Source organism: Astatotilapia calliptera, chromosome 23 (genome assembly GCF_900246225.1).
Source record: "Astatotilapia calliptera chromosome 23, fAstCal1.2, whole genome shotgun sequence".
In the NCBI taxonomy this organism is placed as follows: Eukaryota; Metazoa; Chordata; class Actinopteri; order Cichliformes; family Cichlidae; genus Astatotilapia; species Astatotilapia calliptera.
In genome coordinates this window covers 9,828,000-9,949,895 of record NC_039323.1, presented here as the reverse complement: position 1 = coordinate 9,949,895, position 121,896 = coordinate 9,828,000, and the positions used below count along the sequence as shown (strand labels likewise).

At 46.0% G+C, this 121,896-nt stretch overlaps 4 protein-coding genes across 16 annotated transcripts; 1 reads left to right on the top strand and 3 right to left on the bottom strand.

The window, feature by feature from the left end:
- Positions 1-761: 761 nt before the first annotated feature.
- Positions 762-8,496, bottom strand: tm2d1 (TM2 domain containing 1). 2 transcript variants are annotated; one of them, XM_026159725.1, is made up of 8 exons: positions 8,434-8,496; positions 7,901-7,950; positions 6,541-6,614; positions 6,082-6,190; positions 5,879-5,970; positions 3,792-3,865; positions 1,205-1,334; positions 762-994 (listed from the first exon to the last, which is right to left on the bottom strand). In XM_026159725.1, exons 1-7 carry the CDS (start codon positions 8,446-8,448, stop codon positions 1,224-1,226), a joined length of 525 nt encoding a protein of 174 aa, XP_026015510.1. In that variant the 5' UTR covers positions 8,449-8,496; the 3' UTR covers positions 762-994; positions 1,205-1,223. The 2 variants fall into 2 exon arrangements, with proteins under 2 accessions (XP_026015510.1, XP_026015509.1); XM_026159724.1 differs by lacking the exon at positions 8,434-8,496 and having other exon boundaries at positions 7,901-8,117.
- Positions 8,470-96,430, top strand: patj (PATJ crumbs cell polarity complex component). Of its 11 annotated transcripts, none has more exons than XM_026159716.1 (47): positions 8,470-8,523; positions 10,295-10,358; positions 10,445-10,623; positions 14,524-14,727; positions 14,881-15,020; positions 15,514-15,694; positions 22,444-22,572; positions 22,827-23,087; positions 23,198-23,300; positions 23,552-23,640; positions 24,654-24,783; positions 26,660-26,785; positions 29,184-29,239; positions 29,324-29,515; positions 29,651-29,851; positions 30,000-30,068; positions 30,866-31,057; positions 36,342-36,551; positions 38,176-38,232; positions 43,073-43,342; positions 43,877-43,961; positions 44,185-44,248; positions 44,763-44,840; positions 45,058-45,129; positions 45,251-45,428; positions 45,658-45,768; positions 45,944-46,003; positions 47,198-47,297; positions 72,464-72,660; positions 72,800-72,891; positions 83,132-83,216; positions 84,084-84,176; positions 84,255-84,341; positions 85,503-85,559; positions 85,809-85,866; positions 85,955-86,061; positions 88,097-88,180; positions 88,496-88,689; positions 88,909-89,071; positions 89,756-89,842; positions 90,402-90,543; positions 90,629-90,666; positions 90,953-91,075; positions 91,338-91,442; positions 92,241-92,344; positions 92,426-92,549; positions 92,632-96,430. In XM_026159716.1, the coding sequence occupies exons 2-47, from the start codon at positions 10,337-10,339 to the stop codon at positions 92,776-92,778; spliced, it is 5,646 nt and encodes a 1,881-aa protein (XP_026015501.1). In that variant the 5' UTR covers positions 8,470-8,523; positions 10,295-10,336; the 3' UTR covers positions 92,779-96,430. The 11 variants fall into 11 exon arrangements, with proteins under 11 accessions (XP_026015501.1, XP_026015500.1, XP_026015506.1 ...); XM_026159715.1 differs by lacking the exon at positions 8,470-8,523 and adding an exon at positions 8,624-8,676; XM_026159721.1 differs by lacking the exon at positions 8,470-8,523 and adding an exon at positions 8,841-8,978.
- Positions 96,431-97,799: 1,369 nt separating this feature from the next.
- pdzk1ip1 (PDZK1 interacting protein 1) lies at positions 97,800-100,593 on the bottom strand. 2 transcript variants are annotated; one of them, XM_026159726.1, is made up of 5 exons: positions 100,378-100,593; positions 99,188-99,314; positions 99,024-99,101; positions 98,846-98,905; positions 97,800-98,354 (listed from the first exon to the last, which is right to left on the bottom strand). In XM_026159726.1, the coding sequence occupies exons 1-5, from the start codon at positions 100,442-100,444 to the stop codon at positions 98,285-98,287; spliced, it is 402 nt and encodes a 133-aa protein (XP_026015511.1). In that variant the 5' UTR covers positions 100,445-100,593; the 3' UTR covers positions 97,800-98,284. The 2 variants fall into 2 exon arrangements, with proteins under 2 accessions (XP_026015511.1, XP_026015512.1); XM_026159727.1 differs by having other exon boundaries at positions 99,024-99,098.
- An 884-nt stretch (positions 100,594-101,477) lies between these two features.
- nwd1 (NACHT and WD repeat domain containing 1) lies at positions 101,478-121,534 on the bottom strand. Its single transcript, XM_026160223.1, has 19 exons — positions 120,691-121,534; positions 118,877-118,962; positions 117,356-117,472; positions 116,798-117,152; positions 115,404-116,703; positions 114,990-115,193; positions 114,713-114,866; positions 114,250-114,367; positions 113,901-114,065; positions 113,630-113,827; positions 113,419-113,541; positions 104,498-104,697; positions 104,149-104,415; positions 103,651-103,741; positions 103,431-103,579; positions 103,010-103,283; positions 102,348-102,904; positions 102,138-102,243; positions 101,478-101,883 (listed from the first exon to the last, which is right to left on the bottom strand). The coding sequence occupies exons 1-19, from the start codon at positions 120,821-120,823 to the stop codon at positions 101,573-101,575; spliced, it is 4,908 nt and encodes a 1,635-aa protein (XP_026016008.1). The 5' UTR covers positions 120,824-121,534; the 3' UTR covers positions 101,478-101,572.
- Positions 121,535-121,896: the final 362 nt, after the last annotated feature.

The following is a 121,896-nucleotide window of genomic DNA, read 5'->3' as shown; positions in this document are numbered from 1 at the left end:
TGTTATGTCACAGGTTGCTGTTGTTGCAGATGTTAGTATGATGTCCGGTATTGTTGCACGTGTTCTCAGAGCGTTGCGTTTTCTCTAACAGTTGCTGTAATTGCACAGGTTTGTTTATTGCTTCAGTTACCATGTACAGTTGCAGGAGTCACTAGACTTTTAACCACATTTTTTTCACCGTCCAAACATTTCCAGACTGATGGTAGTGTGATATCATTTCCTGTCTGTGCTCTTGGCCGTATCGCTGTGTGGCAACACTGAAATGTGTCTTTGAGCCTAGAAAACTGGAAAACCCAGCAGTGGAAAAAGATCCAGCTCATTTTGAAGGTTTTTCCACTGTCTGGTTTTTAAGAAGTCTTAATGCATCATTACCTCCGTAAACTTCAACCACAAACAGGAAGTAAAAGCTTACATTAAACCTCAAATGTGACTAAAGTAGCCGAGGTTGGAAGAGAAGCTTTGAAATCTGCTGGAAATTCTGTGACTTCAGAAAAGTTTTCACACCCTTATCTGAAAAGTAGGAAAATATGTTTTCCTTTTAGTTTCCCCAGCAGTGGGTGGCACAGTGGTTAGCACTGCTGCCTCACAGCAGGAGAAGCTCCTGGCCTCTTGGCCGGGGTTTCTGTGTGGTTAGGTTAACTGGTGATTCTAACCCCCTGACAAGAAGATGGATTTAAACGTAGGTTTAAACTAAAGGCAGACTGCTGGTGACTGTCAAACAGGCCTGAAATACATCTACAGTAATAACAGAGATGCTGGTGTGTAGATTAACAAAAAGAAACTTTATTTACAAAGTCTTTATGACAAACAGAATAAGTTAGAGACAGGAATGGGTGGAGCAACATGTCAGCACACCAAAAAACAAAAGTGCAATTAAGTGTTTTTTTTAAGGATGACTCGGAGCGACCATTGAATAGATTCAAACAGACTGTGACTGAAGATGAGGAGGGATTTCTTCACAGCAGGTCTGAATTTATTGCACTGATGGAGATGCCTAAACAGAGAGGGAGAAAATATCCTTTAATATTTGGTCATTCATAGAAGCCCCTCGATCAGGGACAACACTGATCAGATAAAAACAAAGATTTGGGAACAGTTCATCTTCCAACCATCAACCTCGGAGGCTGACTAAATGAAGCATCAAGAAACCCTACACACTGCGGAACATCAGTCATTTACTGACGTTTAAGACCTAAAAACTTACAGGCAGCGTCCAGGTGAGCTCACAGAGAGTGATGTGGCTTCCTGAAAGTCTCGTTGGTGATGGACAGACGGGTCAGACGGGCGCCGTAATAATCCACAATGTAGTTCGATCCGTCTGCTGGACCCACGATCTGCAGGAGAAACCAGAGAGAGGGAGGGAAATTAGAGCCAGGTTTTCAGAAAGCGGAGTTGTTGTTTCTGTGAGCTTCTAAAGCAGAGGTGGAGGTGATCGTGCTCAAAGCAGCTGAAGGCTGACGCTTTAACAAAGATGCTCAGCAGGAGGACAAGATTAATATTTGTGCGTTTGTGAGGATGGTTTGAGCCTCCATCAGCCAGAATCAGGTTTGGAGTTTGACTCTGGGTCCTCTTCTGTTTTTATTCATTGTCATATTCAGTGAGGATAAACGTAAAAGGGAATTTCATTTCCACGCTCGAAGAATGTCTGGAAAACCTGTCACATCAGAATCAGAAGATGTTATTTATTCCCAAGGGGCAATTAACAAACAACAGAGCAGCATAACGTTGAAGATAAGGACAATAAGAACAGGCAATAAGGGTGAAATAATAAATACACAGAATATACAGTTTTAAAATGACACAGTCTTAAAATTAAAGTGACTGAAAGGTGAATAAATAGCTGTAAGTGACTAAAAGTGAATAGTGTCTGTAGTATAAGAAGAGTGTAGGTTATTCTTATGGGTGTGGGAAATGGTCTTATCGGCTGGAGTTAAAAAGCAGAGTGGCTTTGGGGACAAAGGTGGCTCTCCTCGTCTCAGTCCTGCAGGAAATGCAGCGGAGGCGTCGCCCAGAGGGGAGCCATTGAAATGCGGGGTGAAGAATGTGAGAGGGGTCGTTGATGATTTTGGATGCCTGTCTGAGGGCCTGTTGGCTGAAAACCTGTGTTCTGACAGGCAGGCCAATGATTTTAGAGCACACTGATGCAGTGTGCTGCAGTCTGTTCTTGTTCTGAAGGCTGAGGGAATGGAACCAGCAGGTGATGGAGAAGGTCATGACGCTTTCCAGGAAGGCATAGTAAAAAGTCATCATGATGGGTGTGCTGACTCCAAAGGAGTTGAGTTTCCTAAGGAGGTATAGCCGTTGGTGGCACCTCCTAAGAATCTCCTCTGTGTTGGCAGAGAATTTCAGAAATAGAGTCCGGAACACACTTCCTAGTTGCCCTGGACAGTGCCTCAGAACTCGACTGCAATGTTGTCAGGGAGCTCCTCTCCCTGGTCCTCCTTAGGGCTCACACCACGTCCTCAGTCCTGAAGGTGAGTGGAGAGCTGCCAGGTTTGAGTGAGGATCTGGTCTCCTCAAGCTGGGCCATGTTGTCCGTCTCAAACCTGTAGAAAGTGTTGAGGTCGTCAGGGAGGGAAGGAGGGGTTGCTGCCCTCCACCTGGATGGTTCTGGGGGTGGTGACCGCAGTATTCACAGAGGCCATGGTTTTGGGGGCCTGCCAGGCTGAGTGGAGGTCCCCTGTGGTGAATTTGTTTTCAACTGTGTTTTTAATACTTCCGTTTAGCAGTTTTTATGGCCCTCTTGACCTCCTTTTTGTCCAGTGCAGAGCCGGTGAAGAAAATTTTTTATTAAGGATTTCCTTGAGTTCCTTGGTAATCCAGGGTTTGTTGTTGAGGTAGATGGAGACTGTTTTGAGGGGATAATGTTGTCAACACAGAAGGAGTTGTATGATGTCACCGTGTTGACTTATTTGTCAATGTCAGAAGGAGAAAGAAGGCTGTCCCAGTCAGTGGCTTCGAAACATCCTTGTAGGGTGAGGATACTTTCCTCCGTCCTCTTGATGACTGGGGTGTAAGCAGGAGCCAGCAGGATGTTTTAGCAGCAGCTTGAAGCAGCTAAAGCGCTAAATGACGTTCATCATCACTGAATTCTACTAACAGCATATTTTATCATCCACCAAATGTAATGAGCCTTGAATATTAATCACAGTTGTGGTCTGAATGGGAGCGGATACCTCCCAATGCCTAAAACTCCTAAAGGGCCGTTCGCTCTTCCTGTGTCTTAGTTGGGTGTGGGCGGGGTTAATAGCCACAGCCCGTTCAGCCCCCCCCCCCCCCCCCCCCCGATGGATTTCCAGTCTATATTATCTAAAACGGTTCAGCAGGACAGGGAGATCTGTCCCTTCACCTTCTGCTTCATCCATCTGTCTCCGTGCTCTCAGAGTCCATTAGGACCTTCCGGAAGATTCATTCATTAAAGGGGCCTCGCCGAGCCACCAATGGATGGACGTAAATAATACCCAGAAAGCTGCTGCCTGCTTATTCATAAGGCCCCCACCACCACCCCACACAGACACACACAGTGAAATGGAACAGAGGAATGCTTCATCACAGGCGTCACTGTTAACAACAGAGAAGAAGTGACAGCGGGCTCTAAATCGCTGCTCAGATCCATCTGATCTTTTGCTACAGTTTGGGTGAGTTTGATCTTCAGCCTGCTGACCTCTGACCCCAGGAAACAAACACATGAGACCAACCAGATTCAACGTAAAGGGGACATTTTCAGCCATGGCGATGATGATGATAATGGTGATCAGCTAGCTGGTGCCGGTGCAGGATTCATGACTCACCTGCATGGCGATCAATATGAAGTCGATGAGTGTGCCAATCCCACAGAAACCAACAGTGCAGAACTTCAACAGTCCTGAGAGAGAGACAGTCTTCATTAAATAACAAATATAAAATATTCCCATGACTGAAACATGTTCATCTTGTTTTAAACATTTAGTCTGTTTTAAATGGACACTTGATGTTTTCTGATAATTCTTTTTAAAAATTATTTTGTGTTTTTGGATCATGTTTGAATCTTTTCCTGTCCGTCTGGGTTTTATTTTGTGTTGTGTGAATGGATCTCATTCCTGTTTAAACAGGCGAAACATTCCAGGTTTGTAATCAGGAGGACGCAGCAACTCTCAGGTCACATGACTCTCTCAGATCACATGCAGCAGCAACACAGCCCGCTGAAACAGTTTTTTAAATTTTAATTCAGATTTTATTGTACAGTTTGTGTCAGAGATCAGCTGGGGTGTAAAGCCACACCTGAGGACGCCGGACACGCCGGGTGCAAAAACCCTCCAGCTGTCACTGTACGTAAGCCTGTGTGCTGAAGTGTCCTGTGGGGGCACAGGGACTCTGCTGCTAATTTTACAGCAGAAAGTCTTCAGAGTGCAAAGGAGTGAGGATGCATTATTTACATGAAGGAGCTGAGACTCATCAGCCTGCAGCCTCCTGCTCTGCTGTTGGTTTCGCTCAGATGAAACGCAATGAAAACATGTCTGCGTGTGCTTTCTCAAACTTCTCAACTCCTCCTCTTGTATCTGGTCTTCCTGCCCTGAGTCAGTGTCTGAGATCATTGTCTGAATGTTACAGTACATAGTAGAGCAGGCCAATATGACCAAAAATATTTATCACAATATACATATGAAATTTTGTGATAACGATATAACTGACGATATAATTGACACCAGACAAAATACTTTACAACTCCACAACTTTATTAGTGCAAAAAAACCCAACCCATCAATGTATTTTCGCTTAAACAAGCAGCTGTTTTTTTTATGTGCATTAAAGTTATAGAAAAATTTTACAGTGCAAATGCAAATTCTTTGCTGACAGTTTAACCAAAAAGCATTTCCAGTGGAAATTGGCCGACATATCCTCAGTATAACCATGTATAATATCCACAAAACGTAAAAAGAGGTTTTACACACACAATACGGTAATATTATGTTGAAGCACCGTACGTATCACTCCGCGAGGCTCCTGCCTACGATAGCCGTAATGCTCCGACAATCCATCAAGCGGTGCGGCTTCGTAGCTTAGTAAAGTCGTACTGAAACATTTGACAGATTTTCGAGCGCCGTGTACATAAAATCGTTTCGAGGTCAGTAAACACAACCAGAATTCATACATAAGGCACACGGGATTATAAGGGGCACTGGCGATTTTCAGAAAAATCAAAGGATTGATTTTAAGTGTATTTTCCAAAAAACACGGTAATAACAACGGCCCGCTAGCATGCTCTACCAAAAGTAGTGCTTTGTTGTGTATGTGACGGATGAAAGCTAAACCAGTTCCACACCACTGAAGCTGCAGAATTTTTACAAACCAATTCTGGTTCATCCATTTCATTCAACGATCCGCTTTCCCCCTTCTCATTCTCCGTTGCCGCCAAGCTTTTTCCACCATGTGCATATGAAAACAAAGGCACTACGCATGCGCGTTTTACCCATATTCTACCACGATATTTCATTTTCTTATCGTTGCCCAACATTATACCGGTATTACCGTGAACTGTATGATATGGCCCAGCCCTAGTACATAGTATTCACTTTAATAAATACCTGCAGACATGAGAAAGCTGTAAATCTAAAGCGTGACTCTAAGGTGGTTTTTCCTTTTATTCAATTCTTTAAATTAAACCTGAAAGGCTGAACCTGAGGAATCACTGTCCAAATACTGACGCCTGACAGTACACCTGCTCAGCGACAGGTGTCACCTGACTTCACCCCCACCCACCACACACACCTGCTTTACTAAAACTAGATGAAGTGAGAGAGCTGGCCACCCAAACTACAGGCATCAAAATAAAAGCTGCAGGTGTCTGTGTGTGTGTGTGTGTGTGTGTGTGTGTGAGAGAGAGAGAGAGAGAGAGTACCCAGAGCAGGATATCCCAGGTAGAAGCGATCTGCTCCGAGCCAGCCCAGAAACAGAGACAATGCCACGGCCACTTTGTAGGAATAACCACTCCTGACAGGAAACACAGAGAGCATCAAACCACCTGAAGCTCACACACACACACACACACCAAAATCTATAGAGGAGTGTGTGTGTGTTTGTGCTTGCACTGTGAATACTCACACATTTCTGCAGGGGATGGATTTGTTGAAGCCGACCTCGTCCCCGCTAAACCTGAACACCGTCCCGTTGGAGAGCCGACAGCTGATGTTTGGAGCTGGGAGGCATTCCACTGTGTGCGCGCACACACACACACACACACACACACACACACACACACACACTTGTTTAGATGCAGTTATGATCGTATTCGTGCCATTGAGCAGCTCCGCATGATTCACGATTCATAATAATCCTTCTTTGCCTGATCCCAGCTTCAGTGCAAACCCTCAGTTCATCCTGTCTGAAAAACTCTGCTCACTTTATACCCCGCCCCCAAAATAAAGTACAGTTTCTCTTGATTGGCTGACCTGTGGAAGCCTGCAGAAGAGGAGCTCTGCAACATCTTCAGTTTTAGAGTCTGTCTGTTTTTTAAGCCACCGCCCACAAACAGAAAAAAATCTAATCTGAAGTGAGACTCACCCCACGCCGTCATGTCCCTGCAGTTCTCTGGCTCCTGAGTGGATTCATCGATCTTTGGATCGTTGCATTTATACGTGAGCAGAGTAAAGGAAGGCAAACACACTTCAGTCGGAAAACATCTGCAGCCTGTTTCTACGTGACATGGCGTAGGCCGTGGTTTAGGGGCGGGGAAAAGAAGTCGATACAGCATCGTGTCAAGATACTGTATGGATACAAGGACCCCAAATATCGATACTTCATTAAATAAATGAAAATACTCTGGAATCCTACAAACAATCTCATGCACACCATCCTGAGATAACATTAGCTTCCTCACATGTACAATTAAATCAGCAACCTCTTGCCGACTGTACAGCTGTTTTCTCCGTACCTGGTGCTGACTGTGCGGCTGTTTTCTCTCACCCTGTGCTGACTGCAGGTGCCCACAGTTCGTAGGTGGTTCACTCACAATGATCACAGGTCATCTGACGGAAAGCAACATTTCTGCAAACACTCTGTCTTACTGCGGCCACTCGCCGAGACTGCTGAAGGTTTGCAAATAACTGCTTTATAAATGCAGATTGATTGCCATCATGTTCCCATCAGTTATCACGGAGCACAGATCTACTCTGGGCTGTACCCTGGTTATAATCCTCTAGCACAGGAAGGCTGCTGAGTGCAGATGTGATAATTAAATGTGAATTTCTGTCTATGGAGACAGCAACAGATGCATGATTTTCAAATTGTCACAAATCATACTTGTAATAAACTTTGGTGAATTATCAGAGGCGGACTGCATTCAGTTGCAGACTAACTTCATCTTATGGCAACATTTACGGCAGGTTTTAGTGACAGTCTTGGCTTGGTTGCCAATAACTGAACTTTATCTTACTGGGTAAAACAGACACTGATGAAGGACACGAAGGTTAAAAATCACAGTAATATCGTATCATTAGGTAGACTGACTGATGAAAACAGCAGAGTGCTGCACTGAGTAAACATTCTGTGTTTATGAAACAAACTTATTCTCCTGATTCGGGTCTCTGAGCTCTCCTGACACAAGTGAACTGTTCGGTCTTCAGACTGAAGTTAAATATCCGTTCGTAACTGCAAAGACAACGGGAAGCTTGTCTTCCTTTGAAACTTTAATCTGACCACACTGAAAATATCGATCAGACTGAAAAACCCTTCAGGTCCCAAACATGCAAACACACAGTGCTATTCTATGAGAGGAGAAACCCGCGTTAAGCCACGGACCCCCAAAAAACGTCCAAATGTAACGTTTTGATCTGAATGTCACAGAGAAGCTAGGCTAACGTTAGCCGTCCCGTGACCCCGGTAATGAGGCGTTAAAGCGCGGTAAACACGGACGGAAGGATATTGTCCGAGTCTCAGGTTCTGGCAGTTCTCCACCTCCTCGCTCAGGACCAGCTGCAGGTGCGAATAAACGCAGTAAAATAAGAGGCTGAGCGCCCCGGAGCGAACATACAGCAGCCGCCTCCGGGAGGACGCCATGATTCCCTCAATCACGTGACAGGGCGGTACCTTCATGGACTTGCAGCATGCTGGGAACTCAGAGCGATGTAGGACCAGGAAGGCTCGGCAAACCATTTATATTTATTATTTTGGTTTTATTTGTATCGTTTTCAAATCTAACCATTTTTAACCATAAGACATATATAACCTTTGTTCTTGTTATAAAATCAGCTCTTTAAATAAGCTTAAAATGCTGGCAGGTAAAACAGTTTCAACCTGCTTCATGTGTGTTATTTTCTCGTTTTAGTATGGATATTTTATCTCAGATGTAGAAATAATTTCTCTTCCTTATTGTGCTAAAATAATGAATGTGCTTTTAAACAGAATACGGAATAAAAAACAGTTAAACTAATGATAAGAAAACAAAATGATCCTTACATTATGCTTTTGCATCCTTAGACATCAGATTTCCTACCGCCATGAATGCGGCATTAAAGTGACGCTGGTGGCAGACTGGATCCAGTTTATGTGAGTTTCTTACCAGTTTGAAACTCTGAGAATCTACGTCTTTTTCTGGGGAAAGTGTCGCTTCTTGTGCGGACTGTTTCTCTGTTAGAGTGCGGACCGGAAGCGCAGTTTCTGCCGCAGTTAGCGGCTAAGGCTAGCGGAGCGGAGTTCTCGGTGAGGAGAAAGAAGAGGAGGAGAAGCTCCTTTAACTCTTTACTTTTTTCTCATGATCTGAACTCAGACTTTGTACCTGTGTGTGCGTGTGTGTGTGTGTGAGTGAGAGAGAGAGAGAGAGGCGGTTAAAGTGCGGCTTTCACCTGTTGTAAACTTTGACGCACCTGCTCGCGCGCTCTGTGACGCTATGAGGTGAACCAAGGGCCAAACATGCAGGTTAAAATATGTACAGGTGAAAATACCGTCTGTCCGCCCCCTCCCCCTCCGACTCCGCTGCTCAGTTTCACTTCCTGATTTCTCAGGTGAGCTGACAGGTGAGTGCCTCAGACCCCCTCTGCGTCATGCTGTTTGGTTTCGGTGTTGGGTGTGTGTGGACCGTGTGTGAGTGTGTGAGAGAGAGAGCTAGACAATAGCTCGGCTCGGCTCTGACTGAGAAAATATTCCGTGTTGATATCGAGGCTCACCTGCCACACCTGGACACTCCGAGGACGGCCGTGTTAGCCACAGGTGGGAAGTACCTGAGTGCTTTCAGACACCACAGTGAAAGAAGGTGTGAAGTAACTCCTTAGGTATTAGGTACAAGTTTTTAGAAAGTAGAATGGTGAAAAGTACGGTGGCTCGGAGGGCACAGTACACGGCAGGGCGAGAACGCGCAGGTAAGGTCAGAAACGTCACTTTGCGAAATGGAAACCAGTAAACACCGTCAGGTCAGGGCTACCGTTACCATGGTGACTCAAAGGGACTGTGTTAAAGTTGCGGTCACGTGATTGCGGGCACCTGCTGGGGTGTCGGTGGTAGGTTCAGGGTGTGGTGCTGTGTCACACGATTCTCCGGTGCTCGTGACGGTTTTGGTGTTGATGGTACGTTCTCGGTTTCCGGTTCCCTGTCATAGTTTTCATCTTGTTTTTTCCTGTTTGGTGTCAAATTTCAGTGTTTACAGGCCTGTTTCATAAATCTGCTCTGTGTAGTATTTTCTTCACGCAGGGCTGGTTTTTGTGGTACTTCAGTTTGTAGTATTTGCTGTTTGTGGTATTTGCCTTTTGTGTTTGGAGTTCGTAGTTTGTTATCTTTACCATCTTTACTTTATCGTTTTCAGGGATTTTCAGCATCACTTTGGTTTTTGTCTTTTTGAGGTTGATGGGGTTAGTTACGGTTAGTTAAGGTTAGGTTAGGCTCATTAATACCAGTTGGTTGTCTCTCTGTGTTTGCCCTGGACAATCTGGCCAGCTGTACCCGCATGTTGCCCTATGGCAGCTGGGATAGGCTCCACCCCCTGTGACCCTGATTTGGATAAGCAGAAAGAAATGAGCAAGGTGTTTGATGGTGTTTCTGATATTATGTTTTTGGTGTTCTGTGTTGGGTCATATTTTGGCCAATTTTGGTGGGAGAAAAGGTGAGTGTGACTCACCTGAGACAGACAGTGCACGGGTGCTGACATGCATGTTTTCCTGTGACTTCATGCAGTGTTGTTGATGACAGAAAGAGCAGTCAGTATGAGTCGTGCTGTGAGGTGTCAGAGCACAAGTATCTCCACACTTGCTCGTATTTTAGTAGGCGTTTATCAGACTTGGTCCAGAGCTGAAGGAAATAAAGTTGTTCTCGGTTCTTCCTGGTTTAGGTTAGGTCCTCCAGAACAGAGGACGGTGAGAGCACAGCAGAGATGTTTGAAAATGTCCCGACAGGTAAGTCCTGACTATAACTCAAGAGAAACCATCCAATGATTCGCGTTTATCCGAGACCACGCTTCACAAGCTGTTTTTGTCCTCAGTGTCCTCGACGGAGCGTCAGCAGGTGCTGGCAGCTCTGGAGCGTCTGCAGGCCAAACTGGTGCAGCGGGAGGAGTGGACCCACAGCGAAACCCTGGGAAACCTGCGGGAGACGCTGCAAAGCCCGCTCTTTAACCACATCCTGACCCTTCAACACTCGATCAAGCAGCTCCGCAGCCAGGTGAGCCTCACTGAGCATGCGCTGTCATGCAAAATAGAGTGGATAGGATCACTCTGATCCTGGCACAGATGTTTAAGGCTTACCGGTACTTCACCTGGACTGCAGGAGCCATAGCTCAGGTGAAGGAGTTCACACAAAACAAAAGAGCCTTAAATGATGACGTTTTATATTAACAGCTAGTTTATGGAATATTTCATTCACAAGAATTTTATTGTTTTTATCCACAACCATGTTTCCCTCACCTCCTTTCTCGTGATATGGAAGCTGTGCACTGTATGAAAGAAACAACCTCGTAACAAGAAGAAAAAAGAGGTTAGCTAGCAACAGGGAGCTAGCTGCAGCGACACACTTTGTTTGTTGTTTGTCTTCATGCTAGGGCTGCACGATTAATCGTTAGAAAATCGCGATCTCGATTCATACTTATGTGCGATCTCATTTCCAAATGACGACTTAAAAAAGAAAAGAAAAAAAGACGGCGACGATTGTACCGCATTTTGATCCGGGACGTAATCTGCATGAAAACAAGCGTTCACTCTTCCTGCTCAACAAATGACAAGGGCGGAGCCTTATACCATGTGATACAGAAGCTGTGCCGTGTGATGCTAAAGTTAGCAGGGAAAAAACAACGGCGAGCACGTCAGGGATGACGAGAAAGTGACAGGAGAAAATCCGTCCCGGTCAACCACCCAAACATCAATAACGGGAACCTTATACAGCGCTTCCCTATACACGTCGAACTCCCGCAGGCACAAAGAAATTACGGAGGCTATTACTTATCACCTGACCAAAGATATGGCTCCCATCAACACTGTGCAAAACGAGGGATTTAGGAAAATGATCAACACCCTAGACAAACGCTACACAGTGCCGTCCCGCAACTATTTTTCTATTGTTGCACTACCTGCTCTATACACGCAGTGTCGAGCAACGGTGGAGACGGAATTTCAAGCAGTACAACATTTTGCGGCAACAACAAAACGTGAGACATTTGTTGTTTTTATGTTCAGTTTCAATTGTTACGAAGTTGATGTGCAGTTAATATCTGCAATAAATATTTATATTGGAAAAGAAAATCGTGAGAGAATCGTGATCTCAATTCTAAGCCAAAAAATCGTGATTCTCATTTTATGCAAAATCGTGCAGCCCTACTTCATGCCTTTACTCCACTGAGCCTGACACAGGGCTGCAAACACGAACATACAGGTTTTTCATTTGTACAGTTTTTTTTTATGACTAACTATCATCTACTGTGATCGCCATTTTATTTTTTAAATCATAGCCTATTTTTTAAATGTATGTTTTGACTGGTTTCAGTCTGAAAAGCAGACTGTAAGACAGACCCAAAATACACACAATGTTTGTGCTCACAGTTCAGCTTTTATTGCCAAGTTTCACATGTACAGCTACACAGTCTCTGCTCAGAGTTGGTCTCGGCACGCATGCACTGGCCTCTCACTATAAAAAGAAGAGACTGTGATTAGTCCAGTCGCCACCACCTGTGGCCTCCCCAGGCACCACCCACTTGAGCTCGCTGCGCCTCCCCTGCAGCTGAGCCAGGGACCACACCGCCGCCACATGCACATTCTCATGTCCAGCAGGGGGCGACTTCTCGGGTTGTACAAAAAAAGCACTACGTATATAAGAATGAGTCCATGATGAATTTCAGGGCTGACTGAATCAAACATGAGGTCATTTTGGAGATTTTTGTGCTCTCAGAGTCACAGCAGGAGCAGGAAGTAGACAAGGGCGGGGCTATACTGTGATTGAAAAGTCACCTCTTAATGAGTGAGCAGACTCCCCGAATTTTTCAGTCAGGTATGTCAGGCAGATGATGCACTGCGAGATAAATCGGTCCTGAGAGCTGCTATAGAGCTGGAGATGAGCAGAAGATGTCCAGAAACACATGAACGGTCCTGATTAAACCAGAAAAGAACCTGAGTTCAAGTAAAACGTCAGAAATGGAACAAAAAGCTTTCAGTTAGGTTTACTTCAGTGGGTGTTTCTCATCACATGTTCTCCATCTATCTGTGTGAGTGTTTCCCATCAGATCTGACAAGTGTAGCCCCGCCCAGGTGTTGACAGCCTATGGGTATCAGTCCTGTGCTGCCTCCCGCCCACCGCTGTGACCCGGGCCGTCGAATCCTCTCTGCATCGCCATCTGTATTCAGCTCGCGCCTGCGCTGACGTGAGCTTTACAATAAACAATCTGCAGGCCAAATTAAGATAATGGCAATAACCCGCGGCGGGCTTCATATTCTAAGTGCTGCGAAGGTCAGAGCGAGTCTATGAATGCACTGATGGAAGCCGGCGGAGGGTATATGAAGCGGGGACTTCTCCCTTTATTTCTGGCCCTCCCTCCCCAGCGTGCTGCAGATCTATCAGGCTTTAATATCTGGTGTCTCGGTTTGAGTAACGGCCTTGTCGAGGTGGTATTGATGAAATGGCTCGGGATCCTGCTCTGTCAGCCCGGTCTAAATAAGCCGCAGACTGATAAGTTTCCACAATGTGAGTGTAAAGGTCATTAATACATTACCTGTTCAGAGAGAGCGCCTGCAGAGGAATCTATTGATTTTAGTTTTTTCCTCTCTCCTCCCCACTTACCCCCGGCCTCGCCGCGTCTTTTTCTTTTTTTCTTTTTTTTTCTGCGTCCTTGCACATAAGGGCGCCTCCCATCTCTCTCCCAGTCTGCCTCTTCATCACAGTGAAGTTTGTGGCCAAAGTTCAAAAGTATGTGGACGGTTTCTTTATGCCCGCGCACACAGTCAGTCAGCGGAGCCTGGTTCACATTCATGTGTTTGAGTCTAAACACTGGACATCTGTGTCCAGCACGATCCCTGATGTCACTTCTGTTCACACCTGAGACAAACAGGAAAGCAGCAGGTGTTTAGTTCAGACTTGACATGCGTCAGTCTGACATTAGCTGATTGGCTCGTTTGGAGAACGGATGTATTAATTGGGCCACAGATTGAAGCTGTTCAGGGTTTTCCTGCACTTGTGCAGGCTCACTGCATTAACAGAAGCCTGTTTAAGTTTGATGAATACAAGTTTTTATTTATTTATTTCTAATCTCTGCTTAAAAAAAAAGTATTTATCAGAGGCCAAAAGAAAAAACCTGGTTTTTATTGTCAGTAGAACTGACTGGCTTCTCAGACTACTGATCGAAACAAAAACCAGTAGTTAGTTATTTGTGACAGCATCCAGTCCTCACGTACAGTGAAGACAAGTAAAGCCGTTAGCAGTGACAATCAGGGCGCCCGCTCTGGGATGTCTCCAGGTCTGGACTCAAACCTGTGACATCTGGAGCAGATCCACTAGAAACGTTTGAGTTTTAACAACTTCTTCACCATCTTTGCAGTTTAGCATCCGTCAGGTCTTTGGATCAAACGCGCTTATGTCATCGTATGGATCTAAAAATGGGAAAAAATGCACCAAAGTTGCGTCTTAAATTCTGCACCTCTTGAAGGGTTTAGGGTGACAGGTTTAGGTTGGGGCTTCAAAAGAATGTTTGTGTATTTCTTGGGATGCTACACGCGTGTACCAAACCTCATATATGTACATTTCAGCAAGTCTGACTCTACAAATATGTGAGGATGTTCTCGCCTCAGATGTGACGATGGCGACCTGTCTTGTAGCTCTGATGAAATTTGATTTTATTTTCTGTGGTTTGAGCTTTGGAAATGTGGCGGCCCTGTTAGAGATTCAATTTTTACTCTGATAGTGAAAATAATCAGGTGATATAATCTAGAATGATCACTGTGCAGTAACCTCTGCCTTCAGTCTCTGTGGACTCGCAGGACGTGCGACGTCTTTGACAGGACAGAAAAGTCTCTCACTTCTCTATCAGCACTCAGCTATGATTGGAAGATCTGATGTATTGATTAACCTCTCCTCTCCCTGTAGCTAAGCGCCATGCCTCCAAACACCAGCAGCGATTTCAGTTTCTCCAAAAAAGGTCAACTGATCATGAGCGTCGATCCAGTCGGTGGCCCGGCCTCACCCACGCTATCCGCGACCTCCTCCATCCTCACCAATGGCTCGTTTCCGCCCAAACGTCAGACTCCGCCCACACCTGACCTCCAGAAGTGGATTCTTGATGCTGCCAAGGTGGGTGGAGCCAAGACGCTCACACATAATCTCACAAATGAACTCAACATGATATCAAACCGCTCAACTGATTGTGTGTCTGTGTCTCTGGGTGTGTGTGTGTGTGTGTGTGTGTGTGTGTGTGTGTGTGTGCACGCACACACTTGCGTGCAGGGACGTCTCACTGACGTGGTCAGATTGACTCGTCCTCTGACTGGTGGTCTGGGCTTCAGTGTGGTCGGTCTGAATCCAACAGGAAGCAGTAGCCGCGGCGTCTTCATCAAACACGTCCAGCCCGGAGGAATCGCTCACAGGTTCAGTGACGCGTGTTTAGTTTGTTCCTATCAGTGAGCAGCAGGTCACCACACCACGCTACACCCATTAATGCAGCAATAAAGCGTCATGTTAAACTTTTATTTTGAAAATATTGGAGCAGAACTGCTATGTGCCATTCCACTTCCTGTTATTCCCATCATACAGCAAGGGGAGCTTTCATCTGGTTTTGTGTGATCGGAGTCGGCCTGTGTACGACAAACATGACGAAAATTAATAGAAAAAATGTTTGAAACATTAAATTTACATGTGTGTGATGTGTGGCTGAATCAGCTGGTGTTACCTGACACAGCGTCTGGCTGTCCAACATGAGCCTGCCAGCATTGCTCAGATGATGTCATGCGACCATCATGTGTGGCTGACATGTTTTGGTAGTTAGAAGTGATTGGGTGCAGACTTTAAAGGCAAAGGCAGTGAAGTTTGCCTTTAAAGTAAGTATGCACCGCTCCAACGGATGTGGTGCTGTGTCTGCAGGGATGGGCGTCTGCAGGAGCGGGACCAGATCCTAGTGATAAACGGCAGTCCTCTGGAGCCGGGCATCAGCCAACAGCACGCGCTCTCCCTCCTGCAGCAGCCTGGAGAGACGGTGGAGCTGGTGGTGGCCAGAGGCCGCCCACCTGACGCATCGTTGCCGCCCACAACACCAATCAACCCGGTAAGGAAACTGTGGCATTTATTCAAAGGTTTAAAAGAGACTGGACTTCTGACGTTCTGTGTCTGGGGCTCTGACGATGTTACAGAGGTGGTTTTCATGTTTTGGCTGATTGTGAGCAGCACAGACTGAATCACAAATGCAGACATTGTTGTTTCCCGTACTCTGATTTATTTGTGGACACGCAGATCTAATGCTCTGTAGAAATGACTTCAGTCGAATTATCGTAAACTATAGCTGACTCCTGACGACAACTCAAGGATTTTCCCATGATGTTTAAATGCTTCAGAAAATAGGGATGCACCAATTGGACGGATTGGCGTCTGCATTTTCGTTCCCTCACAGGGAGCAGGATGGGCTCACACATCAAAGGAGTTTCTCATTTAAACACAAACTACGCTCAGGATGGAAAACTCACATGTCTCGCTTCTGCACTCGTCCAGGGTCAGACTTGTTTGGAAGCTTTTAATAATTAACAGGAGAAAATAACACGAGAGTGAATGATTACAGGAAAGACTCTCACATTGAGCTAAAGGAGACAAAAAATGTATTGATATATGGATTATAATTATACCACCTGCGGCTTTCAAAGCTTGGATGTATTTTTTATCATATCAGGTGTGTGCAGAGTTTAAATGGAGCCTGATGTTGTCATCAGTGTAAAGAGGAGTTCCTGTTGTTTGTGTAACTCCAGAACAGAGGCTGAGCTGTTGTATGGAAGCTGGAAAAGTCACCAGCAAACTGCGCGACCTCGTGGTCTGCAGGAATATAAACACCTCCTGTTCATGTGCGAGTCTGCAGACTCGCCGTTTCTCGCATCCTGACGTCTGAAAGCTGCTCCATGAAGCTCTCTGGCTAAACGATCCAGAGCAGCAATACAGACAGAATGCTGAGACCACAAACCTGGAAGGGACGGCATTTCTGATCCAGGTGTGCGCTTTAAATAAGATCCAGTAAAACAAGCACAGATGGAACTGCGCACACAGTAAAACTTTACTGTCAGCTGTTTGAAGCAAACTCCAAAACAAGTCGTGAAATCAACAGTTTACTCCAAAACGATGTCAGCAGCTTTAAAAAACCCGAACTCAGAGGATGTTCCAACATCAGGGCGACACAAAACCAGACGTCAGCGTTTTTGATTTTTATCGCTCCATATGAAACACGCATACACAGACACAAAGAGACACACACAAACAGGTGTGCACAAACAGCGAGCTGTCACTCATAACTGGAGGTCACTTTGGGACCACGCCTGTGGATCGGAGTGACACTTCCTGTCTGTGGCAAGCTGACTTTGACTCGGTTGATTTTTTGACCTTAAAGCTGAAAGGAAATCGAGTTAGTGCTCTACCTGCAGCTTCGCTCCTGACAATATGTGTTTAAGTCTGAGTGGAGGCGCGATCGATGAATGTCGACATGGCGGGAGGTGAAGATTGGCAGTGAGGTGGGAGGGAGGGGCCAGAGAAAAATGAGATGATGACGCAGCTATGAATGCCTGCCTTTTTACTCTCTGGACCATGATAAAAGGTCAGAGATCAAACTGTAGGTGACGTTGCACTTGCAGATGGATTTATTTCATGGGTGAAGCTCGCGGCTCCTCGCACTTTGTGTCTGAGTGTCAGAAACATCTCATTTGTTATTTATTGTCTTTTAAAGGTCTTCGTCACAGTCACGTGATGGAGCAGCTCACACGTTTACCTGGAGCTTCAGGTGCCCTCGACTTACTGCATCTTCTCCTGAAGACTGGGGGGCAGGGGTTAGGGTTCAAACTGCTGGCTTCCTATAGCGGAGGCGTTGCTGTTCAGACTTTATATTCATTTTCTAGGATGTTCAGCTAATTGGCCTCAGATCAGTACCTGCAGGTACCTGGGTGATCTGGGGTCATCACATGACCCTTTCAGGTTGTTCTCAGTCTGCCATCTGTAAGAAGTTAGGGTCCACTAGAGCAGCGGTCCCCAACCCCCGGGCCTCGGACCGGTACCGGTCCGTGAGTCGTTTGGTACCGGGCCGCGAGAGTTGAGGCTCAGGTGTGAAATGTGTGGCTTTCAGGGTTTTTATCAGTTTTCAGTAGGGCTGAACGATTATGGAAAATAATCTAATTGCGATTTTTTTTGCCCCAATATTGCGATTGCGATGCGATATGCGATTATTTTTTAAGGTCTTTGTCTTCTGTATTATTAAACAAAGACAAGCAATACATCATATAGTATGGCCAATACTATATTACATTAATTTTAAACTGTTCTTTCCTGGAAGACAGACCTCTGTTATGATGACATGAGGTGATGCATGAATTGATGACTGACATTTTTATTTAACTTCTTCAATCACAACAGTATATTTGAACATACACAATAGTTTATTTTTAGCTTACAAACATCTGAGCATAAAGTGCTGACAAGGAACCCTGGTGTAAACATTAAAATGAAAGTCAGTACAATGTGCAGATTGCAGAAATATACATAAAAAAAATCAGTGGCTTTACCACACTCAGTTTTTCGACATCTGTGAACTACTAGACAGTCATTCAATTAAAAAATAATATTAAATAAATAAAACTAATAAATAAAAAATACACACATCTTACTGATCTCTGCAGTCAGTAACATTACACATAAAGTGCAAACATAATAGCAATTGTATAAACACACACACAAACACGCCTTTAAAATTTAAAGGCGTGAAATTGGACGGTCTAGTTCTGATTAGCGTCACCGCTGTCTCGGTGGAGTTTAATAAACTCGGCCGTCTGCTTCTTGCTATCTAAAATATAACCAGACACTGGCGTAAATTCTCGACTGTCTCATACTTCTGTTTAATAAGTTTTCTGTTTGACGTTTAGTCAGCTGTGTGAAAACCAAGGAGGAACCCACCCGGGGGATTAATAAAGTTTTATTTTATCTAATCTAATAACTTTAATCTCAGCCAAACCGATTTACTCACGAACAAACAAAACACTGAAAAAAGCCCAACAATAACATTTTTAGGTTGTCTAAGTGACTTATATATTACGTTTAACCCGAGCAGTGAAACTCCGCGGTGATCTGAAAATGATGTGCCGGGAGTTGTGCCGTTCTCGGCCGCATCAGTAATCCTCGAGCTCCCGGCTAGCTGTCGAGCTGGTGGGTAGCAGACGCCTCTGAAAACGTCGAAGCACTTTTGCAAATATGGGATATCTTGATAAACCGAGCAGATATTTGATGTTTACACAACTACTTTCTCGCCTGAAAATATGTTAAACGTTTATTTTGTGACCCAGAAAGATTAGTATGAGTAATTTTAAAACTTAGTAGCGGCCGCCATTGCTGGAAACGGGAGTTTGGCTGGGCCGCGCTATGAATTCTGGGATATGGTAGTAATTTGGACAGCCTTCGGCACGTCGCTGTGACGTAATCGGTCTACAAATGCGGCCTCAGGAGGATGCAGCCCATGAATTTGGACATGTCCAGAGTATAATCGCAGCCTTTGCGGTTAGAAAATTGCACTTGATCATGTCGCGATATTATCGCAAATGCGATATATCGTTCAGCCCTAGTTTTCAGCGTTATTTTGTTATAGTTTTTATCGTTAACTCGGTTTTCCTGGGTCTTTTCACGTGTGTTATGAATAAATCTTCTTTTTTCGGTACCGGTACTAGTTTTATTTTGTTGTATTTATCCGCGACACCTTAAAGGCCGGTCCATGAAAATATTGTCGGGCATAAACTGGTCTGTGGTGCAAAAAAGGTTGGGGACCGCTGCACTAGAGCACCTCTGGCTGCAGTGTCCTCGCCTGTCAGGATTTCTCTGTATGATCTGCTCCAGTACAGCAGACTGAACGTTAGCTCAGGCTCAAAGCTACGCACTGATCTGCTCCTGGAGCCAGAAGAGCTCATAAAGTTCCCTGGAATAGGTTCAGCTGCAGGAATGGAGAGAGTCATCCGTTTGTCCAGAATCAGAACTCCTCATCTGTCCATCCGTGCTAGACACAGGACAGAGGAGTGGCTTCGATAATGATCAGTGAGTGTGTTCAGGGATTATTGTGTTGCCGGAGGAGCAGCTGTGCATTAGAAACATGAAGTGAGAGCTGGCTCAGATTCATTCATTCGGGAACAAACCAGGATAACTAGCACCGGAGAGCAGTTGTGTTTTTTTCCACGAGATCACCCAGGTCTGGTCTTAAGGTGTGAGTCTCACCTGCCAGCAAAACCCGGTGTGTGGATGTGACGGAGGGTCATGGTGATTGTTGTATTTTGCCGGCAGCCAACGCCTCACTGCTCCACAGATCAGTTTTTCTCTCTTTTGATGGTGAAGCCCAGAGAGTTCCCAGAGAAGTTTAGCAACTTCCTGTGGGTAACTTCTGCTGAAGTTAGGCTCGGCCAGTCTTAAAGGCCCTTCCAGGTTTCTTTAACTGCACAATCTGTTTTTTTTTTTTTATCCCTGTGCTTTCTGCTTTTCAACAGTTTTAGCACAGCCATAAATTACCACTGAACTCCTGAGTGCGTTCGCCGTCACGGCGTCCTAATCGATGGTGGGATAATACTCACTAAATAGACAGAAGCAGTAAAAGCTGCGTGACTGGCTGATTTATGGCGTTCTTTATGGCAGGCTTTATAGTGCAGAATTTCTTGGCGGTGGCGGACGGATTCCAGCAGAAATGAGTTTTGACGCCAGTGCAGCACGTCGCCTGTGATGGCAGGTCAGAGACACCTGAAGCTGCCCAGCAGAGCTCACTAACTGATGGTTAGCCGGGCCAGGAGAACGGCCTTAAAGCGCAGTGCAGCGCTGTGTTTTTATGCCCACAGCTCCATTAAACGTGACCTCAATAGAAGCAGCACATGAATAAAACAAAAGCGGGCATCCGAGGCCCTCAGCATGGCTCGGATCCAGCAAAGCGTGAGGAGGAGGGTACCAAACAAGGGGGACAGTGTAATTCTGCGTGATAATGACCCGACAATAGAGCGGAGCAGAGTGATTACAGCTCGGGCTAACCTGTGCTCCGCGCCTCGCATTAACAGTCCGGCCCCACTCGGTCCGACACCTCGTTTTTCTTCCTGAAATCTTCTCGGCTTATTTAAATGTCAGAGTTCGCACACGTTTTAACGTCCTCCTGTACTCAGCTCAGTAACCGTGTGAGAGCAGAGTGAGGAGGAGGCTTTTAATAGTTTTTATTTATCACTTAACTTCAGCCAGAGTGCAGCAGAGATGAGAGAGACGCTTAAATCAGATCAGTGTTTGCTGTGAGCACAGAGGCCCTGAAACCGTCAGGCTCTCAGGTAAAAGTGAAGGTGTTTCTGCTCCTCTCAGAGTGTGCAGCAGGTCCTCTGCATCAGGATTAAACTAACTCTACCACACCCTGCTCAGTGCCCAGGAGGAGGCGGCATCAGGGGTCCAGAAAGGTTGGAGATGTTTGACAGTCAGTGGGAACCTGAGAAGCTCAGTCTGATGCCGGCTGTCACGTCTCATCAGATGGGGTTGAAACACTGAGGTACCTCAAAGCATCAGGATGTCTCATTATAACTAAAAGGTGCAGAAAAAGGTCTAAGGGTGGAGGAATGCTGTGAGGAACATAAGAGAGCTTCATTAAAACCACATCGTCTCCTGAACACAGAGCGTCCAACACATCGAGCTTTATCTCCAGCGTCCTGGGACCAGCTGAGGAGGAGGAGGTCGGTTTCATTATACTGAGGAAGGCCTCGTCTATCAGATGGAAACTGTAATAAGAGTGCAGCCACTTCATAAATGCTGCCCGTGCGTGTTAGCAGCAGCCTCTGCAGCCTCTCATTGATCAGTAGCTGCTATCAGGCAGGAGGAAGTGCTCTCAGCTGGTAATTACCTGCTTCACTCTAATGACCTTTCACCTTGGGACAGATAACCAGGCGGCGGCTTGGCTGCAGACTGAAGACATGAAGATAAACTCACGGAGCTGCTTTTTAAAAGATGCAGCTGCAGCTTTGAGAGGGCTGATCGGGTCAAATCGCTCTGCCCGCACTGCAGCTTCAGAAGAATGACATCTGTTAACTCAGGGCTGCAGTTTTATTTTCAGCTGTCACTGAAATTCCTGAAAAACTACCAGCTGATGGACGACGAGCAAAAGATGAACCGTAGACGTTTGGTGTGGACGAGCTGGAGGAGCACAGCACTCATGGTATAACTTTGATCAACAAGCTCCAATGAGAACATGGTTTTCTTTTTACTGTAACATTAAACTTGAACAGAAATATGGCTCTCCTCTCTTTAGGCAGAACACATAAATGTTAACATCAGCGTGTGATGTGGGTCCTCTGTGCCCGACGGGATCCACCCACATTGCCACAGAGTCAGTCTGTCACTGACAAAATGTTGCTGTGCATGTCAACACCAGTGTTTATTCTGGCAGGGCGGGGAACCACTTCTAGATCATGAACCAGGAACCTCTTCTAGATCTGGAACCAGTGGAAAAGTCTTGTGATGGCAAAGTAAAACCTGCAGTTCAAAGAGGGCGGAAGAAAAATGTGCACAGTCTAAAATAATGATCTTTATTTATAAATGTAGTTTGAGTAGAAAGTAAACACAGTAAAAACATTCTCTTTTTTCACTGATTATTAATTTGATCTGGTCTTTTTGATTTGTTTGTAAAAGAAGCTTTGATACACTGGAGCTTCTAGTTAAATAAAGTTTAAAGCAGGACTCGTGTATATTGATGCTTTAGCTTTGTCTGCTGACTGGTTCTGGTTCTGAGGATCTTGCTGAACTTTCTGTGCTCCGCTCAGTAACCCCGTGTCTGTGCTGCAGGATCAGTGGGACCACGTGGAGGAGATCGAGCTGGTCAATGATGGATCTGGTCTTGGTTTCGGCATCGTGGGCGGGAAGACGTCCGGAGTGGTGGTCAGGACGCTGATACGAAACGGTGTGGCCGACAGGGTGAGTTTAGACTTTAAAATATAAGAAATACGTCTGTGTGAAGAGAATCACTGGGATTGTTAAAGCTCAGAGCTGGTCTTCAGCCTCATGTTCTGGGGGTCTGTGTGTAATCACACTGCGTGCTCTCATGAGCGTTAAATCCCAACGGCGAGAAATGTCAGAGCGCTGAAGCTTATGTTTACGGCCAGTTTTACCCCAGAGTAGACCGAATACTGGGGTGTGTTGATCTCATCTGTGTGCTTTCCACCAATCAGGATGGGCGCCTCCGCACAGGTGACCACATCCTTCGAATCGGGGCAACACCTACCAGCGGCCTCACCAGCGACCAGGTAGTCCAGGTGCTGCAGGGGTGCGGGAGCCGCGTGAACATGCTCATCGCCAGAGACCCTCAAGGTCAACAAGCAGCAGCACCTCCTCCCCCACCACCTCCTGTCTCTGCCCCCGTTTCCTCTTTACCACCCCAAACCCCCAAGCTGCCTCCCCAGAACCCGCCCCAGCGCCGTTTCAGCAAGGCGGTGAGTTCATACGAACTTACAAGCACATGGTGACTCTGAGCCAAAACATGTAAGCTCACTGTATGTGTGCGTGCGTGCGTGTGTGTGTGTGTGTGTGTGTTTGGTTTCAGCCCAATCTGGAAGGATACGAGATCCATGAGGTTACTCTCTCCAAGATGGAAGGACAGAGCCTCGGCATCTCCATCGTCGGCTACAACCCTCTGACCAGCCAAGGTGAGAGAGAAATCACTGTGCTGTCCCAGAAGGACGTCACACATCACACGGAGCTCTGTCACATGAGGCTCTCTGACCGTCAGCCTTCAGTCCAAGTCTAGACCAACTGAAACTTTCAAAACTTTTACTATGAAATCTTCTTTCAGTTGTTTGTGTGTGAATATTTGTGGTGGATTTGAATCCAGGACTTTCCTGCTGTGAGGTAATAGCACTAACTCTCTCTCTCTCTGTTTGTCTCTCACTCCATTCAGATGCAGTCGGTGTGTTTGTCAAACACGTGGTTCCCGGCAGCGCAGCGGATCAGAGTGGGAACATCCAAGTCCAAGACCGACTGATCGCTGTAAGAAAGCTACTGTTTTATTATAAGTGAACCCGGTTTGTGTTCTGCTGTGCTGTGGGGGTGCTTCAGGAGGATGGGTTTCTGACCACAGTGAGCGCTTGGTTTGCTTTGCCAGCAGTCAGTTATTCATGTTGGGCACGTGTTGGATTTTTGAACCATTTCTGTTCTTGATCTTTAAAGACAGAGTTTGTGGGAGGTATCGGGTTTGGCGGTCTCAGCTTGGGGTCTCTGTTTGTGACTCCCAACTTGCTGTGGGTCGGGGAGTTTAAGTATTTAGATTGCACGCTTAGTTCTAAGAAGAGTTTGAAAAAGACGAGTGCTTAGATTTAGCACTCAACGAGCGTCTGTTCTCGTCAGACATGAATGTTTTTGGTAAGTACATAGAAAACTGAAGGGTCACTGGGTCTTGTTGAAGAATGAGGGGAGGTGGGGGAGGAGAATGACAGACTGGTGGTGTCAGCAGTGATGGTGATGTTGTGGAGATGAATGCTGGGCGTATAGGTGAAGCTGTTGATTTACTGGGTGGTCTACATTCGTGCACTCATCCACGGCTGTGAGCGCCGCATCCACACGGAAAGAATGAAGCTGAGGATACGAGCAGCAGGAATGAGCTCCTTCTTGTTTGGGCTTCAGGGGGCAGGTGTGCATGGATGGATTCTTGCACGGATGAAGCGTGAGCCAAAGTAAAACATGACCTTGAGTAAATGTTTGCCGGATAAGTTTCCTGCCATGCCGCATATGGTGGCTGGTTATTGATTAGTTATGTGATGCTATAAAAGGTTGTAATTGTTGAAGTTGCACAGCTCCTCTGAGGAAAGTGGTTCTGGAGGCTTCTGCAGAAAAACTGAGGCACATTCAGGCTAATAAAAATCAAAAATCTTTCATTGTTTGAGCCACTTCCCTGGTTCCCCATCATTTCAGCTGATTCTTGAATGTGGTCTGGATCGGCTTCGGTTTGGTCGGTTGCACTCATGTTATCTTGTTCTTTCTCCTCCTCTGTCTGTCTGTCACAGCTGGACGGCGTCAGTCTGCACGGTCTGACCAACCAGGAGGTTCAGGAGGTGATGAAGCAGACGGGTCAGACTGTCATTCTGACTCTGGTCAGGAAGAAAGTCAGAGCTCTGGAGAGATCGTTGGATAAAGGTAGATAAATGTTTTAATCCAGTTTTGTCTGCCAGTCTGTGTTTCCTGAGTACTGTCCTGTGCGATTAAATGATGGCGTCAGTACTTTGACCGCACTCTGGTTAAGTCTGTGTGCGTCACAGTGGTTGTCTGATTCTGTGGGAGGGTGTAGGTCAGGGGACCCACAGAGTCCTTAAATGAGCACCTTGACTGTGCACAGAGCCGGCGACAGCGTCCCGTTAGACACCGGCCTGCAGATCACGCTGACTCGGCACACAACGAGGAGGCGGAAATTGAAGCCCGAGTACGCTTCTGTGAGAACGATAAACTGACTTTTGACGTCACCGGGATGTGTGCGGGGCTGGACACAGCTCTGACTGCATGGTGCTGAAACAGTAATGTGCTCCAGCGGGAGAAGTTAACTCTGTGCTAAACTTATCGCAGCTTTTCTTCCTCCCTCCTATGCCTCTATCCTCTCACCCAGATTAAGATGACAAATTTGTTTACAACTCGGTGTAATTTCCCCAAACTCTGCTGCAGGAGGCTGCGATTTGTCCTTCACGCCGTCCACAGAGATTAATTTGCCCGCTTCTGGGTCATTTTTTTGTCTTGCGGTCGGCCAGCGGCCCGCACTGGTCAGCCTCCAGGTCGGAGAGAAGCAGGTGATTTTTTAAAAAAGAGGAGGAGTGCGAGGCTCTTATCTCCTCCAGACGTCTTTTCATTTCATTACCGAGGAAGCACAGAGGAGGAAATCGGCTCAGGTTTTAACTTGTTATAATCTGGTTGTTTCTATGGCTCTCTTATCTGCTCTGAGTTATGAAGAGAGTCTGACGGGAAAGTGAGCTTAAATAAATACTCATCAGTCAGGAGGTCAAAGGTCAGAGTGAGCTGAGGGCTCCTGGGTGATCTGCTCTGTGTTTAGATAGATGGACTTACAGGACCACTGTCAGCATCCCACAGAGATTCGATGAATAAATTACAGACAACAAAACTCTGAAAGACTTTCAGATAAATACAAAATTCTATTAAACGGCACATTTATTCATTTAGGGGCAGCACGGTGGTTAGCACTGTTGCTGCACAGCAAAAAGGTCCTGAATTCAATTCCACCATCCGGCTGGCGTCTTTCTGTGTGGAGTTTGCATGTTCTCCCCATGTTTGCATGGGTTCCCTCCGGGTACTCCGGCTTCCTCCCACCGTCCAAAGACATGCAGCTTGTGGAGATAGGTTAATTGATTAATCCAAATTGCCCATAGGTGTGAATGTGAGTGCGAATGGTTGTCTGTCTCTATGTGTTAGCCCTTTGACAGACTGGTGATCTGTCCAGGGTGTACCCCGCCCCTTGCCCTATGACAGTTGGGATAGGCTCCAGCACCCCCCGCAACCCTGAAAAGGATAAGTGGAAGCAAATGGATGGATGGATTTATTCATTTACTCCATCCACCTATCAGAGAGGCCACGACCTTAAACCTTAAATTATCCACAATGATCAAACAGTTTTTTTTATCACACTGTAAACATGTTTATTTGTGCTGTGATGTTTAAAAATGGGGATCTATGGGGACTGACTCACTGCTGGGGCCTCAGCTTCAGTTCTGTGATTGGTTGATGCTTCTGTGCCGTCAATAGACACCCACCCCCAGACCTGATCCACAGTCCTTATTGAGGCCTCTCTCAGCCACGCTGGTACCAGCTCAGTGCTGTCAGTGCTCCTAAAATCTCATGTTTATCAGTGACATCAGTCACATCTTTGTCCTAAAATAACAAATTCTTACTTCGTGTGTGTGTGCGTGCGCGTGCGTGTGTGTGTGTGTGTGCGTGCGTGCGTGTGTGTGTGTGTGTGTGTGTGTGTGTGTGTGTGTGCGCGTGCGTGCGTGCGTGCGTGTGTGTCTGTCAGTGGAGAGAGAGCCTTCTCGAGTTTCTCTCAGGAGGTCATCGGAGGTCAAAGCTCACTTGTCTGGGTTTGGATCCACGATGTTGAAGCAGGAATCAACAGACCTAAACTCAGCACAGCTAAACAGGGGTGAGAGACACACACACATACACACGGTTGTGCTTGTCATTCAATCATGAAGCAGCAGATCTATGTGGTCTTCAGGGACAAATGTCTCCGGTCTGTCAGGACTAAAGACCCAAAAAAACCGGGGGGCTTGAAGACCCTAGGGGTTTCTTGATGAAAGTGCAAGAAATTGATAATGAAAGCTGAAGAAAGGAATGATGGAGGTGAAAGTGCAGAAAAACAGATTTAATGTTAGACGACCTTTGCCTGACAGACCTACGTCATCATCACCTTCCTCCAGGTGGAGATTGATTTTATTAACACTTCACGTCTGTTTGCATGTTCCGTGGCTTTGGGTGGATCAAAGATCCAGAAAGGAATGGCAGTGTGGTTCAGTTCGATCTGAACCGAGGCGCCTCAGCATGGACTTATTATCTGCTCAAATCTGAGACCTGCGTGTGAAAGGTTCTGATGGTGCACACTCGGACAAAGCTTCATCTCCTGCTATATAGCGCCTACCTCAAGAAATATACGCCCGTAGCAGCCGACGGGAACACTTCCTCCCTCCAAACCACACCTGCTATCTTAAACCTGATAACAGATTCTCGTTTCAGGAGTTACAGGAAGTCTAGATTTCTCTGATTTTTCTCTGGGCGCTACCCTCCTCTTTGGATCACACTCTTATAAATAAAGGTTCATTCATCGTCAGCTGCCCACATACGTCATCCACAAGTTCCTCCTCCTCTGTGGTGTCACAAGAAAGCCCACTGCTGTTCTTCTTCTTCTCTCGTACACAGATGCAGGCATCAGTCCACGTTTCTTTAAACTCTAAGCACAGCATACAGGTGTGTTTAGAGTCTACTTCTGCTTCAGGCAAAGTCACTGAAACGCTGTAAAAAACAGGATTGTGTTGGAATTGTTATCTGTGTAACTGAAAACCTCAGATCAGCTCCTTTCTTCATTATCGCAGACAGATGACGTCTTTAATACTTGATATTTATTATGAATAAATAAGAGGTAAGTGTGTTTAATGATGCTGATCAGGCAGTTAAAAGCCTTCTCTCTGAAAGCCTCTAAAGATGTGTGATGCAGGCCTCTAACGGCTCTCCACACTGAATTATTTCCTCTCTTTTTATTCCTCATTAGCTTTGCTAAGTGGCCAAAACGCCACGCTAACACTTAGCACGCCGCTTGGCTGCTCCCGGCCGACAGATGTAAAGTGTCCAAGCTGTCTGACAGCCTCGCAGCGATGTATTGCCCCGTTTATTCAGCCAAACGCTGCAGATTAATTGCTGTGTGAAGGCCGGGGTTAGCAATGCTAATTTAATCAGAGGCTGTTGTTGTAGGGCTGCCAGAGCTGCCTCAGAGCGCTTTGACATGCGAACGGATTGGTGGGAACATGGAGGTGTTTTTGTGCAGCTCAGCAGCGGCACCGTCCTCCCAGAAATTAGGTGCCGGCACTCTGTAATCTGCTGCGACTGTCACCGCTGTATGACGCTCAGCTGCTTACTTTACACTTTATTTACGCGTTGAATTCCAATGAGCTGCACGACAAGCCGGCTCAGCGTATCCATGAACAGTCACACATGACCGGCTCGCACATGGTCAGTGCAAGGGTCACGCTCATGTCAGGTCACCTGCCCATTCATTCGCCCATTTACTCATCTGTCCGTCCACCCATCCATCCACCTATCTTCCAATTCATCCAGCCATCTCTCAATCTGTCCATTCGTCCCTTCATCTGCCCATTCTTCCATCCATCCTCCAGCCCATCCATCTGCCTATTCATCCATCCATCCATCCATCAGCCCATCAACACATCAATCCATCTATCCCCTGTTAATCCAGCCATCCATCCATTCATCCCCTCTTCTGCCCATTCTTCCATCCATCCACACACCCATCCATCCATCAGCCCATCAACACATCAATCCATCTATCCCCTGTTAATCCAGCCATCCATCCATTCATCCCTTCTTCTGCCCATTCTTCCATCCATCCCTCATTCATCCAGCCATCCATCCATATGACTTAAATGATCAGAGCTACTGTGCTATGATGTGGTAAAGACTTCCGGTGTCAGAAGGTGGTCTGGAGTCAATAGCCACCCACATCCATTTGCCCCAGGTCGTCACTGGACGACCTCTGCATCAGCTGATAGAGGAGTCTAAACAGTCTGTTCGAACAGAGCGATTCTCTCTCAGTGGTCCACTGACCTCTGACCATCTCAGTGAAACTATCACAGTGTTCTTCTGCCCAAGTGCTACAGTACTCTAACACTATACTATTTGTTTGCAGCACTTTAACACTTTTTGAAGCTGATGAGATAACTGTTGTTTTAAGTGTGTGTGTGTGTGTGTGTGTGTGTGTGTGTGTGTGTGTGTGTGTGTGTGTGTGTGTGTGTGTGTGTGTGACACAACAGAGGCAGAACTAAGGGCTAAGTGGGAGCAGGCTCTTGGACCGAATTATCAAGTCCTGGTGAGACAAGACATTCAAAATTATTAAAAGCTTCACAGTGTTGCTGAGATCCAGGACTCAGTCAGTGTGTGTGTGTTTTATCAGATGGTGAATTTGGATCCCGTGATCGAAGACGATGAAGAGCTGCAGAAGTCATCGAAGCTGCTGCCTGTCCACACTCTGCGTCTTGGGGTCGAGTTGGACTCCTTTGATGGTCATCACTACATCTCGTCGGTGGCGCCCGGAGGCCCCGTCGACAGACACGGAGTCCTGAGACCTGAAGACGAGCTGCTGGAGGTAAGATTACAAGCTGAAAGTCATCGTCAGCTTCATTGTCTCACAGACCGTACCATCAAAGTCGCCCTCTGCTGGACATCAGACAAACTGCAGCTGTGTGACTGTGAGATGTAATCATGTTTTGTTCTTGTGTAGGTGAACGACGTTCAGCTGTACGGAAAGTCTCGCAGAGAAGTGGTGTCGTTCCTCAAAGAGGTGCCTCCTCCGTTCACTCTGGTCTGCTGCCGACACCCGATCGCCGACCTGGAACCAGAATCCGAATCTGAACCAGAACCAGTACTACGACTACAACCGAAAGCAGGACCAGCCAGACAGTCACAGCGGGGTGTGGAGGAGGTGAGAACAGGGCTGTTTATGGTGCCGTGGGATGGCATTTGTAGTAACAACTACTTTATAAGCAGTTATGATCGTAAAGATGAAAAGCATCATTGTTTGGTTTGAAATGCTGCTGGAGCTCTGAGAATAACCGTGTGCTGTCTGTCAGATCGAGATGAAGCTGTCATCGATGCTCTGCAGTCAGACGCTCCTGAGAGATGATAGCAGTGGCAGACAGGTAACCTCTGCAACCACACACACGCACACACACAAATGATAAATGGACTGGTTGTTCTTACAGCGCTTTTCTACTCTGCTTAAGCACTCAAAATGCTTCATTCTACCGTCCACGCACACACACACTTTTTGTATGCTTAAGTGATGGATGCATCAGAGAGCAACTTGGAGTTGATATCTTGTCCAAGGATGTCTGGCATGCAGAGCAAAGCAGCCAGGGATCGAATTGCCAACCTTCCTTCTCTACCTCCTGAAGAGGAGGGTTGCAAGAAGGATCACGAACCCTGGTGCAGTGTATTTGTTATATGGACAGGTTCACTTCCTGCTGTCACTCTGTAGAGTATGAATTAAACCCAGACAGCTCCATCCTGAGTTCATTCCTGAACATTTCTTAAAACACTTCTCCATGACAGGAAGTGTTCAATGAAACAATCAAGCACCCGGCCTCTAATACCTGAGCTAGCAGCGTTAGCTTCCTAAACTGCTGATCACGCAGAGCGATCGCTCGGAGAATATGAAGTTTACTTTAGGACAGACCTCCTCAGTGCCGGGCTCGTTGACCTTTCCTGCTCAGGTTTATGGGTCAGGAGGCAGAGCAGGTCTAACGTGTCCTTGGGCGCATCCATGTGTGTGAATGTGAACTGGTGAACGGAGAGTGTTGCACAAAGCACTTTGAGTGCTCGGGTAGAGTTGGAGGTCTTTAAGGACCAGCCCATTTATCACTTATTACGTGTGAATGTCCTGAAACATGTCCTCGCTGAGCGCGCTTTAACTGCCGTTTAAATGTTTCTGTGTCAGGAGCAGGTCTCACCTGTAGAGGTGGTGCTGAGGGAGGAGCAGACCCACTACACCCAGGATGAGGAAGAAGAAGAGGAGGGAGATGAGGAGGATGAGGACGGAGAGCTTGCTCTGTGGTCTTCGGACATTCAGGTGTTGGAGCTGCAGAAAGAGCGAGACAAAGGCCTCGGCTTCAGCATCCTTGACTACCAGGTAAGAGTGGCAGCTCTGACGGCCGATCGTACGGCCCAGGAGACCACGTCAGACTGGCCTCCCAAAGTCTGAAAAGGTTTCACCTAACAGGTGTCTGTGTGCACATCCGACTTTCTTTAGCTGGACGGCAGGTTTTGCTACCGTCCAGCTGCTAGCATTTCCTCACGTTTTGCTCTGCTCGTTTCTAGTTTCACGTCGCACTGGTAGACTGCAGGTCGATGACTGCAGCTGTTTGTGTGAAGCCGGCGGTAACGTTAGCATTTCTGAAAGTGGTGTCCAGAACCAGCTTCCATCTTTAATTTTGCTCTGTGGCTGTGAACCATGTCAACGTCTCACTGAAAACGTTGTTTAAGGGGCATGTGACCAATTTTGATAACACCTCCGAAGTATCTGGACACATGCTGGACTGAGGTCGGACAGGTCGGGTGAGGTACACCTGCGGAATCTCAGAGCCTCAGGTGGACAAGGGTACCTTGACACTCCAAAAATTCTAGGATGGAAGGAAAACCCCAGAGCTCAGGCAGCTCCGAGTCCAGACAAACAGCTGTCTTACAGGAAGGTGCCACTGGTACTCATGTGTTTCCCATCTCCTCACAGGACAGCGTAAACGGAGCAAAGCTGAAATGTTTTAAAGTGAATCTCATCTCAGAGGTTTTAGATTCATCGCTGTCTCTGGAGTAAATTTGGGAAACTCTGGTGTGTCTGCTGTCTTTATCTTCTCCAAACCTGCTTCAGTGCTTTATCTTTAGGCGCAGCTTCACCTCTAAGACCTCAGCCCCCTCCTCCTCCTCTGTCAGACCCAGCTGAGGTGGTGGAGCGAGCTCCAGCATAACTCCCAGTTGGTCCACATCATGTCAGCCTGCAGACACAGGATCTGCCTAGGAGAGAGAGAGGGGTGTGTGTGTGTGTGTGTGTGTGTGTGTGTGTGTGTGTGTGTGTGTGTGTGTGTGTTACACAGTGTGATCCGCTCGTGTTTCTGGCTCTTGTTGGTCCTCGTCCTGCAGATGTTTGCAACGTTTCGTTGCCGTTATTCCTGCTGCAGCGTTTGTGCAGAGTGAAACTTCCACACTGTCTTTGCTGTAAAACGATGAACGTAAGCACTTCGCTGTTGGAAAACTGAGATTAGAATTTGGTCTGGATTCCAGCAGCTCTACAGGCTGAGCAGGAGGCTGCTGAGCATGCTTTGTGGTCCCAAAATTGTGAAAGTGCTTGAAGTCGTGGAGGAAAATGTTTTTGTGCATCACCAAGGATTTCTCCAGTGAATTTGTTGTAGAGCACAAACTGTAATGACGTGCCTGTAAAACAGTCTGATGGTTTAAAAGCAAAATGATGGCCTAAGAGGTCCTTTTGTTCATGCCTGATCACATCTCTGTTACGTGTCCTCGTTGTGCTCTGGGCTGCCTCTGGTTCTCCTCAGGGTCACAAAGCTTGTAGGTCCATAGGACGGAGTCCAGCCAGGGCTTTCAGGACCTGATGACGAAGTCTCAGACTCATCGTGTTACTTCGGTTTCTCTCCTGTTTGACTTTAATATGATTTAAAATCATCGGCAGTAAGAGCGAAGCCTCTGCCTTAGAGTCAATCTGACCTGCATCATATTTAACAAAATAAAACAAATCAACTTCCTCACAAACCTTCACCCTCTCTATCCTCTCCGCTCTCTGTATCTCTCGCCCAAGGGCACGTCGGCCCAGTGTTCCTGCCAAACTGTTTCCTGTTACCGACTCTCGCCTGTCAGAGCTGAGTGAAAGATGGCCGCAGGCAATAAGAGGAGAGCTGCTGTCTGTCTGGATTCTGGCTCATAGTTTCCTCTGAAACAGAGCGAGCAGCTTCGTGGCACAAATACGAACGTGTTCTCCAAAGACTGAAGGAGCTCAGTTCGGGTCCGAAACCATCGGCGTGAGGGTGGTACGATTCTTTATCCTTGCGCCACGGCCGGATCACAGATGCACTGGTGGTCACAGGATACGAGAAGAATCAAAGCCGCCACAGTGTTCATCACACGAAGACAAACTCTGCCTTTGCTCTATTGTCAGCTTTTAGAAAAACAACTCATCTCATCATCTCAAAGCGAGTCTCACCTGTTTGTAGCCAGACACGTATGGAAGCACTTGGCACGCCCGAGCTTTAAAACAAGCTGACAGAGTTCGAATTTCCTCTAATAACAGGTTTTAAAATCACCCTTCCTGCTGTCATTAAGTCCTCAGGCTCCTCCCACCAGAGCACAGCACAAGCGCTGTGACGGCTCGCGCCAGTCCCACTTCACGTCTAGCCTTCACACACAAACCGCTGCAGCGCGAGCTGGAGGGCAGTGAAGTGCTGAGACCCGGTGTTTTCGCCCAGTGAACAGAAACACTTTCACAGCTGCAGTGCTCACACAGCTTTCTAATGTCAGTATTCTTAACATATAAGACAGAACATGGGTCTCATCATGTTCTCTTAAACATGACAAGACCCATCTTTGTTTGGGTGATAACCTCATATAGTCTGTGCAGGACGTGGTTCTTCTGATTTGTGAGATGACTCCACGTCTGTGTTCTCTTTTATTTCTGAGGTTGCCACGCTCAAGTTTCCAAAAGGGCGTTTTGTTTTGAAGAATCCAAAGATGAATCTTTTCTAATTAAAATGAATTTTTCTGCCTGATAGAAGATGAGTCTGTACATGCCCGTGAAGCGCTGATGGGCGAGTGGCCGAAAGCTGCGTTCAGGTTTCTGCCAGTTTTCCAACGAAGCCCACGTTAAAGTAAGAGAACGTGGAGCGTCCAAATGTTTCGGGCAAGTATCGATTAAGTTCTTAAAAGTCAGAAATATGATAAAACATGAGAGGCGCTGAAAGGTCTTGAAATATGTTCTTTAAATCAACAAATGTAAAGTTGAGTGAGAGCTCCTAAAATATTTGGGCTCGTGTTTATTTTGGTGAATAAACCTCCCGAGTTTGATTCTCTGTGGCATCGCGAAGGTCTTCAAAAGTCTAACTTTGTGCAGACGCCCTGCAACCTACATATCCAAAAACACCCAAACCCTGCTCGTTGTTCTGTGTGTGAAACATTTCACTACTCCTGGCAGAAACGCTTCTAATTTCTTTTTTCCAGCCCCTCCTACGTTTTTCTGATTCCTCCACTTCTTGACTGCGGCGGCCTTTCTTTTTCCGGAGGATCTTGTAGGAGTGGAGGACGTGAGTTCTGACTCCTCACCACCTGTAGCCATGTTGTTCAGTCTAAAAATATAGCTGGCTTTGTTCTGGCAGCCTCAAACTTGGCACGGCAGCTCGTACTGCAGCGCGGGCGATGCCCGGGGTTCGACACCGGGGAATTCACGCCGCGCACATCCGCTCGCACCAGGAGAGGGTTTGAGAGTGGCGCGGGAGGCTCTGGGGGGAGCGTGGGTTTGGCCGGCCTTATAGTCACTCTGGTTAAAACTCTGAGCAGAGAGCAGCGCCGGTGGAGGAGGAGGTAATCGCCTGCAGACCACATGTTCTGTCACACTTCAGATGGGCAACGATGGTATTAATTAGTCGCGTCACTCGCTGTGGGTGAAGTGTTTACAAGGCTGAGGAGAAAATGAGTGTCCTGAGACAAATAACAGGTCAAATAAAGAAAATGTATAACGTGCTTCTTATTTCTTCCTGGCTGACCTGTGGAGATGTACAGCACACTGTGCACCAGAAGTTTTTATCTGATTATAAGATGAAAGAATTTAAAGACAACAATAACCTCAGAGTCGTGTCAGTAAACATGCAGCAAAGCCTTAATTTCTTAGATAGCTGTAGAGCATGCGGCTTCGTTTAAGGTTCGAGGGTTAATTTTAGAAAAGGAAAATCTTTTTTTTTTTTTTTTTTTTACAGCACATGACTAATAACATGAGCAGGATAAAAGCTGCTTATTTACTGCTGCCCTCAGCAGCGACCATCACAAACCAAATGCTCAGATTAATTCTCTCAGAGTGCTGACACTCGGCCCAAACAGGGATGGATGGATATTTTACATGAAATTTAGATTCAGAGAAAGAAAAACAGATTTTCAGCGTCGTGGCAGATATTTGTCACGTCTGCGTGCTTGGACAGACTGCCGACGTGTCTATGTGTACCCTACCTCTTAAACTTTTGACCCCCCCCACCCTGAGTTTTAATTTCTTGGTTATTTTCTTTGCCTCATCTTTGCTTTTTCTTTCTGTATTGGTGTGAAACAGGAAGCAGGTCAGCTGTTCTGAGAAGACGAACTGCTCCTCAGGGTCTTTGAATGAGTTCAGTCTGGTTTTAACGTCCGCAGACTCTTGTGGTCTCGTCTTCATCAGTCGCTGAACGTCCTTAGCCTCGTCTTCCTCACGTCTGTGTGTTTGTGTGAATGTGTTTGCTGTTATTTCTCTGGTCTCTGGCTCCCCCTGCCTGTCCTCTGTGGTGATGGTGGTGATGATGATGGCGGTGTGTCTTCTTCGCTCTTCCCTGTGAGAGTGATGAAACAGACAGGATGATCTGTAATGGTCGTTGTCCCACTTCCCTCGACTCTGTGTGAAATATGAGCTCGGCTGATCTGGGGTCGGTCATGCTGGGCTGAGAGTTGGTTAAAGATTTCCAACTCAGTGGATGAGGCTCTTGGTTTTAAACTTGCTGAAACTAAAACTGGGAGCCCCTCTAATGGCCTCGGTATACCAAACATAGACACAAAAGAGTCCGTGAAGGTTCTCATACAGGTCGGGTAGTCTTAGGAGGTGAGGAGGAGGTGAGTGGACTCGCCACCTTTTGTGGTTTTCTTTTGAAGCTTTGAAGATTTGAGCATTTCTGTCTTTGTGCTGTTTTCGGTTTGGAATGATGGATGTTTTCAACTTTCCAAACCACAATGTTCCGATCTCCCAGGTTCCTTAAAGTTGGCATTTCTGCCGGACAAAAGTTTGTTGGTCCACCTGCACGTGTTTCAGGCGGTTCCTCCTGATCATTGATTATTATTACTAATTATTAATGTTATCCCCACCTGTTCATTCACAGTGGTTCTCAAACTATGGGGCGTAGACCACCAAGGAAAGTATCTTTTTAATGTTAAAAAAGATAAAATTGTGTTGTTTTTAAACCTTTTTTGTAAAATTGGCGAGCAGTTGTAGATCACTCAAACACAAGGTCATTTCAAGTGTAATTATTCCAGGGGAGGGGCTAATATTTCCATTTTATGTGATTAAAACGACAAATCGACCCTCGTTGGGGGCAATGGCATCCGCCCAGTCCTGACTGTAGCATCAGACTACAGGAGGTAAAATTTGGTGTTCTGCTTTAACGTTTTTCCTCTCTGGCTCACAGGACCCGCTGGACCCCGGCAGATGTGTGATGGTGATCCGGTCTCTGGTACCTGGCGGTTCAGCGGAGCTCCACGGTGGTTTGCTCCCTGGAGACCAGCTTGTGTCAGTCAACCGCACCCAGCTGGACATGCTCAGTCTGGCCGAGGCTGTCGAGGTTCTCAAGTGTGCTCCGCCTGGTACGGTCTGCCTAGGAATCCGGAAGCCTCTGGTGGTAAGTCCAAAACGTAACCCTGACCCCTGAACTAACCTTTGGCAGGTTAGTCACCTGCTCACCTGGCTGAGCAGGTGACTAACATGGAAATTCAAATTCAAATTTTATTTGTCACGTACACAGTCATACACAGTACGATATGTAGTGAAATGCTTGGACAACTGCTCGTGACCTAAAGAAAACAAAAAAGGAAAAGGCTATGAATAAGATAGGAAATAAATATGAAAAATTAAAAAGGGTAAATTTAACTAGGAAGGAATAAAATATAAATTAAGGTTAAAAATGAAATAACTGTACAACACAAATTAGAATGAAGGGTAAATTTAACTGGGAAGAATAAGATAAAATATATAAATTAAAGTTGAAAATAAAATAACTGTACAACAAAATACACAATACACAATATAGAACTATATAAGAATGTATGAAGAAATCTAAATATATACACAATAACAGCAGCTGTACAAGTATTAACCGGAAATGAAGAATATAGTGACCAGTGTTGTGCAAAACCAAAGTCCAGAATGTCCAGTGTGTGTGTAAGAATTGTATGTGTGGGTCAGTACTGTGTGGTGGTGTGATTGAGAGACCGTATCGCCTGCGGGAAGAAGCTCCTCCTCAGTCTCTCTGTGTTGGTCTTCAGGGAGCGGAATCGCTTTCCTGACCTCAGCAGAGAGAACAGTCTGTTGTTGGGAGGCTGAGGTCCTTCACGATCTTCCTGGCCTTGGTCCGGCACCGCCTGCTGTAGATTGAGTGCAGGTCAGGGAGCTCGGAGCGGATGGTGCGCTCAGCTGAGCACAACCCTCTGTAGAGCTCGTCTGTCCTGCATGGTGCTGTTCCCGAACCAGGTTAAGATGTTTCCCGCCAGGATGCTCTCTATGGTGCACGAGTAAAAGTTCCTGAGCACCTTGGAGGGCAGTTGGAAGTCTCTCAAGCGTCTGAGGTGGTAGAGACGCTGTCGGGCCTTTTTCACCACGGTGTTGATGTGACAGGACCATGACAGGTCCTGCGTGATGTGAACTCCGAGGTATTTGAAGCTGTCCACTCTCTCCACTGGGCACTCGTTGATGACGGGGGTCTGGTAGTTCCTCTCCTGCTTAGTGCTGAAGTCCACGATCAGCTCCTTTGTCTTACTGACGTTTAGAAGGAGGTTGTTCCTCTGGCACCAGTTCTCCAGATTCCTAATCTCCTTCAGGTAGGCCGTCTCGTTGTTATCAGAGATCAGGCCCACCACGACGGTGTCGTCAGCAAACTTGATGATGGTGGTGGACCCAGATTTCCTGGTTTTTGGTTCAGACTGGTAGGTCCGAGGTTTGAAGGTGTTTTATGCCTGAACGCATAAATCAACCGCTTCCAGTGTTTGTTCATCCACCAGCAAATATAATCCCATCACTGGGAAAGTGATTCTGCAGCGATGTCAGAGCTGCGAGAGTAAATGAAAAGAACCCCTTCTGTCTGCATCACATGAATGAACTGCAGTGGACTCTTACCTGCTGAAATCTTACCTCGGCCTCCCGCTGGGAGAGCACCGTGCAGTTGTGGTGAACCTTCATGCCTCCACACTCTTCTGTAGTCTTCCTCTGTGGATGGACCTGACTTCACTCTGATCTGCATGTTTGTGTAGGTGGAGGCACCAGAGAGGAGGAGAGAGGACAGCAGCACATCACTACCTGTGGCAAAGGTACACACACAGACACACACACACGATGCTAATAGCGATGGAGGGCATTCATATCCTCAGTGATCTGAGGATATTGTTGCTGTTGAGCTCTCTCTAAGGCTGTTCTGTCCTTTATCTTGCTCTCATGGTTTGGATTCTGATGATGGTGAAGCACACAGTTGGACTCCTCACTTGCTTCCTTTTTACTTGAACCCTTGCTGCCACTGAGTTTCCTGCTCTGAATGAAGGCATTAAACAGCTGTGTGTGTGTGTGTGTGTGTGTGTGTGTGTGTGTGTGTGTGTGTGTGTGTGTGTGTGTGTGTGTGTGTGTGTGTGTGTGTGTGTGTGTGTGTGTGTGTGTGTGTGTACGTTTTGAATTAGAAACGCGTTTCACGTGAACGCACGCCGTGGGAACAAGAAAAGTGCAGATAGTTTCAGTATAAAGGTTGTACAGTTTGATCTGTGATGGATTTTACAGGTGTACCTAATAAAGTGGGCTCTGACTGTCTCTGTTAGAAACGTTAATCTGTCCAGACTAATTGGACATTAAGATTTTGTCCCCCGTCGCATCGCTCACCTCCTCCCTCGCTGCTCTGCTCCCTCCATCTGTGTTCATCTTCCAAATGGAAATCTTTCTGTCTTAATCTCTTCTTCCTGCTCTCCTTTCACTTCAGTTTGCTTTATTAGTCTGGATACCAGATGAACGGCGCTGCCAGAGCATCTGACCATAAAGAAAGATGAATCGAGGGCCGAATGAATGTAAATAAATATGTAGAGCGTGACGGGGATGAAGAGAAATGGCTGCTCTGTTCAGACTGAGTGGAGTGAGTTTGAATTTAAAAGATCCTTTTTTTGATTATTTCTGATCAGGAGCTTTTAAATTTGGTTACCAGAGTGCGCAGGACGCTCACTTCTTTAAAGTAGTATATTCTGAGATGAAGTGTAAGGTGGGGGCAGGAACCTCACCTGAAACCAGCCACTGATGCAGCAGCTGCAGGACTTTACACCAAACTCCATTCAAAAATCATGAGATTTTACTGGCATGTTCTGATCACAGTCAGAAATCTGCAGATTTAACAGGCGCTGCTCAGATAAATAATAAAGTCTGTAAAGCAGAAACATTCAGCCATGAAGCAGTTTTATTAAATATCAGAAACAGGTGCAGACGTTCTGCAGTGAGCAGACCGTGCGGAGGCTGGTTCCATATCGGATCCAAATAAGATGGAAAATCTGCTATGAGGTCGTTCCTGTGGTGAAATGTGCTGAAAACATCTCTGAAACTGGGAGCGAAGAGTACAGGACTTTGGTCCTTACACTTATAAAAATGAGCGTGTCATCAGCCCAGTGCATGCTGGGAGCAGTGAGTCGGGCCAACAGAAAGTGAGATTCTCTTTCCTCAGATTTCATTTGGATGTTTAATGGCCGTCATGTTTCTGCACCTTCCTCCTTGTACATGAGCTCAGCTGTCCATGAAACGAGCCGAGAGCTCGACATCAGCGCTGATAACCCGCCATGACGTCATCTTCCCTCTTCCTGCTTTCTTCCATCTCACTGCTCTTCACTCTTGTGCCTTCACCTCCATGCTCCCCTCTCCTCTATCATCTCCTCCACATCTTTCTCTCTCTCTCTTTCTCTCTCTCTTGCTGCTCTTTCATCTCCTCCTCCTCTCCTCTCTTTCACCTTCCTTCACCCTCCTCTCCCTCCTCTCTGTCTCTGTGAAGCTGCTGACTCAGCGGGATGGTTGAATGGTATAAAGTGCTCCATCAGCTCAACCAGCAGCAGCATCTCTCTTAAGTGGAGGGGTGGAGGGGGGTACTCTGAGGACACTCTGGTCCTCCAGCATCTGTACACGTAGTACTGCAGTATTACGACTCACTAATACTGCAGACAGAGAAGAATACAAGCTGTTTGTCTTTGCACAGATACTTATGGACAGAAATTTTTACAGAAACTGAGACGTTGTTACGTTTTTTTGTCTGCAGTTTGTGACATCACAGTGTGACATCATTATGATCGCAGCTGTCAAAATCAAATAAAGTAATAAATAATCCAGTGAATAAATGAATGAACCCTCACACACGTGAAATATTAAAAACAAAAGTGTGAATTTCTTTTTCAGTCAGTCTTTGCTGAGTAGAAGCACAGAAAAAAGTTTGGGAAAAATCTTCCAAAAATTAATGTAAAACTTGAGAAAAGGATTAAGAAAATAAACAGAGGGGACTGTGTTCATGAGTAAACACAGAAATTGATGACTGAGTTCAACCTTTAAATAAATAATTACAGAAGCACCATCAAATACATTTTAATGCATGTCAAACGGACTAATACATGTATCACGCTTTTTACTGCAAACCTCATTCAGTCACACACACACACACACACACACACATGCATACACACACACACATGCATACACACATGCATACACACACACGTGCACGCATCCACACACGCACGTGCAGTATGATGGGGGAGCCGGGAATCGAACTGCTGACCTTTGCGGGTAGGCGTCCAATTATAGTTGCTGATTTGTGTGTTTAGCAACATGTGGATTCATTTTCGGAGCATTTGTCGTGTCACTGCTCCGTACCTGAGCAGGTGGTTGTGATTTGCTGAAGAAAAGCAGAAGCCTCTGATATCTGCACACGTGTCTGTGAAGCATCAGCCCGCTGAGCTCGTCTTTGTTCTGCCATTTCTGCTGAGTTCTGCTCTTCTTCGTGTCCTGTGCCGTCGCCGTCCTCTGCGCCGCTGTTTTATTTCCTCTTTTATATGCAGCCCATTTGGCTGAAGAGGTTTTTTCACAGCCCACAGGTCTCTGATGGGTTTCCATAAAGACGGCCGGGTCGGCACTTACACTTTGCTGCCGGATCCTTCTCTGTCACACTGACCAGAGAGAGACCCCGTTACACGCCCACGCCTCGTTAACTTTTAGAGGTCAGGTGTGCAAGAACGAGCTACTGCCGTCGTTTCACTTCATTCTGCTCCTGTTTGTGCAGATAAAGAGCTGCCACGGCGCGTTCAGCTGGCTGAAGCCTGCGTACGACAGAAAGCGAGCCGGAGGAACCCAGAGGACACTCAAGACCCAGTTTACTGCTGCTTCACTTTATTTTACTGAGAAGGCTGTAAAACCACGCTGCTTAGTGTCTCCACTGCAGTAATCTGATTACTGCCCACTTTGGCCAAATGGATTTCTGAACGTTTCAGCAGTAGCTTCAGAAGCTCTGGGTTTAAAACTGAAGCCTGTCAGTCTTTGATTTGTCTACAGGACTTCCGGTTAAATTCCTCTGCTGTGTGAGGTTTGAAGGTCTGTTAGTACAGTAACCTTACAGCGGCCATGTTATTGGTCAGATTATGTCATTTTGACAGTCCAGAGGTCCAGTTCACGTGACGCTAGCAGACAGCTAGCAGCTACAGCCACCTGTGTCTCCATCCACCTGTCAGTCACAGAGGCCACGCCCCAAGAAAGCTAAAACGTCCCCTGCACAGTTATGAAGAGGAGGGAAACGTGGGAGTCTATGTGGAGTGACTCACTACTGCCTCTGCTGGACGTCAGGGGAACTGCAGCTGTGGTTGTTTCAGCTGCAGAAGGAGGATCATTAAAGACTGTAAGCCTAGGTGCGACCTCTGACCTTTGTTTCTGTCACACAGCAGAAACATGGCTGTTGGTGGAGTTTCCTGTGGGAGTGATGCAGTTTGTTTTTTTTTGTTTTGTTTTTTTTTTGGGTTTTTTTTCTTTCCTGTGAGGATTGTCATGTAGTCATGTGACTCTGCAGTCGCTGCAGCGAGGCGGTGAAGACAGTCGTTGAGGATCCTCACGTGAACCGCAGCGCTGCAGCGATGCTCCGATGCTCCGTCCTCATCGTCTAATGGCAGAGACATTAAATGACAGCGTCTTTAAATCTTATGAATATGAGGCCAGGCAGTCACGGCCAATACACATCAGTCTGCAGAACATCCTGTTAGCATTATGAGCTCTCTGCCGCTGCCGCCGTCTACTCCTCACCTCCATTATACGCCGTGATGGGCCGGCTTCCCGGGCCCAAATTAAAAGAAGAGGAGCAGAGTCCTTGACGATGAGGCTTCGTCGATGGAAATTAGCCTAAGTGTTGTCATTAATATTTCCCGGCGCGGGCTAATGTCTGCATCGTAATGTTAAGAACAGGATATCCCCTCAGTATCTGCTGAGGAGGCTCTTTGGGGAGTTGGAGATGAAGGCTAATGTCCAAAGTCAGGCGAGTTTTAGATTTAGTGCGAGCTGCAGAGACACTCTCACACTTTCACATGAAACACTGGGAACCATGATGGATTCTGATTTCTGCCTCCTTTTGTCCTTCACGACCTCCAGAAATCCAAATTGAGTCATCTTGTTTGTTTTCCACAGACACGGGAGTCATCTCGGCTGTGAGTGTTTCATTATTTCTCACACCTGTCCTCTGAGCAGGTGTGAGAAACAAGAAACCATTAAAGAGCAGAAACAAGCTGAGAAACCAGAAAGTCCTTTCAGATTCAAATCTATGTTTTTAAAGGCAAATGGCCAACAAAGCTGAGTGCTTACAGGAATGATAAAAATCACGTCTAACGCAAGCAGACAGAAATACAGCCAATCAGAGCAAATGGCTAATGACACTGTTTAGTCAATTGCATTTGATTACGTCTCTGCACTGCTGCCAGGTGAAAAATGTCTCTGTGTGTTTATCGATGCATCTCATGACACGTTGGAGGCTGAACATTCTTCAGACATGGTGAACCTGAGCTCACTGGTGAAGTTTGAAGCTGCTGGATTTCCTGTCGTCATTTCTGTCTTAATTACGCGGTCGCTCCTCTGGAGCTTCGTCTCTGAATGCTGCCGTCTGTGTTTTAGGGTTTCAGCGAGGCCGCCATCCTTCCACAGAGCCTTCATCTGGAGGAGGAAGAGGAGGAGGAGCCAGAGCTGATCCTGGATGCTCTCCCTCGCTACGCCACCTCCTCTCTGACCTCTGACCTCCGGCCAGAGGAGGAATTCAGGGAGATGGGTGTTGATGAAGAGGAGGTAGAGCCGGAGGACAGCGTGAGCCCCGCCCCCAGGAAACCCCCACCATCTTGGGAAGAGTGGAAGTTGGCCTCCCTTACCCGAGCTGGGGGGGCAGATGAGGTGAGTTGACGAGCAAGGGGAAGTTTCATTGACGTTGACTCGCTCACACAAAACATGAAGTGAACGGCTGCGAGTGGCGAGGTATTGGCGAGAACTCATTACCCTGCCTACGGTCCCCCATGTTTCCGTGACCGGGGGTGGTGCTGCCTCTGCAGCGACGCCCCAAAACCCCCAGAAACTGTTCTAAAGCACAACTCGATTGAGCTGACGTGTCCGAACTGCCCGTTGGCGGTACGGCGGGTTGAGAAGCACTGTTTTTACAGGGGAAAGAGCTGGAGAACCATACGCTCTCCTGACTCCACCTGCACTCAGGTGGTTTTAGGCTCAGACACACCTTATCTCCATTTTCTTTCATACTGTTCATTTTTGGGTATTAATATTTCCAGCATGTTTTTAATGAGAAAAGTTCAGCAGTTTAACATTCGTGTGTTTTCTAAAGGCTGATTTCTGCGTGACCGGATGAAGGTCAGAACAAAAGTCGTGACATTCTGCTTCTGTATGTATTTGTAGTTATTTGGTGATTTTTGTCCTCAGGCCTGGAGCAGAGAGATGCAGGAGGAGGAAGACCTGCAGAGATCGGACCATGAAAGCATTGTGTCTGTGGGAAAGCTGATTCTGGGTGAGAGGAGAGCGCACGAGTCTAAATCATGTTTAAGATAATTTAGACTCGAGATCCATGATCTCTCTTTTTTATTTTCCATCTCATGACCTGGTGAATAGGAACAGGATGTCATTTAAAGAAAATCCACCTAGATCAGGGTCAGCGGTTCTGCAGTTCATGGTGAAGGATGAGGATGAGGTCCTCACAGTGATAGCAGTACAGATGTTTGTGTGTGTTTCAGGTCTTCCAGACTCCAGAGACAGCGAAGCAGACTCTGAGCTGACTCTCACGGACACTGACACAGAGTGAGTTCCTGCTGCACCTTCACGCTCGCCGTCACTCTTCCTCCTCATACACACTCGCTCAGAGAGTCAGAGGTCTGCTATCGTGCTGTATGTCGTGTTTAAACAGCCGTATCTGCTAAGAGAGGCCGAATTTTCTGGAAACAGAAGCTTCAATCATGCCCCAAGTAACGTCTGGTGTCCTCTTCCCTGCCAGGTTAAAGTTGCCCACAGTGCTGAAACCTGCTAACTGTTCGCAGTTCACAAGCTTAGACCTCACACACACTAATTTCCTCCTCCATCAGCTCCTCTTACGTCCCGTCACAGTGCTGTGGCACCCTCTGCTGCTCTCACACTCTAACTGCAGTCTGATTTCTCCATGAGTCAACTGTTTCCTGCTGTTTTTAATAACATATGGTCAGCGGGCACCCGGCGCTCACTCTCAGCCTCGTTAGATTAATCTGGATCATTGTGGTCACAAACCAGCCTCAGAGTTTAATCACAGAAACTTCCTGTCTGTGTTTTTCTTCCCCTGGAGGTCTGTCAGGAGGATTGATACTGCGAAGAGGAAGAGGCGGAGCCAGGGGGGATCCTCTCTGCCAATCAGTGGCCACAGGTAGGACAGCTGCTTCACGTTCTGCTGGTTTGAACACAGATGTAAACAGGTAGATGCCTCAAGTGTGGGTGCATTTCTGTTTAGAATCAACGCTGCTTTATGTGGTTAAAGTTGTGTCTGTGTGTCTGTGGCCCAGCATCTCACCTGTTCCTGATTTTCAGGCTCAGGTTTTCTTTCTTTCAAAAAGTAGTGTTTGACTGTGGGTCTGTGTTCACAGTGACTTGCCTGAAAGAGAGGAGGGGGAAGGACAGGAAACACCTGCCTTCAGCCACTGGGGACCGCCCCGCAGGTAACACACACACCCACACACACACACAGGTACATTATGATATCCCAGGAGACTGTGTACAGGTCAGGTGACCCAGAGAGACTGGTACATTATTCAAACTTCCACCCTCGCTGTTGTGCAGGGTGGAGGTGTGGCCTGAGGAGGGTCAGTCTCTGGGTCTGAGCATTGTTGGAGGTCGCCATGTCATCAAGCGACTGAGGAATGGAGAGGAACTGAAGGGAATCTTCATCAAGCAGGTTTTACCCAACAGCCCCGCCGCCAACACCCACTGTCTGAAGACCGGGGACAAGATCCTGGAGGTAGGGCCTTGTCTAATTCCTGGGTCTCTATACACACACAAGCGCGCGCACACACACACACGTGCGCTACATCCATAGTTTACACACAGCCTGAGACTGAATCTTTCAGAGCGACCCCTTTATGAAGGAAAAGACTTTATAAGTAAAAACAGTTTTATGATTAACATTTTCATAATGTCTGACCTTCAACTCCGTGTGTGTGCGTGCGTGCGTGCGTGCGTGTATAAAGGTGTCAGGTGTTGACTTGCGAGCTGCCAGTCACGAGGAGGCGGTCAACACGATCAAATCTGCCCCGAGCCCCGTTGTCTTCATCGTCCAGAGCCTGACAGCGACTCCACGGGTACACACACACACACACACACACACACACACACAAATCTGTATGAAGTTCTAAGCTATCAACTTTTGCTAACTGAGCATAGACAGAGGTTTCTGTCTCATACACGTCAAACAGTCCAAACTGTTTGATTCTTCGAGTTTCTGTGTGTTTAATTGTGTGTGTATGTGTGTTTCAGCCCATGTCTCTGACAGCTTCAACCATCAGCAGATCCCAAACAAAGAGGATGGAGTCTCCGGTAAGAGCTCCACACTCTGTATTAACGAGGACACACAGAAATGTATGTCTGTGAGATGCCTGCACAGCTCAACAGAGACCAGCAGAGGGCGACACAGCCTCTGCACAAACAGCGGCATGTCATTCCGGAGCTCAGAAATCACATTTAACAGATTAGATCTGCTGCCTGTGGAGACTCAGATAAGATGAGACTGAATTTATTTTTCCCAGGATTTGGAAAATCCATCTTAGAGCAGCTGAAGACGACATGAGCTGTAACATAATCATTTACAACATGACAGAAACAACAGAGACGAGTTTAATAAGTAAGAAATGCAACAAAACACTGTGAGAGCAGCTGAATATGATCCCATAAAACAGCTTAGAATGGGACAAAATAAAAACATCTTACTGACGTGGGCTAACGAAACAAAATGATCAGCTCTTTCAGTGTGAAACAAGATCTGATGTTTGATGGTGTTTGTCCTCAAGCTGCAGCCGGGCGCTGCGTCCACACAGGGCATGGTCCTGGTCTGAGGATCAGTGTGAGAGGACGTCAAAGTCTCAGCTTCAGCCATGCTTAAACCACACTCACCATCATACTCCAGTCTTTATCTAACGCCTTTGAGACAGATGGACAGTATAAAGAATCCATAATAAAGCTGGCAGCCTGATTAATAAATATAAAAAGAATGAAATAAGACAGAGCTCTGAGACAGACGTCATGATGGAGTGATCGACGCAGGATTGTGCTATGCAGTCACGCGAGTCCTCAGAGCTTCCGGTGTTTCTTTGTTAATGGCAGTGTAGCCTCCAAAAGTCTGATACAGGAAACGACAGCAGAAACTGCACGAGAAAGACAAACTGGAAAAAACAAAAACTGAATTATACAACACAAAGTCTGCTGTGGTAGTAGTTTGACTTTACACGCTGCAGGCGACCTCTACAGTTACTACAGATGACCAAGCAGGGCTTAGATCAGAGTTTAAACTGAGCCGTGCAGCACGGAGCCTAAAGGTTGGAGGTCATATTGGTGGTGGTGCTGATTGTTTCTTGCTCACAGCTGCCATTTAGTTTTACCAGGTTTCAGTGTGTTCCAGGCTCCTATCTCACACAGCCCGAGGCTTGTGCACAACCGTCTGCACACTTATGGTTTATAGTCTGACTGGAAGTCAACAGAGTCCATGTTTTTATGAATAAATGTGTTTGTTTGCAGAAATCAGAGGTAGTGCTGCCCCCCCCGAGACAGCCCCCACCCTACAGGCCTCCCAGCTACTCAGACAAGGAGCTAAACTCTGACTTGGAGGAGGCCAAAGGTCAGTAACACACAGCAGAATCTGTTACAGTGATGTGGTTAAAAGTCGTCTTTATTTTCTATGCTTTGGAGAAATACGTAGTTCCTGTCGGCATTATGGGAAGACTGGGTGGAAACTACAACCACTCCTAAAGATGGATGTTTATCATGAGCTATATTTCTCATTAATGCTCACTGGGATCTTTCAGACTTCTGATTGGTCAGCAGGCAGTTATTTCATGTCTGTCCTCTGTAGCAGGTTAGGTCTGCAGTTGTACTGCCTTCATAACACTGAACACACACAGGTAACCCTCTGTATACACAAGCACACCTGCAGCCTGTGCTGGAGGGCTCACACTACCTGACCTTGGGTGGCCGGTCAAAGCCCAATCATCTGTGTTCTCACCGAATTTGTCATATTTTTTGAGCTTTTGCAGTCTCAGATCAGCCAATCAGCCAGCGGCAGCATGTGACCACAGAGCTATGGCTGGGGGGAGGGGGAGGTAAGGGGTGAACTCTGTGCGTGATGCTGTGTGGACTTGGGTCTCAGAGGAACTGCTGGGGCATGGTCAGGCCTGGTAACTTCCCTCTATCGTCAGAGTGTCACAGCCAGAGAAAGGTTTGATCGCTTACGTCCTGCCTGCCACTTGTTTGCTCAAAGGCACTTCAGCAGCAGTGCAATGAAGCAGAGGATTTAGCTGCGTGCACGCGTCTGAACAGGTTCAGGTAAAAGCTGAAGCAGGAACTCATCACGCTCTTAGCTTCATCTCAATCAGGTCACGTCTGTCTGAAGAACGATTACCAGAGAATCTGTTTCTGCAGCTGTCACTGAATATCTGACGGGCTTCATTTCATCTCAGATCATCTCCTCGATTTCCTTTCAAGGATCTGTGTCTGAATGTCTGTGTCATGTGTTCCAACAAAACTGAGATTACAGCAAATATCTGAACATCTCAGTTAATCTGGACTTGTTTTATCTCACGTTAACTCACAGAATATTTCACATTGTGTAGTTTTTCTTGCTGAACCGCATTGGGTCTCATTTTGGATCATGTTAATTTACTTCCTGTGATCTGCGGCACTAATTATTTGAAAGCCTGTTTTTGAGTCTGTTTTCATTTTTGTCTCAGTAAACGTACATCAGTATCTCACTGTTTGTGTGTGTGTGTGTGTGTGTGTGTGTGTGTGTGTTTGTGTTTCTGTTTTTGCAGGCCATGTATGAACCGGCAGGCCCTCAGTCCCGTTCGTGACGTATTTCAGCACACGCTGGATGCTTTTGTTGTGATTTTTGTTGCTCTCAGTTCCTCTCGGTCTTTCTCTCTCTGGGTTTCTGCTGTCTTTGCCTCGCTTTGGTTTGGGTACGTTTGGTTTGCTACGTCTGAAGCAGGCGGGCGGACGGGGCTGTCGGCTTTTTCATTCTGACCTCTGGTTTTAATGGCATTTGGGTTTTCTGAGCTGGCATCTCATCTGGGATTAGGGTGGATTAGCTTTTTTGGTCAAAGCTGTTTCCTCTAGACTTCAACTGTCCTTTTAAAGCCTGTCTTCATTTTGGAAGTCTGAGTATATCTTTATCTTGAAACACTAAACTGGACACTAAAATTCTGCAAGTAAAATCTTTCAATGAATGACACAGAATGTCTTGTTTAAAGAAAAATGATGTATAAATGAATTGATGTTGTTTGTGTCAGAGGTTAAATGCAGGTTAAGTTTTATATATTAATAAAGTTTCTGTAATTGGACTGAATAGACTCAATAAAATTACCTTTAAAAACAAACACAAACCAAAGTTTCCATCAGCTTCATCTTCAGGGTCTTTGGCGTGAACCAAAGCAAAGCTCATACTTTTAGCGTGTCCTCAGACTCGTGCGTTTCTTGTCTGTGGAATGATGAACTGGTTTGAACCTGGAGAACGTTATGTTCCTTAACCTTCCTTAACTGGTAAAGCTGAGGAAGAGCTCAGTCTGCTGACTGTTAAACAAAATAACTCAGTTCCTCTTATCTGAAGTCAAAAATGTTGGATGGTCTGGCATGAGTCCTGGATCTTGGTCTGGGACTCTGGGACCGGAAGTTCGGTCTTTGCTGATCTTTAGCCTGGATGCTGGTCCAGTTCTCCATGTCTGACTTTCATCCTGGGTCGAGTAACTTTCTTTTAGCGTGAACTTGAAAGAAGCTCATGGTCTTTATCCAGGCCTCTGTGGTCACTAAAGCTCAGTCTTAGGGTAATAAACACTCACCCCTTTCCTCTTTAGGCGCACTTCTCTTGGTCACTGGTATAAATTCTTGGTGCAGCTGTATCCCATTGGTCTCTATCCTGGAATCTAGGACGGTTTGGTTCAGTCTTTCTGACCTTTAACCTGTTCTCCTAGGCCTGAGCCTTATCTTTGGGACTAGTCAGGCTAGGTGTCTCCAGATTTTACCCTTGCCTGTGTAGGACAGCTGAGGCTTACTTTAGCTTGGACCTGGGATAGCCAATGCCTGGTACCACTTTGTTTTTCAGGATGGACAGACCGGTCCTGTTAATGGGGAAACAGCATCAGCCTCCAATGACATGTGTTTTCAGTTTGATGGTGATAATCTGACAGAATGAAACTGCCAAATGTTTCATGTTTGGCTTGGGAGACAACGTCTGTCCAGAGGTTTGTGCCAAGTGCAAATTTTACGGCCTGTTGTCAAGCTTTGTGCCAGCTGTCTGATTTGTATATTAGTTGTGGCAAACAGAAATGTCTGAAACACTTGAGTGCGAGGGCAAAGTTTGGGCAGAGCACTGGGTTTCTGGTGAATCTGAGCTTTTTCACTGCAGTCTCATAAGAGTCAGACACAAATACAATAAAGCTTACATGAGCAGGGATGGAAGGAATGATGAATTGGTGGTGCTTTTCTCTCGGGCCACGCCGCTGCCTGCTCTTCTCTCTCGGCTTGTTGTCTTATTTATATTCTTGGTGAAACATTATATTGGCTGCTGCAACAGTAATGAATGATTCAGATCAATTCCACAGGTTGTTTGTCTCGCAGCAAAACGAGCAGCCGAGCAAATAGCCTTCATCTCTGCAGCCTCTGAGTAGATTGGTTTTACTGTACAGCGTCAGGGTCAAAGCACGTCATCGTGGAGCTAAAAAACTCCATGAATCATGTGTCTGCTGCGATATCTGATGGTAGACTGATTGTGTCGATGCAGACGAAAATAAATCACCACTGTTACCAAAACCAGCTCCTGTTTGCATCTTACTTACGGGCCTGCTTTAAATGAAAGCTTACTCCATCAACAGGAAAAGCACAGTTGTCTATATAAGCCTTTAAATCTTGGTGACTGGTCGGGATGGAGAACAGACTTGACATTTGGTTAATCGTGAACAGTTCGTGTGTGCACACAGACTTGTGTACAAAATTAGCTAAACACTGTATAAATGACGTTGTTGATTCATTGGTTTGTAAGATCCCATTTTTATGTGTTGAAGTTGCATTCACAGACACAGATACCTGCTAATCAGCGCTCGTTAACATCCAATCAAAATCCTTAAATCTTATTGTGCACCCAAACGTCGCCTTCTTTGAAGGTGTGTTAGTACAGTAACCTCCCAGCAGCTTTGTCATTGGTTAGATAACACCATTAAAATGCTCCAAAAGGCTCCAACAGCACAAACATGGTGCAGAGGTCTAGTAAAGGTGAAGCTAGCATCCACCTGTATCACCATCCACCTGTCAGTTAGAGGCCACGCCCCTAGTAAAACACACAGTTTGTGTATCGGGCTGTGAACATGTTAATTCAATTCAAGAGAATGCATTTAGCAACCTAATTAATGAAAAGCATTTAAACGCATAATTTTATTATCTAAAAAAAATGGCATCAAACATTTTAGTAATGTTATGCTTGGCTGAAATCAGTTTTGTGTGAATGTTGTAACCTGTGTCCTCAGCTTTTAGCTTGTGCATGAGAGGCTGAATAAAGAAAACAGGAGATATCTGCAGCTTCCGCCTGTGCTGCATCATAGCACATTATTCTGCAGGTAGAACACAGTCAGGTGTGTGTGCCGTTTAATCTTGTAAAGAAACTGCAGTATGTTGTGAAGAGGAGCTCTCTGATGGATGATTGACAGCTCTGTGAGGAGGATTTAAAGGTTAAACGGGGATGAAGGGGGTAAATGCAGGATTAAAAGTCACACACCTGGTGATCGAGGTGATTTAACAGAGAATTAACAGGTCAGATTTAAATCATTGATCTGTGGTCTGATCAGCGCTGTGGCAGTTTGATCGGTTAAAAACTCCTCCTGAAAATCCAGTTTTCCTCCACCCAGGAGTAATAACGGGAGGGATGCTCAGTGGCCGTGTCCATGATGTGTCTGGCGTTGCGTCTCCTCCTGAAGATTCGTCCCTATCCAGCTGACCGTCGTCATCAGTTTCAAAGCTCTCTGCTGTGGTTCTTATAGGTTACACAGCAAAACGATGACATGTTGTTCCCCAAATTTGTGCTTAATGCAGCGCTTTTCCGCAGGCTGGGTCCGGTTTTAACTCAGATACTTACAGTCTGGGAGGAAGTGCTGATTACAGGTATGAAAAAAAGAGCCATTCTATAATCTTATTGAAATAACGTGAATTAGTAAGATTATCCCCACCTGTTCTGTGATTCTACATGGATCCACCCCCAGTCTGAGAGCACCTGATGGACAATAGAAGAGATGGACGTAGCTTGTGCTGAAGTGCCCCAAGCCATTCTTTCTCATCTCCAACAGAGGGCGACTGTGTTTTGCGTGGCCGTAGGGAGGTCTGTCAGAAAGTGGCCATTGGCTATCCTGCTCTATAACCAGAGTAAACAGTTTCTCGTCCTTTTAAATGAAACATGTTTGTTTTATAAATCGCCGTCCTGTTAAAGTCAGACAGACATGTCGTCCTCCGTTTCTCAGTCAGTGACAAAAACTCTCTCGACTGTAATGTTTCACCAAGGCTTCACCACAAAATGTGCTGGTTAACATCACGGGGATGTAAGGAGATCAGTCCTCACAATAGACTCTAAGCTTATGCCCCCATGTTGCTATTACTAACAACAATATGCTACTGTTTTTGCATTTAGCATATTGTAGCTACAGGATAGGGATGCGAGAATGTTAAAATATGCTGATGGCTATTGTTGGTCTCTTTCAGAGGAACAGGAAGAACAGTGTAAATCTCATCAGTTTTTGATTAAACCAACAAGCTTGTCTTGAATTACACAGGCCTCATAACAGGTCTTTCACTTCCTGGTCAGTCTGTGGAAGTTGTTGATGGCTTTAAGTATTTGGGAACAAGTTTACTTGATGACAAGTTTAGTTTTATGGTTTAAGATGCTGGGATGTGTTTCTCTTGTTGTTGTATTGAAGTTTTGTATATGTATATGTGTATGTAGGATTTTTTTGGGTTGATATGAAGTGATTTGATTGATTTGTTTATGACTTTGTGAACCAAAGACAATTTTACATTCATGTGGATAATATAGTTATTTTGTTTTATTCTATTCTTGCTGATACGGGGTGAGATTTCACTTCATATCTCAGAATGAACCAGAATCTGAGCCTGAGTTTTTCCTTCCCACTGTCGCCAAAGTGCTTGCTCATAGGGGGTCATATGATTGTTGGGTTTTCTCTGAATGTATTATTTTAGGGTCTACCTTACAATATAAAGTGTCTAGAGGTGACTGTTGTTGTGATTTGGCGCTGTATAAATAAAAATGAAAGTAATCCATACCTGCAGCAGAGCAATGACTGACCTCCAACTGTGGACGGATCACTTCAGATGTTCTCTCAGCTGAAGTTTAGTCCTCCTCCAGAGAGTGTTTGACTCTGCCCATCAGGGCCCCTTAACACAAACAGTTTAATCCTGATCCTCCATCTTGGTTCTGCTAATATGTTTGTATGACCTAACCACAGCTTTCAGTGAATGCTGACATCAAACTTTACGGTAACAGCTGTGAGAACAGCCGCACTCATCGTGTTGTTTGAGCTGATTGCACCAGTTTTTTAAAATTTTTGGGCAATGAAGTTGGTAACATCATACTGAACAGCAGGCCTGGTCCTAAACATTACAGTGGCCAGGGTGACCTTTGTTCTAAAACCACCAGCCTCTGTGAAAATCAGCATGTCAGAGCTGCAGCCATCGCTGAAACGTTCGCAGAAATCTGTCTGACATGCCCTGATTTTATCTGTTCCTCAGAGGATGAACTCACAGGACAAATTTTGCACATCATCACTTCATCAGCAGACGAAGCATGGAGAGGCTATCCTTCATGTGTGGTGTGAGTACTGAGGGTCTGTCAGCAGCATTTGGTATAAGCTGTTCTGTGGATGTCAATCTGTATTCACAACCACTCCAAAGGTAATTAAATCAGTTGAAAGTTGATTGAGTCTGTGGGGAAAGTGGGTCATTGCAGCAGCAGAAAGTAACAGGACCAACAGAGTATAAATAGAAACTGAGCCGAAACAAGCATCGCACACTCTGATCTAAAACTGCTGTGAAAGTATGGGGGATGAGGGATGTGACAATAAGATCTTATCTGCAGTTTACTGTTGAGGCTTTCTGCAGTGGTGTGTAGTGTCCAAAAACTCCAACCTCATTTGTTCAGACCATCAGTTTATGAAAGTCTTAAAGGGGAGTAGCTAAAGCAGCATGATACCCAGTATGAGAGAAAGAACTGTGAAGCATGCATAGCGACTCGGAGAGAGTCCGGAGTTAAAAAAGCCCGGGGGGGGTCTTAATTTGGGCAGCTTCCTTGCCTCAGACAGTTTGATGACGTGGTTGCATTTTATTTGTGAGTCATGTCAACTTGGAGGGGAGGTGCTAGCATGAATGGTGATAAAGGGGCTGCCTGAACTCTGTGTGTGTGGGTGTGTGTGTGTCTGTTTGTGGGTGTGTGTTGGATCAATGAGCTACCATAATAGAAGAGTTGGCTGCATACATCTACTCCCTGCAGACTGTAACAACACACTGCTCTGAATTTGTGTGTGTGTGTGTGTGTGTGTGTGTGTGTGTGTGTGTGTGTGTCCCAGCTTCCTGTCCTTATATAGCCTCCACCCCCAGCCTCTTTGATTGCCTCGACATTCATAAACATCATTTATCATCTTGTTGGTATCAAGTGCATCATTTAGAGCCTGCTTGTGTTAATTATGCATATCTTCAAAGCTGTAGTTTCTCAGGCATGGTTTTAAGGCCTTGCAGGAATTCCAGGAGTCCTGGAGCTGGGCTGGGAACATTTAAGGTGGTCCTTTGAGCCTTTATGAAGGTTTGGATTGTGGTTTGAAGGGAGCTGTTAGAAAGTTCAAAGTCAACTTTAAAAAGAATTTACTTGTCCAGAATTGAGAGTTAACTAAAGGGGAGTCCAGAAATCCCACTAGAGCCCTTTGTGATTCATGATGTGGTTCCAGTAGGTTCAAAATAGGTCATTCTGGGCACCATTGACCATGTTTAATGCTTTTGGTAATAAAGCAGGATGATGAGGTAGCTACTTCTTTAGGTTATTATGGAGGTTAAAAATTCTCCAGGCATTGTTGAGTCATGTGTCATTGAACAGCTCCAGAGATGATTAAAGATGCTGAAGGTTCTTAAGAAAGACCAAGAATGTCCAAACCATAGTCTTTAAGGGCTGTGTAGACCTCACAGACGAACCTGGTACAGGGAAGGGTGGGGTTCCTACCTGAGAAGAAAGAGCATGGACACAGGACAAGACTACGAATGAATTACTGAATATCCATCCATCAGCTATAAAACAGTGATGAGTCTTTGGCTGTTGATCCCAATCAGAACAGAGCTGGTGAATCTGTGAGAACCTGCTGGAAGGACCATCTCTGGCACTCTTCATCAACCACATCTTCATGGTGCAGTAGCTGGACTGATCTGAGGCACCAGCTGAACTCTTCTCATCGCAGCAAAGAGAGACAGCGGCAGGTTCTTGCTGTAGGGTCCGCCAGCGTGTCAGCCTATGAGCTGCTGACTTCACTGTCCAGCCTCTGTCCACTTCACACCATCAATTAAAAGGTCCGATGCCCGTCCTTCATAGTTCTGACTGGTTATAACTGACTGCTGCTTTCTCCACGCCAGCGTTTCAAGAAATATGAAAACATTCTAAAAAAATGTTCAGTTTTCCATCCCAGTTACTCAGGGATCAGTTTGTGTAGAAACGATCATTAAAAATGAAAAATAGAACTGGGCTGATTACTTTCTGAAGCAAGTGTAAATGAAGGGCTGTGACCGTAAATGTGTGCGAGGCACCAATGAACATTTTTACCAGGAGGAGTGCTAATGGAGAACGAAGAGGAGAAAAGGATTGGGACAGAGAGAAAAATGCACAGGAGAGGGGGAGGGAGAGGGGTAAGGAAAGGTAGAGCAGCAGCAGGAGGAGGGTGAAGGGAGAGGGAGAGCCGGGGATGAGGAAAGGGAGTAATCGAGGTTGAGTGTATAACAGAGCTGTACGTCGCTCTCAGCCTCAGCATCACAGCAGCCAGCTCTCTCTCTCACACGCACACATCACATTTTCTGGAGATCAGAGCACCACAGCAGAGCTGAAACTGAGACAGCGCACACACACACACACACACTCTCTGCCGTACATGTGGATTTATCTCTGCGTGTGAAGACTGAAGTATGGACTATGTTGCCTCCAGGTTAGTATGCGCTCTCACTGTGTGTGTGTGTGTGTGTGTGTGTGTGTGTGTGTGTGTGTGTGTGTGTGTGTGTTCTAGTGGATTATCAAGCGTCTGTCAGAGCTGAGTTATGAGACGGCTCATTACGTGTGTGTGTGTTTGCTTTCCTACCTGATCCCCGTCAACATATCGAGTAGGGGTCACCTTTAACCTGTGTGCATGTGTCTGCACACAATCAGGTGGGGAAAGACAAATCATGTGTGTGCTGCATTATTTTGGTGTGTGTGTGAGAGAGAGAGGGAGAGAGAGGGGAGAGAGACAGCAGCACTTTTACCTATGATGTATTTTGCTGTGTATGTGTGACGGGCATGGGCTCGCTCTCAGGTTCCCCATGTGGTGCTGCATCAGTATCAGGACCACAGATTGGGGCTCTGAGCTGCACCATGACCGATGATAATAAATGCATCCATCACATATGTCAGGTCACATGATTGTCCCGGCAAGCATTCTGTTTCTGCTGCGTGGAGCTCGGTCTGGAGGCAGAGGGCAGCGTACACCATCCTGCCAAAAGTGTTCACTTGTCTGCCTTCAGAGTGTGCAAAACTGACTGACCTCCCATTCTTAATCCACACAGTTTAATAGGATGTCGGCCCTTTGCAGCTGTAACAGTTTCAGCTCTTCAGACAAGCCTTCATGCAGATTTAAGAATGTTTATGGGGATTTTTGCTGCAGGTCAGTCAAGTTCTTCACACCAGGAAGGGGGCATCCCCAAATTGTTCCCAAAAAGTTGGGAACACGAAAGTGTCCAAAGTATGCTGAAGCATGAAGCGTTCCTTTCACTGGAACTAATGGGTGGAGCCCAACTCCTGGAAAACACCCCACACCATAGTCCCCCTTCACCAAACTTTACGCTTGGCACAGTGCAGTCAGACAAGTACCGTTGTCCTGGCAACCAAAAACCCAGACTCGTCCATCGTGGCCGATCGTGGCTCACGAGTTGGGAGTTTGCCTTGTAATCGGAAGGTTGCCGGTTCGAGTCCCGGCTTGGACAGTCTCGGTCGTTGTGTCCTTGGGCAAGACACTTCACCCGTTGCCTACTGGTGGTGGTGAGAGGGCCCGGTGGCACCAGTGTCCGGCAGCCTCGCCTCTGTCAGTGCGCCCCAGGGTGGCTGTGACTACAATGTAGCTTGCCATCACCTGTGTGTGAATGGGTGGATGACTGGATATGTAAAGCGCTTTGGGGTCCTTAGGGACTAGTAAAGCGCTATATAAATACAGGCCATTTACCATTTTACCATCGGAGACGTGTGATTGGTCACTCCGGAGAACATGTCTCCACGGCTCTAGAGTCCAGTGGCATGTGCTTTGCTTTACTGCGTCCAATGCTTTGCTGTTTGTTTGGTGATGTAAGGCTTGGATGCATTTGTCATGGAAACCCATTCCACGCATTGTTCTTAAGTTAATCTGAAGTCACGTGAAGTTTGGATGTCTTTAACGGTTGACTCTGCAGAAAGTCTGTGAACTCTGTGCACCATGATCCTCAGCTTCCACTGAGCCCGCTCTCTGATTTACGTTGCCGACCACTTCGTGGCTGAGATGGTGTCGTTCCCAGTCACTTCCGCTTGGTTATAATCCCATTAACAGCTGACTGTGGAGTATTTGGTTGCGAGGACATTCCTAGTGTCCTATCACGGCACCACACTGGAGCTCACTGAGCTCCTGAGAGCGAGCTATTCTTTACAAATGTGTGTAGAAGCAGTCTGCATGCTCAGATGCTCATTTTATACACCTGTGGACATGAAACTGATGGAGCACCTGGAATGAGGGATTTGGATGGGCGAGTGAATACTTTTGGCAATATAGTGTATTTTGTCCAGATGTTCCTTAGCTTGGCAGCTGTTTCCAATCAAACTAAGACATTGGGCATTTTAGACGTTTATGCCACAGTAGCTTTACCTGGCAGTGTTTACAGTGGACCTAATATTTGTTTGACCCTGATAGGTGTAAGTCATCACTGTTGTCAACCCTGGCCTTGATTTTGTGAAGAAAAACAGAAAGGACTTTAGTTTTGTGTAAGAGTGAATATCAGCACAGAGCTTGGAGATCAGGTCATCCCTCGATGATTCCTTAAGCCTCAGTTATACGCTGCTGTAGAAGCGAGCAGCTGGAGACAAACACAACAGGCACATGAACGTCCAGATCTTAGCGCTAACTGTGCAATAACGAAGTCTACGTCACTTTCTGCTTCCGGGCGCATGGAAGCAGAAAGTATCGTCCCTGCTTCAGACCTCAGAGGGCTAAAAGAGGCCCTTATAAGATTTTGCGCTGTGAATGACTTTGGCTTTGCATGTTTCATCTAATCTCATCACGTGTCCTACATTTTATCCATCTCATTGCATCTATTCTATTTTTTATTAGCTGTTATCAAAACCACCAGTAAAAATTATATATATATCCGCTACCATCCCAACCAGTTGTGCCAGATAGCTGCCGCTCCCCGATCCTGGTTTTAGTGGAAGTCATGTTTTGTTAAAGGGAGTTCTTCCTTCCCACCATCACCAGGTGCTGTTCATGGGGCACTCCCTCTAATATTATTTTGTTTTTATTTTACAGCATGTTGGGGCAACTGTTGATGTCAAATGGCGCTGTAGAAATTTAACTGAAATTAATTCAAATATAAAAACACTGTAGTGTTCCTACAAGACTCTTAGAAAAGTATAGTTCCATCCATCCAGCCACCCACCTTCCTACTTATAGCTTATCCAGTTCTCGGTCAAGACAGCAAGAATATAATTTAATGACGTTTTGTCAGATCTGCTTTACACACATGCTGGCATCAGTACCTTGATGCACCAACTGTGGAAACACCAGCCGCTGAGATAACCGACCAGTCCGTCCACGTTAGGAGGCTGGAGTGTAGCGTCGGCGTAGACTGCAGTTTGTGTCCTGTATATGGTTGTTTTCTCTTCTGTTTCCCCCTTTGACTTCGTCTTGCTGGTTTTGTTTAGGGACTCAAAAGTACCTGGTTGGGTTTGTGCCAGTCCATCTCAGGGCTACCACAGTACCACATGTAATCATCAGATTAACATAACATGCACACGTCTGGATCTTAGGAGGCTCATTCTGCTGAGAAACTGGTCTCGGCCGGGGGTTCGTGTTTTGTTCCCGGCCCTCGGCCACATCCCCAAAGTGGTCTGAGTCTGCTTTTACACCATATGAGCCAGTGGGCTGTAAAATATTATAATATTATGTGTGACAGAAAAAAATAAACTAAAATATAGAAATGAGAGCTTTCAGAACTCTGGGAAAGCAGTCTAAGCTTTGTGGGGTATCGTCTTTGAACTGCATGTCTTCATTTACTGAAAGGAGCTACCTCAGGTGTTAAAGGAGATGTTAATCAATAACACAGACTAACGGAAAATAGAAACCAACCCAACTTTAATCCACCATCAGTCTCGCTTACAGAGGCGCTCCAGAGCAGCCAATTGCATTCACAGCGTGTGCTCCATCGACCTTTTTCTCAGCAGAGCAACCGGGCTGTCAGCGTCGCTGTAATTTATGAGGTTAATGTTGGCTGCGTCCCATTTAGCTTTACCTGTTTTTCAGGGTCCTGCTAGCTGGAATGTGAGGTACTGAGTCACTCCGTGCTGCTTAGGTTAGAAGACGATGTGAGCCGTGCAGCGGTGCACAGCCTCATCTCGGACACACACACTGATCTGTGTGTGATATTTAATTGTGTGTCAGTGTGGATGCGTCCTCGATTGTGTGTTGTCCTTAAATCATCGTCTTTGAGCAGAGATGTGTTGTTGCTAACTGGACTGGTCCAGGCAGATTAATGCACCCTTGTATTGCTCATGCTGTAGGGACTGGACTTCCTTTTAGAGACAAACTGGTCGCTGTACTTTAAATCATTACGTTTTGTGGGGATGAGCTGGTTTAAAGGTTGAGTAATTCTGCAGGAAATGAACGCAAGTCGATGTGATGTCCCCTGAAGTGATGAAAATGGGACGGTGTGTGTGCAGCAGGCTGAGCTGTTGCATTGCAGTGACCTCCAGGAGCTACTGCAGCACTGATGCACACAGCTTGAAGGAGGATGCTCTCTGCAGCTTTAGTGTCTTTCTTAAACTGCTTTCAACGTCCCATCTCAGACATTAGAGGTGACAGTGCTGCTTTATAAGCCATTAAAAGGGCCGCTGGTTTTAAGACACAGCATTATTGTCCCTAATGGTTTTATTCAGACGGGCTATGGCTGTTAGGAAAGAGCCACTCGATAGCCGTCTCTAATGAGCACGAACAGACAATAGAGGAAGTCATATACAGGATTCAAAGCTACATCTGATGTAAATGTGACCCGTTTACTCTTACAGGTCGTTAGGGTGTTTGAGGGAAAGTGTTAAAGAGCTGTCCACACAGGCAGAGGCCAGCAGCAGAGCACCAACCAGAGGCCATCAAATGCCAGCAAGTTTCAAAGAAGACGGCCAAATTGATGGTTGCCAACGGCTCCCATGGCTGCTTTTGAACAGCTGGCAGCATAAAGCTCACTATATGTAATAAAAGCAGACTGTGAGTGCATCGTTAAAGCTGTGCTGTTCTCAGAAAAGCCAAACTCAGGTCTGGACTCTGATTTAGACTGAACAGACCACAAACCTGATCAGACTGCTTTTTTCTGTGTGTAAAAAATCGGTTAATGGTAGCAGATACTTTAGCTCAGGCTGGTGTGGCTGTGCACGCTTGATCTCGTCTCAGAAGCTGAGCAGGGTCGGGCCTGGTTGGTAGTTGGAGCTGGAAATACCAGCCTGTCTCTGAGATGGCCATCCATACCTGAGCCCGGTTCTGCCGGAGGTTTCTTCCTCCCCACTGTCGCCAAGTGCTTAGGGGCGTCTGATTGTTGGGGTTCCTCTGTATGATTGTAGGTTCTTTACCTCACATGATATTAAGTGCTATATAAATAAAATTGAATTGAATGAAACCGTTAAGAACTGCAGAGCTACACAGCTGGTTAGATATGTTAAAGTTTTAACATGGGATTTGGACTGACTCACTGCTGCCTCTGCTAGACACTAGAGGGTTTGGCTTCCTGTTTAAGGTTTGGACTTTGATAATTGGTCAGAACAGTGTGTTGCTATCCATCCGTGAAGCTGCATTATTCATTTTTAGTTTTGTTTATAGGAGCTCCAAACTGTAAAACGTCCACTTAGATTTAAAGTCTGTGAATCCTGAAAAGCTTGAAGGGCTTGGCTTAAGGGTGAGAAAAATGAATAGTAATGCTGTCAGGCAGACCTCAGAGAGAAGGATCATTAAAAGCCTTCATTCATTCCACTGCTGGAGGCACTTTAATGAATGTGGCGTCCTTCCTGCAGCTCACTGCGCCTGCAGAGCATTTTCTTTGTGGATGTTGTCATGTCCACAGTCAGGTGGATTCAGGAACAACGCGGGAGCTTGGCAGGGAGTCGGGCTTTGTGCATCTTCGTTTCCAGCAGCTTTTCCACCTGAGTTCAGCCTCACGCAGGTATCTCTGTTTCCAGCACACATCCCGTTACTGGCCCATTATCAGCACAAACACACTCCTGCTCGTGCGTGACGCATCAAAGCCAGGAGAAGCTGCAGCAGCCGCCTGTCTGTCTGTCTGTCCCAGAGGGCGCTGGAATAAATCAGCTGATGGCGTTTCCTGCTTTTAATGCCAGACCTTTGAAGTGTTCAGGTGGAGCTGAGCCTCAGCAGTTTGTATTATTGGGTTTTTTATCTTTATTGACAGCTGGCTGATCATGGACAGGGACAGGAGAGGTCTGTGATGTGTAAAAACAGTGAACAGTTTGAACATCCTCAGCACAGATTTAAGACCAGGGCTCTAGAGTGCGACCAAAATGTTCAATAGTACGACTAAAAAAACTTTGAGTAAAAAAAAAACAACCAAAACTCTTCGTGTGGTCAAGACACACATTATGCCCCTATCATGGTCTAAACCAATCAGAGATAGCCAGGGGCGGGACCTCTCTGATTAACCGTGGTCCAGTTGAAAGTGCAGGTGAGTAGCTTGAATGAAGCGATATCGATTCATTAAATCCTGAATCGACTTTTAAATATAAATGTGTTTTACCAGAAACGCCAGAATCTCAGGTTAAAGCTCACAAAACTATTTCAACAACCACCAAACAGCAAATAAGGTCAGGTAAACTGATTCCACACAAAGACGTAAACACAGAGTGCGGACCCGACGCATCAGATCAGCTTTCTCTTTCTCGGCTTTCTCACCCGACGGCCCGTACACGGACACACCGTCGGGGCTGAAAGCCAAAAGCTCACTAATTCTGATTCGTCGTGTCTGAATCGTCTTTACGTCTTTTTTGCGCAAGATTCTGGGCTGCAGGTTTTGTCTCTCTTCAACCAAAATTCACTAGGCCAGCAGCAAAAGAAGAACCAAACTATGCTTCACATTTGATAAATATCGTCGTTAATTCCTTCTTACTTTTGCTGTTTTGCTTCCAACACGATAAAATCACACTTCATGCACAGCTCTCTCGCTCTGTACTTCAAGAAAAGTTTCCCATCTCAAACATCTGTTTTCCGCATTACTCATTTGCTTATTACCCATCAGTCTACCGTTGTTTACAGCGCTGGCGGCCGCTGTCTTTCTTTCTTTTCTTTGTACTTAAATGACCTCGGACAAGAAAGAATAATTTCTGCTGTTCAATACTGAAGAAATTCAAAATTTTTAAAAATATGCAAAAATGCAGAATATTTTTAAGGTTATCTGCTATGAAAATCCATGCCAGGAAAATCTCCTTTATGTTTTTTATTTTATTTTATTCTCAGTTACTTTGACACAACGGCATGTGCTGTGATGGTCACATTTCTAAAAAGTCTCATAAGTGTCAGTACTGATAAATGATCAGAGTTATAATATTTCTGACTGTCTGAGGCAAAATTGAATCGAATCTGGACCTTGTGAATCGGAATCAAGTGGATTATAGAAATCAGTGATGATACACAGGCCTTGTGAATATCCTAGGACCGACAGAAGTGGATATAACTGACCGTGGGCAATGAGAAAAGATGAAAAGAACGATTGATAACCTCTTTTTTTTTTTTTTTTTTAAGTTAAGGCCTGATCCATTTGAAATTCATAGCCAGGCTCTGACACGGAGCCATCAATCACTGAACGCTGAAAAAGCACAATGTATCCAGAAAACACATTATATGTCGTGATAAATGCACTGCCCAAGTGTCCCCTCTCCCCACAGCGGCAGGCAGCAGCAAACAGGTCGTCAGAGGAGGCCGATGTGATGATTAAGTTTAATATTGTCTACAATATTGCCAAAGAGTGCTAACGCATTTTAAGCACAAGCACAAAATTGTTAGTTAATCATTTACAAATCAATATTGTCTGTATGGACATCAATTTTCCCCCAAAAAAGTGCACATGTAAAACTGCGGTGTTAAGCGATACGGTTGAACAATTTGGGTGCGCCTAACTTTTGTGCTGGTGTGCTTAAGTTAGGCGCACCAGTACAACCATGGCAAAGATTAGTCTACAGCCCTGTTTAAGACGATACTTATTTTCTGCTTGGACAGAAAACGATGATAAATGATCACAGAAACATATTTAACATGGAGTCCTTTCCTGCAACGTCAGCAGAGGAAGTGATGAAGCCAAGGCAAAGGCCTTTTAACCAGATGGGCATCGGTAATTCAGGTGCATCGTTTTAAAGTGGTGCCAGTTAATCATGGCGTTTGGCACAGAGTTATCAGTCCTTTGTTTGCTTATAGCCCAGCTGGATTTTATGATCTCTGCAGTCACAAGAGACTCAGACAGCTCAGTGAGGTTAAATAGAGCATGTGACTGAATGTTGACGTTTCTGTCTTTGGTGGAAACCTCTACATCATTTCCTTTGTGTCATTCACGGATTCAGGTGGTGATTCACCTGAAATCTACGTGAATGATGTGTGTGTGGTTGGGTGGCATTAGTTTGATTGGTGTGTTAAGTGTCGCTCAGCTACAGAAGCTGTACTTCAGCTCATATGTTAGACAGACACGATTCTAACGTGCAGAAATAAAACGCACAGTTTTTCATTTCGTTCTTTATTTGAATTTCTTTATTTTCTGTTTGTCAGCCTTGAGAAACTCTTGCACATTAAACTGGGTTAGGCAAACACGTAAAGGCTAAAGAAGCTTACCAGTGACGTTTTGCCAGATCTGGGTGTGGGTGCCGAACCAGAGTGCAGCACATCACACTTCATCAGCCCCATCACTGGGTTCAGTTAAAATAATCCCCAGAAACAGGAAGTCATATTTCAGAAGTGCTGTGTGTATATGTGGGTCTGTGTGGCTGTGTGTGTGTGTCTGTGTGTGTGTGTATATACGTGGTCTCTGTGTGTGTGTGTGTGTGTGTGTGTGTGTGTGTGTGTGTGTGTGTGTGTGTGTGTGTTCAGTAACTGTGTCTCACCTTGCTGTCACCTTGTTCCTGCACAATGGTGCAGGTTCAGGTACCACTATCAGTCTGTTATTGGTCGGATGCTGTTACGTGTCCAAACAGCTGTTGTGGAGTGAACACTGAGATGTGATTGGCTGAGTACCTCTTTGTAGACACCGAGGGATAAAGTGCTGAACGTTAACACGTTATTATTAGTTAACGAGATTCCGATTTAATTGTTCATCTTCCGGATCAGCTGCTGACATCTTTGAGGATAAAAGTGATTCGACAGCTGTAAAAAGGTTCTAATAATGAAGGCAGCGTTTCACAATACAGCACACACCTCCTCCACATGACCCGCACGCTTTGTCTAATTTAGCTGACCTGTTGTATGTGTTGAAGGAGAAGAGGAGTGTTTCCACCCTCAGATACACGTTAATTCATTTACTGTAGTGTGTGTGCAGATCCGACTCGCAGCCGGCTGTGAGATGCGGACATCCAGAAAATAAAGTTGATCTCTGCAGCTGCGATCGACATCGCAGAAGTTGTAAAAAACCTAAAATGACAGGAAAGGAAAAAATAAAAATAAGTGAAGAAGAAAACGGAGACACACACACACTGACAGGACGTAATGTTGTACAGGTTGGCTCTAAAAGGCTTTCAGGTGTGGATGGAGCTGTGATGGCTCTCAGGGTGCAGCACTGAGTTGGTGCTGCAACAGGCTGGTGTGACTCTGAGACTGTGAGCACTGTTACTGTAGGCGGGAAAATGCTGCATCATTTAGGCACAAATACAAAGCGTTACAGTAATCTAATGAGAGGAATAAGGTGTGGCCGACCTGCGATGCTGTGAGGATTGGAGCTCAGGGTCTTGATGGGCTCCTTTGGGTGCCTGTAACACCTGGGCGTGATTACTGTGAAATGCAGACATCAGTAACACCTTCAGATGTGCATAATTTACATTTGATCTGTTTTCGGACACATTTCTATCTGTGATATTAACGAACCAATACCCGAAGGAAGTGGATTTCTGACGTGGTAGAGCTTCACTGTTCACTTTGCTGTCCTCCCTGCAGGTTTTATTATGGACTCACGTTTGTGCACTAAAGTAAAGATGGATAAATGTTGTGCATGTCTTGTTATTCTCCCCTGATTGAAGCGTGTGGGCTGAGAGTGGTGTGCATGGGCACAGTGCCACACTGACTTACCTTTGAGCGAGCCAAGGTAACACATTACAAATGTATCCACATGAGCCTTTACTGTGTGATATGCAGCAGCAGACACACTCACTTCTGCCTTTTCCTGATATTCCTCAGCATTTTATCTTATTGTTGGAAACTCCTTTTAAGACTGGGCTGGACTGAAATGGTCACATGACCGCTTTTGATTACAGGATAGGGCTGAAATCTTTCAGGCATTTATCTCGTGCCGGTATGACAACATGTTCTCCTACTGTTCCAGCGCTGAGAGTAGCCACTGTTCTTTCAGTCAAAGGTCACACACACATCTGCATTTCCATTCTCATCATCCAGCTGCTGCACGCCTGTTTTTTCTGTATCACGAATGTTGGCTTGTGTCATCACACCAAAGTCTTCCTGTTACTTCGGCTCACGTGTCTGTTCAGCAGCGTCAGGTCCTGTCGTGTGCCTGCTGGGTTTTAGTTTTACGGATGATGTGAAATATTTGAACCAAACAGCAGACACACACACACAGTAAAGGGATACCAAATTCAGAATGTGTGTGTGCACTGATTTACTGTGACATGTCACCTTGCTAGAAGCACACACAGATTCAGATTTTGAATCTGACACCCCGTCACGGAGGATTTTGTGTGACAGGTTGTCACTGCTGTGTGTGTGTGTGTGTGTGGTCACTGCAGACAAACTGGACCACAGTGCTGTAGAGGAATGGTAATGTGGATCATGTTGAGCTTGTATTTGCTTTTTTACGCCTTGTGCAGCCCTCACACTCTGATGAACGCATCGGGGGCGGTCCCTGAGCCACTGCTGCCGTTAAACTGGACTAAACTGTCCTTGAGGACTACAGAGTGTTAGAGGAAGGGCGGAATGAAAAGTTTAAAAAAATGGGGCAAAAATCAGGTCTCATGGACCCAATAAAACCAGGTTGCAGGCTCTGAAGAAAAGTGATAGAGACAAACTGGAGCAACATTCATGAAGTGGAATACCACACTGAGGGGAACGCCACCATCCTGCTGTGTGTGAGAGAGAGAGAGAGAGAGAGAGAACCTGCTGCAGGCTAGAGCGACAGTGTTCATCAGTGTGTGACAGTAGGGCTGCTCAATTAATCGAATTTTAATCTCGATTACGATCTGGGCTTTCAACGATCATTAAAAATGACTGAGCCGATTATTAGCCCCTCCCTTGTGCTTTACTCTCGCGCTGCTCCGTGTGGCAAATCGAGCGCACCTCTCTGCATTTCGAACATGTGTCACAACAATTAAGAGCAGCGGTCTCCAACCTTTTTTGCGCCACGGACCGGTTTATGCCCGACAATATTTTCATGGACCGGCCTTTAAGGTGTCGCGGATAAATACAACAAAATAAAACTAGTACCGGTACCGAAAAAAATAAAATTTATTCATAACACACGTGAAAAGACCAAGGAAAACCGAGTAAACGATAAAAACAATAACAAAATAACGCTGAAAACCGATTTAAAAACCCTGAAAACTATACATTTCACACCTGAGCCTCAACTCTCGCGGCCCGGTACCAAACGACTCACGGACCGGTACCGGTCCGAGGCCCGGGGGTTGGGGACCGCTGATTAAGAGGACCCGAGGGAAGGTCGGAAAGCTAAGCAGAAGTTATTTGGAGAGGAGAGTGACTGCTGTTGGTTGAAAAGAGAGGTAAAAAAAAAAACTTCAGTGGTGTGGAAACATTATGGTTCACGGAGTCAGACGTGGATCAAGTAGACATAGTGTGTAAACTTTGCTACGGTGTTGTAGCTGCACCACAGAGCAACACCGTAGCAAAGTTTACTAAACATAGATGTTTACATTTTTCATTTATTTTTTATATTGCAAACATTTGCACTGTTATCAGTATTTGCACACTATTTTATATTATTTTTTGACAATCTTTAAAGTCATTATTCAATACATTGTTATTGTTAAATAAAAATCGCCAAATAATCGAGATCTCAATTTCAGTGAAAATAATCGTGATTATCATTTTTGCCATAATTGAGCAGCCCTATGTGACAGTCGGTGCTTGGTGCCATCACGCTGAAGGCAGCCTGTGTGCTGCATTGATATATTGATATGCATGTGCGCCGTCTTTGCAGCGCCCCCTGTAGTCACAGTGTGTTTTTTGGCTTGGAGTGTGTGTGTGTGTGTGTGTGTGTGTGTGTGTGTGTGTGTGTGTGTGTGTATGCACACAAACCCTTAAATCTACATTTAAGCTTTTATGACCTGCAGTTCAGGGTCTGCATAAACTTCCTGCTCACTTTCCAGTAGAAGTAATGATGACCACTTCGGCAGGTCACATTCACCCACCTGCCCATCCTCTTGTTTTTATCCGAAGCTGAGGTGGGAATGGTGTCATATTCCACATGGATTTTTCCTGAAAGTGTGCTTGGCCTCCTCCTGAGGGATCCTCAGCTGCTTTCAGCCCAGATGAGATATAAAATCTCTCCAATGACTTCGCAGTCTATCTCCTCCCAGTCCTCCTCCCCGAAGGGTGCCATGATTAGACGCTGCACCACCTCTGCTGGCTCTGCTCAGTACGAAGAAGCAGCTGAGCTTCTTGTAGTCCATGCCTCGTTCTTTCTTTCCTTACCCAAAGCGAATAACCATGGGTGAGGGCAGCACCGCATTCTGCCTCTGCTCCTCCCAATTACTCATGGACGACTCTTTCCCAAACCCGAAGAAGGAGATCTAAATACCTGTGTGATATATTTTGAAATGTTGGGTAACCACTCCATCTGCCTAAAACTAGCTTCTTTAAAAACACTGAAGTGTGAGAAACTGTTTTACTTTAATTTATAATGAAGAAAAGACTAAAAACTGATATTTTTCTCTTGCTGGTTGTTTAAAAGCTGCAGACTGACTTTTCTGTGACCTCAGCAGGAGGGTGGAGCCTCATCCATAACAGATATGACAGTGATGAGAGGAGGCACTGGGTGAAGGTGGGTTGCAAAGTGGAATGGAGATGTGCAGCAGCTAAGTAGGCTGACCTGCTGGGTTTCTGAACTTGATTCAATCTTTTATACCTTTTGGACAATTTTTGCTGCAAAATCTTTCCACCATAAATGAGGCGGAGCCCAAACTCACCGTCAGGGTTCTGAGTCTATTTAATCATCTGGATAATGTCCTGTCTGTGACACGTAGCTGCTGTCCCATCGTCCACCACCACGCACCTGCAGTCCATGAACTGAGTCTGAACACCAAACTCTGAGCTGCATTCTGCTGCTTTGATAAACCATTTCAAATGAGTGGCCAGAGCAGCGGAGTGGAAGTGGTTAATTCATTTGGTGGTTTCTGTGCTGCGGGTGTAGGGCAGCAGTTTAGCTCCTTATGTATTTTTAATAGATTTCTGGCAGCTGAACACATTGAGCCTCCTGAAGGAGAGCTTAACAAGACATCCTGTCATCCTGACAAAGAGAAGCACTCCCAACAATTTAATTCACATTAAACACACAATAAAAGGTGCGCCTGCTCCTCTTCCTGACACGCCTCCATCATCAGAGCAGCAGCCGGTGATGGAGGCGCTCCGTCCTTCAGCCACCTCTCCTCACCCCGAGAGGCATTAACACCTGCAGTTACCTGTCACATTAAAGCTATTAATAGCTCATTAAATACACACACACACACCTGCCTCCCGTCTGAAAACTGTTAGCCTTTGATTAAACTGTGTTTGCGTGTGTATGTGTGAGATTTTAATAGCATGGTAGTGTGTTTTCTGTAGATATTTTTGTTTTCCAGCTTCACACAGACAAATGCAAAGTTATTTTTATATTTAGTGTTTTATGGAAACGCTGCAGGGAAAGTCTGTGTGCAACTATAGACTGTAAATAGACATTCAGACGCTCTGCTTTAGCATTTTGGCTGTGACCATATTTGTGTGAGAGGATGGGGTGCTCACAAAGCTCCAAAATCACAAACACAGTGCAGAGGTCCCGTTCAGGTGAAGCTAGCAGACAGGTAGCAGCTACAGTTACCTGTGTCACCATCCACCCGTCACTCGCAAAGGCCACGCCCCTAATACCAAACCACACAATTTGTGTATCAGGCTGTAAACATGTTTGTTTCTGCTGTGACATTTTAACATCAGGTCTGTGGAGCCTGACTCACTGTTGCCTCTGCTGGATGTCAGAGGAGCTGCAGTGACCTCAGGTACCTGAGGTGGCGTGTGAGGAGCTAGTGATGAGAGCGGGCTCTTCTCGGGTCCATGTATGAATGTGATTCAGCTGTGGACGATATTTTGGGGTGGCTGTTTGCCATCTCAGATATTTCCTATGATTCTCGACGTGCTTAGCTTCATGGCGTTGTGTTAAGTCGTTTGTAGCTGAGTGTGTGACAGCTTCTTCCGATCAGATCTTATCTGACCTGGTCGTTTGAGTCGATGCCACAGAGGAAAGGAGGCGTTTGTGGCAGCTTGTTTTCCTCAGAAAGTGCTCTGACAGCAACATGATGATTAAAAACAAGCGCTCAACTTGTTTCCAGGCATGTCTCAGAGAATTTCTGCTGCCTCGGGCCCCAGAGCCACAAACACAGGACGGGTCTGACCTCCTGCCCCCTCAACAAGCAGGTTTTGGTGCTTGAACCTGAGCAAACAAAAGGAAACAAAAAGTGCTGCAGGACTGATCTCCGAGTCTGACACTGATCATGGTTCTGATGCTGACAGAGGCCCATTTACATCATCATTTTAAATGTATTAAATTACAAATACTGCACTCTCTGCCTTCGTGGCATGGCAGCGTGGCTTCGGTAAGTACCAACGCGGTCGTGACCTCACCGAGTTTGCTCGGCTGTGAATCAAACTTTATACGCAGTGTCTCTGGCTGCTCGCAGCAAACTGAGGCAGGCTGAACCAAAACACCAACTAAACTCACCTGTCGTGTGTTATAACAGGAGCAGGCTGCAGCCCGGCACGTTAAACTGTTCTCAGGTCAATGCTGAGGTAAAGCATGACCTTTCACCTGCTTTAACCAGTTCTGAAAGTTTACCCAAAATGCATTTTGTGAATGATCGTACCAGTTTCTTCAGACTCTGGTTCAGCTAAAGTGCCTGATCATCAGCACAGCTGACGGTCATGTTCTTTGAATGATCCTGTGAGCAGACGGCATCGGTCTGCACTCTTTAATGCTGTCATCATCTCATGGCTCCTCATCCTCACCTCCCTCCTCTTCTTTGCGCTGAAGCTAATTAGAATGAACTTTTCTGATGATTTGAACCTGGACAGTCTCTCCTTCAGTGTCACCTCCCTTTGCAGCTTGTACAATTAGTTTTAATGTCTTCAGTTTTGTGCTTCCATGTAAAAACTAAAGAAAAACGTCACGTTTTAACTGCAGATGTTTTACGTTTTCTTTGGTGTCACAGGAAGCCGCTGATGGTTTGCTGTCTCAGCAGACTCTGTGAACGTGACATTTGAAATGTAAAATTTGTCGAATGTCTCCTGGAAATCAAGTCTGGTTTCAGTTATTCTCCAGTTTGAAGTGATTTACTGGTTTTCAGTTTATCTCTGATAACTGCAGTGACCTTTAAATCCAAAAACACAAAACCCTTCACATCTTCAAAGCGGCCACTGATTCTGGAAAGGTCAGTAAGTACGAAGAGCAATAATTAAAGGCACGTTTGCTGACAGTGGAGGAGTTTAGTCTCAGCTGCAGGTTTCCTCACCCTCGCCGTTTGTTGTTTCTTTCACAGATCATTAAACTGATTTTTGTTTGACACCAGATTTGTCTCTGCTTTTCTCCTCGTCTCATCCTCCCTCCTCTCTGTTTCATAATTACCTCCTCACCTCGTTACTCTTCTCCTTCACATCTTAAATGCTCCTCTTTGTTCTTCTTTCTTCTCTCCTCCCCTTCTGCTCTTGTGTTTTGGATTTCTTATTCACTTTCTTTCACATTTTTCTCCTCTTCACCTCCCCCTTCATGCTTTTAATTTTATCTCCTCCTCCCTGTCTATGAGCCAATCCGAAAACCGGGCTCCTGATCACTGAGTGAATTTGAGGCATTATTTTTCACATGTAAGTGGCTTCCTGGGAATCCCAACAAATACAGCCATAAACCTCTATCAGTGCTCGGACTCTTTGTCTTTTAACTTGGCACATTTATATAACTGCTCAAAAAGATTATGCACCAGCGTAGGGTCTGAGAGTGCATCCAAGGATTTCATCCTCATACCTGATGACAGTCAGGGTGCTGTTGCCTCACCTGCAGAGGTCTATGTGTCTCTCCATGGATAAGCCTCCCCAGACCAGCATAACGTTCTCCACAGCTTCTACAGACCCTTTCACGTCTATCACATGTGCTCAGGGTGAACCTGCTCTCATCTGTGAACAGCACAGGGCATTCTATGACAAATGTCAGTCAGGTCCACGGTGCCGTGCAGTGAGCGCACTAGAAGGCATCGGGCCCTCAGGCCACCCTCATGAAGCCTGTGTCTGGTTGCTTGTTCAGAGACGTTCACTCCAGCAACCTGCTGGAGATCCTTTTGTAGCCCTTCCAGTGCTCGTCCTCTCCCTCCTTGCACAGAGGATCAGATTCCGGTATTGCTGATGGGTTAAGGCCTTCTACGGCCCTGTCCGGCTCTCCTGGAATCTCTTCCATGTTCCTGAGACTGTGCTGGGAGACAGCAAACCTTCTGGCAGTGGCACGTATTGATGTTCCACGCTGGAGGAGTTGAACTACCTGTGCAACCTCTGTAGGGTCCTGGTATTACCTCATGCTACCAGCAGTGACACTGATCTTAGCCAAATGCAGTCATAAAAGACGAGGAGGGGAAAATTAAAAACATTCCTGGTTTGGGGTCGTCTCATTGTTGCCCCTCTATTGCACCCCCCTCTGATCCTTACCTGATCAGATCAATATCCAGGAATTTAAGTGACTTGATGATGTGCTCTGATTAAAAAGTGTTTTTGTGAGAGGTGTATAATTTCTCATGTTGGTTGTTCTCCTCTCCTGGTTCTCCTCCTCTTCCCTGGGCTGCAGAGCGGTGGTGTGAGCGTTATGGAGACCTGCGAGGGGAGCTGCTATGCGTGGAGCTGGAGAAGGAACGGCAGGGTTTGGGCCTCAGCCTGGCGGGGAACAGGGATCGCTCCCGCGTCAGCATCTTCGTGGTCGGGCTCCATCCCGGGGGGCCGGCTGCCCGCGATGGGCGCATTCAGATTGGAGATGAGCTTCTGGAGGTGAGAAGAGTCCAGATTATCATTTTACATAAATTACATCAACCACAGTGAGAGTGAAAGCATGGCGTTCATGAGAGATGACTTTAATCATGTGTGAGGAATTTGGTAACTCGTCTCCACCCCTCTGTCTGCATTTCAGATTAACAACCAGATTCTTTATGGGCGGAGCCACCAGAACGCCTCAGCCATCATTAAGAGTGCCACCTCCAAGGTGAAGCTCATCCTGCTCAGGTAGGACTGCAGTGCATGGTGGGAAAGTCTGAGCATTTAAAAAAGGTTCCATACACAGTGGCCTGCTGCGTTATGGAACCTTTTGGTTATTAAACTAACACTGGTGCTGCTACCAGTGTTAGTTTAATAACACTAATAAGTAACATTTTTATTCAGTCAACAAAAAAAGTCATTTTACAAATAAACCTTTCAGTGTCTGATTCAGCAAGCTGTGGTCTCTTCCTCCTGTTACAGCAATAAAAAAACAAAAAACAAAAAATTAAAATTTCATATAATTAAGTTAAATAATATTTGATCTCACAGCAGCTGAAACAAACAGTAATAATAAATATCAGTAATAATATTTCATTTTAAAATAATTAAAGCAATATTTGTGCATTAAGTTGTTAAAAATTATTAAAGAATTATTATTATTAATAAAGACTTCTTTGCAAAGCCGTCTGGTGAGCTGCATCAGACCCTTTGCCCGGTTTCCTGACCTAAACACTTCCTGACTCCGCCCCCTTTTTTATCCTGTATAGCGTGTTCTATTGCTGTGTGTCTTGATTGTGAATAATATCATAGTTATTCTCTGATGCTGTCGTTCATCCACAAAAATATAACCTTGTGCGTCAGTGAGAAGGTCTGTGCAGGAAACTCATGAAGAACAAGCTGTTTCTGTTTCCTGTCACTGCATTCTCTGCAGCACATCATCAGCTGATGCATACTGAGCATGCTCAGCTGAGTCTGAGGAAAACACAGCTGCATTCCCTTCAAAATAAAAGCTGCTTCCTGATGTGGAGGATGACTCCCAGGCTGTGGAGATGAAGCTCAAAGCATCCCAGAGCTCAGGCTTTACCACAGCAGGGACGGTGAAACGCCTCCTTCACACTCACTGAGGAGTCATTTACGATCCAGGGAGGAGATGGGCAGATTATACTCCTCGTTCCTCCTCCTCCTTCCTCTGCAGATCCATAAATGATCTTTTGTGATTAGCAGCTTTGAAGCAAGCGGGTGTGTTTAAGTCCAAAGCCTGGCTCATGGGGCCGGGTTAGCACTCCGTCACGCAGATTTAAACCCTCAGCCTGACAGGATGAAGACCATCGCGCTTATCATCCTCTTTCTGAGGAGAGTTTATCCACATTGTCACTCAGTTTCACCTGATATGGGACGTGACGGAGCTGTAAGTGGATCAAATTATCAGCACAGGAGAGATGAAAGGGAGGAGATGGTTTCAGGTGAATGTGCTCAGACTTCAAACATGAACAATCTGTGCTGATTAAAGTGTGAAAAGCAGACGTTAGCTTTGATAAAAGGAAAAATAGGATTCAACTTTTTGTCTGCAGCCCTCATTTCGACAGGATGTCAGAGGCAGAGGTGAAGAATGAAGTCCTCACTGTTCTCTTCTAATTTAACTCATCAGTTAAATTCAGCCATCAGAGAAACAGCAGAATGAGAGACACTTAAGTTGAAATCCTTCTCTGAGCTTCAGGCCGTACCTCTCTCCAGGTTTGGTGAGAGAAATTTGAAGATTTTGATTGGAGGTTACTGATTAGCGGGTATATCTGTGAGTAAGGCTCTCATGCACTCTTTGATTTGATATTCGCAGAACGACAAAAGTCGCAGCTCATTGACTGCTCACATCCCAACCCACTCTCATTGTTCCCACTGCTTCATACCAGCCCCAAACCCAGCGTCCCCACAGCTACACCTCAGCCCACTCCCAGCAACCCCACAGCTTAATCCCAGCCCACACCCAGCGTCCCCACAGCAACACCTCAGCCCACTCCCAGCATCCCCCATAGCTTCCTTCCAACCACTCCCAGCATCCCAGCTCACTGCCATGTCCACACAGCTTCTTCCCAGCCCACTCCCAGCATCCCCACAGCTTCATCCCAACCTGCTCTCACATCCTCACAGAATTATCCTAACCCACTCCCAGTGTCCCTGCAGCTTCATCCCAACCCACTTTCAACACCACCATAGCCTCATACCAGCCCACCAGGTCAAAGCAGCTCTGACCTCCTGAGAGGGAGCTGCAGTAGATCAGCGGATTTTCTCTTCCGGATGTTTTTCTCTGTATGAGATCACATTTACATGGTTTCTGCATCATGTTGCTTTTAAGACTTCCTGACTGTTATATGATTGGCAGATTTATCACACAGACTCACAAAGACAAACATCGGAGCTAAGCAAGCGTCTCATGGGGCCTCACCCTGCAACATACTTTAATAACGGGGCTAATTCTGCATGAAACTGTAGCAGAAAAACAGGAAATATTAAGCTGCTCATACTGATCATTTAGATGGGGTCAAACCACCAGGTTGATGTTTAGTTAAGATTTCACTGCTGAGCATCTCAAAGTTATTTAATTGATTTTCTTTTTATTAAAGAAAGCAGGTCAATATGAGGTGGATGAAGGTGTCAGTCTGAAGTGTGAGACTGCTAAAGATCTCCTTTACCCCATCTGATTGGTCGTTCACTGCACCCCAGTGTCGGCATGGAAACAAGTAAATCACAGGGAAAACAGGAGATCAGTGCTCACTGAGCCAGGGAAGCAGCAACCAACAATCAGCTGACTTTGATGTGTCTGTGATGTCCTCATCAATCCACCGGCGCCGGTGTCTGTCACTTCCTGACAGCTGTAGTGTTGGCCTGAGACAGTGATGGAAACGTGTGACTGATGGTCAATCAAAACCCGCAGACTTCACAGGTTTAACGAGACCTGATCGAATCATTGATTTCTGACATCAGAGACGTCTGACGTCAGAAACCTGACTGATACGTTTCACCTGATTTAGCAGCATTGCATTGTTTTATTTTTGTAATTATTCACAAAACTGTTGAGAGGAAGTCTGATGATGTTTCCAACTTAGTGTTTGTGTCAGTGTTAGTCTTCTCTTCTGCTGGTGTAAGACGAATGCAGCATAACAGATAAACCTGACTGAAGCTGTAACAAATGCTGGTCAGCGCTGACTCACAGATATCTGTAACACTACCAGTGTTGGTCAAGTTACTTCAAAAAAGTAATTAGTAACTAATTACTGATTACTTCTCCAATAAGGAATAGAATAGAATAGCTCTTTATTGTCACTGTTACAAGAACAATGAAAGGCAGTTTGGCATCTCTCCGTGTGAAATACACAATAGTGTAAGTAAGTATTTGCATAATAACACAGATTTACATTTACACAAGAAAGATATGTACAACTTATTCATACACCTGCATACATACAGATGCACCCATACATACATACATATATGTATATATACATGCATATATGTATGTGTACGTACATACGCACACATATTTCCACATACACGCTTGCGTATATATACATACACATACATGCCATCTGAGGAGCAGGTGCTTTGTGAGGTGCAGTGTGTGATCAGTGATATTGCACATTGAGAGTGTGTGTGTGTGGGGGGGGGGGGGGGGGGGGATGCTGTTGCTACTATAATAATACGGTTATAGAGATACGATGTATAAATAAAATGTAATGCCCATGAGTGCAGTTGTCCTCCAATCAGGGTGGAGGTAGGGTAGCCTGTTTGTCATTGACCTGATGGACCTGTAGCGTTTACCAGAAGGAAGGAGGAGGGGAGTGAGTGTCCAGGGTGCAAGGGGTCTTGGATGATGATGCTGGCTTTCTTCTGAAGTCTGCCAGTATAAATGTCTCTGTGGGGGGTTAGTGAGATGCCAATTGCCCGCTCTGCTGCCCTCAGGTCCATCAGGTCAAAGACAAACAGGCTACCCTACCTCCGCTGCAGTTTCCTCTTGTCCTCAGAGTGTGCAGCAGTAAGTCAGAAGGCTCTCAATGGTGGAGCGGTAGAAGTTTACTAGCAGTCTCTAGGGTAATTGGGCCTGACGCAGTTTCCTGAGAAAGTACAGCCTTTGTTGTGCTTTCCCAACCTGGTCCTGGTCAGCCGAGATGTGGACTCCGAGAAACTTAAGGCTCTCTACCCTTTCTACCTCCTCCCCATCAATGTAGAGGGTAGAGTGCTCAGGTCGCTTTGTTCTTCTGAAGTCGATTACAGTCTCCTTGGTCTTGACTGTGTTCAGATGCAGGTTGTTGTTGTCACACCATCACTTCAGATGCTGAACCTCCTCTCTGTAGGTTGATTCGTTGTTGTCGATCAGTCCTATGATGGTGGTGTCATCAGCAAATTTTATAACGGTGTTACTGGTGTGGATTGAAGAACAGTCATGGGTGAAAAGTGAGGATAAGAGAATGAGGGTGGAGGTGGTGTGCTCTCTCACTACAGAAGTTGATGTATGAGAGTACAGCAGATGTGTGGCCCTTCAAGTCTGATCCTTCAGCAAATACACTCCAATTTGTGTTATTAAAACAGTCTTGTAGGGCCATGGTGGCATCCGCGGTCCACACTCGTACTGTTTTTACAGATGGTTTTTGTCTTTGAATTAGAGGTTTATAACCAGGGATCAGGGACAGAGAGAGATGGTCAGGGAGTCCGAGATGAGGCAGTGGGGTGGCTTTGTAAGCATCTGGGATGTTGGTGTAAACCTGGTCCAGTGTGTTGTTTTCCCTCATCGGGAAAAATCATGTTTTTTAAGAATCCAGGCAGGACAGATTTCAGGCTTGCATGGTAAAAATCTCCTGCCACGATCACAGCTCAGTCCAGTTGCGTTGTTATCTGTTTATTAATGGAGCGCTGGAGTAGCTCCATGGCTGACTTAGCATTAGCTTGCGGTGGCACATAAACTGCTATTATTGTGACCGGTGTGAGCTCTCTCAGCAAGTAGAAGGGTCTACACTGAACTATCATGTACTCATGATAGTTCATGAATGTCCTGTCACTCTTAAATCTATTTTCACCTGTTTAGCAGAAGTGGAGCAGGCGGCGGTTTGCCCGTTGCTGCAGCAGTCTTGTCAGTGGGGGGTTTCTCTGTGAATTTCACATTCCCGTGGCAGCATGCGAGGTACTTGCTCAGAAGTTTAGGGTTTTTTACGCTCTAGAAATTTAGAAAGTTTTCTTCCCACGGAGAGTACAGCACATGCAGATGTTTTTTTTCACTTTTTACGGATTTATACTCAAAGTAAGGTCAGTACTTCCATGCTTTAAACGCTGTATAGTCATATTCGCAATCCATATTATCCATTGTTGATCTGCACATGTCTGTTACCACGAACGTTGCACGTACTTACGTCAGTGTCATGAGACACTCTCACAAACAAAATCATGGTTTAGTAACGCATTAACGCAGCGTGCTTACAGGAAAGTAACAGTAATCTAATTACTTTTTTGCAATAGTAATCCCTTACTTTACTCGTTACTTGAAAAAAGTAACCGTGTTACTTGTAACGCGTTATTGCTCATCTCTGAACACTATGCAGATATTCTGGCCATGATGTTATGTCTCCTGTTTCTTAACGTCCTTTGTTTTTTGAATTTGAAATATTAAAACGCAGCAACTTTTTTATGTTTTTATGATCATCATACTAAATGTAATGTTTCCTTGTGAATATTTTTCTTTGGCTGAATAAATGAAGGAAGCTGTTTCCTGCAGTTGAGTTTGTATCTCTGTGCTGCATTCAGGACTTTTATTCTTCCTGCAGCGTGAATGACGTCCGCCTCTCAGGGTAAACGTGGTCTTTAGAATGAATCAGTATGGCGGAGGAGGCAGAGGAGGAGGAGGTGGTGTGTTTGGAAGAGATGAAGGGACTCCTCCCATGATTCCCTGATCATATCAGTGTTCTGTTTTGACTCTTATGATGGTCCTCTCTCTCGCTCTCTCTCTCTCACGCTCTCTCTCTCTTTTTCTTCCTTCCTCCTGCGGCTCTGATTAAATCGTGTCAGAGCTGCAGGACGTTGGCGCTCTCGCCGTGTTCAGCATCCTCGGACTGAGTGCTGCAGTAATGAGCTCTGAGAATGAACATAAGAACAGGACGAGGACCTTAGCGGCTCCCGTGATGCAGATGGCTCCATTTAATGGCGATGCCTCAAATCCAACGAGCTTCAGACACCTCCTCTGAGGGTTTGAAGTGACGGCGGAGTTGTTCCACATGGCGCTACGCCCTCCTTCATGTCTGCCGGCTCTCTGGGGGGGCGTTGCTGCTGTTTTCTGCTCTGTTACCCGCCAAGCTGTTGCTGCAGTTGTAGATATAATAAATGCGGCTTCAGCCGGGCCCGGTGGACTGAGCCTAAGTTTGGATTACAGCTATGGCCCTATCAGGAGAGGAAGAGGAGGAGGAGAGATGGTGTCACACTGTCTGCCATTACAGCGTTACATTTTCTGTTTACACGTCAGTGTTTAAAACTTAATTCTGCTTTGTTCCAGCCTGCTGTTCCTCTCATTCGTGAGTCAGCTGAGACATGAGAACTTTGCAGTGTGTTGATGTATGCCGAGACTGTACATAAAGGTTGAATATCATCTTAGGTTTGTGATGTCCTGGCATGAAGTTGAACATTTCCATCATCACAATTTTGCCTTTTTGGGGTCAGATGAATACGGCCTGGATCGTTTGCTTTCTCTGGCCTCCTTTCTGACTGTAACAGGTCCTTCAGTTCCAAAGCAAACACTACGTTCTATTCAATCAGAGCTGAAACCAGCAACCAAGACAAGAAACTCCTTTGCAAACTTTTTAGTGACCTCAGTGATCGAATGAGCAGGCGACCCATTTCCTGACTTCTATCCAATCAGACATCATTTTACAATCAGTCATGCTGACAGCCAGAGGATACCTGCTGCGTAAGGCATAAACACACAAATTCTGCAGGTGTGGCAGAGCTGTGATCCGAATGTATCAAATTTCAGATCCGTGGAAGAAAATGGATGAATCAATATTTAAGATTTCACCACTAGGTGGCAGTGTTTTATGAGAAAGTCCTGGCTTAGCTGTCCCTGCAGTGCAGGGGTGATGAGGTTTGAACTTACTGTTTGTGAAGCTGAAGTTTGTTCTCACGGTTTTGTGTTTTTCTATTTTTGTGTAAATCTGTGTTTCCTTTTTTCTAAATGTATTGATCAAACTAAGATCCGGGGAGGGATAAAAAAACAAAACAAAACAAAACTGGGCTCTCCCACCTGGAGGGGGAAACCAGGTGGGGATTGCCCAGAGGTGTGAGGAAACCAGGAGCTGCACAGACTACGCTGAGGAAACATGAGTGAGTCATCAGTGAGGAGTGTTCACTACAGCAGCACAAAGTGACAGATGGATGACAACGTAGAGGAAACCGTTGCTGATGCTGCAGTGTGAGACTCGAAAGAGCACACAAGGAGACGCCTTCACAGTAAAACTGAAGCATCTGTCTGTTTTTATTTCTTTTTTACTTAAAAAAGATTAAAAAGATGAAACCTGCAGCTGCTGAGGAGGACCTCGGACTGTGGAGCTTTGTTTCCGGTTGTCCTCCTCTGTGGATTCTCCCGGGATCACAGATTTCTTTAGCCTGTTGTTGAGCCCTGACACTCAGCTATGTGAAGCATCACCGTCATGCTGCTGCAGTTTAAAGAGCTGCACTGCTCTGTCCAAGTTGTAGGTGAGCTGCAGCTACTCTGCAGCTGTTACAGCTCTGCTGCACCTCCACGACACACTCTGGAAATTCCAAACCAACAGACATAATGAGTTTAAGCCAGAGAGACTGGTGAATCTGATGGCACAGTCACAAAGCTTTGCATAGTTCCAGAGCAGATTCAGTCTGTCCTGCTCAAGTAAATCCATCTTTGTTGCTCAATGCTGAGTCAGAGGGGAGGCACATGGATTCAGGCTGTTTCCATTATCATGTCACTGTAATATCGCGTCACATGTGACACACTGCATGTTATTCCTCAGGCCAATCACAGCTGTACATCATCCTGCATGATGTAAGTAAGTAAAATGTATTTATATAGCACTTTTTAAGACAGGAATCTGTTACAAAGTGCTTTACAGGGAATATAAAAACAAATCAGACAAAACAACATATTACACAAGAACATTACCCAAATGCCTGTCTTAAAGATGTGTTTTCAGCTGTTTTTCAAAAGAAGTCACAGAGTCGGTGGTGCGTAGAGGGGGTGTAAACTGTTCCACAGTATTGGTGGTGGGATTTGGAAAGTGTGATCCCCGTTTGTTTTCAAACGGGTCTGTGGGATAGTCAGAAGACCACTATCAGTGGATCTAAGGATCTGTTTTGGAGAGTAAGGGTGAAGAAGCTTGATGATATAAGTTTGGGCCTCTCCTCGTAAAGACGTAAAAGAAAGAGTGAGGATTTTAAACTGATATCTGTGCCCAACCAGAAGCCAGTGCAAGGACTTTAACAAGGGAGTGATATGAGTGAATTCATGACTGTGGGTTAACAGCCTTGTTGCGGCATTTTGCACTGCTTGAATGTGATTTAAAGATGCCTTTGTCAGACATGTTGTCTGATTTTAAGCTTGATACTCTCTGGAGCAAGAACTAAACACTCAGTCTTGTCTGCGTTCAGCTGCAGAAAATTGTTTGCCATCCAACCATTAATTTACTTAAGACAGTCCATTAGGATGGATAATTTGTCTAATTCCCAAGGTTTAAACGAGATATACAATTGGATATCATCTGCATACAGATGGTAGGAAATCATTTTGAAACTGCTAATGATAAGGCCTAAAGGCAGAATATATAATGAAAATAACAAGGGGCTTAAAACCAATCCTTGTGGAACCCCCGCATGAAAATTCAGCTATATCTGACCAAAGGTTTCCTACTGAAACCAAAAGTGATCTAACTGCCAGAAATGATGTGATGCATTTTAGGACAGATCCAGATATCCCTACCATGTGATTTAAGTGGTGGATTAAGATCTGATGATCAAAGGTTGAGCTACGGTCCAGTAGAACAAGGACTGAGCAAACACCTCTGTCTGTGGCCATCAAAAGGTCATTTGTGACTTTAAAGAGAGCTGTCTCTGTGGAGTGTAACTTTCAAAAACCTGACTGAAAGTTATCGAGACTTTTTCTAATATTTTAGAAATGAAAGGAAGTTTTGAGATGCGTCTGTAGCTTGTCTGAAGTGTTGGATCCAGGTTAGGCTTTTTCAGCAGAGGTTGAATAACCCCCTGTTTAAAACACCTGGGGACAGAGCCGGACAGCAGGGAAAAGTTTATCAATGTGACCACAGAGGGCCCAATGGTGTCAAAAACAGAGAAGTAGGTAAGACATCAGCTGGACTCGTTGAGGGTTTCATTTGACTTAGTATTTCCGATGGATCTTTTAAAGAAACTGAGTGAAAAGACTCCATAATTATGGGATGTGGGAGATCACAGTTGAAGGGGCTATCTAAGGGAGTTATATTTCCTCTTAGGCCACTAATCTTATCTTGGAAAAATCTTAAAAAGGCATTGCAATCCATATCTGAGAAGACTGGTATACATGGAGTTGGAGGAGAAATGATGCTATTGACTGTATCGAAAGAACCTTAGGATTTCTTTTTCTTACTGCAAGTAGTTTAGAGAAATAAGTGGCTCTCACATCTTTCACTATGTTGTTAAAGGTGGATAATAGCTCTTTTAAGTGGAGCTTATGAACCTCAAGTTTTGTGGCTTTCCACAGGCGCTCAGTTTAACGGCAGATTTGCCTAAAGCTGCGGATAGCTTCTGTGATCCAGGGCGGGGATTTTACAGTGCTGCCTTTCTGATTTTGAGAGGATCCACTTTATCTAGAATTTTTAGACATTGCAAATTGAAGGATGCCACATGCATCATCAGTTTCAGGTAGATTATTATAAAACCCTCCATCCATCCATCCATCCATCCATTTCTTCGGCTTATCCGGGGCCGGGGTCGTGGGGGCAGCAGCCCAAGCAGAGAAGCCCAGACCTCCCTCTCCCCAGCCACCTCCTCCAGTTTATCCGGGGGAACACCAAGGCGTTCCCAGGCCAGCTGAGAGATATCTCTCCAGCATGCCCTGGGTCTGCCCCGGGGCCTCCTCCCAGTGGGACATGGCCGGAAAACCTTGCCCAGGAGGCGTCCTCGTCAGATGCTTGAACCACCTCAACTGGGTCCTTTCGATGTGGAGGAGCAGCAGCTTTACTCTGAGCCCCTACCGAATGGCTGAACTTCTCACCCTATCCTATCTCTAAGGGATTATATTTACACGATATTATAAAACAATTCCACAAATTCTTCTACCACAGAGTCAGTAATTAGACATGAATGCTTCACATGAACAAAGGGCAGAGTGTCACAGATAAAGGAGAGATCAAATACAGTACAGGTGTGGGCGTGTGTGTAGCAGTCTGTTCAAACTGAAGTGAAAAACTCGTTATTCTCTGTGTCTCTGCAGAAACGACGATGCAATAAACCAGATGGCCGTCCCTCCCTTCCCCTCTCCCCCTCCACCACCCTCTCTCAGCCCAGCCAGCCCTGAGGTAAACAAACACAAACACACACACACACACGGGATACAGCTTCTCTGTCCCCATACCTTTGGATATGTGCTCTCCAGTTTTGAGCAGTGACACTTGTCCTGGTATAAATATCAGGTGCTGCATTTAAAATCCTTTTGTTGAATGAAACAGTATTTTTGTCTGTTGTAATGTCACTGTGTCAGGCTGAGTGATTACAGACTCATTAATGTCGCCTTTTTGAGAAAAATATATATACACTGCTACCTTGTCAGTGCTTGGTCACTTTCATGACGTCTTCACGTCATCATCAAGCCGCAATACAGCTGACATTTTGTGGTGTAAACCTATATGATGCCAGCCAGATAGTGTGAAAAGAATAAAAAGGTTTGTCGTCAAAGTTGAAACAGACCAGAGGAAGCAGGTGAAGGTCACCGTGAGATCATTTAGCCAAACGTCCATGTAAGTGTGAGTAATGGCAGGATGGAGTTCTCTTTAATGACCGTGGTTTAATCCTCAAAATGTTCAGACTGCTGTGTGTAAAATGTTTTGATCTGATTTATTTGGTCGTCTTGATGAAAAAGTTCACCTGTGAGAATTTGCAGGAGGTGTAGGTAAAAGTTTTCAGGTAATGTTTCCTGTCCTTTGTGAAGATGTTAGTGTTTCACAGACGGATGAGCCTTCAGTGTTTGCACAAAGAAGAGAAACTATTCATATTTAAAGTTTAGGGTCGCGAAACAGTCGGTTATTGATTGTTTATGTGGAAGTCCATCAGCTGTGTGACCGCGCTCAGAACACAACAACGTTCAGCTTTGACCTCCACAGAGAAGAAAGTGGCGTCTGCTTGTTTGAGACGAGCACCGAAGTTCATTCTTTGTGTTTGTATGTCAGTGTATCTCGCCCACCCTGCTCAGTGGATCCACCCCCTCTGACGGGCCCTGCCCCCCCGACGGCTTGACGCTCCACCCGCTGTCGGATGCGCCGGTGAGTGTGAAGCTGAATCTGAAACGGAAACGTGGGAACGAGTTGTAAGTGTGAGCTGATCTGAGGTCTGCTTAACAGGACGAGCCAAGCGACGAAGCCGAGCAGAACAGCAGGAGCAGGAACAGCGTCCCCGAGAGTCTGAGAGAGGCCAACACTTTCAGAAAGGTACACAACCATCAGACTCCGCCCCCAGGGTGTAATTGTTCAGATTATTATGGTAATGTTCACCCTTGGGAACCTTAATACTGACATTCTCTGATCAAACAGACCAGACTTCATGTGAACTTTTCCAATTTTGGAACTGTTGTCTTCTGTTTACTCCTGACCATCGTCAACTTTTCCTGTGTATGAATCTCATCAACAATTATGAGTGACGGATGAGATAAGGTGTAAAACATACCCTTAGATCTGCAGGTCTCCAAAATCCAAGAAAGTGAAAACAGCCAGAAGAGTGATTTTATTGGGACATATTTCATATCTCCAAAAGTTGATTCTGTTCATCTGGACGTAACGTTTTCAGTGGGAGACTTCTTCAGTCTCAGCTGACTGCAGGTTTCCCAAATCTTATAAACAGTACATTTGCATAATAACTGAAACCAGCCCACTGGAGGAACAGTAGGCTGGGAGGTCAGTTCCTTCATCATGATTATGCAAATTCTCATGACCATTGAACAACAACCATGGCCGTGAGTACCATTCACAGAGAGTTGGGGAATGGCTGCAATCACAGCATTGTACGATGGCGAAAGATGTACCCTTAGGCCCCCTCCTCGATTCAGAGATGGTCTTTCCCTTTTCACGTAAATGGCCTCCTTGACTCCGCGCTCAAACCAGCGTTCCTCCCTGTCAAGGATGTGTACATCCTCATCATTGATCTGCCAAAAATTGTTCCACCCCAAGGATCCGGTCCCCCGAAACAAACAGAGTAACATAGTGTACGCAGTTAAGTGCCAGGAGGATTGCCAGGACATCAGGGAAACCAAACAAACTCTGGCAAAGCGGATGGCACAACACAGAAGCCAGGACTCTGCAATCTATTCACACCTACAGGCCAGTGGACACTCTTTCAATGATGAGGATGTACACATCCTGGACAGGTCACTTGGATGAGTGACGAAACGTTTCTCCCACTGAAAACGCTACGTCCAGATGAACAGAATCAACCTTTGGAGATTTACTTACCTGGATGATTGAGAATGCATCAAGACGACATATTTCATATTACAAACTTTGTCCTCAGGGTTTTGTTCCAGATGTCCCAGAAATGTGACTGAATGAGGACATGAATGTGTCTCCTTGACCCGCTGTGCTCTGTTTCCTCTGCAGAGGCTGAAAGCTACAGAGTCTCCAGAAAATGAGCTGCAGGCTACACTGGAGCAGCAGGTAACCTCACAGGAAGCGCCCATATCCTTTAAGTTAAAGATGAGATCATGTGGTTGCTGTTATTATGGACTTATTTCACTTCGCTCAGTTTGTTCTTATCAGTCACACAAAAGCCTCTATCAATACATCTGGTGTGTGTGTGTGTGTGTGTGTGTGTGTGTGTGTGTGTGTGTGTGTGTGTGTGTGTGTGTGTGTGTGTGTGTGTGTGTGTGTGTGTGTGTGTGTGTGTGTGTGTGTGTGTGTGTCCAGTCACACAGTAAACGGATGGCAGCTTCTCCTCCTCTGATCAGCCCCGATCAGCACAGAGGTACAAACACAGACATTTAACTGTGAAAAATCAGATCGACATGCAGACTTCATGTTTCTAAGAGTAAACTGATCCTCGTCCTCCTCAGACCCAACCTGCTGTGCTGTGGTTCCTGGTCAGGAGACACTGCTCGAGATCTGCAAAGGTCGATCTGGACTGGGACTCAGTATAGTGGGAGGAAGAGACACACAGCTGGTAACACACACACACACACACACACACACACCGTGTGTAACTTTACAGTCCAGTGCTATACCTGCTTTTGTAACCAGCTGTGAGCATCAGTGATGATCTAACAGCTGTTACTGTCCGTCCTTTTAAAGTTATTAAGGATCACAAATGCTGGAAACTCCTTAAAAAGTGTCAGATTTTTAATTATTGTTTTTGCCTTTATTTGATAGTAACAGTGTAGAGAGACAGGAAAGCAGGGAGAGAGAGGGAGGGGAAGACAGCAAAGGTCCGCGGGTCAGACTCCAACCCGGGCCCATGGCACGTGGTTGCCAGCTCATCCCACTGAGCTAAACTGGCACCAAACACGCTAGATGTTCCCGTGTGCAGCTAAATTGTTTCTCCGTTTAAATAAGGTTTTTACAGAAAATAACCGGCTGACTGACAGGCAATCAGGAAAGAGTGCTGGACACACCGTTCTGTGACAGAAAGCCTGACGTTCACACTTTACCTGTAGAATCTGTGTTTAGTATTTGGTGTGAGACAGACTTGAGTGAGAGTCTCACACTCTCCTCAGCATCGAGGACGGTGCTGAGAATGCTCAGCCTTTTTCGATAATCGATTTTCTGATTAAAATCGATTTCGGCTTGAATAAAGTCATATCGATTCATTAAATCCCAAATCAATTTTTAAATATAAATGTATTTTGCCAGAAATGCCAGAATCTAAGGTTAAACCTCACAAAATTATTTCAACAACCACCAAACAGCTAAAGCAGTAAATGAGAGCAGGATTCCACAAAAAGACGTAAACACAAAGTGCGGACCCGATGCATCATAATCAGTGAAATGTCGTCTTTCTCACCCGATGGCACGTACCCAGACGTGTACGTACAGGTGGAGCTGAAAGCCGACAGCTCACAGATTCTGAAGCTGCAGGTTTAGTCACTCTCCAATGAAAGTTGACTGAACCAGCAGCAAAAGAAGATCCAAACTACGCTTCACATTTCGCTTCACATAAACATCGACATGAATTCCCTCTTAGTTTTGCTATTTTGCTTCCACCACGATAAAATCACACTTCCTGCACAGCTCTTTCTCTCTCTGTCAGTGTACTTCAAGAACAGTTTCCCATCTCAAATCTCTGTTTTCTGAATTATTTGCTTGGTTAACCCTAGAACACTATCGCTGGGCGATTTTCACCCGAGCAAATACATTTACATTTTGGAGCATTATTTTAGGGTCACCCCATGACACTTTTTTTCATTTTGTTAGACATGGCACAGTTGAAAGTAAAAGCAGACCACTCTGATTTGTCATGTGTTGTCATATTTTGATATATTTTGATGACAAGTACGTTTTGTTGGTCATATTATATCACGTAAAAATCACCCGGTATTAGTGATTGTGTTTATTTATAATTTATTTATAGCAATAGTGTTCTAGGGTTAATACCCACCAGTCATAAATGATCAGAATTATAACATTTCTATAAATGACAAACTGGAGGACTATGATCAAATCTGGAGGTCACTCACTGAGTATCTGGAAACTATGGACAAACAAGAAACTACTATGTGGGCTTTACCCTAGGTTATAACAAAGTGATAGCACTCTGGGATCAGGGAAGGGTGTGGGGAGGGAGTTTTTTTTTTTGTTGTTGTTGTTGTTTGGCTTTTTCTACCGTCTTGGTTGTCTGTTTCATTTTTTGTTGTTGTTGTTTTCCCCCTTTCTTGGTGATAAAAATATAAAAATTAAGCAATGAGAGCCCATGGGGCATTTTTGTAATCGTTACTTGTGCTTCACTGTAAAAATATTTGAAGAGAGAGAGAGAGAGATTATAATATTTCTAAATGTCGGAGTCAAAATTGAATCGAATTGGATCAGGACCTTGTGAATTGGAATCAAATCAATTCTAGAAATCAGTGACGATACCCATCCTTACTGTTTAACATGAAGCCAGGACAGCGTTCCACTCTGATGATGAAGATCAGTCTTCTTCATCTTCAGTTCATGAACAGACTCTAGCCAGGCCTCACCCTCTCTTCTTGTTTCTCCACTAGGATGCCATCATGATCCACGAGGTGTACGAAGAAGGAGCTGCAGCCAGAGATGGGCGTCTGTGGGCCGGAGACCAGATACTGGAGGTATTCACAGACACAGCACCACCCACGGGAGGAGGCGCCCATCTACCTGTCATTACATCATTAACAGGATGTATACGAGCCATAACGTTAGCTGGCGAATGTAGTTACTGCTCACAGTAGGAGGTCCGACCTTCTGCAGAGTCGTCAAAAACTCAGTTGGATCAAAAAGATATTTAGATTTGAAAGTTGAATCTAATGTTGTCTGCTCAGAAACTAACCTGCTTCAGCTCCCCCTGCTCAAACACAGCTCATACATCCACCGTCTGTGTGTGTGTGTGTGTGTGTGTGTGTGTGTGTGTGTGTGTGTGTGTGTAGGTGAATGAAGTGGATCTCCGCGGGGCGTCCCACGAGGAGGCGATCGCCGCCCTGCGTCAGACACCGGCTAAGGTCCGTCTGACAGTCCTGAGGGACGAGGCTCAGTACAGAGATGAGGAGAACCTGGACGTCTTTAAGGTGGAGCTGCAGAAGAAGAGCGGCAGAGGGCTGGGGCTCAGCATCGTCGGGAAGAGGTCCGCATTAAAAAAAAAAAAAAAAAAACCTGTCAGGAAAATTAAGGAAGTCATGAGATCTGATTTTAGGAGGATTACGTCTCATTTTTGATTATAACGACAGGAAAACATCAGAGTTAAATCTGTTTCTGCTTAAAGTTTGTCTTGGAACGTTTTTTTGATTACAGATGAGAAAATGTCGTCTGTCTGTCTGTCTGTCTGTCTGTCTGTCCGTCCCAGGAGTGGCAGCGGTGTGTTTATCTCAGAGGTGGTCAGAGGGGGCGCCGCTGAGCTGGACGGCCGGCTGATGCAGGGAGATCAGATTCTGTCAGTGAATGGTGATGACGCGAGACATGCTTCCCAGGAAGCTGTGGCTGCCATCCTGAAGGTGCTGAACAGTACTGTGAGCGTTTACTGCAGTAACACTGATCTGTAGAAGTACTGATACTACATTTAATCAGAAGCACATGCTGAGGCGGAGCTTTTTATTTCACGCACTAACAGATCATTTTCATTGGTCGGTCACTAGAAGTGAGAGATTTCTGTGTTTCACTGACAGACCTAAAAAAAATCAGTTTACTGGATTCAGATTGTTCCACAAACACTAAAGAGGCGGTGCATGAACGTGTTTCTTCACGTAGAAAAAGTAAAATTTCGAGGACACAAAGAGTGCACGAGGAATTCAGGGAACATGTTCCAGCACTTTCTCTTCCAACACTGCTGCTCGGTCTTTACCACGCTACCTGAATCCAACTCTGAAAGCAGACTTTTTATTGTGTGCTTCTGCCGCTGAAATCATTTCAGAGTTAACACAGAGCTGCAGGAATGCGTTAGCATCCCTCACTTCCTGTTTCCCCGCATGGATGTGGATGTTTCACTTATTTGCAGCCCTGTAACACAACAGTAAATTCCTTCCACTGTTAAAGCTTTCCACGACTTCGCTCAAAGTCAGCGTCACACTTTTTTTGAGATGATCTCAAATTGATGCAAACTTCAGCGCTAGTTTACCATAAAAGTCTTTACTGCAGCTCTGAGGTGGTCTGGTTTAACGTGTGTGTGTGTTTGTGTGTGTGTGTCCATCCTGCAGTGTGCTCGGGGTCCTGTCCTGTTGGAGCTCGGCCGACTCAAAGCTGCCTCCTGGATCACATCCAGACGTAACTCACATGGGAGCCAGGTGTGAGAGAGTTCAGATTTATGATGGTCCCTAACACTGTAAGATAAGCAATACTACAAGCCCAAAGATACAAAATCCCAACAATCAGATCGCCATGAGCAAGATCTTGGTGGTAGTGGGAAGGAAAAACTCCCTTTTAACAGGAAGAAACCTCCAGCAGAACCAGGCTCGGGGAGGGGCGACCGTCAGTAGGGAAAGAGGAGAGAAGAAGAGCACAGAGAGACGGGTTCATTAAATCAGAGTTTAGCCCTTTCTGTTTTTTTTGTTTGTGCTTATGTTAGTCAGGACACCTGAGCAGGGATTCAAACCAGCAGGCTTGGATGGCTCACCAGCTTTTCCTTCTGCTCCTCTCACCCACAATGACCCACCCCGGGTCTGAGTTCATTCTGGAACAGAGCGCCAGGATTGTCCTGATCTCAGCTTTAACAAAATAAACCTGCTTCCTGTGTAAACTGTAAAGCGATGATGGACATGCCTCCTCACCTGGGAGCACCTGAACTAGATTTTCTTTCTCTGACATGGCGAGCAGCGTGAGCTGATATGACACTTCCTGTTTCAGATGAGTCACGCCAGCACAAACAGCTCAGGCGTTCCAGCTCCGTCCCTCACACAGTCACCTGAGCCATCTGACCCCCCAACTTCAAGCCTGCCCCTCAATAACAACGCCGAGCCCACTGGTGAAATCACTTCCTCCACCTCAGGTAGACACATGTGATTGGTCAGAGTGATGCAAATGTGTTGATTACAGAGAGAGCACTGATCGCGTTTTCTCTGCTGTGTGTGCAGGGCTCGACGAAGGCATCCGAACAGTGGAGATCACCAGGGTAATGACCTCACATGCACATACAAACACACTGTAGGTCACCTGACCTCTGATCCCTGGATTGCTGTAAAATAAAAACTCACATGAATAGTGCAGACCAGATGTCACTGTCACCGCACAGTGAGAAGGTCTGCGTCCACCTTTTATTTTATATTTTTATTTCCATCAAACCACAAGAAAAAACAAAAACAGTGAGTCCTGGATAAGAAAGACCCGTAGCTGTGATTTCATGGTTAAAGCTAGATGTCATTCTGCTCTCCTTTTATTCTTCCACCCGTGTATCTCAGGGTCTCGGCGACTCCCTTGGGGTGAGTGTAGCAGGAGGGAAGGGCAGTCCTCTGGGTGACATCCCCATCTTCATCGCCATGATTCAGGCCAGCGGAGTTGCTGCTAAAACCCACCAGCTCAAGGTGACTGAGACCACGCCTTTTCCACCTGAAAGCTGCACCCACCAACCATGTGAAAAAAACAGGCTGAAACCAAACTTTAGTCTCACTGTAGCTGTGTGGGTGTGCAGGCGGGGAGCAGACTTCGTCACAGGGCCACGATGCCCCCCTAAAGCAAAAGTTGGATCAGTTCTAAGTATAAAGGCTTGGTTTAAGGGTAGGAGGAGGCTGGAGAGATGAGGCCGTCTCCAGGAAGTGATGGAAACGTGTCTCTCTGTGTTTTCAGGTGGGAGACAGGATCGTCAGTGTTAACGGGCAGTCTGTGGACGGCCTGTCTCACAGCGAGGTTGTGGCCATGCTGAAGAACAGCTACGGAAACATCAGCCTGCAGGTAACATGCCTGGCACACCTGTACACGGGGAGGACTGTGAGAATGCAGGTGGTGAGCAATACTCCAGCATGTGACCCACTATTACAGCAGATTTACTGGAAAACTGAGGCGGGCAACAGGGTCAGGCCAAGTAATGTCTGCAACTGTTTGGGGGGGGGGTGCACTGGAGTCTGGACTACACACACTGTGCATTCTTCCTCTGATTGGAGGAGAAAGTAAAACAATAAAAAGAAGAACCACTGTGGAACGCCTTTTGGTTCAAAAACACTTGTGAGCACTTGTGACCCACAGTGAGCTTGTTAATGCCCCCTGAAGCCAGAGGGTGGAAGTTCATCCACTGCCTGATCTTTGCCCGACAAACCTAAGACGCAGCAATGAGCTGATAACACACAGAGAGATTTTACTCTCCGTGTGTTATCAGAAGTTTGTTTTATTTGTGAGCATCACAGGAAGAACATGGAAGCCCGGGTGAGACGTTCTGGATCACTCGATGGGAAAGTCTCTCTACAACACCAGAGCCTCCGGAGCTCATGATTAGCTTCTCGACAGCATCATCATTAATCAGTGTGTGTGCACCCAAATGACATGAAGTAAATACTGCCTGCGTTCCCCAGTGTTTGTGCTGCTTTGGGATTTGTTCATAAAACGCCCTTTTACTGTCACGTTCGTCACTCGGGGGATAAAAATGTTCAGTAAAGAGAGAGGTCTGTCACGTGTTTACATTCAGAGCACACATGAACTATTCTGATTTCTCTTTGGGTGTGTGTGTGTGTGTGTTTGTGTGTGTGCGCTTCTCAGGTGGTGGCGGACACCAACATCAGCGCCATCGTCTCACAGGTGGAAAGTCTGACCAGCAGCTCCATTCCCTCGGACAACACTGACACACACACAGCAGAGCCTGAGTGAGTACACACACACACACTCAGGAGTAATGACAGGAAGTACTGATCTGACCCAGAGTCTCTCCTCCCCCTCCTCGTCAGCGGTCCACGGCCTCGCAGCATCAGCCTAGAAAAAGGTTCAGAGGGGCTCGGCTTCAGCATCGTCGGTGGCTTCGGCAGTCCGCACGGAGACCTGCCGATCTACGTGAAGACAGTCTTCAGCAAGGTCAGGACCCGTCTCTGTCTGATGATGTCACGTGCTGCGAGGCACTGGGAATGTAAACGTGCTGCGTGTCGGCTGATTTCAGGGCGCGGCAGCGGCGGACGGGCGTCTGAAACGAGGCGATCAGATCCTGGCGGTGAACGGAGAGAGTCTGCAGGGAGCGACGCACGAACAGGCCGTTGCCATCCTGAAAAAACAGAGAGGAACGGTCACGCTGGATGTCCTGTCATAACACACGTCTGCTCACACACCTGCACACACACACGGAGCTCCTGCTGCGACGCACACGCTCAGACTCCTGGACAACAACTCTGATAGTCACTCTGAACCCCAACACGCAAAAAATTGACAAAAGAAACGGTGTCAGACACACACACACGCGCGCGCACACTTCCTGTGCACGGGTTGGTGGGTTTTGGCCTTCTTTACATGTTAAACAGAGCTTCTCAACCTCTGGGTCAGGGCGCCACATTGGGTCTCAGCTGATGTGTTCGTGCTTGCTGTTTGGATCTAAAGTAAACTTCCCGCGCTGTAGTTTTCACGCTGTAATATTTAATCCTTAAACAGGCATGCCCACGCTTTCTAAAATACCACAAATCAAAGAGCTCCTAAACAGATAATAAAGTGTAGTTACCTTGCTCTTGTCCACCCTCTTGGACTGCAGTTGGTGGTCCTTCCAGATGCGCCTTCGGGAGCAGTAACTCATCTTTGAAGCGCTGCTGGTGAGTTATTTTGCATCTGCAGAATCAGCGGTCACAAACCTGCTCACAGAATAATGGCTGTGAGCAGCGTAGCAGCTCGATCCAAAATACCGCCAGATCAATGTTCTGCCCCCCCCTTTCATCTTTACTACAATAACGAGCAGGTCGGTCTGACACCACCCAGCTCAAGCTGTCCTCGACTGTGCAGCAACACGAGTGGCTCATTTGTTTCTCACTGGGTGCTGATTGACTGATTTTGCAGTTAAAGCATTTTTCCAGAACCGGGACGACCATCACCAAGGATGTGTAAGTGGAGTCTGCCCAAGGGTAGCTGAACCTGGTCAGCCTGCCTAGTTCGAGAGAATGAGAACGAGAAGGAATTAATTGATTGCTAATAAACTGATCTCGCACCACGTTGTTCTCAGGTAGAGATAAAAACGAGTCAGCTGATATCCTGTAGCATCAATTCTGTCCTGTAATCGTGGAACCGACCCAACCCAACTACAAAATCTGATGTCATAACCCAGAACCAGGTTGAGAAGCTCTGCTGTTATTTATCCTTTGATCGACACAACGCTCCGTACTGACGGAGGCATGGCCAAATCAGCCTGCACTAACTGATACTAACTGAGACACGGACTGATGGGAAACCTTTCACGAATGGAACCAGAGGAACAAAAAGGGAAAGATGTGGCTGATGTTAGCCTAGCATCTCTTCTGTGGTCCACTGTTAGCCGTGTAGTAGCCGTTATTGTAAAAGTGAAGACCGATGTGGAGCGTAACGCCGCTGACTGTCAGCTTCCCTTTTTTCTTTTTTCTTTTTTTTTTTCTGCCATCACAACCAGCCAAACATGAAAGAAACAGCTGCTAGCCTTTAGTTTCATCCTCATATTGGCTCTATACCTGTGATTTTCCACTCCAAACCTTTTTTTTCATTTTTAAGAACTTTCATTTGGGTCTAAAAGCACCTTTTCACCGCAGGAACTCAAACAATGCACAATCTGGAGCAAACATTTACAAGAGCAGGCTCCAGTGGTCCTTTCAGACTTTAACCAATCAGCATGCAAGGAAGCCGAGCCAGAAAGCACAATGTTTCCCTAAACCTAATCAAACTGTAGCTGGACATATATTTTAAAATAACTAACTGTAAACACCAAGTCTGAAAATAATTCCACTTCCTGTTTGATGGTTTCATCCACGACAACCTGCAACTCATGTTGCTATGTTTGGACTGCAACATAAACAACACATAGTTATGTGACTGGCCAGTTCAAATATTTGAGCTTCATTAATAAGATCTTTAAAGAACTTCACTTTTAGTTTTATAGCTTAAAGGTGTGCAACAGACAGATGGGAAACTCTAAGGGGGTGGGGGTGTCTCCTGGCAGTTAGACCCTGGTTCCTGCTGTGGAAAAGGTTCGTGTTTAGATCTGAAAATTACAGTCATCGTTGGGTTTTAATTACTGTTTTGTTATTTTGTCAAGTATTGAGCAAGAAAAGTGGCCAAAAACCTCCTTATGAAAAAATATAAACCTGTAAGAGCTGAAATCTGTAAACTTGTTTCCACATAAATCGTAGAAGATGGGAAGAGACTAATAACACAAAGTTTGTCTAGAAATGAGGAAACTGTTTCTTGCCAACATCGCCATCTAATAGAAAATGTTGTGTCCTAAAAACCTGCAAACTGTTCACTCAAAATCTGGAAAATGAAAACAGTGGGCGTGAAGCTCATTTAAAATATCCCTTCATAACAGAGGTATATTTATTTTTGATTCCTTTTTATTTATTAGAGTGCTTCCACTGTATTTCTGTTGTTTAGCCAAACATGTTAAACGGTGCCATCATTTGATACCATCATATATCCTCTGTTTCCACGTACGCTAACTGCTGAACAGAGCACACACAAGCATACCGATGTGAAACTCCCGCTATCTTCCACTGAGTTCATGCAACACTTTATAGAACATGTAAACATGTCTGTCTCCATGGAGACTCTCAGGACTTGGTGGGTATGGAGACTCCTGTCGCCCCTGGCAACAGATACAGTGTCTTCCACATTGTAGTTGAAGGAGACGTGAATAAAAGCATCGGGCCGACATTCAGTGAAATCCTTGCGTTCTCCGTCATGTTCTTTTCTTTGCTGCGGTCAGTCATAGCCGCAATCTGCTACTGATCTCTGCAGTCATGAGGAGGTGTCAACTAGCGACCACAAGCAACCTCCTGCAACCGGTGGTTACCGTGGCGTTCCTGACCGGTCTTTAGGCCTTGCGTTCTGAACCCTCTCACCTCTGAGTATAAGCAAAGAATATCGGCTGTTTTCACTCAGGTGTGCATAAAAGTCCACACTGAGCAGCTTTTTTTTCTGGTTTCTTCTCCATGAGGAGTCTGTCCTGTGTTACCAGCTCTGTAAAACAGCAGAAGCTAACTTGAGAAAGTGTGGAAACTGGACAAGAGCTTTCCCCAGAGCTGCCACAGGCCTTCAAATTCAGGTCTGCTGGTGGCAGATAACTGCAGCTATCTGCAAGTTGCAAATCTGCAAGTTGCAAATTGCAACCAATAAACTTCTAATATTAATTCTCATCCAGAATCCAGATCTTCTCATTCAACAAATATGAGTAGAGCTCTCAGTTTAATCCCTTTCATTAAATACCCAGTATTTATGAGCAGCTGTCCTGAAGTGCTAAGAAACTCAGTTTGTTTTAGACTGAGAACACGACGATCCAACTGAATGTCAGCATTTTGCTTTGAATGGTTTCCTACTGTGCAGGTAGCTGTTTGTGGCTGCGCATCTTCGTCTGACTCAAGTGTTTAGCAGCAGCTGAGCACCGGCCTCAGCAGCATCCTGTACTTTATACATATCAATCAAATGCAAAATACTTTATGTTCAACTTTTACTTTGTCATAATTATTGTCTTAATTTTTTGGTACTTCATATGCAAATGCCAGAGTAGATGAAATCTAATTTATTTTTGATCTTGTTGAGAATTAACAATGTATTTTTGTTGCTGTTGTGTTGTTATGAGCACTAATATGTCCGAATATCAGAAATCAGAGTGGAAACCTGCAGCTTTGGTCTGCTAGCGCTTCCTTGTTATTCTGCATCATTTCTTAATCATGTTCTCAGAAGTTGTTGAGAAAATTTGTTTGATTTCAAATAAATAACAGATAATAGATCCAAACTGACTTTGAAGGACTGTTTTACTGTATGATTCTCAGTTCAAAATGATCTGTAGCCAATCAGAAGAAAGCGTTGTTTTTTATTTTTTACTGCTGGCAGGTCAGCAGTCGAGATTTATTTCATGAAGCTGAAATATTGGTAATGACTCAGAGAACAACCAGAAGTTTGAAACCGAATGAGGTTTGTACTAGTATGTACAATATACTTGTTTTTCATTAGCTGTTCACTAGCCATTCAAATCAAATCACTTTTATTGTCACATCACATGTGCAGGTACATTGGTACAGCACATGTGAGTGAAATTCTTGTGTGCGAGCTTCACAAGCAACAGAGTTGTGCAAAATACAATAATGTAAACAAGCAAAATACAAGAATGGCTACATCTGAAAAAATAAATATATGTACAATATATAATAGTATATGCATTTCTGGACGTGTATACTAAATATTTTTCTACGTGTGTGTGTGTGTGTGTACACATATTTTACAAATTAAATAGAGTAAACAATAAATAAAATATATAAAAATATACAGAGTTGAGACATGTGCAAAACAGTGGCATTACTGTACAGTATGGAGTGCATAATGTTAAAGTTCCAGTAGTGAAGCTGAGGTGTCTATGACGTGTTCAGCAGTCTGATGGCCTGGTGGAAGAAGCTGTCTCTCAGTCTGCTGGTACGGGACCGGATGCTGCAGAACCTCCTTCCTGATGGAAGTAGTCTGAACAGTTTATGGCTGGGGTGACTGGAGTCCTTGATGATCCTCCCCGCTTTCCTCAGGCACCGCTTCCTGTAGATGTCTTGGAGGGAGGGAAGCTCACCTCCAATTATCCGTTCAGAGCACCGCACTACTCGCTGGAGTAGTGAGTTACTGAGTCTACTCAGTACAATTCATTTTATCTCAGGCTAGTTTTTTCAGGCTGGTTTTGCTCATTTCAGTTTACCTTTTGGTTTTTGAATTGTTTCGTTTTCAAAGCCACTTTCAGTAACTGGGGATCAGGTGCCTGGTCCACATTGGACCTGGCCAGGCCCAAATGTGGTGGCACATGGCAGTTGGGCCATAGTCCCATCACTTAAGGACTGACCACCAGTCTGTTACCAGTGAGGTAACAGTCTGCTGTGGTGAAGAGAGAGCTGAGCTGGGAAGCATCAATTTACCAGTCAATCGATCTTCATAATCTTATCTATGGTCATGAGTTCAAAGTAGTGACAAAATTAAATTAGATCACAGAAATTACCAGCAGAAATATGGAAGTATTTGTTTGAACACAACACAATACACAACATTTTTACAGGAATCCTCAGTGTCATTAAAGAAAACACCACACCCTCAGCATCAGGCTGTACAAATCTTTATTTCTGCTGTGACGTTTTAATATGGTGACTGACTCACTGCTGCCTCTGCTGGACATTAGAGGAACTGCATGTGACTTTTATTAATTTCATTCAACCCCCCACCGCCCAAAGCCGGATTCTGCTGTTGTTAGTCTCTTCAGTGTTTACTGTCATGTTGAATGATTAATCAGAGACCCGACACAGCAGTTTGTTAGAAAACATAACTTATTAATGAGCACAGAGTCAGCACAGTCGATGAACCTTTAACAAACACAGCAGCTGATGCGTTACTCTGAGTACAGATCATTGATATTAATTCCACACATTCAATTATTCACAATCAGGAGGAAAAATAAAGCCAATCATACAGTAAGTGTAAATAAATTCCTTCGCCCTGGTGAACTCCTCACACCTTAAAACAGACACGCGCACAACAAAACAAATAATTACACTTTGCACGAAAAAAGAATTTTGTGTCTCTGCAGACTCCATGTTGAGACAGCCAATAGACTCTCTGCAGGGCAGTCACATGGAGGTTGTCTTGCCATTGATGTCGGCTGCCAGGTTGTTGAAGGCGTTTGGTGCATCTTTGCTCCTGATGGACAAACGACAGATTCAGTGAAGAGTGCATCTAAAGCTTCTCAGAGTTTATTAGCAGTAGCTGTGAATGTGGTTGGACTCCAGCATTAGGATACCTGAGCTGGGAACTATTGTTTTTACTCAGTTACTCATATTTGATAGTAATGTACCTCAATTTGGAAGAACGATTTGTGCCTTCACCATGCGACTTTTTATTTTCATCTTTCTGACCACGGCACGGAGTGAGGACTTGGCAGGCTGTGGTATAAAGCACTGTGAAGGAATCACAGGAGCTGGAGGTGTGCTGGAGGCGAGTGAGGGTGAGTGAGGGTGAGTGGAGGTGTGCTGGAGGTGTGTTTCTGGTTTTTGTGTTGAAGTTAACCACAGAGGGCGCTGATGGTGACTCTGACGCTCTGTGACTGTGTGGCTGTGTTTGAGCACTGAGTGTGTTTAAGGGAAGAAGCTTCGGCCCTCAGGTTGTTTTGATGGAGGTTTTTGTGTTTCTACCTGAAGGCGTCCAGATTAGTCTCGTAGGTGTTTTCGTTCCCTGACTCGGTGCTCTTCCTCCTGGTGCAGAACAAAAACGAGAAGTAGAATAAACGGTCGTGTTCACAATCAGAGTTTTATGTCTCAAGGATCTTTGGTGTTACAGAAGCGTCTTCAGCGTTTCCTGTCTTGTTCCTACCTGATGGAGCTGAGGCGCATATCATACAGGTTGCTGCTGATAATGTCACGTTCTCTCACATCTTCAATGCTTGTCCTGCTGCGCAGACACAGAAAAATCACAGAATGTAACGTTTCTGCACTGAAACATTCAAACGGTCCTTCGGCGGTATTTGGCCAACTGACCTGCTGGGGTTTTCACACCACGCCTTCTTCGCCAGGATGACGACAAAGGCGAGGAACAGGAAGCCGCAGACGGCAATGATGCCGGTCAGCCACTGAGGCAGTGCCCGCTCGTTGGTGTTAGTGGGCTCTGCAAAGCAAACACACAGAGGGGTCAAAGGTCAGAGAAAAGATGAAGCTCTGATGGTTTTGAACTTTTCCAGCACAGAAAATATCGTGTCGACTTCCAGGCGCGAGCTAAACCTTCGCCTACAATCCTCACTTTTTCAAACTGGTTCCGCTTCACTGTCATTAGAGTGAATTAAAAGCACTTTTTTTAATCCACGAAACGTTGTTATTTAAGCCAGACTTTTAGTAGATTTGTCAGAAGTGTAAATAAACCTGTCATTTCTTCCACAGGCACAGATCTCAGTCCAACAGAGCACCTTTGGGATTTGGTGAAACGGGAGATTCTTACCATGGATGCAGCAGCTGTGCAACAATGTCATGATGATGTCACATCAACATGTACCAAAGTCTCTGAGGATTGCTTCCAGCAGCTTGTTGAATCTACTAATGAGGCGTACCTAATAAAGTGTCCGATGAGCTTGTATACTCTGGGTACGTGAAGTGATTATTTAATGGTGTGATTGGTGAAGCTGTCAGATAATTAACACTGTTAAGCTTTTATAGCTTGACCCTTACACAGTCATTAACAGCTGATATGTCCTTGTTTGTTTCCTAGTTTGTGTCCTTGGTTGTTTCCTTGTTTGTTATCAGTTTTTAAACATGATATTAGCAGAACATTCAAAAATCGCCTTTGTGTTGGATGATATTGCGATCGGGGTAGATTGGAGATTAATTTAAAGCTTTGAATGAAGCACAGCGACAAACACACACACGATATTAATAAAACATCAGACCTTTGAGTTTATGGTGTGAGAATTCATTTTATAACCATAAAAGCTGCATCCTTATCTTTCTTTATCTTCATCAACATTTCCTTTTAAACTCACTAAAATTAAGCTGATAATAGCTAAATAGACGTGCAGGTTCACAACAAACCAGCGTTTCTGTTCAACATGCGACCAATCAGGAAAGCTTCTAATGTGAATCACTGATGAACTGAGTGTTTCAGGGAAAACGAAACATTCCCAACAGCAAATGGGAATTCTTCAGTTTTCTGACAACACATTTTTAGAGAAGGTTCGTACCTGTCTGAGCAGTGACCGTTCCGACGGCGAGCAGTAAACAGGAAGTCAGTGCGTAGAGCGTCCCCATGGCTGAGTCTGTGAGGAAAACCGGAGCTGCTGCAGTCGAGTTAAAGACAGAGTGAGGACAAGGATCTGGGAGCAGCAGCTCCCTGCAGGCCTGTCAATGTTTAACCCTCAACACAGACAAGCTTTTATGAAGACAGCCCATCACCTGTCTTCAACGTCATGCTGGAACAATCCACGGCCTTCATTCATAGGTGATTAATAAACAGGAACCAGCAGTTTAACTTTGACCCGAGGGAGCGTAGTGTCTCATTCACAGCCACGCGTTCATATTTCAGCCTCTAAAACAGTAACACATTGACTGCTTACTCCAAACAGCACGCTCATAATAACATTATTACAAGTTCATGAAGCAAAAATCACCTTGAGAAACTTCAAACTGCTCTAAATATTCATTGTTTTACAGTCACATAACCTGCTGCTGACTGAGCAGTCAAAGTACAAACAGCACACCAGTCAAGGCCCCTCGGCAGGCTTCCAAAAGTTAACCAATCGGTAGAAAGTGGACTTCTAGAAAGGAGGACCCTAAAGTGATGGGAGCGGCCTGTATCAGATAAACAAAGATTATTTTGAATTGTGACTCATGCACAGCTGCTCTACTGTGGAATAAAAATAAAGAGCAGTAAAGATATTTTCTCTGTATGCATTAGTTTACAGCTTTGTGTACCAAGATAATAATGATGACAGTGGTTGTGTCTGATTTGGATTCTTTAGAAAGAAGCAGGAAGTTTCTGGTCTCTTACGAGGAAACTGTACAAGCAGTTAAACCAGTGAAAGCACAAAAAGAACCAAACTGAATTATCAATATTTGCATATTTTAAATGAAAATCCTTCAGAAAAGTTGAATTTTTATATGAAACTGTCAGTCCTGCTGCAGACGGCTCAGCATCACAAAAACATGAAGCTTTTAAATCTTCAATGTGTAAAGAAAGGATTCACTCACTGTGTTTTCAACACTATAATCAGCTTCAGAGAAACTGAATGTTTGCAGTAATTCACAGGAGAACAAGCGTGTGCTGTACTGATTACATGTTTATTAAATATAATGATCAAATATTGGTAAATAACATTTTTTTTCCCCTCCTTGAACGGCCAGTGAAGGTCCGGGAGCCGTGACTTGGGCCCTGCTGTCCTACAGCATGACACATGCAGAGGAGGGTTTGGCTTTGAACATGCCCACGAGGTTCAGGTTTAACTGGGTGGGGTTAAAGTCCTGCAGGTTGGATACGGAGGTCTGCGGTCCTTCCCGGTCCTTCTCCCTAGAGGTGACCCGGTACTGGGCCCTGAAACTCCTCACAGGGTTGTAGTCGGGCCCGATGTGGTCTGGACACCGAAACAGCTCTCTGATGATGGCGCCCTGCCGGGTTATGGCCACAAAGCCGTCCCTGAAGGTCACCATTCGGACAACGGGGGAGTAGACGTACTGAACGAAGAGCAGGTTTCCTGACGGGAGAAATGAATAAAGCTCAGTGGCTGGAATGATAGAACTGTTTATAAAATCCCAAAGGCCAAACTGTTGGAGAATCTTTTGTTTGCAGCTGACTGAACTCTAGAGAGTTGCAACCAGGACGGCTCAGACCTGGGAGTGGTCCAGGTGCAAAACTGCTGGTGCACGCTTCAGTGCTTGTCTGTATCCCAGATTTTTGCCTTTTTTAGCCCTAAAATCTAACTCTGCAGCCGAACACAAACATGCATACCTGATGCAACGTCCCAGACTTTGATGGTTCGGTCCTGAGACCCGGTGAAGATGAAGCGGTCGGTTTCAGAGAACGCAGCAGAGAGGACGCCCTCAAAGAGAAAGCCCTAAAAATGAGATGACAGAAGAAGAGACGGACCAAAGGCCCGACAGTGACATCGGCACAAGTCATCCATGCTCATACTCGCAGAGCGTTCCTTTGACCTCTCACCTTGTACTCCATGGTGTGGTCCAGGGCCAGCGGGTTCAGGGCCCACAGCCTCTGCACAGTGTCCTCGGAGCCCACCAGAGCATGAGCCCCCCGGTTACTGACCGTCACACAGGTCACTCCGCTGCGGTGAGGCTCCAAGTCGGAGACGTCGCCACCCCTGCCAAAGTCCCACAGCGTCACCTCCCCACAGCTCGTGCCGTACAGCAGCCTGCGGTCGGGAAGCAGGGCCATGGCGGACAGCGGGGCGTGGAGAAGGGGCAGTGCAAACTTCTTCAGAGGCCCCTCCACCGTGGGAAAGTTGTCCCTGGAAGTGATCTCGAACAGGCACACCGAGTCCTCGTAGGCCACCGCCAGGTGCTTCTCCTTGGTGCCGGCGGTGAGGCAGAGGACCCTGCAGAGGCTCTCCGGGGGGGGGATGCAAAGCGTCTCCTGAGGCAGGGCTAATGGGTAGATGAGGACGGTGCCACTCGTCAGGCCGCAGAGGAGGAGACGTTTGTTCTGAGCCAACTCCAGACATGACACCTCGGAGGAGACGGGCAAACGCTCGCACACAGAACCTGCAGGGGGAACCAGCATAGACCTCAGGGGGCGTGACATCATTCTAATGTTTATTCTAATGTTTTCTAATGTTCTGTAAGTAGCCGCCACCTTTCACCTCTGACCTGTGTGGCTGTTCCAGCTCATGACCTCGGTATGGCTCTGCTGGTGGACATAGAAAACCTGATTGCCGTCTTTGGTGAGGGCAATGTGGGCGGAGTCTGCAGGAATGCGGATGGTAGGTTTGGTGCTGGCGTCGTACTTCAGGTTCCACAGCAGGATGGAAGAGGTGGCCGTCGAGGCCGAAACCACAAAGTCATTAAAGAGAAGCACACAGGTGACAGGGGCGTCCGCCCCACACAGAGAGTCCAACAGCGCCCCCGTGGTCACCGACCACACCTGTGAGAGAATAACAGTCTTTTCAGAATAAAATGAGCTGTAATTACAGAGAGACACTCTGTGGCTTCAGTCATCTTTATAAAATGCCCAATGTCTTCAGTGTTTTGAACTGAGTGAATCGGATCGTGCTTCCTGCTGGTTTCTTACTCGTACAAGTTGGTCTGCAGCTCCAGACACGAGCCGCCTGCCGTCTGAGGAGACACAGGCGGATAAAATGTCATCGTCGTGCTGGAGGTCAAGGAATCGGTCCAGAGAGTCGCCGAGGATGCTGAAGAGGCTCAGAGTGCACTCGCTGGCTGCGGACGACACAAAGAATCAGGATGCTTCTGTGCAGGTCCGAAGCACAGCGCTCAGCGCTCAGGCCTACCTGCTAACAGGGTTTTTTCATCTTCAGTGACTGAGAAGAAGGAAGGAAGCAGAGGAAACTCGCCAACAGTCTGTTTGCCTGTCCTGGAAATCTGCACGATAAAACGGCATCATCGTCGTCATTGTGGAAAGTAAAAGGAAAAAAAAGCTTTTTAGAGTGAATTCAGCTGCAGACCTGAGAGCGCCACTCAAAATATTTTAAATTCTTACACCACATTTACCTAACCTGTACAAACACAACCTTTTTAATTGTGATATATTAAATTTACTTTTCCTTTTTATATTATGTATTTTATTGGATAACTATAATTATTGTGGCTTGTTTAATTGCATTTTCAGAAATGTATTAATATAGTCACATATTTATAGGCGTACATTTTTAAACCTTTAAAAACCTTAAAATCGTATAATTTTTGATCATTAATCTTGATTTTTAATGTTTTAATTTCATACTATTATAATTATTTCAGGTGTGTGTGTGTGAGAGAGAGAGACACACCTGGTGGAGGAATCCTCCTTTATACACAACAAACACTTTCTCACGTTTGGGGAGCATCAACGTGGTTACGACAGTCCGGTGCCTCACTGAGTTTTCCTGCGGAGTTTTCACCGTTAACTGAGTCCCGTAAACTGGGTGCGAGATCCTGACCCGACCGGAGTTGGACAGATAGACCACCGATTCTCCAAGAACCCCGAGAACCAACCAGACCTCATCGTCGCTGCTGTTCAGGTGAAGCTCCGCCCCATCCAGCTGCCACACCTTCACCTGAAGCAAGAGCAGAAACAGGATCAGATATGACGAGAGACATTCGGCAGTGCGTGAACGAAGCTAGGCGCGGAGGCGGTACCTGTGTCCTGGTGTAAACGAAGAGCAGCTGCTCAGATAGGTGGAGGTGCACCGATGAAGGGATGGAGTCTATAGGCACTGCCTCCTCGATGCAGAAGAGCTGCTGGCCATTCATCAGGCTCCACCTCCTCAGTGAACCGTCAGCAGCCAATGAGAGGCAGTGGGCGGGGCTGCCGATCACCTTGACAGCCAAGATTGAAGCTATAAAACATACAGAAGGCATAATTATCACCTGTGTTCATCGCCTGGGCAAAGCTAAATGAAGACCCTGCAGCCCTTTTCTGGTTTCTACATGCTCAGTGTTTGCTAACCAATTCATCCCTGGAAATGGTTTTCTACAGAGGTTTGCTTGGCACGACTGTCACTACAGGGAGTGCAGAATTATTAGGCAAATTGTATTTTTGAGGAATAATTTTGTTATTGAACAACAACCATGTTCTCAATGAACCCAAAAAACTCATTAATATCAAAGCTGAATGTTTTTGGAAGTAGTTTTTAGTTTGTTTTTAGCTTTAGCTATTTTAGGGGGATATCTGTGTGTGCAGGTGACTATTACTGTGCATAATTATTAGGCAACTTAACAAAAAATAAATATATACCCATTTCAATTATTTATTTTTACCAGTGACACCAATATAACATCTCCACATTCACAAATATACATTTCTGACATTCAAAAACAAAACAAAAACAAATCAGCGACCAATATAGCCACCTTTCTTTGCAAGGACATTCAAAAGCCTGCCATCCATGGATTCTGTCAGTGTTTTGATCTGTTCACCATCAACATTGCGTGCAGCAGCAACCACAGCCTCCCAGACACTGTTCAGAGAGGTGTACTGTTTTCCCTCCTTGTAAATCTCACATTTGATGATGGACCACAGGTTCTCAATGGGGTTCAGATCAGGTGAACAAGGTGGCCATGCAAGGCTGGACTGGGACAAAAAATCGGCCCGGGCATTTTGACTAGAGACCGGCCCACCAGGATAAAGATTGAAAATGTGACGTCATTCAGGGATAAAACCGCAAAGGATTCTGGGAACTTGTGGCAAGAGGTACTAGCGCACGCAGGCTTTCAATTGAACTCAGTTACACAGCGATAAAAAGAAACCCAAAAAATGGCAAGAAGCTGTTGTATTATTAACTTCAATAGCCGGTCGCATGACAGCCACGGGAAGCCGACGGGTAAAGAGATCGTTTTGTTTTTTTTATCGGATTACGTCGTTGAAGAGAAATTTTTTAAGCCATGTTTCCGAAGTAAGAGCCGACGGATGGTCTGGATATACCAAATATAACGTCTCAGAACACTCCAGCTCACATGTTAGTCTGCTCCAAGCATTCCCACAAAGGTCAGAGTTTTTTAGTAGTTAATACGTCATTTTTCTTAACATAATTGGTGATATAGGTTACAAGCAAGTCTGGCGCTGAACAGAAATTGTCGCGCTATGCTCCTTTATTTATTGTGCATAAATAGTAAATTGTCCTGACACAATATTGTGTTTCGCTTCTGTTATTACCATGGTACATTGACAAAAACATATACTTTTATTCACAGGATAAAACAGTTGTTTTGTATCACTTATTGTCCATTGCGATTACAACATACAATATTATTGTCACTGCTACATTTCTGTAATGCTACTGTAACCGGTTTCTGCTTCATCCCGCTGCAACAGTTCGGCCCAAACAGACTCCTCGACTCTGCGTTGTGTAGTGTTTTTAAAAAGACAAGGAGTCTCTGATCGATCGTTGCCACTTTATTTCCTGAATGGAAACAACGGTGTATTATCAGTGCACAGGCTCGCCACACACCACTCCGCACAGCACACTACGGCAGAACATCTCATTAGCATTCCGCTTTAGCATACAGTTTCACACATTACAGTTTTTTACAGACGCTAGGACACATTTCTCAATACTTAGGTCACTTTTGCAAAACTCTTCACACAATTCTCCTAACTGACCCTCAGCTTGGCAAAGCAGTTCATTCCACATTCAAAATGCACTACAACTACCAAAACACTTCATTCAGGTCTCAAATAAAAACATTCCTCCAGAACACTAGCAAAGGTTGACAGCCGACAAACACACTTTGTCACCCACAAAACAATGACCTAAAAAACACTAACAACATGTAGCATTACACAGTGTTTTCCTGTGTAAAACAAGGACACATCTCTGTTTATAATTTCAATATATGTTACTGGAATGAATCAGACATCATGTATTTATGTTTATGTATTTTTATTTTTTTGCACTAAGTAATCCCAAAATACAAGAATTCGTATACACACCATCCACTGATACACATACAATAGTAATGCTAATCTACTCGGTCTTCTCCATTTGGCCACAGGTTCTCATCCACATCACATCTTATGTCATCTTGGGCAACACACCTAGGAAAGAATCTTCTGGCATGCCAGAATTGAAGGAGTTGAAAAATTGAAGGAGTAATAACTGTGTAGATGTTCATCCACAATGAGAATCAGCTGTGGCTGGTTAAACTGCATTGTTAGATTTAAAATATGTTTCAGTAAAATATTGCCGTTGGATTTTGCTGTCTTTTCAAGTTTTGCATTGTGTTATTGTTTTGACCATGAGTTTAACAGTTTTGAAAACAGTATGTAAGCACATGCAAAATGTCCTGTCCGTACAAAGGTTTTTGGCAGTTGTTGTGTCTGAGTGAGAAGATGATTCATGTAATTTGAGAGATGTAGTCATTGAATGCATTTTGTGCCAAAACAATGATAACTGGTCCTCAGTTTAGCCCACATAGACTTCTGTTGTGCTCACTGTGTGAGGAGTTTTGCAAACGTGACCTAAGTATTGAGAAATGTGTCCTAGCGTCTGTGAAAAACTGTAATAAACAAATGAAAAGTACATAAAACTGGTGTTGGACATGTGTCCACTAAGCACTTATTACACTCGGTGCTCGTCAGCTAATCAAACATGTTTTATGTGTCTGTACTACTTAGCTATATTGTGTGCGGAACAATACAACTCACCTCTCGTATGGCTACGGCAGACTGGCAGCGATTACTGCAGCCAGCCTCACCTAACCAGCCACACTGAGAGCGGGGGGGCGCTGTTTCCCCATTACACTGATATTTGTGGCAAGTGGAATAATACCACAAACACTGTTACACTACCAGAAATTATTTCCACTACTAATTAATTACCGTTGAGCTCAAAGGTCCTATTAATAAACTGTTAATGAATGTGTATTTATGAAGACGATTTGTGAGACTGGTAAACTTATGATACGTACAATAGTCTTTTGTCCTACACGGTGCATTTCAAGGTCCTGCACCCATCCGTCGGTAAACTGTACCTGGGCTTGTTGCAGTGACCTGAAGTTACTAAACTTCATGAGTGTATGCACTCACTCCAAGAACCGTGTAATTATAAATCTGAGCGTGGTGAAAGTTGGCAGCACACTGACGTCTTTTGTCCACTCTGTGTGCTCGTAAGGGTCTGACCCTTTCACTCCTTTGATTTTTTCCTCGTATCTTTTCTTTGTCTTTTCGTCGAGTCTGTCTTTGTACGGACCGGCATTGTTCTCCTTTTGTTTTGTACATTCCTTTTTTGTGCGGCAAAGAAAAAAAAAGAAGGTATTGGAACCGGAGAATGAACGTTTTGCGGTGCTGCAAATGCTTGCATTTGATGCGGTACTTGGATTGTTTTGCCACGAGTTCCCGGCATGCAATGCGCGAAAATCACGTGATTGCTAAACAAGGGGGAGGGTGCATCCAGCCTCCTCGGCTGTAATTGGTCCAGCCCAGAGTCGATCATGACCAATTGGCCAATCCAACACCTTTCATTATATATACCCTTCCTAAAAAAAAAAAAAAAAAAATATCCATCGGCCCATAAAAATAAAAAATCGCCAGCGGCCCACCGGGCAAATGCCCGGTATGCCCGATGGCCAGTCCAGCTATGTGGCCATGTCATTAGTTTTTCTTCTTTTATATCCTTTCTTGCCAGCCACGCTGTGGAGTACTTGGACGCGTGTGATGGAGCATTGTCCTGCATGAAAATCATGTTTTTCTTGAAGGATGCAGACTTCTTCCTGTACCACTGCTTGAAGAAGGTGTCTTCCAGAAACTGGCAGTAGGACTGGGAGTTGAGCTTGACTCCATCCTCAACCCGAAAAGGCCCCACAAGCTCATCTTTGATGATACCAGCCCAAACCAGTACTCCACCTCCACCTTGCTGGCGTCTGAGTCGGACTGGAGCTCTCTGCCCTTTACCAATCCAGCCACGGGCCCATCCACCTGGCCCATCAAGACTCACTATCAGTCCATAAAACCTTAGAAAAATCAGTCTTGAGATATTTCTTGGCCCTGTCTTGACGTTTCAGCTTGTGTGTCTTGTTCAGTGGTGGTCGTCTTTCAGCCTTTCTTACCTTGGCCATGTCTCTGAGTATTGCACACCTTGTGCTTTTGGGCACTCCAGTGATGTTGCAGCTCTGAAATATGGCCAAACTGGTGGCAAGTGGCATCTTGGCAGCTGCACGCTTGACTTTTCTCAGTTCATGGGAAGTTATTTGGCACCTTGGTTTTTCCACACGCTTCTTGCGACCCTGTTGACTATTTTGAATGAAACGCTTGATTGTTCGATGATCACGCTTCAGAAGCTTTGCAATTTTGAGACTGCTGCATCCCTCTGCAAGATATCTCACTATTTTTGACTTTTCTGAGCCTGTCAAGTCCTTCTTTTGACCCATTTTGCCAAAGGAAAGGAAGTTGCCTAATAATTATGCACACCTGATATAGGGTGTTGATGTCATTAGACCACACCCCTTCTCATTACAGAGATTCACATCACCTCCATTCATCCATCCATCCTCATCCGCTTTGTCCAGGGCCGGGTCGCGGGGGCAGCAGCCTAAGCAAAGAGGCCCAGACCTCCCTCTCCCCAGCCACCTCCTCCAGCTTATCCGGGGGAATACCAAGGCGTTCCCAGGCCAGCCGAGAGATATAATCTCTCCAGCGTGTCCTGGGTCTGCCCCGGGGCCTCCTCCCGGTGGGACATGCCTGGAACACCTCACCCAGGAGGCGCCCAGGGGGCATCCTTGTCAGATGCCCGAACCACCTCAGCTGGCTCCTTTCGATGTGGAGCAGCAGCTGCTCTACTCTGAGCCCCTCCCGGATGGCCGAACTTCTCACCCTATCTCTAAGGGAGAGGCCAGCCACCCTTCGGAGGAAGCTCATTTCTGCCGCTTGTATCCGCGATCTCGTTCTTTCGGTCACTACCCACAGCTCGTGGCCATAGGTGAGGGTAGGGACGTAGATCGACCGGTAAATTGAGAGCTTCGCTTTTACACTCAGCTCCCTCTTCACCACGACGGACCGGTGCAGCGTCCGCATTACTGCAGCTGCAGCCCCAATCCGTCTGTCGATCTCCGGCTCCCTTCTCCCATCACTCGCGAACAAGACCCCGAGATACTTGAACTCCTCCACTTGGGGCAGGAACTCATCCCCGACCCGGAGTGGGCACTACACCCTTTTCCGGCTGAGAACCATGGCCTCAGATTTGGAGGTGCTGATCCTCATTCCCGCTGCTTCACACTCGGCTGCGAACCGTTCCAGTGCGAGCTGGAGGCCCTCACCCGATGAAGCCAACAGAACCACATCATCTGCAAAAATCAGAGATGAGATTCTGAGGCCACCAAAGCGAAAGCCCTCCGCCACTTGGCTGCGCCTAGAAATCCTGTCCATAAAAATTATGAACAGAACCGGAGACAAAGGGCAGCCCTGGCGGAGCCCATCACCCACCGGGAACGAGTCCGACTTATTGCCGGCAATGCAAACCAAGCTCTTGCAACGGTTGTATAGGGATCGAATGGCCCGTAGCAATGGGCCAGACACCCCATATTCCCGCAACACCTCCCACAGGACACCCCGAGGAACACGGTCGAATGCCTTCTCCAAGTCCACAAAACACATGTAGACTGGTTGGGCAAACTCCCATGCACCCTCAAGTATCCTGGAGAGGATAAAGAGCTGGTCCAGTGTTCCGCGACCAGGACGAAAACCGCATTGTTCCTCCTGTATCCGAGGTTCGACTAACGGACGAACTCTCCTTTCCAGCACCCTGGCATAGACTTTCCCAGGGAGGCTGAGGAGTGTGATCCCCCTGTAGTTGGAACACACCCTCCGGTCCCCTTTCTTAAAGATGGGGACCACCACCCCGGTCTGCCAGTCCACAGGTACTGCCCCTGATCTCCACGCAACATTGCAGAGGCGTGTCAACCAGGACAGCCCTACAACGTCCAGAGCCTTCAGGAACTCGGGGCGGACCTCATCAACACCAGGGGCTCTGCCACCAAGGAGTTGTTTAACTGCCTCAGTGACCTCGCCCCCGGAAATTGGCGGGTCATTCCCCTCATCCCCAGACTCTGCTTCCTCCTCGGAAGACGTGTCAGTGGGATTAAGGAGGTCCTCGAAGTATTCCTTCCACCGCCTGACAATTTTCTCAGTCGACGTCAGCAGCGCTCCGCCAGCACTATACACAGTGCAGGTAGAGCACCGCTTTCCCCTCCTGAGACGTCTGACGGTTTGCCAGAATCTCTTCGAGGCAGTCCGAAAGTCTTTTTCCATGGCCTCTCCGAACTCCTCCCACACCCGAGTTTTTGCTTCAGCCACTGCCCGAGCCGCATTCCGCTTGGCCTGTCGATACCTGTCGGCTGCCTCCGGAGTCCCACAGGCTAACCAAGCCCGATAGGACTCCTTCTTCAGCCTAGTGGCTCCCTTCACCTCTGGTGTCCACCATTTGGTTCGGGGATTACCACCACGGCAGGCACCAACCACCTTGCGGCCGCAGCTCAATGCAGCAGCTTCGGCAATGGAGACGCTGAACATGGTCCATTCGGACTCAATGTCCCCAGTCTCCCTCGGAATGCTGTTGAAGCTCTGCCGGAGGTGTGCGTTGATGATCACGCGGACTGGGGCCTCTGCTAGACGTTCCCAGCACACCCTCACTACGCGTTTAGGTGCACCAGGTCTGTCCAGCGTCTTCCCCCGCCACCTGATCCAACTCACCACCAGGTGGTGATCAGTTGACAGCTCAGCCCCTCTCTTTACCCGAGTGTCCAGAACATATGGTCGCAGGTCTGCTGATACGATTACAAAATCGATCATCGACCTACGGCCTAGAGCGTCCTGGTGCCACGTGCACTTATGGACACTCTTATGTTCGAACAGGGTGTTCGTTATGGCCAAACTGTGATTAGCACAGAAGTCCAATAACAGAGCACCGCTCGGGTTCAGATCAGGGAGGCCGTTCCTCCCAATCACGCCCCTCCAGGTCTCGCTGTCGTTACCCACGTGAGCATTGAAGTCTCCCAGCAGGACAACAGAGTCTCCAGGTGGAGCACCCCCCCCCCCCAGGGACTCTAAGAAGGCTGGGTACTCTGAACTGCCACTCGGCGCATAAGCGCAGATGACAGTCAGCACCCGTTCCACGACCCTAAGGCGCAGGGAACAAACTCGCACTAACTCAGGCTCCTTCCCCACCAGAGAGGTGACATTCCATGTCCCTATTGCCAGTCTTGGCAGCCGGGGGTCAGTCCGCCAGGGCCTCCGCTCCTTGCCGCCACCCGGCACACAATGCACCCGACCCCTATGGCGCCTCCTGCGGGTGGTGGGCCTGCGGGAGGATGGGCCCATGTCTCCTCTTCGGGCTGTGCCCGGCCGGGCCCCATGGACTAAGGCCCGGCCACCAGACGCTCGCCCTCGGGCACCCTCCCCGGGCCTGGCTCCAGGGCGAGGCCCCGGTAACCCTATCCCGGGCAGGGTAAACTGTTCCCTCGGTGTCCTTTTCATAAGGGTCTTATGAATCGCTCTTTGTCTGGTCCCTCACCCAGGGCCAATTTGCCATGGGAGACCCTACCAGGGACCCTACCCAGACAACATAGCCCCTGGGATCCCTGTGACACACAAACCCCTCCACCATGATAAGGTAGCGATTCATCACCTAATATGCTTAATTGGTAGCAGGCTTTCGAGCCTATACAGATTGGAGTAAGACAACATGCATGAAGAGTAAGACAACATGCATGAAGAGGATGATGTGGACAAAATACTCATTTGCCTAATAATTCTGCACTCCCTGTATTTGCATCACCCATGTGGTTCCTTACTGCAGAGCAAGTCGGACTGTAGACGGATCTAACAGGTGGGGTTTAGAGCTAGATGACGTGGAAGAAAACTGCATAAAACTCACTTATTTTTCGGAGGAAACAAGACAAAAACTGATTGTTAATGCTTTAACACTGACGTTTATCCCTCTGAAATTCAGCGTCAGTTCCTGTTTTTTTGTTTTGTTTATTTGTTGTTGTTTTTTTATTGATCAAATAAACTCCTCCAACCCAGAGTGGGTAAGTATCTGAGGTTCACAGCGAGGGGAGATGGAGCAGGAGATCGACAGGTGGATCAGCAAACCTGTGTGCTCAGAGTCGAGAAGTGCTATATATATATGAACCACTGAAAAAATAAGATCATGGACGCATGTGGTGGATATTAGCTTCCTCTGAAACGGGTCTGAGCTTGTAGTGCCGCTGGTCCCCCACATTGAAAGGAGGCAGGATGAGGTGAGCTGTCTCCTAGGAGACGATGGGGCAGGCCCAGTACACGCCGGAGAGCCTGTGTCTCTGTCGGAGTCACTGCTGCCCTAAGCCTAAAGAGCATAAATCAGATGAAGCCTGGACTTTTATCGGCTGAAGGGGGTTTGGCACAAAAAAATTTGAGTGCTCGTATGGCTCTGCAACAGATCCCATGAGTTACCTGTCTGTGTTTAAGACAGGTAAGTAAACAAGCCTTTAACAGTTACCTTCATCCTGCTGTACAAACGTGGAGCGGGAGGAAGACACCCTGTGTTCTATCGTTCAGTCAGCTGTGTGTTCTGGGCCAGACTCACCTGTGTGTCCCAGCAAGGTGTGGACAAGCTGCTTGTCAAGCATGCTCCAAACCTCCACCACGCCGTCATCTGACCCCGCAACTAGGAGCCTCAACACCACGCTGATGTCCATGCAGACAACACCTGCAAAAATGTCACAGAGTCAGGCTGCTGAATGAGTCAAAGCAAAAACCGAATTAAACCAAATTAAACCAAAAACGCATCATCTGACCTCCCCGCAGCACACTTAGCGTGTGCTGCAGCGCCCCCCCTGGCTGCTGCAGGAAGCTGCTCCTTGGGATGAGAATCGGATCCGGATACTTCAGTAACCACTCCTCGCACTGGCTACACAGCCGCCCAATCACAGTGGGGAAGGCGGAGTTGAGCGAGGACAGTCGGGCCAACAGCTCGGAGTAAAACAAAGACACTTCTGCGGCAAGAGAGAAGACTGTAAAACTTTAACATGACATGTGACTGTGAGCCAGTGAACACATCTAACTGACCCATGTGTCCCTCCAGGAAGCATAAGCTGGGTTTCATCAGGACCAGAGCATCTCGTATCAGTCCAGTCTCTGTGCAGTCCATGTACTTGGAGCACTGGTCCAGGTCATGGATCACAGATGAGACACCACACAGCCGGCTCTTAATGAACAGCCACTCAGCACAGCCTGCAAACACACAGAGGTAAATTGGGAGCAGTGGAGACACACAGAGGTGAACGGAGAACAGTGGAGATACACAGAGGTAAACCAGGTGTAGTTGAAACACTGACACACTTTAGTTTGGTCTCAGCTGAGAATAGTGGGAGTGAGCGGGACCCACATGCCCCTTTCCCCCTGTGTTGTGTCTTACTAATAACTTCCTGTCGAAGCTCCTCCCACAGACCACTGTGCAGCAGGTGGTAGGGCAGCTCCTGCAGCTTCCTGATGTTAGCCAATCCTGGAGCAAACCACAGCGGCTGGGGCGGGACCTGTGACAGCATAGGATCAATCAAAATGCACCATGGACGCAAAAAACTATTTCCACAGATTGTTTAGGCTTGGTCAGATCACACATTTATATTTTTATCAAACTTACCAACGACTCATAAATCATGGATCATGAACCTGATCTGATATGGCAGCTTTCACAAACTGCAAGCTCGCTCCTATGTGTTTTTGCATTCTCATAAACTCATTAATTAAGAGTTTATGAGAATGCATCAGTTTGGAGGAAGATGTAATGACACACTAATTTCCTTATATTCATGAGTACACTATCCTTTTTTAAAATTAAATAACCTCACAAAACAACTAACTGACCCCTGATTTTGTACCTTTCTGTCAGACAGCAGCAGTGAGAGACCCGGCAGAGACGCTGGCCTCAGTTTCCCTGACCACCGACCCAGGAAGTACTCTGCCAGGATCCTCAAACTTTGCCCCCGCCGCTCTGACCTCAGATAATGTGCTGAGACCGCCTCGGACAGACGCCTAAACACAAACAGTTTTCATTTCAATTTCAGCTGGTTGCCAGATGTAGATTTAGTTGTTGTTGTTTTTTTTATTTATGATTGATTTGTCTGCTCCGATCAATCATTTCTCAGATTTTCTTACTTGTTGTTGAAGGCGATGGTGGCGACTCCATCAGTCCAGCGCTCCTCCAGGTGGTCCTCAAGGTCCCGCCTTAGCCGCGCCCACAGGAGGGGCGGCAGCCGGATCAGTGAGGGAATCGGAGGAAGGGAGTACCGGTACACCTCACTGATGACATCATCATCCAGGGACATGACATCACGCAACTCAGCCTCCAGCAGACCCTCCCTGTGGAGTCAAGTGATCAGATGATGAGATTTTTGTGTGTTTTGGTTGTTTTCTGGCTTTCTGAGTTCAGACTTTTAGAAACACTGATCACCTTTTTGTGATCAATCAATCATGTTATCAGTATCAATCGATGGATAAATCCAAACTGAAACAGTGGCGATCTTATGTGGTGATCTGACGTTCGTCAGAAAGGTGTGACCATATCCTCACCTTGCTAGAGTGATGTACCCCAAAGCCCCGCCCACCAGCTCCTTCCCGTGTTTTTCCTCCAGCATAAGGAAGAGGTGTGACATCATTTCCTGAGTGCTGGTACCCAGACGCAGCTCTGTCAGTGGCGTGAAGGACGTCCAGCGTTTGGCGACAGACAGGATGAGTTTGAGGTGGAGTGGGCAGCCAGATGACTCAACAGTTTGCAGCACAGCGCTACTCTGCTCGCACGTCAGCGTCCGCTGAGACGCTCGCAGGTCTGACTCTATGATGCGTTCACCTTCCTCGCAAGACAAACGCTCTGCCTCAAAGAAGCTTCCCAGAGACTCCAACTTAAACCGCATGTTAGCAAATGCCTCGCTGTTGGTTTCCATGGAGACAACCACATGGACGTTGGGCGGGAGGTCAACAGGCAACCAGCGGAGCTTGTGAGCGTGATGTTGGTCTGCAAGCTGCTCCACAGAGTCCAGGACGATGACCAGAGCACCGCCCTGCTGGGAAACCTGCTCAAGAACATCCCAGAAGAATCGCAGCAGCTCCAAGTGAGTGGAGACCGTCAGCGGTGAGGGCGGAGCCAGACCAGAAGCCAAGCACACCTGTGTGCAGATGCTGTGGAGAACGTGGTCAATGTCAGGTTTTTGAGGGTGGCAAGCTGCGAGCAGCCTGATCACCACCACTGCCCTGGCCTCCAGTACACCACGCATCTCCTGGGCCAGTTTGCACAGCACCGCCGTCTTCCCCATCCCGGCGCCACCATGAACCACCAGCGGCCTGTGGCGGACATTACTGGACTCCCACATGGCAAGGCACAGCTTCCCCAGCAGCCCCTCCCTGCCATGGAAACCTCTGCAAAGCTCAGCACTGATGGCAATGTGGCGCCTTGCCTCCGTGACCACCAACCCGTCCATCTTCTCCTCTTCCTCGGTGGTTCCCCACATCTTCCTCCGGCCCAGTGAATCCATCGCTGCGCCAATCCGAGCCTTCATCTGTGAGACAAACTGCTCGCAGACGCTGTCCAGGTACTGAGCATGCTCCTTGCACTTCGGATTTATGCTTCCTCTGCTCAGCTCCACAGAGTGCAGGTTGAGGATCTTCTGTGACTTGACGAAGAGCCGTGTCTTCAGCCCGGCGAGGAGTCCCTGAGCTTCGGCATCCAGCAGGCCGTCGCCGGTCACATCCATGAACTTGGCAAAACGTTTGGGCCCCTCCCTGGACTTCTGACGGGGAATCTCACGAACGAAGAGCAGAGCAGATGATTCATAGTCATTCTGCCACAAACCACGCTCAAACTCCCGCTCTGTGACTGTGGGCAAGAAGAACCAGAAAACACTGAGAAAACAGAGACAACAGAGGGCGACCTGAGTGGCGAGCTGGGCATGGTGTCCGCGAGCTTTCACCTGATGTGTAGAACCGTTGTTTCTCCTCGGCTGTGATCTCGCCGGTGTCCTCGGCGTCAGTGGCTGCAGATCGAAGTAGTCGCAGTAGCCGAGTCTCTGCTAGGCGCCATGACAGGACATCTTTGTCGTGCTGCTTCCCGCTCTCAGGCCGAAGGTCAATGTAATGAGGGAAGTGAGCTATGATTGGCTGAAGGACATAGGTGGGTGGGACAGCATTGCTGTCTTTTTTAAACCACTGGTTAAGTGTCTTAATGCCTTCTGGGTTTTTGGAGAGTTTGGACAGAAGAGCGTCAAAGAGTTTCTCTGGAATGAGGCGAGGAAGAGCTCGGTGGCCGTACCGGTTCCCCAGCAGAGCCTTCAGAGCCAAGAAACAGGAAAATAAAGAGAAGAAGAATGAGTGCACAATTCAGATCCAAAAGAACTGTGGCCTCAGCTTCAGCTCTATGTGTACTTATAATCCACACGTAAACTAAAAAAAATTAATAAACATAGTGCTCATTTGTGGCTGAAGTCCAACCTTAACCTTTGACCCGGTGACGAAGAGGACAAAGCACTCACAACGAACGTTGGACCAGCTGACATCTGCTCGCAGCGCTGGATCTCCTCCAGGAAGACCTCACAGGCCTCGTGGTCTCCTGACGGGACGTTTCGGATCCCCCAGCGTAGATCCACAACCTGAAGAGGAAGTGACCTCATTCAACTTTAAGCAGGTATAAACCTCCACTCAGGCAGCTCACAGCAGTTCAGGAGGGAGATGCGTGGTCAGTGGGTTAAATGTGGAGTCCTGAAGCCCCGCACCTGCTCATGGGTCATTTGTTATTCATGGGGTGTGTTTTGGTTGTTTTGGTATTGTGACGCACCAACCAGGAAGTGAACTGTCCCAGTTTAGAGCTCACAGCCAGGATTTTATGCTTCACCGTGTTTAGGCAGTAAAAACTTTTCAGCTGGGTTCAGGAAAGGATCGTGCTTTGGGTTAAAATAGTGTGATAGGAGGCGAGGGTCCACTTTGGACTGAGGTATTTGTTTCACCTCGTCAGGTTTGATGGGACGGTTGCCACATGCAGCAAGGAGGGTTCCTACCAACAGACCGGGCCAGTTAAGCTATTATTTTTAATCTGTTTGAATAAGTCTTCATGTATAGATGATCCTTTCCTGCCTAATTTCAGGCTAGAAATCCTGATAAACAGTGTTGGTGGTTAACTTGGAGTGGTCCTTGTTTGCTGCCGCGTCCACGGTGGAGCCTTTGTGACTGTCGAGTAGGGTTTGTAATAATTTAAGTAAAGGAGCTGCAAATTTCTGATTTCATACTAAAGACTAGGTTGGACGTTTTATGATAACGTTTATTGAACTCTATTTCAAATAAAGATTTTGTTTTGAAGTTTTTGGTTGTTTGGTAATTTTTGACCTCTGAACACTGGACTAGACTGGTTTAACAAAGGTAGTGACAGTGTTAGCTGTTTAAGTTTTATTATGCTCCTTCATAGCAGGAACCCTCACGGCCTCTACTCGCTCATATTACCTGGTGCTTCATGTCAGCCCACCAAAGGGCACCTTATGTGTAACTAACACCTCAGCAGCTTTCACATAACTGACCCTGAGACACATTAACTGTCCCAGTTTGGTAACACCGGCAGAAAAGCTGGCATTTCCTGTGTGAGGAAAATCTGCTCCTGCCAATCACTGAGACTTTGTTGCCATAGCTACTAAAATACCGCTGATGTCAGCGGTTTTTTGGCACCAGTCTATTTCACATGGATACAGGTCATTTATGTTGATCATTTCTGCCTTGGTCAGTGGAAAAGACCATGGAGAAAACATGCCACATAGGCAGAAACTGAAAAAAGAGACGTGAACACAAAGATGATCAAATCTAAGTGAAAAAGGAAAGAAAACATGAAGGTAACAAACCGGTCCAGCAGGTGAAAGAGGAGGAACAAAGTGGGCAGAAAACTGGGGGAAAACGCACGCATGTTAGGAGACTTGATTTCAAAATAAAACAGGAAAGGAGTAGAAATGGTCAAACCCTCATGAATGACAGTTACACATGAGGTTTAATGAGCACAACACGTGTGAACTGACCTCGAACACCAAGCCAAGCCCGCAGCAGAAGGACCGGACTTCTGGGTAAGCTTTCTCCAGCAGAGCCTTCCTCTCGCTGCTCATATCTGACCACAGATCAGAGAAACTGTCAATCACACGTGGCGCTCAGAGCACAACCAATCAGAGCGTCTGAGCTGGCTTCACATCAAGTTAAGACTGAACAGAAGAGCAAAGAAAGTCTCAGTTGAGAGTTTCAGTGAATGAACCTGGAGCAGAGACGAACCTTCACTCTGAGATCTGATCTGGACAAGTGTACAGGAAGTCGAGCTCAGAACTAAGAATGACACTTTGATCCACATCTGGACTCTTTATCATCATGAGCGTAGACAACACATCTGACATTAAAACATCACAACAGATCAAACTGCAGAATAAAAGTGGAAGACATCGTCCCGATGTTCTGACCCGGATCCAGAGGAGCAGAGCGAGATACAAAGTTTCAACCTGCTCCACTTTCACTGTGTTTGACATTTAGCTGATTTTGTGAGATATCTGAAAATATAAGCCTGCATGGTTTGAGCGCTCTCTGGCTGAAACCATGCAGTTTGAGCCGGAAGAAACTGCTCCCTGACCAAAAATAAAGTCTGTATCACACCAACTCTCAGCAGTCTTTACACAACAAGGTCAAACGCAATCTAACGACTTCCCATCTACAGTGGGTACGGAAAGTATTCAGACCCCCTGGTATTTAGGCCCTGTCACAACCCTAATCCGGTTGTGAGGGGGTATACGTTAGTCGTCGATGCTGCTAGAACTTTGGCTAATGCATCACCCAGCTTGCGACAAACCACTCACGGAGCATCGGGGGCTCAATAAGTCTACCTTGAAAATTTTGACTGACACAATTGCCAAGTGGATTAGTTTAGAACACGTGCTTTACATAGCTTTGGTTCCTCGTTTCAAGGACTTGAAGTGCCTCCTCAAGAGTGACAGAGAGAGAGAGTGGATAAATGTTTACAAGTTTTGTTAACATGAATGTGCAATGTGATATTTCAGTTTTTCTTTTTTAATAAATCTGCAAAAATGTCAGAAAAACTGTATTTCTGTCAATATCAGGTGCAGTGTGCACGTTAATGAGAAAAAATGAGCTTAAATGATTTTTAGCACATGGCTGCATTATAACGAAGAGTGGAAAATTTAAGGGTGTCTGAATACTTTCCGTACCCACTGTATATTTGTTCAAACTGTGTGCATTACATGGACATGACACTTCATTACGTGGACACTTCAAAGGCATTTCAGCCTTTTTACTACCAAAAAACAAGCACAGGAAATGCTCCATCGCCAGTGTATGAAATGGTTAAAGCACCTTTCTGCTCAGCTCCATGCTTCTTTTTTTCCCACTTGATTAGATTAACTCTGCATGATCAGAATAATCGTATTCATCCTATAAAGACGTGATTTGATGACATCAGCTCATTACAGAAGCAGAAAAGCAGTTTTCAGGTCAGTCTGAGGCTCCTCAGTTTGTCTCATTATTTCAGCTTCAGCAGCATCTGACCCAGCAGAATAACTCTGTAGCCTTTGACCTGTATTTCTGGAGAACAGTTATCAGTTATAGTCAGTTATGTTTGAAAGTGCTGCAGAATCAGATCCAGACTGATGGAGCTGGAGAAAAATAGATCTGTGAAAGTTCTGCAGCTGTTCATCATTCTGGTTTAACGATGAAGAGCAGCTGCAGAGCTCTTCATCATTAAACCAGTTCCAGCTTTGATGGGATTTCATGTTTGAGCTTCAAACTGGTGCTGAGCAGCATGCGTAGGTTCGCTCTGAGCCCACAGAGGTAATCTGACCTGTGAACGTGGAGCTGATGAACACTCGGATCATGTTGCTCTTCGTCCTCTGAGCGCCGTCTGTGCATCCTCTCAGCACGTCTTGCGGGCCGATCTCTCCTCCTCTTCCTTCTGTCGGACTCTGTGCCATCATCCACAGCCTGGAACTGGTCGTCCTCCTCTCCTTCTCCTGGCGTCTGAGGCTCCTCGGCTGCGCTCCAGCCTGTTTGTTCCCTCAGAGAGCTTCCTCCAGGACAACCATCCTCCCACCTGAGCTGCAGGTGTGCCCACAGAGTGGCGTCAGTGTTGCTGCGCTCATGTTAAACTGGAAGATCTGCCAAACAAAACACCCTTACTGCTCTTCTGCTCTGACTCAGAGTTCATAATGATGTTTACTGCAGATCATTCTAATAAAATCACAGTTGATCTTGCTAACAGGAGCATGCGGCCATTTAACCTCCTGACAAACTCCAACAGGAGGCGTTGGAGAAAGGACGACAAGACGTGCATTTCCCTGGGGTCGCATCGGGAAGGACGTCCAGTGTAAAACTGATCAGATTGAAATGCCCGGGGGGGGGGGCTGACAGTAGCATCAGTGAGGTTATTTTAGTGCCTGATGTTAATTTGCCCTCAAGTGTTTACCCCAAGTGCAAATACCAACATCAAGTAAACAGCATGAAAACCTTACTTTTAGTTACTCACGCCACCTGGATGTTGTCTGATGTTTTTGTAAGTACTCTATAATTCCTGTAATATGAAAGCTCAGCTGGGCAGGGGTTCAGCTTCAGTCGTACAACTCATTTTAACTAGTTTTAAAAATAAAATATAAAAAGAAAAATAAATAAATATGACCGGTCAAAGTCAAACTGGCTGAAAGGTTTTTTAAACAATGTCTTTTTTTATTAAGAGGTTTCCTTTTATACACATAAGCATCAACATATATATTATACATATAAACAGAAAGAAAAGAGAAGGATTACAGATGATCTGTACATTAAGGTTAAGTAGTACATTTAAGCTGTGAAATGAGTTCAGAAATGTATCTTCGGCTGTGAAATAAAAGGAAAGAAGAAAAAGAAAAAAGGGAAACAAAGATAAAAATATAAACAAATGTATAATATATCCCAAAGTAACATAATTCCTTGCAAAACAATCCCATTCATTCCCACCCAGGTCACTGCCTGCACTCGCACACTGCATTTCCACACCTGACTTAAGAGAGTTTGC

Bases quoted from the DNA above. Each gene is read 5' to 3' on its own strand.
- patj (XM_026159712.1), top strand. The intron at 23,088-23,197 runs GTGAGTTCATAC...GTTTGGTTTCAG, and splicing joins AGCGCCGTTTCAGCAAGGCG to CCCAATCTGGAAGGATACGA. The intron at 86,062-88,096 runs GTAACACACACA...TTTCTCCACTAG, and splicing joins GAGGAAGAGACACACAGCTG to GATGCCATCATGATCCACGA.
- nwd1 (XM_026160223.1), bottom strand. From the start codon at position 120,823: ATGATGGCACAGAGTCCGACAGAAGGAAGAGGAGGAGAGATCGGCCCG. The intron at 116,704-116,797 runs GTGAAAGCTCGC...TCTTGCCCACAG, and splicing joins ACAACGGTTCTACACATCAG to TCACAGAGCGGGAGTTTGAG. The intron at 115,194-115,403 runs GTGAGGATATGG...TTGACTCCACAG, and splicing joins GGGTACATCACTCTAGCAAG to GGAGGGTCTGCTGGAGGCTG.
- tm2d1 (XM_026159724.1), bottom strand. From the start codon at position 8,070: ATGAAGGTACCGCCCTGTCACGTGATTGAGGGAATCATGGCGTCCTCC. The intron at 6,191-6,540 runs GTGAGTCTCACT...GCGCGCACACAG, and splicing joins CAGGGACATGACGGCGTGGG to TGGAATGCCTCCCAGCTCCA. The intron at 3,866-5,878 runs GTACTCTCTCTC...TCTCTCTCTCAG, and splicing joins CCTGGGATATCCTGCTCTGG to GACTGTTGAAGTTCTGCACT.
- pdzk1ip1 (XM_026159726.1), bottom strand. From the start codon at position 100,444: ATGGGGACGCTCTACGCACTGACTTCCTGTTTACTGCTCGCCGTCGGA. The intron at 98,906-99,023 runs GTAGGAACAAGA...GTTCTGCACCAG, and splicing joins ATGCGCCTCAGCTCCATCAG to GAGGAAGAGCACCGAGTCAG. The intron at 98,355-98,845 runs GTAGAAACACAA...TTTGTCCATCAG, and splicing joins ACTAATCTGGACGCCTTCAG to GAGCAAAGATGCACCAAACG.